This window comes from Struthio camelus, chromosome Z (genome assembly GCF_040807025.1).
Source record: "Struthio camelus isolate bStrCam1 chromosome Z, bStrCam1.hap1, whole genome shotgun sequence".
Taxonomy (NCBI): domain Eukaryota; kingdom Metazoa; phylum Chordata; class Aves; order Struthioniformes; family Struthionidae; genus Struthio; species Struthio camelus.
The window spans coordinates 25,315,317-25,459,495 of NC_090982.1; the positions used below are offsets into that span (position 1 = coordinate 25,315,317).

Consider the following 144,179-nt stretch of genomic DNA (forward strand, 5'->3'; position numbering starts at 1 on the left):
AGTTCAAGCTTGTTTTTTTTTTTTTTTTTTTTAATCAAGTCTGAACCAATCCTAAGCTGACACTGAAGTAATTCACCATTTTTCCCCCCCCAACAGTCTGGAGGGTGGGAGAAAAGAAAGAAAGGAAATGAAAATGAGGTAGAAATACTTCTAGATATCATGTGAACAGAAGCCAAGATAAAACACTTCTGTGGAACACTTCAAGTTTCTCCATGCTTCTGTCTGTTTGTTACCATACACCTTAAGCACACACATACTTTTTGTAGAAATACATGCTAACAAGATGTTTCTACTGCTGGAGAAAGGCTGAGAAGAAATGAAATGAAGGATGGTCCTGAAGAGTTCAAAACCTTGCAGCTAGCGGCTTTAGGCTGCTTCACATAAAGGTAAACAGACATCTGCCACTACATTCAGTACAGCCCATGGTAACCAAGTACCTTGGTAGCCTACACTCCGTATTGAGTATGGGATGTGAGAAGCCCTGTTTGACCTGCAGCTCCCATTAGGAACTGTGCAACCAGAGACAGGGTTTCCACAAAAGACCAAGCAGGACAAGACATTTAGAGTTCAGTTCACCATCAACAGAGACCAAGGTATTAGAAATACCCTATTTCCTACCATTGAACTATGTACTTACTGCTGTAATTAATATGGTCACTCATCTCAGGAAGTGGCTTCCTACATGTGTTCGCTGAACAGAGATATCACTATGGGGGGGGGGGAGGGAGTAATCTAGCACATACAAGTTTGATTTCTCAAGCATGAAAATTTTCAAGATGAGCAATTTTCACTATGTGAGGTGCTGACTGTTAGCAGAACATAGGCAGGTTGAGAACTGCAAGTATGAGGTAGAAAACTGGTAGAGTTTGCCTAAGACTGAGAGGATTCATAAAGTGTGTTTATCTCTGCTTCCCTGCTGTGCTTGCCTGGGTACGTGCAATTATGAAGTGCTATGATCCTGATGGCAGGGAAGAACTAATATGAGGCTACTGTCATAAAACAAGGGCAGGGAATATGTGCCTTTGGAGTTTGAAGTGAGTGAAGCTCCTTCTCTTCCCTCTGACCTTCACCCTTTCACCACTGCCACTGTTACAAGCACTACAATCAGTCCTAGCTTAGGATGCTGCTTATTTCTCTGCTAACTTTGCGCAACTGGGAAAACATGTCATGTCAGTATGCCCAGTAGATGTTTGATTGGTTAGTTTTCCTTACAGGGCTGGACGCTTTGGATTGGCTTCTAAAATCAAGCTCATTCCTGCAGATCTTCTCTGCTCATGGCTACTAAGCAATTGAGCTTCAGATTAGGCACTGGGACCCATCTTGGTGCACATCACGAGGCAAGGAGGTACTCCTCAGCTCAGAAGATCTTGCACTTGAACTCTGCAAGTCTTAGGATTTGTTTATATCCACTCACACCTTAGGCACAGAGCCAGATCAGACCAGAGAAGGAATTAGGAGTCAAATCAAAGTACCAATAACACCATGAGGTGGAGAATTTAGGCCAGAGACAACGCTGATCAGGCTTAATGACAGAGCTGCTTCCACACACCTCACACGCACTGTAAACTGAAAGCAACTCCTACAATCACAGACACATACTCCTACAGAGACTTACTGGTTTATCTTCAGGCAAAAATGAAAGAATGATTTTAAATGATTGGCTGTGGTATGAAAACAAACAAAACATATTTGAGAACCTTCTTACCAAGTAGATAAAAGTTCTTACAAAAGCTGCTTCCTATAAAGCCCTAATTCACCTTTTAACAGGTTAATGAAATGCAGGTTTTAAGGTCAAGTTAAAAGATTATCCTGGATCAAATACCTTCCACCTTTGCTAGAGGAACCGTACTGTAGAAAAGCAAATAAAGGGGTGGTCTTCCTGTGTCCTGTAAGATACAGTCATTTATTACAGGTGTGATCCTTAGTTCTGTATATTACTAAGCCTAGAGACAAAAGATTGTGACAGAACTTCATTTTTCTCCCTTTTTGAGCTGTAAGTAGAAACCTCTGTTTTTTAACTAATTTTGTTCCTTTGAGCAATGCTTTATACAATACTGATGCCAAGATATTCTACAGATTTCCACTGTTCATTTCTTTTCTGTGGCTGCCTAAAAGTATACAAAATATCATGATTTCTGAATGTACTTGATTTGCATATATTTTTGTGGTTATTTTCAGTAAAACGTTCATGCAATTCTGTTTGCTGGCAGCAATACAAACTGTTTCACCAAATGTCAAGTAAGTACTGCTAAATGCTTTGTACAGGAAATCTGATTCTATGAGGAACATTACATTTGGAAGTACTGAGAGACCTATGCGTCCATCGAGAAGATACTGGAACTACACTAGTGCAATCAACTGAGTCACAAAAGTTACTTGCAGCAGCTATTTTCTCATTTAATGTCAATTGAAAATACTTTCCAGAAAATCTTAGTCTGTGTAGTCATGGATAAAATAGATGACGTTCATCAAAAAGGCAGTGTCTTCAAATTTAAAAGATTCTAGGTTTTCTAGTATTATTACTGAGACTGTAAGGCATTTATCTTGCACTGCCCTTCTACTTACAGAGTCATTCATCCCTGCCTAAAGTTTCTGAAAACAGCTTATATATTCGATGATAGTCAGAAGAGCAGTAATGTTAGTCCTTGTATTTTGTCTTCATGGGAATGAGACTACAAAAACTAAAGGTAATAGAAATTATGGACTTAGGTGTGCAATTTCTTACTTATATGCCTTATTTTCACCTTCTTCCAGTGAAAGCATTAACTTAATGTTGTTCTATTTCATACAATCTATTACAGATTGAATTCCAGAATGGTCAGCCCTATGTTAGGAATTAGCAGTTGAACAATGGCCTTATTGTTCGCTTACAAGGATTGGCAGAAAACAGATAATCCAAAGTTTGATTTTTTACGATTTTTTAGTTTTAGAATCCCTTAACATTTTCCCATAGAAATGGGGTCATTTCCACAATTAATTCAAGACTACTGAAAACTGATTTGCTTTCTTTAGAGTGCAGTTCTAGGGGCAGCTGGCAGACTTAATTTTTCACAGCTGCTGAGCAGGGAAAGGTTCTTGCTTCCTGCAGTTTTGGTAGTGCAGCCCCACTGTGCTAATTCCCTTTCATGACCTGCTTTGACTTGCTAACGTGGTGGAAGGCCGTCTGTCCCACCTCTGGAATGGCTGCTAGGTACTGTGTGGTCCTGCAGAAGGACTTAGGCTGTAACAGTGAATTAATATAATCCTCAGCAACCTCGGCGGGAATAGCAGAGTACTGCCTGCTTTCTCCAAAAGGTGGTCTTTGCAGGATTGGGGACATTAATGGATTAATGTAATGAAACTACTGTAAGAACTATAGTTCTGTAAGACCTATAGTTCTTACAGTAGTTTCATTACATTACATTCTGTAAGAACTATAGTTCTGTAATTGTTCTGCACTTTCCTCATCTTAATGTAGAAGCATTAGTGAACCCAGGCTTGCTTAAAGTTCAGCTAAGAACTGCCTTGCTTCCTCTGCAGTCCAGAATAGCCCTTGATCTCTTAAGGCAGATTTCACATGATTGAGTCAGCCTTCTGAATTCACGCAGCTGGGCTGCAGCCATGACATGCAGATGTTCAAATGGAAAATGTATTTCCCAGTATGCCTAATCTCATATGGTTTTACAATACAAGTTATTGAGAGTCAGTGCAGACTAAAGATGCTGAAGAACTTCTTAATTATCTTAAATAAACAATTGTGTATTTTCATAAATTAATTATTAAATGTTAATTTCAGTTCTCTTGCACCCTCCTGCTTCAGTCAGTACTGCAATGACAGCGGGTTGAGGAAGCAATTGTTAAAACAGTTAAGCCAGAGTTTCTGTCTTAGAGGGCTGATCCTGCCAAGTGCTTGAGGCACCTCCTGAATGAACTTTTCCTCTTACTGACAGGCACTCAGCTGGTTTCAATAAACAGAATATGCTCTTGCACCAGTTAGAATTCTGAGAACCCCAACTGCTTTCAGATCTGTTTTGAATACTAATATGAATACTAAAGATAGTTCTACTGATATCACGTGCCACCTCTGCTCATGCTGAGACATGCTTCAGTGTTGTTAGCGTGAATGTCAGAAAGCGGTAGGTGTTAGTTAAGTGAAAATGAGGTATGAGTCGGCAAACTTGTATTAGCAGGGCAGATCAGTTTTAAGCAGCACAGGAAAATGATTTAGAGGAGACAGAAAAGGTAGAAAAGGGCAGATCTAATGGCCTGCCTCATGGTTTGGCTTGTGCTGCATTTGCACTTGCAATATTGGCATCAATGCATCACACTGTAAGCACACACTGGAGAGATGCTCAGTGCAAACTAAACGCGCAGACAGCTCCTCCAAAGAAAACCCAAGGATAGCACCTAAACAATCGATGAGAAACAGGGTAAGACACAACAGCATCTCCATATTTAGAGCAAACATTCAAGATACAACCAAGTGTGGGGTGTCAGCTTGGAACCTAGACAACGAATATCCAAGACTGAATGTTATTGAGTCCAGATCTAGCAGTTAAAGCGGAAGGATATCCGTTCCCTGTGATGCATGTGCCAAGACTAAGCAGAAGTCTAAAAGAGTGCCATTGGAAGAACAATCCAATAGGAGCTCCTCTGAGTGGATGTGCTTCTTCCTCTCATATTTTTTATTTGCATGTTGAATTACACTGCAGTGACACTTCTGCCTCTGGTCTATGTAGATCTGGACAGTCCATTTGGCTGCAATCCATAGTATTCCCTTTGGTGCCCAATGGAGAGTTTTACAAGGAATCACCTGGATCCCATTTTTATATTTCTCAGTCCTTAGCTAATACTGCCATATCTTTTGCTTTATGCAACTGTGCTCCATACACAGTCCTTCACTTCCTTTCAGTCTCCATGCCATATATACGGCAAAGAGAATAAGATTTTCATTACTAACTTTTAATACACACACTGCTTCCCAGCTGCATTCCTCTTTTCCCCCAGCTCCATTCTGCATAGAAGCACGATGAAGCCGAACTGTTCCGTAGCAGCTCCTGCTTGCTCTATGAGTGATCTCCTTTACCTCAATGCCTTGAAAGTATTCAGGCTATACGGATCAACAAGTTAGTTTAGGACAATTCCCCTGGAGAACGAGAAACAGGATTGAAAAACACAAAGTTAAGCTCCATCAGCTAACATTTCACTAGGCTTTTCACAATTCTAAACCATCTCCCATGAGACATGCAATTCACTCACACCGACACTGCTTCGACTGCTTCAGTTCTCAAAATTTTTTGGTAGCAGTGTTGAAGTATTTACTGTTTAGATGAGGCTTTAAAATGTAATGCTTAGGGAAATACACAAATAGAAATTGATCAGGTCCCGAAAGGTTCTGCTGAAAGCTTTTTATTTTTCAAAACATAAAGTATCTGGCATAAAAGATGTGAGTGTGAAACCATAGCCGTTAAGTGCACATTGGTTTATTTTTAAGATAAGGAAGGCATACAATTTCTGTAAGGGGAGTAATGACAGCAATCAACCTTAGTATGCATTAATTTTGGAGTTCATGTTTGAAAACTAGGCAACAGCAAAAATTTAGCACTCTGTGTCCCGGTAGGCCGTTTATCAGGCCAACATGCCTCCAGTCAGGATTTGATAATGCTCTTGATTTTGGTGATATGATATAAATACTATCCACCAGAAGAAGGTATTCAAAATCTGTCACAGTAGACGGACTGAATAACGGTTGTGGAAGACAGAAACAGCATGGTGAGACAGTCAAAATGGAAGAGAGGTCATTTCCATGCACAGTCATCTGCGTGTCACTATCTCATTCTTGTCAAACCAGAGACGTTCTGAGTCTACCAACTGCCACAGTTCTTCTCTGGCTGCTTACCTGATTTTAGTAGTATATTAAATTTGTATCCTTCTATTCCCTATCATATAGGCCGTATTTCCCACAATAAATATAATGCCTTTCTTAGGACTGCTTAGAAAGATGATTAAAATCAATGATCTGGCCTATTGTTATGTAATTAAACACAATCAATCTATGTTTCTCTTGTCAGCTACCATCTTCATCCTATAGTCTCCTGGACAAATAAGTCCCCATACATTTCAAGGAGTATAAAATGTATGCTAAACTTTGTAGAAATATACCACATGCTAGCACTCTGTTACTGACGTCTGCATCTTAACTCCACAAGACCCCTATTAGATGAGACACCTCGGTACATCGGATATCAAGCCTATGTCTTCAGAGCAAATAGGTATCACCTACCCCTGCAGTACAGGAAAGTAAGGAGTTTAAACAGGAAGGTAACCGTAACTACAGACTTGCTCTGTGCTGTATTGTCCTGTGCTACTGGAAGTACTCTACATACCAAAAATAAATAAATAAAGAAGGTAATTGACAAATCAGTGTGTTATGTCACTACGGAATGTAAAAAAGTCAACAGAGACTGAAAATGCAAGTCCAGGAACAGCTTCTTCTGAGAACACTTGACTATGAACTTTGTATCTGCAATCCTATTTCCATAAAATGGTGTAGGAGACAAAAATAACCCACCAACCAAGAGCACTTTTAAGGCCAGCCCTCTGGTTTGACTAGATATTAAAGACAGCAGAAGGCATGTTAAACCTTCAACCTCCGCCTCTCAAGCTTCAAGATTTGGCTCCTACAATCCAAATTTGTTTTAAAAAGACCAGGAAATATGGAAGACTGGCTAAACTATTTTCCCCAGTATCTCCAAGGCAGCCTCAGTGTTCTCCTAGGGGTCCAAGCCCAGAGCCTTTCACAGTGAAAGACTGGGTCACTGACAGGGAAGGCTAGCAAGACAAAAGGTTGATCTACCTGCTTTTTTCTTCTATAGTTCATTCCTTTTTTTACATTTCTTTGAGAATTTGTACCTTTCACGTTTCTGATCTTTTCCTTGCCAGGCTTGGCTTGCGTTTCGATCCCTTTTTGTTTCAGCAGTCCCTGTTGTTTCAGTGAACTATGAATGATGACCTTAAGTTTTAAGCAGTACCATATTTTGAAGCCTTCAGCCTTTCTAAAATGATGTTCATGAACTATCACACCAACCTGTTCCAAGAATGGTAAAAGTACTTGCCAGACACACACAATTCACTCACTGAATAATGACCAGGAGTAAATAAAAAATCCATTCCCACACAATTCGGAGAAGCAAAGGTTTCGTTTGTTTTATTTTTAAGACAAGAAGCAGCAGGTTATTTTATTGAAGACAAATGATATTAACAAATGAAATGCATACAATCAAAGTGATTATGTACATTCATCACTAAAAATAGAAACTAAAACCAGAATGGTTCAGATCAATTTAACAAAAGAAGGCCAGCCCACTGTTCAGGACTGGCACTATCTTTAGTTACATATATAGGCCTTCAGGCACAAATTTGACTTAATTACCAGCTAAAAATTTTTAATGAGAATATTCATCCATTATGCAACTGCTGTGAAAGAATGGCTGCAATTGTTAAACAAAATTTTGTCTGCACAAAACCAAAAAACACTACTAAAATGAAAAAATAATTGAAATAAAAAATACAGATAATGTATAAAACTTCAAAAATTCAAAAATACAATTTTATTTCTAAATTATCTATTCCTTTTTACAGTATGTTCTGAAGTAAATGGTAGCCACCTTCCTTCTGGAAGGAAAAGAGAAGCAGAAATAGCAAAGCAGCTAAATATCTGTGAATTTCCTTTCTTCTTACTTTACAAAACTGTAACAGAGCATTACCTAGCCTTTCTTTTCATCCATCAGTTAAATGATACCCTTGATATCAGATGATAGCTTTATGAACCATCCAGCAACAAGATTATAACTTGTTGTAGATCACTGTCTGATTCAGTTATTCAGCACTGGAGTACACTCCAAGTTCAAAGGATAGCTCAAGTTATATTTTGAATACATCTTACTCATTATCAAGCATGACAGACTGTCTTACAAAAAAATTTTACACTATTATCAATCACAGTTTATCATAATTATTATCATTATCAGGTACATAAAGCATTCTTCCATGCTTATAACATTTTTTGAAGATATTATAACCTCTAGAAGTTCAAAAATGGTCGCTCTTCTTTCTTAGTACCCAAACTTCAGAGTCCATCCAGGCTGTTAGTGCTTTGGCAGCATGACTGAACATTGCACAGTTGTCTGAAATACAGAGTCAAAGTAGATAAATGCTCCCACAGAATCTGTTTGATGTTAGGGCAGACTAGGTCGCCTCCATACAGACTAAAAACTGGTGTAACTCACTACACAGGAATAGTATCTCCAACTCCTCCCAGCATCATAAAAGTCAAAAGAACAACAGGAAGCACCTATGCTACAATAGTACAATGACTTATTATATATTTTTTTTTATCTGTGTACCAGCTTACTGAGAACCAACAATCACATTATAGACACACTAGACTGAAATTAAGATTTTTAGACTTACAGGCTACAAATGAGAAACTGTGCAGCTGGCTTTTCACTTTTAAGGCTAACATATTGTCTTACATGCATTGGATCTGTAGAAAGCCATAAAATAAAACACAATCAGAAATCTTCGAAAATGAAGTTGCTTAAAAAGGTGATTTTTGCATGTTCCTTCCCTCATTTTAAAGTACAGCTGTCAAGGAACAGAAACCTTTAAAGTGCATTGGTTGAGAGTGAATGAAACGGTCAGGGCATGCAGCGATATGCAACATTAAAGTCAGCCACGTTAAAGGGTGAGACCTGAGAAATTTTCAATCTCAGCTTTCTTGAGAGGCCCTTAGCCTGCAAGGCCCATGGTATATAGTCCAGTCCAATTACAGGACTGAAGTGAATCAGTGAATTCAGCTGAAGTGAATCTGTTGAATTTCCTCCCTCTGCCTTATTCACCTGATCCAACTGACTCTAGTCACAAGCAGGTTCACTGATTTCATTGAGATTATCTCAGGGAAGAAACTTACTCAAGAATATAAGATCAGAGCTCTACATGCATAAATTATGAATGTTATGAATGTAGTTATCGCCTGAAGTTAGATTGGAAAATGCTAACCTGACACTAGAAAGTTAGTTAGACTGGAAAAAGTGAACTTTCAATTTGTTAGCTACCAAACATATTAAATTTCAAGTATGCACAGGACGAACAGTGCTAAAACATATCTAAGCATATCTTACCCAGTCTAAAACAATCCACAGTATTCACCTCATACAGCTCTCTCCTCAGAGTACACTATTCCTTGTACTAGGGCTCTGACAAGTAGCGCTTCCCATAGGCTAGTACGTAAGTTTACAAAAGACTGGCAGTGTCAGCAGGACAGTTCAAAGGCAAGAAGTCTATCTGAGCAGCATTCATGGCAGCTGTGACACCTTACCACAGGCTGATTTTCTTACACCAACACTGTAAGGAAAACTAGTACGAACATGAAATTCCTTTACCATCCCAATACAGGCTCTCTTCTGAACCTCACTGCAATAAATGTACAGAGCCCAGTTCACAGCTGTTGCTAGTTCATGAGTTAAAATCTTTTTCAAAAAAACAGCTTTTCTCTCTCAGCAATGCTTTTCCTAAAAATGGACAAAAAGAGAGCCTACAGTTCCCTCTTGAAAGTCCCTGCTGTCATTAATTCATCAACCCCATTCAGCAATGGGCCCACATTTTCCTTGATCGGGCTTCGATAACTATGTAGCGGCTGAAGTTGTTCCTGTTGCCCGTGGTGCTCTTTGCAAGTGTCAAGTATAGGTGAACTTTGGTTTTCCTGACACCATTCCTGCAGGTCTAGGCTTGCTTCTGAATTCCTCCTTTGTAGCTTGTCCTTGCTTCCACCTCCTGTATGTTGAATCTTTGCACTGGAGCTCTATTACCTGTATAGCAAAGCCAATCCCCTGATATATCTACTCGCTTTCCCGAGATGGCTCATTCTTGTGCTTGGAGGATGCTCCCTTCAAAAACTTGTCAGAATTCCTTAGCTCTTTTGCCCTTCAGAGCTGCCTCCCAAGAAACGCTATCTACTAGTTCCCTGGTTAAACCCAAGTCTGCTCACCTGAAGTCCAGGATCTGTACTCTGCTATTTGACTTCCTCACTCCCTGTAGGATCCTGAATGCCACTATTTCATGACCACTACAGTCAACATTGACAGTGATTACAAACTCCCTAAACAATTCCTCCCTGTCAGGGAACAGTAGGTCCAGCCATGCATCACCCATGGTTGGCCCATCCTATCAAGAACTTTCCCTGATACCACCCATGAATTACTTGGATTGCCTGTGATCTGTAGATCACCATCTGTGTTTCCTGATCAGTGACACAAGTACAACTTTCTCATACCCTGTTCTGAAACACACTGCAGTCTGGCCACACATCAAAAAGACAGGCTGTGGGAAGATGCTCTACCTTCACAGAGGATTGTTATAAATCTTTATGTTAAAGTTCATGCAACCTGAGTCTGGAGGTTATGCAATGCCAGGCGACATTGACCTAAAGACACCCTGGCAGTTAAAAAAAGTAACATTCAGACTAGACTTACAAACTAACTGGCACATCACAGATGAAAGGACACATGAGAAAAACTGGATAGCAGACAGCCTAAATAGAAAAATATCCCTGGCCACTTTTGCTTCAACACCCTGGAGCTTTCTAGGACTGTTGTGAATTTCAGAGATGACACCATGTGCACGTCAACAGAGTGCACAACTTTGAGGAAGAAGACAGGCAAACACCGCTGTGAAAAAGGCCTGGCAGCACCTTCTTACTCCTGCCTGGTCAAGTTCCTCCAGTCATAGTAGCCAGATTAAGGAGGTCGAAGATGAAAGGTTCTGACCTTGCAGAGCTTTAGAGTTTCACATGCTTCCCCAAACACTGAAAATAGACACTGACAGATGCCATTTGAGCTGCCGAGCTGTAGCTTGTGCATAGTTAGGCATGATTTTACTTTGTCACTGCTCCCAGTGTACCAGCTGCAATCTTGCCCCTCCTTGTCTGTGTTCCTGCCCACACTACCGCACAGCTCTCCCAGAGGAGAACACTAGGAAAAGGTGCCTTTGAAAAAGGCTGGTTGAAAAAACCCAATCAGCTGTCCTTTAAAAAGGCCAGAGCCAAACATACAGAAGCACTCTTTACATCTACAGAGAGAAGAAAATTTCTGATTCTCTACAGTTCAACTACAAACGTGTAAAGAAGCACGTACATATCTTCGTTTTTGCCGTATTGCATAATTATCTCCTCCTTTATTCACAAACACAAAGGCCCAGCTCAATCCACCATCTGTTTTATCATTATTTAACGCCTCATCAAAAAATAATTCTAGCTTTTCCAGCCCTTCCTAAAGAAAATCAGAGGAAGGATTTGGGAAGGAACCCCATGAACACGACCTGTTCAAGCCTAAGGATGCCCAAAAAGGATCTGTGGTGAACTTTCTGTCATATTTCCTGGATTTAGCTGTACCAGGCTATTGACCAAACTGGAGGAGACAGGAGTCACTGACAAGAGAAGCAGATTGGAAAAAAAATTGAAAACCTGATCTCAATACAATGACATAGATAATTTTTACCACATAAGCAGCTCTTTGAATTTGAAATCCAAGATCACACTTTCAGATATCTGATATGACTTATGTCTGTTTTTTTTAATCTTTCTTATGCACTCAAGCTTCAGGAAGACAGTGTTTTTCAGCTTCTTTTCCTTTATAAAAGACAAAGAAGGAACCTGAGAGTGCACAGAGTCAGAGATACTTCTTTGTCTCCTCAAACGGCTTCCCCTTCTCAGATCGCTGCTTTTACTAACATAGCTCTTTGTGGACCATTTCTGCCTGTTTTCTGTCCCTCACATTCCAGTTCTCTTTTCCTGTTTGCCAAACTGACCCAGTGTCATCCTTAGTCCTCTCACCCTGCCTGTTCTTGTCCTTTTGGAAGTGGCTATTCGTAGCTTAGAAAGAAGTTGGACAGAGATTCAACCTATTTTAACACTGCTTTTTTCCTCTACATTATTGCTAACATGGAATCTCAAGCACTCTCGTGAAATTGAGGTGATGTAAAACACATAAGCAAATTTTGTCTTTGAAAAATCCTATCTAAAATACTCCCTCATCAAGATACTTTGAAATAGTTTTTTTTTTCTATTCCTTTTTTTTTATGTACTTCAGGTCTGAAAGTGAGTGTGAGAACACAAATCTTATAAATCCAAACTGGATAACACCTGTATCTTGCAAACAGCTCTTCACCTGCCACATATTCAAGAGAGCACAGTTTTTGTGCTCCAGTCTACTCCATTTGGCTCTCCACTGTTTCAAGATCTAGGCTAGGGCTGAACAGAGGAACAGGTTATTCACTTGCAGCCTCATGTAGATTTAATAATAATAATATTAAATAATACAGATAATACAGATGTCTTTAATCTTTCTAGCTTAAAATTTTTTGGGGGGGGGAAGATCGAGGCTTGATCTGTGCAATGAAGCTTGTAAGACTATTAATGAGTTTATTTTTCCATCTTGAATACAGTGGGTTTGTTAAAACATATACTGTAAAAAGTTACATCTTGGAACATATGCCTATATTATGTGCATATACACGCCTTCCCCAATATTAATCACACTCATATATGTACTTACTTTTAGGATATGCAAGGTGTCTGTCCACTCCATGGAAGCTATCTGAGGTATAGCAGTAAGGAGTATGCTGGTAGCCTTATTTGCATTCTCTTTCAGTGTCTTTAAAACCTTATCCACTGAAACCTAAAAACACAAGAAAACTGTGCTGTTTGGTGGCATACACTTTAAATCCCAAACAAAACTCATCTAACTCATCTCATAAGCACGGATAAAAAAAATCTGTAGGTAGCTTAAAGAGTCACCATCTTTTTTGCTAGTAAAAACTTTTTTCCTTTGTGGATGTATATTTGGTTATACTTCATTGCTTGGGTCCGATTTTGTAAACTTCATACTCAAAAAAATCTCAGTGGAACTTTTCACCTGAACACATTAGAAGTCACTGGTGAAGACCTATAACGCCTTTTAGCCATATTTACTCATAATAATAACAACAAACAAAAAACCCAAATGGATACTCTGAAAATGAAAAAAAGAAAAAGTAAGAGCTGACTAAACGGAAAAAAGAATTAGTCTTGGATAGCCTGATCAAATTCGTGTGGAATTTTAATTGCAAAGAAATTCCTAGTGCTATTCTTAATGAGACATAGATAGCTTTACATAAAATGCCACCTGGGGGCCTTTAGTGCAATGACAGCACAGATGTGTGTGTATCAGTTTTAACCAGACACTTCTCGATCACATTGTTCTCTTTTATACTAATAAATATTTAGAGGATAACCTTTTTTATATTGGATATTCAAAAATTCAGCTGAAGAATAATAAAAATATCAGAGCCAAGCTGTATCTGATAAAATACATTTCCACAATATCAAAATAATGTATGGATTGAACAGCTCCTAGAGGAATCCATGTCACCTCTACTATTTACCTGTGTTTTTACTGCAAATCAGTGCTCAAAAAGGCAGATCATTATTGTAGAAAATTAAAGGTAAGGCTGAGACCGTACCTAAGTAATTAAAAGTAAATTAAGTAATATCGTACAGGGATGTTGCAGGTGGAAAACATTTGATATATATACATAAAAACTGAGAGATAGGAGTTTTTACAAAGTTACTTAGGCAAATTAACAACTGTTTTATAAAGCTGTCTTCATTGTCTCAAGTGCCAAAACTGGGTTGTTGTTTCCTATCATGACCAAAATTTAATTGGCAGTTGACCTAAGTGTTCTGCTGGAAATGTATTCCATGAGAAAAAAGAACTAGAAAAAGATATATCCTTTCACATAGAGCTGCAAAAGATTAAACACCAGACCAATTACAGGACGAGAAGGTCCATCAGCTTTATACATACAGACCCTCTCATTTCTACGAGAGCTAAAAGGTTTGTTTATTCTGAGGGAAGTTTATAAAGATCAATGAGGCAGCAACGTCTAACTTTGTTCTTGCTTTCAGAATTGTTAATCCCAAATAATTCAGTGATACTGGCGCACGTAAGAACAGATTTAATTTAATATGCGATTTCCATGAAAAGCTACAGGTTCGCATCCAAATCCTTCCAAACAAGACCCAGAGAAAAATCAGTTGCACTCACTGCTTCTTCATGCTCTTTCCAGCAGTCATAATCTGTTGCCATAGCAATACTTGCATAACTCAATCCAGCTTCTTTCGCAAGAATCACCTCAGGAACTGTGGTCATGTTGATGACATCAGCTCCCCAGCTGCGAAACATCAAGCTTTCTGCACGAGAACTGAAACGTGGGCCTTCAATTGTGATCACTGTCCCCTTGGAATGACACTGGAGCTCAAGCTTCTTGGCAATCTCAGTAAGAACCTACAAAACACATAAACATCAACAAAAGTAAATAATTTTCCCTTGCTGGTACAGAGTTCGGAAGCAAGTAATTCTCCCTGGCTGGTGCATTGCTTTTGCACCCTACCAAAAAACAAACATACAAGAAAATTAACCTTACACTAATGAGTTAAGCTGAATATGGCTACTGCTGTCCAAAAATGAAAATCAGTTTCGGTTTCCTGATCCAACAGGAGAAATGAATAGTCTTTTTAATAAGGTAACGTTGAATTCATCTGATTTTTCTTGCATCAGTTGGATTACTATTTTCAGCACAGACCAAAGAGACTGAAAAATAGGTAATTTGTGCATTTTGGCTTTACTTACATAAAAAACAGGATGGTGAAAGCACTAAAGGTTAATGCCACCAAGCACTACATTGCCACAAAGGTGGAATTGAGCTGGAGAGACCAACAGTGTGAAATTTACCTTATGAAAGTCTACTAGTGACAAAACTTTACAAGCTATACTTAAGAGAGTATTTCGGGATCTCTGAGAAAAATTATTACCCCATTTACCCATGACAGCAACTAAGCTGTATACTTTGCGCATATCGGGTACTTGGTATTAGTCTGTACAACCCGAACCAGGACTTTGTCTATGGGGGAATCATTGCGACTTCTCTTGGTAGATGGTCTGGGTAACAACAGGTGATACAATAAGACTGTGACTTGTAAGGGTGTGTGCGAATAGGACACCGACACCATTCTGAGAAGTTGTTAGCCCCGAAACTGACATTGCTGAAAAAGGAAGTAACAAAGATGAAATTTGCTTAAGATGACCATCAGCCGGCTTGGCACTAATCAGGGGCTTGCTAAGAGATGCTTGAGAAAAGGATTCAGCTTGAAAAGAAGTATAAAAGAAAGCATGAAAATGTGTGACAGCAGAGACCTTGGTAGCACGGCAGCAGCCAAAACCTAGTCTGACACTGCCGTAAGTTGCCTTGCCAGCATCATGACCTACATCCAGGCCTGCTGGAGCAGCCTCCCTGTCAAATGCTGTGAGTTGCAGTGAGCCCTACTTTCTTAGAGCAGTAACAGCCAAGGTAGCCTATGTTACTCAAAACAGTTTGTTACTACAGAAAAGATGAACTCCTTCAGATTCTTTATTTGATTTCTACTGCATAAACCAAACAGCATTTGTGAAAACGTGAAAATATTCTATTAAATATGCAATCGTCAAATATTTGTCATGCAAATTCCTCAATTATTCTACTACATTAATAGTTTTGGCTTTATTATGATTGCCTTTATCTATGATACTTCCTTGAATCACGACAATCCGGGCTAAAATGATCCCAGCAATCTTCAGGATCAGTTCAGGGAAAATATTTTATATCAGTTTTATCTGATATTTTCAAATGAAGTGAAAAGCAGTTTCAGCCCCTCCAAGAGCTCAAAAACACATGTTCTTTGAAACATCTGTTGGGCTGATTAGAATGTACAGGCTAATGACATAATGATCACATGTGAGGCTGGGAAGTACCTAAATGTTTGTTCTCTATTTTAAAATGAACATTTCTCTGTTGCTCTTTTAAAAAATTAAATTCCCAAGGAGCTTTGTCTCTAGCTACTTAACAATCAATGAAAGCCAGCTTTTGTATGTTCCCTTCAATCTCAGGAAATGGCTTATACTTGACTGCTTACTTAAGGAAAAAAAAAGGTAAGAGAGAGATGCCCAGTGTGAAGAATAGCCAATCACTTCAGTAACAACATTCTTTAGTTCATTACAGAAAGTGTGCAATAAGTACCCAGTAAACTCTTTGTATTTATGACATGGCATCATGCTCACTGTCAGCAAGCTATTATATGCCAACTATTCTTTGGTAATAGTGTGGGGGTAGGCTCTTGCTTCTTTGAAAATGCAAGGAATTTTGCACAGTTTGCTGCCCAATGACAGAAGGGCAAGAGCATGCAGATATATAATATGTAATGGTCTGTTTCCTTTTCAGCTTCATAATGTCTCCATTTCATTACAAAACAGCCTACATTCCTAGTGCATTAAAGTGTCACTTTTGTAACAGCGCTGTGATCCTACTGGTGGTCATCTCAGAACATACCACGTTGTGTCTAGCTCATTAATAGCCTATAATGACAGTGAACTGAATTGGTGATAAGAGCCAAAGGACTCAGCAGTACTAAAATTTGAATATACCCTGGGTACAGAGCAAGTTATGTGCTTCATAATTCAGTGTCTTCACCTGCTCAGTGTTGCAACAGTTTGCACAGAGAGTAAGTCTCTTGGATGGGCATGACTCTCATTTTTTAAAAAAGATTCCTGTGTCCCTTGAGGACATACTGCCCCGCACCTTCTGACCAGAGCATTCCACAAGACCACAAAATGCTGAATTCTATTTTCACCTTCCCTTTCGCTCAGATGTAAGGATACACTGATTCACTGAGATGGCATATTTAATTACAGATACACTCCTCCCAAAAGGTTATAAAGGTGTTGAAAAGCAGAGCAGTATTTCACTCTGTTTAGTCTTAATGTTTTCAAAGCCTGAAAATCTTGAAGCAACAAAACTAACAACAACAGTATTTAAGAAAAGATCAATGTGATTTGGCTTGTTTCCCTGTTTAACATCCCTTAAGCAAAGCTTTCACTGTCCAAGCTCAACTGCTATAGTACGGAAAAGCACAAATGCAATACTGACGTTTCTGTGAATGCTGCAGTATTACTTCTAACTCTTTGTATTTTAAGTGTAATCAATCAAGCAGTGTAGAATGCCTCTGTAGGAGGTGCTATTCCATTCAGAACAAAAATGAGCTATCCCCTAACTCCATCTGCCTATTTTGTCCATGCTCCTGTTCCCATGGTTTGTTATCTGATAAAGATAGATCTTCTGCCCTTTTATTAAGTCCCTAGGAAATCTAGGTTGCTAACTGCCTTCTTAGACCCTTCTGTGTACTTACCTTAAAAACACAGCTCCTACAGTCACACGATCTTTTATTTCCCAGGCCTTCTAAATGTTACATTTTGTTTAATACCATGAGATTTCTGAGAAACAGGAATGAAGGGATAGAGATTGCCTCTGTATTCGGAGACTGCATAATTATACCATAATCCACAGATGCCATTAAAAACCATTAAACTTTTACAAAATTCACTTACCTCTCTGGTTTTAGTGCAGAATGGCTCTGCCATTGGAATATGACATACTCCTGAAAGAGTGGAACACTGCCCATCGTATAAAGTATAATGTCTTTTAGTAGTCCTGGAAAAGCAGAACACGTGCTCAGAGAGCAAAGAGAAGAGCAGGGAGAAAAAAGAAAAGAAAGTAAAAAAATCAGAGGCCCAGTAACCAGGTGTTCCGCAAAGGGAATGAAAATACAGCATGATATTAATGACCACGTTATCTTGTTTTGCCTCTGTACAGACCTTTCAAAGTTCAGTTCAAGAGTACAAAACTGTTATTTTAGCAGAGTATTACCAATTCATTAGAGAACATCTACTGTAAGAAAGATACTGAAATGCTGATTTGTTCTTAAGTGCCAGAAACGGCCATATTATGCTGCAATGTTATATGAAAGAAAACAACCAAATATAATTGTAGTACAAGTAATCTCTTAAAAAAAAAAGAGCACAATGAGCTTTCAGTAAGGGAAGGAATCAAGTTTGAACTGTCCACAAAAGTAGTCAAAACAGAGCGAGTTCATCACATTACATTCTTTCACTGTAAAGAATCTGAATTTGTAGGAAGAACTTGAACAAAAGATGGATGAATTCAATCAAAACAACCCTGAACAGGATGTCTTCATATTCTCAACACATTACACAGACATATTGGCAACTTGCACCTGAAAGAATCCTGGACTTGAAAATGATTTTTCTCCATTCTCTCAATTATGAAACAACTGTCTTGCATGAAAATGGTCTAACATGGTACAAAAATGACCGCCTCATACACAATTTTTCCATTTTGCCATCTATTGGAATTGTTGCTCAGTTATAACTTTACCCTCAAATGCACTGCCTCAGTTAATTCAATGAAATGAATGGCGAAAACCCTCTGAAACAAAATTCTTTGAGACATATTCTCCCCAGCATGTTACACACTGTACTTTGTAGGAGAAAAATAAGGCAAGAGTCCAATCAGTTGGCTTTATTAAAGTCTGAAGTTGCTTGAATTTAAATGCTAACTTCATCTTACAAGACTTTTGTCTGAAATTATTTCTAGCTTAAAAAAAAGAATGCCAAAGCAAAAAATTTACCTATGATTTTCACACCTGCACTAGATAACCTGCTGAACACTAAAGAACGTGTATGTAAAAGTCAGAAAAGTCAGTCCCACCACAACGGGAATTTACAAATGTACATTTGAACAAATACAATGACTTAGGCTTCCAATTTATTGACATCTCATTAATTTTTTTATTGCAATTTTCAGTGTTATCACAGATAACCCTCATTATACGCTGTCAAGCACCACATCTTCCTCCCAAACTAAAACATGGTCAACTGTTAAGTCTTAATGACTACTTACTGGTGTAGAAGATATTTCAGCAATATAGGCTAAAGCTAAAGAAAGAGCTTTCTCCATTGTTTTGGCAGGCTTCTGGTGGCTAGAATGCAGGAAGTCCCAAATCATTAAACTAAGACTAAGGTCAACAGATACTGAGTAGACTGAGAACAATTTGTTCATTAGCCCTGATATCATTATGCGTCTACTCAATGACTACACTAGCAAACTTTGGTTTATGTTAGTAAGGGAAATTAGACTAAAACGATCATGCTTAGTTATCTCAATTGAATCTGCACTTATGAAGTGGAATTTCTGCTTTTATTATTGCTCACAAAAGTTCCCCATCCAAATCATCAGCTGAAGATTTACAAGATTTTAAATACAAGTTGCACATTAGAGTAGATTTGGGGTGGGGGGGACGGGGCAAGTAATACAGTTCCCTTAAGGATGAGATTATAAAGTGGCAAAATAGATTGGCAAATTAAAGACATATGCACAATGGGATACTGATGATAAAATATACCAAAACGGTAATATTAATTTTTCCTTTATCGGATACTCAAAAGCTGCAAATAGAATCCACCTGATATTACATCCTTTTTTACGTTAAGTGTCTGCTAATGACCTATTTAGAATTGGAGGAAACGGGAAAAGTCATAATCCATTTCCTGCCTTACAGTATTTCAGATCTCGTTGGTCAGGCACTTTCACTTGGAAAAACCCTGAAGAAAGATCACTTATGTACAACCCTAATCTCTGCCTCTCAGCTGTCCATATTTTTTTGGAGAGAACGACTGCAGCACTAAGAAATCCTGCCATGCTTAGTACCAAAGACACAAATTGCATGGGAACAGGAAAATGAAGATGAGACCCACGACTGCTCTGAGTAAGGGATCACTTATGTTTGCACTCATGTGCAACCATTTCTGCTTTTTCATGGAAGGCTTCAATTTTGCAAAGGCCATAGCTATTTGATATGGGGACAACTGATGTGTCAGAACGCTGCTAGACTTAGGGTGAGAATAAAGGCAGACCTGAACCAGTCTCTGCCTCTTGCTATCTGTGAAGTATTGGCTGGCACATAGGAATGTCTTTTGGGCTCTTCTTCTTTCTGTAGCCTTGTTACTGAAGTCAGGAGCTGGCCATCCTGATCTGTTCTATTAGCCTGTCTGCAAGATAGAGGGCAGCAGCACAAATCTTTTCACAGCTGCTACACTGTTATTTTGTATTACCTGCAAAGAGAATGAAGGTTACAGAATCCACGGCTCCTTTTTATTATCTTTCGCTCACAGAGATCACAAGGAATCACAGAATCACAGAATCGTTTAGGTTGGAAGGGACCTCTGGAGATCATCTAGTCCAACCTCCCTGCTCAAGCAGGGTCCTCTACAGCATATTGCCCAGGATCACGTCCAGACAGGTTTTGAATATCTCCAGCGAAGGAGACTCCACTACCTCTCTGGGCAACCTGGTCCAGTGCTCTGTCACCCTCACAGTGAAGAAGTGTTTTCTCAGGTTCAGATGGAACTTCCTGTGGTTCAGTTTCTGCCCGCTGCCTCTTGTCCTGTTGCTGGGCACCACGGAGAAGAGGCTGGCCTCATCCTCTTGACACTCCCCCTTCAGATACTTGTACACGTTTATGAGATCACCTCTCAATCTTCTCTTCTCCAGGCTGAACAGGCCCAGCTCTTGCAGTCTTTCTCCATAGGAGAGGTGCTCTAATCATCTGTGTACTTCCTTCTTCTGTTGCAGTTTTGCTAGCAGTTCCTTGCTCATCCATGCAGGTCTCCTGCCCGCTTTGCTCGACTTCTTACTCAGAGGGATGCACCGATCTTGAGCCTGCAGGAGGTGCTGCTTGAATATTAACCAGCTCTCTTGGACCCCTCTTCCTTCTAGGGCCCTACCCCATGACAGTCCCCTAAGTAGGTCCCTGAACAGGCCGAAGTTAACTCTCCTGAAGTCCAGCGTTGCAATCTTACTCATTGCCCTGCTTCCTCTTTGTAGGATCCTGAACTCCACCATCTCATGGTCACTGCAGCCAAGGCTGCCCCCAACCTTCACCTCTCCAACTAGACCTTCTTTGTTCATTAGTACAAGGTCTAGCATTGCACCTCTCCTCGTTGGCGTCTCCACCACCTGAGTCAAGAAATTATCATCAATCCTCTGCAGGAACCTCTTTGACTGTTTGTGCCTAGCTGTGCTGTCTTGCCAACAGATGTCAGGGGGGTTGAAGTCCCCCATGAGAACCAGGGCCTGTGATCGTGAGGCTACTTCCAGCTGTCAGTAGAAGGCCTCATCGACGACTTCCTCCTGGTCAGGTAGCCCGTAGCAAACCCCCACAACAGTGTCACCCAGTTAGCTCGCCCTCTAATCCTTACCCATAGGCTCTCCACTTGCTCTTCATCCACCCCGAGGCAGAGCTCCATACATTCCAGTTGCTCCCTCTCATAAAGAGCAACTCCACCACCTCGCCTTCCTGGCCTCTCTTTCCTAAAAAGCACATAGCCGTCCATGACAGCATCTAGAGTATACACTAATAGTTTCTATAACTTTTTTTTCCCCCCCTTAAAAGGAGCATGTTCTTAAAACCCAAACTTAACCCAGTTGACTATTTCCTTTCCAGCTCAGAGGTTACGATGCAGACCCGCAAGTGCTGGGAAATGTAAAGCTGTGGGAGATGATTAACTATCTTCAGAATAAATTGTTAATTCTGATAATGATATTTTGGACGAAGGATGGTCTGAGATTTCACATCTGAGTTCTTTTCCTGTCTCTGTCAATGCCTTTCTGCCTGACCTTGGCAAGAGTTCATTTCTCTGTACTTCCACCCCTCATCCATAGCAGATAACAACTCTGCTTTCATCCCAAATGTTTATTGCTTAAAAGCGCAGGCTGTCTGGGGCCGAGGCTACTTCTTATCGTGCTTAGAATTCCTGGTTTAGCACAGCTAGGCTCCAATTCTATCACCTAGAAGGCTGCTACATGGTAATACTGTCAAAATACACAGTTATCCAAATTGTGTACCAAAGTATGTTTAATACCTTTTTTCCTCACAAATCACAATTGATATTAAAATTACTAATTTCCAAGTACTACTGACAGAATAAAGATGAGTATGATCCCGCCTGTATAAACAAAGTCATCAGCCAGAACAGTTTTAGACTCAAAAGAAGGACCATTGGCAGGAATATATCTACTCTCTACCCATAAATCAATTCCAGTATAACCCACAAATACAGGAAGCAGTTTATATGGGGCTTGTTCCTGCAGGGTACTTACTCATTTATATACCTTCTATTTAAAGTGTACTCTCTTACAAGAGAAAGCATGTGGTTTACAGACAAAAAACCTTCAGTAACTCAAAACCTGAATAGTACAAGCGCTGCAGAAAAGAAACCTAGGTAAAGAAGCCTTCAGGCTCAACTGGCAATCAAATATTATCAGTAGCCATGCTAAAAGCACAAAGAAGCCTCGTAAACCATTTCAAATACTTAAAAACGGATGAAATATCCAAATAAGACTTCTATATCTATATAGTATATGTATAAGTACTAATATTAAATTCACTTATAAAAATGTGCAACTACGTTGTTGAATCATTTGGTGTAACTGGGTGACTTTAAATGTTGTTGTGGGGGTTTCCCGTTTGCTTGGATTTTTCTAGGCATTAGATAATCAAGGAGAGGGGAAGAGCCTGCAGTAAACAGACTTCTTCGGAAAAGCTGTACTTCCTTGTTATTTTTAGAAAAATCAAAAAATGTAGCATCTCTCCTTGTTTTAAATCAACTCTCTCTTCTCTCACTTTGTTATATTAGATCCCTCTTCCGCAGAGCCTCACTATTACTGCATATATTTTCCTATCTAACTCCTACTATACAGACTTGTTTCCTGCATCTTTCCAACACGTTTCAGATTTTCTTAAAACTGTATGTGCCCTGTGCTTTTTATCCATGTTCCTCCCTAGTAGTATCTGAGGACGACAGATCTTGTCTCCAAAAGACTGCTCCCAAGGAACTGTACTTTACATCATTTCAGGCTTTTCTTCAAAGCCTGCTATCTTCTTTGTATCTGTTATAATCTCATTCACAGAATCAGAGAACAGCCAAGGTTGGAAGGAATCTCTGGAAATCATCTGGTCCAACCTCCCTGCTCAAGCAGGGTCCTCTACAGCATATTGCCCAGGATCGCATCCAGACGGGTTTTGAATATCTCCAGCGAAGGAGACTTCACTACCTCCCCGGGCAACCCGTTCCAATGCTCTGTCACCCTCACAGCAAAGAAGTTTTTTCTCAGGTTCAGATGAAAGTTCCTGTGGTTCAGTTTCTGCCCGCTGCCTCTTGTCCTGTCGCTGGGCACCATGGAGAAGACACTGGCCCCATCCTCTCGACACCTTCCCTTCAGATACTTGTACACGTTGATGAGATCGCCCCTCAGTCTTCTCCTCTCCAGGCTGAACAGGCCCAGCTCTCTCAGCCTTTCTTCAGAGCAGAGATGCTCCAGTCCCCTAATCACCTTCGCAGCCCTCCGCTGGACTCTCTCCAGTCGTGCCATGTCTCTCTTGTACTGGGCAGCCCAGAATTGGACACAGCACTCCAGGTGAGGCCTCCCCAGGGCTGAGGAGAGGGGCAGGATCACCTCCCCTGACCTCCTGGCAACACTCTGCCTAATGCATCCCAGGATCCCATTGGCCTTCTTGGCCACAAGGGCACCCTGCTGCCTCATGCTTAACTTGCTGTCCACCAGCACTCCCAGGTCCTTCTCGGCAGAGCTACTCTCCAGCAGGTCAGCCCCCAGCCTGTCCTGGGGCATGGGGTTATTCCTCCCTAGGTGCAGGACCCTGCCCTTGCCTTTGTTGAACTTCAGGAGGTTCCTCTCCTCCCAGCTCTCCAGCCTGTCCACGTCCCTCGGAATGGCAGCACAGCCCCCTGGTGTGTCAGACACTCCCCCCAGTTTAGCGTCATCAGCAAACTTGCTGAGGGTGCGCTCTGTGCCTTCCTCCAGGTCACTGATGAATACATCGAACAAGACTGGACCCAGCACTGACCCCTGGGGGACACCGCGAGCTACTGGCCTCCAACTAGACTCTGCGCCATTCACCACAACCCTCTGAGCTCGGCCATCCAGCCAGTTCTCAAGCCACCTCACCCTCCACTCATCCAACCCACACTTCCTGACTTTCTCTATGAGGATGTGATGGGAGACACTGTCAGAAGCCTTGCTGAAGTCCAGGGAGACAACATCCACTGCTCTGCCCTCATCTACCCTCATCAGCCAGTCATTCCATCAGAGAAGGCTATCAGATTGGTCAAGCATGATTTCCCTTTGGTGAATCCATGCTGACTACTCCTGATCACCCTCTTGTCCTCCAGACGCTTAGTGAGGACCTCCAGGATGAGCTGTTCCACCACCTTTCCAGGGAAGGAGGTGAGGCTGACAGGCCTGGCGTTTCCTGGCTCCTCCTTCTTGTCCTTTTGGAAGACTGGGGTGACACTGGCTTTCTTCCAGTCCTCAGGCACCTCTCCTGTTTTCCATGACCTTTCCAAGATGATGGAGAGTGGCCTGACAGTAACATCCGCCAGCTCCCTCAGCACTCGTATGTGCATCCCATTGAGGCCCAAAGATTTGTGGATGTCATGCTTCCTATCACATCTCCTCATAGAAAGATCTTTTTTTTTTTTGCCATAAGAGTAGAGGTTATCACCTCATTCCACAAAACTGAGATTGACATTAATTGCTACCGCTTGGTTTAATCCCCCTCTTCCCTTCTTTTCTCCCCAAAGGAAAAAGGAGAGGAAGAGAACATGTGTTGCTCACCTACCTGTCAATGAATTGGTCAATCATGACAAGATCTCCAGGTTGTATTTCTTCTCGTAATGAACCACAGGCAGTAGTTACTAAAACATGTGAACAATTTTCTTGTTTTAGCGCCCAGATATTTGCACGATAATTGACATTTGATGGCATAATTGTATGATGCCTTCCATGTCTGCAAAGACAAAGGTGGAAAGAGGGTAAAATAAATCAGACTGAAATTGCCTTTCCTCTCCCAAATAAACACAATTCCAGGAAATGTAATCTCTCTCACAAGATTGATAATGGAACTTCAGCAACTAGCAGTTAGCCTGTTTTCCTGACTATAGAATAGGTGTCTCAATATTTGGTTTATATTTATAGGCATGAATTTTTTCAGAAGAATTTTTGTAATCCGCTTTCTAAGAAGAAAACTCTGCAGTTCAAGGATGTAATGAAAAAAAAACTTGAAAATACAATGCAAACATACTTTAGCAACTTAAGAGTATAAAATGCATTTTTCCCCTACATTTTTGAGCCAGTTTCATAGATTCCAAAAACCCAGGCTTGGTGAATATTAAATCCACAGAATACAACAGATTTATAAAATATATATGCACCTCCCTAGATTTTCTGCTTAGAAGTGCTGTTTGCATCCTTCCACCCAGGAAAGACTGGTACAACATGGGAAAGAAAAAACAGGGAAAGCCCACTGTTTTAATCTATCCCCAATCCAAAGAAAATAGTAGGACTGCCAGCTTTGTCTTTGCTCCTACAGTGACCTGACATAACTTTCATAATTTAGAATTACTCTGTATCATTGCAGCATTCTTTTAACTAGTACAGAACATATTCAATCTTAAAAGCACATTCATCTCTATCATCACTACTGCATCAGATGGTAAGCTGAAACTCAAGTAGTGTTCTTTCCGCTTTTTCCATCTCTAGTGTTGGAAAGATGAAGTAAAAGAATCTCCAGATTTCAAAAACAAAACAGGAATCAATTAAAAAAAAATTACTCTCTCCTTTCCAGTGCCTACAGCACTATTACTAGAAACAAAAGTATTCAACCTTCTCCTCCTCACCTTATCACCTTCCTCGAACCAGAAACGTTGGAATACTCTACAACCTGTCTTATCCTTGCTGTGGTCTCAGACCAAGAGAGCAAACGTTATGTCCCCTTTGTTGGAAGTTAACAGGATACCATATTTGACAGTATCCAAATACACTGGATAAGAAAGATACAGAACAGCATTATCCATATCAGCTATAGCAATGGAAGGACACAAAAGAGTTAAGATTTTCTACCTACTGTCAGACACAACTAGGAAGAACTGGTGGTATTCTCAACTAGCTATCTTCTTCTCACACCCTTAGGGCAATTTTTTCTGTACTCACAAAGATAATAGAAGGAAGCATGATCAGACACACCCATGTTTCACTCTTATATACATGAAGCATAGGGTTGTCTTCAGACCATCTCTGATTTAAAAATGCTGACAGAGGCCCTCTGCAAGACCTTCTGTATGAGACGCCAAAGTAAAACACTGTCTCTTTCGCTCCCAGAGGAGAAAATTCACAGAGGAATTTTCTTATTGGGAGTCTTGGAAGAGAGAGAATGCAGAACAGATGTCAGAGGTGATGACTGTGGAGGAAGACGATTACAGGAGCTGAGGTGCCAGATAAGTTCAAGTTTTCCCAGACTACTATGACAAATGATTTGAAAGCATCCCCATCTATCTTTTTGTCACTTAGAAAGCTAAGTCCCTCTAACACAGTTCCCCACAACAGTAACGGGATTTTGATGACCATATCATTGAATAAAAAGTAGAAGGTGAACATAACTTACTTTAAGCAAATACTGAAACACACCAGAAAGAGCCTTACTTATATAGAAAAGCTCACCTCCAGCGCTCTAAAAGAGCCCAAACAGTGACAACTGCACTTCTTCCCTGCGTCTCTTTTAACATTATCAGTTGTCTTTCTTTATTCTCTCTGTGCGAAGGATCTCTTTCTTTACTTTCTACAGGAGAAGTTTTCCTAAAGGTGTATTTAACAACCCAGATGTTCAAAATATTTGAAGAGAGCAAAAGGACGAAAGAAAACAGAAGAAGTCTTTCCCATCATCCTAAAAGGACAAACAGCTGTACTAAATGTATGCCAGCCACCACATCACCTAACTGCAACACAGCCTGGAAAGAAGACAAAACAAGAACAAAACTCTATGACCCAGCAGAAGAGCCACATTTGCACTTGAGGACTACACTCTTTGTACACACTTAGTACCAGAAGGGATACAGGGAAAGGCTATAAATTGAAAGACCTTTAGTAAGCAGACAAGCTGCTGGACTATAGATTGCGAGGAAATCTATCTATAAGCACAAGTAGATGCATCGACAGCATCAAAACCTATCAGCAATCACAAAGAAATCACCTTCTGAAGGTATCAAGGAGGATGAGCAAGAAGGTTGGCACTGATGCCTCTACGAGCGACAAGGTAGCATACAACAACTTAGTTTTGTTTGCTAAGTGGAATAACGTTCACTAAGGGTGGTATACAAACTATTCCACTGTAGCAAGCAAGCAAGCAGTGTTTAAAAGGCTCAACACCTTCACAAGCACACCACCTGTTAAGGCAACAGAGCTGCCACCATTATCAATGACTGCCATAAGCAAACTACTTTTGGAGGAACCATACTGCAAGTTATAGCAGCATACACTCCAGATAACCAAGTCAGTATAACCTCCCAGGCTCTTATAGTGAAGTTAATAGACGTGATGGACAAATGAAACTTTCAAAAGGGCTGCAATAACTTCACAGTGATCAAAGAGCATGTGTACTACTGAAAATGTTGAGAGGAAGGGCAATTCACAAACAACCCATAATAAGTAAACACGTTTGAAAATTATTCCCTACGTTGTGAGAGGTAAGGAGGAACCGCATATCCTAATCAGTTCTTTTACAGAGAACAAAGGGTTTAAAGAACTTGACTGATGTGACTAAGAACTGTCAGTCAGGATTCCCACGCTGTCATCAGTGTTTCTGATAAGCTAGCAGGAGTGCAGATTTATTTTTTCATGCTACAGTTGGTGTTCTAGAATATATATGCTTTATTTTTTATTTTTAAATCTGACATTCATGTGCAACACTGACTGCTGTTTTCCCAAAAGACAAAGTAAAGTTGCAGGAATCTTAGTCCCAAAACCCAGCTCACGGGGGTCATCTGTGAACAGTCATAAATCCCAATGAAGATGTAATCCACAGCCCAATGGTTCAGCTGTCTGCAGTCCAAAGCCTAGTTTGATACAACATGGCTATGTGACTTTGGCTCAGCATTTCATTTGAGAAAACAACAAAAAAAAAAGTGTCCAGGTGTAAAAAAAATACATGAGCAAAGTCCACGCAAAATAAGAAAACTACAGGCAGAAGTGTAGTTGCTGAGGTGGTAACAGTCGACAGTTTAAGGGAAAAGTACTGGCATAAAAAGTAACAGAGTCTTTAGTGCACCAACAGGTCTTAATTGCCCTCATCAGCCTTACCTTGGGCCTGCAGGCATGCACCCAAGTGCCTGTGAGCCCAAGTGCTCCCTTTAAGCTCAGGACAGGGCCTTCAGTCCCTCCCCGAGCTACACTGCAGGTACACTTGTCTCCAGCCCTGTTTTCTGGATGGCTCTCAGGCTTATGCCTGGGGCCTCAACTCCAGTGCTGACTCCAGCCCTGTCTCCTGGAAGGACTGCAGACTCACGCTGCAGCCTTGTCTCTGGCCTTGACTCCTACTATTCCTGCCTGGACTCCCTGGATGGACTGCAGACCTAAATCGTCATCACCTTGCCTTGTCCAGAACTGTCAATGTTCCTGTAACCATCACCTGTCTGGATAGCCCATACTACCCAGATGCTGTGAGCTGCACCCTGACTGGTGAGGGCACTGCTTGAGCTATGGTCACCTTCAGCTCCTAGCTCATCCTCCCTACTTAAGCAGCCCTGCTCTTGCTGTTCCCACACAAAAAGTTAAAAAAGCCTATGAAAAAAGCAGATAATCATGAGGTGGCGACTATTAAATATCAGTGATCAGCCTGTTAAGGCTGCTGCAGAGGCTGATCTTTCCCCACCTGGCTGATGACTGTATAGTCACTGACGAAATGTCTTTTCAGATGCAGTGAGCATTCTTGAGTTTAGTAGCACATTAGTCCTAGATATCTACTGTTACATTAACCAGTATGAAATTTCTGTGCAGTCTTCTGTAGATCCTGCTTGCAGAGTCTCTTTTGCATACAGTAAGAGATATCCGAACACAGATAACCCAGTGACGGAGAATTACATGGGATGCAGCCTTCTAGGCAATAAAGGTAGCAGCTACAGATTTGAATAATCACACAGAATGATTTGAAACCGGCTACACTGGTGCTGTATGTACAGTGAATCTGAAAACAGGCAATTTTCCAATTTCACAAAGGAAATGTGCCAACAAAGGGTGCAGCCAGATTACTGAGGTTATCAGGTACCACCTATCTACCACGAGAACAGGCAATATTGTGGGTTGCCATTTTTATTATGGCAGGATCCTTCACTGCATTTTTCCTTCCCAAACCTAGATGGTATCGTTAATGCTCTCCACCCCTGGGGTACCAAATTTGTTTGTGGGGGGAACAGTCCAGACTCCCACTGGGCTCTGCCAGCAACCACACAGAGCAAGATGCAGTCAGAGTGAAAAATTAATTCACTCAATGTAAAAAGAAAAAACTTCTGAGAAAACTACTTTTTTTCAAGATACAAATAATATAAAACCCCTTAAAATATTCATTTACCTTGCCAACAACACGCAGTCCACATTTTTTATCTTTCCCAGTATCAGAGCATCTGATGGCTGCAAACCAAGCAAATAAGAATGAGTTACAGCTTGCCAGTCACATTGGAAACCTTAACAGCTACTTAAAAATACACAGGAACAGCACAGTAAGCAGAGGCTTTACATTTTTTAACAAAAAGTTTTCAAGATGAGAAGCTAGAAGCATCGTATATTTCAGGTCCCCGCTGCATATAGCTCAGGTGCAGAATACAGCCTACAAAATAGTATATTCGGTGTCATGGCACTTGACGACTTGGTGATTGCCACACACAGGCCTTCATGTATCTACCCTCTAAGGCAGGGCTGGTCATATAGCAGGACTGCCTTCCATCACTACAGAGATTTCTATAGCATGCATTCAGGGCTTCTTCCAGATGATTACCTGAAGACACTTCTTGCACGTGATTGCGCAAGAAACATGATGGAAAAAAGGAAGATTTGGAACAAAGAATGCACTCATAAATGATGAGCTGTTAGATTTAAAAGAAAAGGATTTGCAGATAGTGCATCACAGGTCAATAAAAGGGAGGAGATAAGGATAAATGAGTGTGTGTAAAGTTACAAGGAAGTGAAATTTATAAACATTTCAAACTATTTGTTAATTACTTAATAGTGCTAGCGTACGTCTCCGTTCCACTCTCTTCTTCCCACCACAGTTCCTTCCAGCAACAGTGCTCTAACTACAGTGTTATCTCACTGTAGTTAGAGCTTTGAAACGCCTATAAAATAATAAAATCTTCAAAGTGAACAATCTAAATTTAAAGCTCTAATACAGTATTTTTAATGGGATCTAAGAAAAGGCCTAATAAAAAGTTCTGAAACATCAGTTAACTCAAATATGTATTTTAAAATCATATTTCACAACTTCCCCCTTCCAAAAAATCCAAGTCAGATACATATTATTTAATGTTGCATAAGAGAAGAGGAAGCTAAGAACCCTGTGCAATTAATGCTAAAACTAGACAATAACAAACAACAAATCCTCTTTGATTGCAACACAAACATGCATGACATTAAACACTGTTTATGTGGAGGGTCAGAAAAAAGTGCCTTGTTTGATACATGTAACTATGACCAAAACAGACATTAAACGGGTCTTACTAGAATTTTCTAGAAGATGAATATTTTACTGATTTGGGCAAAGGAGCGTCAGAACCAAGTTCTGTCCACCAGCAAGTTAAACAATCTAATTAAAAATATATTCTGAACAAAGTAAGTTGTATTAGTAGCTTCAATATTCCATGAGGAAGATGAACGCAGTTGTAAGAGCAACTTCTCTCTCCTGCAAGAGAAACGGTAATTTCTATTTCTGGAGACTGAATGCCAAGAGGATTTGGTTGTTTTCCACAAAATACTGACTTTGCATCCCAATTTTTGACACAACGGAAATGGCAGAAGGAGAAAAGGGAGAAAAGAAGGCTGTAACATTAACAGCTGTAATCATCTTTTAAAACAAAAGTAATTTACTACAGTTCCACTAATATTACTGATGTAATTTGCAAGATCATGGGACGGCCCATACTGATAGAGAGAACTACATAAGTTCTCATATTATTTTTCCTTAACCTTTTCCAGATTTCTTCTGGGGAAAAAAAATCCTAACGATGCAAGGTTAGTTATTAAACAGTCCTTACGACTCACAAAGGCTAAAGCAGAACAACCTAACAATCTAGATTCTACTCAAGGGATCTATTTTAACAAAACACATACCGTTATTCTGCTCCTGACATAATTCTAAAAGTAAAGAACCAGCAATAAAGACATGCCTATTTTGTTATTGTCAAATGTCAAAGGCATCAACAAATATCAACATCAGAAAGGTTTTCAGAGAAGTCTTTTGGCAATGTTTGCGCCAAGAATCTTTAGAATTAAAGACCAAAATAAAAGGAGAGTGGGGTTCACTGTAAACTTCTGTAGGATGTAAAGAACTGGACATGCATTTGTTTTAACTGGGCCATCCATCTTCTTTTTGGTATCTAGAAAACACTACTTCTAATCTTTCCTAGTTTTGCTTAAACTAAAAGGCTTAATGTTGAATCTTAAAATTCTCTTAGTGGTTAAAAAAATCCTCTTTAAGTTCAGAACTGCTTAATTAGATTAAGCCCTTTCCTTCTTAAAAGTTCAGACAGATACTTTCTAGTGCTGTGAGGATTCTATGAAAAGGCATCCTTACAGCAGATAAGCCCAAATTTGATCTTATTTTAGTAGCAATCGGGAAAAAGAATAGGATACACCTTTAGGCAAAAATAGTAAGAAACCCCACTAACTTCTAAACTTTTCCAAACATTCTTACAGGTTTTTTCTCATTTTCGCTTTTGCATTGTGCAATGACAGCTGCTTTTCTTATCTCTATTGCTCCAAAATGAGAGAGGCAGGCTATGTAACGCCTCCTTCCTGAACACTAAAAAGTTACAGCAGCAAAATAAGCAAACACTGATTCACCTAACGATATCAATTCAATTTGCTTCTGCTTCCATTGAACTGATTAACTTGACAAACTCTTTGCACTTTATGCCACTGCAATTTATAACCTAGGTACTGTACATCTAATGCTAAGGCTCATCCGACTAGTTGTTTAATGAAGATGAAGACCGCTTCAAACACTGAAATTAACGTGGCTCTATGTAGCGGTCCATCTGCATGAAACAACTTTCAAAATGAAGGCCTGACTTTGTAACAGAGTTCAGATCTACAAGCAGAGAGGAGAGACAGGACAGCAGGAATAAGGATAAAAGCCCTTTTTTTGGCTGTGCTCCCTTTCACAGGCATGGGAACCCTATGAAGCTGCAGAGTTTTCCATTTACATTAGGGCTTAACAGTACCAGTCCAGCTTACCACAACATCTAGAACTCACATTTGCGTTTCTATTGTGACATGTCCTCAGTTATAAAATTTATAACACACACGCACACAGAGACAGAATATTCATTATTTTTTAAGTTGAGCCTAGGCTAAATGCATGATACACATGATTAGACGTAGCAAGTCCATTTCTTCAGGTGTCTCACAAACTACAATAGGCAATCAAGAGATTTGTTTTCCCCGATCCATGTTGCATTTTGCAAAGAACCCCCCCAAAACAGTAGCTAAACTGTTTCCTAAACGAAATTTAAAAAGCCATTTGGTAGTGACGAAAGATGCAGGACCGAGGAAGCTTCTTCCGTTCTCCCACATGGGGTCCATCCTGCAGGTATCTCAGTGTATGGGCCACCTACTGCACTGCAGAATGGGGCCATCAAATTCTGCTGCATCCAAGTGCTGTAACAGAACAGAATTCTAATGTTGCCCTGAACTCTAATTTGAATAGACCTTTGTGAAGAAGAGTGTTGCATCCTCCCGTATACAATTCTTCAGTTTGTATCTGCTGTAAGCGCAGTAGTATTTTTGCTTTGCAAGCAGTCTCCAGAAATAGCTATCTTATGACCACCCACAAGTCTCAAAAAACAGGTAACACAGTGGCAACCAGTTTGGTTTAGCTAATGTATTCTACTTCAGATCAATACTGATTACCATTTGGGGTCAGCATATAGAAAATACAGGAGGAAAGTTCCCTTCATTCTCTCTTGCAGTATGCTAGCAGTTGTTGCAGGACAGTGGAAATACACTTTCCGAAAGTATACTATATTGCTTTGGATAGCAATATACCCTTTGAATATATTCAAATATACTTTCCTGATTACATTTTCTCTTCTCTTAGTCTCCTTCCTCTTCTTGAACAGCATACACAAAAACCCCACTTGCTCTTTACATTCCTATTTGTCCCCTAAACCATTTTCAATGCAGGCACCAGTTCAGATCTTGAAACATACACCACAGACCTGAGCTTTCTGGCAAGCTTCGCCTCATAAAATGACTTTTGCTGCCACATGCCAGATGTTCCATTGTTTGTACACTAGCTTATAGTGTACAACACTATAGCACTAAATCTACTTATAGTAGATTTCCTAAGACATAATTTCATGGCAATTCTAAAGCACTCAGCCTCTTCTGGTTTTATGAGATTATAGAACATCTAAGATCCAGTTCTGCTATAAAAATCCTGTGCTAACTAGAACTTCTCTCTGCCTTGATTTCCCACTTCCAGAACTGTCTTTCATCCTTTGTCTTGCCTGTTCCATTGCATACTCTCTGGGGTAGAAGTTGTTTTTCACTACATACTAGGCAGAGTGTACAGAGCACAGATATGTAGTCTCTACTCCCTTTTGCTGTGGAAAAAGGCTGAAGTAATGTGAAGGACAGCTGATCAAGAGTGCCCGTGGCACATCAATAGCCATAGGGCTTCATTTTCAAATCAGCTTCAAATGATGCACTTACAGGCATGCCTGTAAGGAAAACACTGGTATGTAAAGTGGTAATTCAGAGACTGCAGGGAAAATACAGTCCATATATGCGAAAGGATAGTTTTCTGCCACTCAGAAAGGCTCCTGGAGCTGTTTGACACATGCCACACGCCAAAGAATAGCCTAAATTTGAAAGAGAGACTTTATCCCGTCTTAGATTGCAAAATCAGTATTGAGTTTGCCAGTTCATCCAACGTACAAAGCAGGATAGCTATATTCTCTTTGGCACTTTATCACCTTTGTAAGACCTTGTTTCCACAAATTAAGAACCAAAAAATGCACAGCAATGAAACAGAAATACAGTCTTCTGACTGCACCCCCTTATGTGTCCATTTAACTCAGAAACCTAGTCTGAAAACTCTTGAAGCATACAGATGTCCTTTGAAACATAAAAAAGTTTTAGTAATATAATAATAGGCTATACAGACCTTGCCATAAGGAGTATCGACATATTTTTCTGTTCTTCCTTCTAAAATATCCGGATCATCCAGGCCAGTTCCACCAATAATTCCAATCTTACACAAAAAAAGTACACATTAGATTTATTGAGATTACAATCCACTTAACAGTATAACTGGAAAACTAACTAGGTGGTAACAGAATACATTTTCTGCTTGAGATGCATCTACACTATGAATCGACCTAACATTCATTATATCTCCAGCATAACCTCCCAGAAAGGAAAGTTACAATTAGTGATTTTAAGCAATCATATTTAATTTAACTTTCCAATTTTGCACTGTCACCATGATTCTTCTTTAAGTTACACACACCACATTTAAAAAGATAGGGAAAAGGCCCAAAAATGTGCTAATTCATCATTTATCCTCAAAACAAAAATAATGGGTACTATTTGCAAATAGTACCCATGAAATATGGGTGAGAAATACCTGCACAAGTTTCTGAAAAAGAGGACAGTTCAGTAGAATATTTGCAAGCGCGAATAAAAGGAATCTGCTGACAACTGCAAGTGCTGTAAGCACTGCTGCATTTCTTTGCAGTTTTGCAATTAGGCCCTCTGGTATGTAAGAAGGTACAAGTGCTTTGCCTGCAGTAGGTCACTAATTTTCTCCTGTGCAGATCTGCTGATGTCTGATTTTGTTCAATACACAAGCTAAGTAGGAATATTAAAGGATTCTTGCTTCTACTTTTTAGGAAGCCTTTTCAGGTAACTACTTCTCTTTCAAATTTTTATCAAACTGACCAATGGCTTCAAAGCACAATAAGAAGGAAAAGAAGGAGGCCAAGCAAAGAGCCTTATTCCTTAGGAAATCAGGCTGAAAGCCCTATGCTGTGCTTTGATACAATTTGCAATGACTAAACATCAAGTGAACCACAAATACCACGTATTTGTTACGCTTTAGTAATTGCTGATTTCTTGTTCTTGCTCATTGCTGACCTGTTTTAGTTCTTTTGCAAAAACAGAAAAAAAGGAGAGAGGAGAAAAAAAGATCATCTGAATCATATATTCTCACTGAATCTAAATTCACCTGTGACTTCACAGTCCAGTAAGAGAGAAACACATCTGAGTTTTCTTGCTTCTAGTTCACCATTGGAAAGTATCTTCCTTTTGTCTTTCTAAGGATAGTACCATTCTCAATCAAGTCAATACAAAGCTTCAGTATGCTTCTAGATCTTTGGCCTTTCACAACCCTAAGCTTCATAATGGGGTTTAAAAATAATGTCACCATTCATCATACAGAGGGAAAATGCTACTGCATTTTTCAGTTCAATCAGCTGTTGAAAAATTGGTCTCAGTTCTAAGTGAAAGAATTTATATCATGGTTGCGCTACGCTTTATCAAGGAAAAAGCACTATTTTGGAACCATTTTGGCATAAAGTACTATCGCATGGTTAAAGATTGTTTTCACTTAAAACGGTACAAAGTATCTCAAGAAAAAAACATCATCTTAAATGTAAAAACCCCTTCCCACAACATACATCCAACTGTCTCTGATCCTGATTGTTTCCTAGGTTCCATAAAGATCTCATCGGTTCCATCATTATATTACAGTCAGCTCATCAAGCATCTAGTCTCAACAAGTAGAGACTGTGTAGTCTTTTCTACATGCCAAATACTTCTCTACGAGAAAGCTTTCCACAGCAGATGGTGTAAACGCTGATACACTGAAGTAGTTGTAACAGATATCCTCTTTCCTTTTGCTACCCCCTTGTGGAGCTTGAAGATTACTGCAAAGAAAAACACCAGTAAAATTCCATAAACCCTACCCTGAATGCATTCAAGCATTAGGGAAGACCTAATGAGATCATTTTTGCAGTAGTACTGATGGGTCTGCCCTGCTGTTCCTCGTGTTGCTTATTTATAACAAGTATTCATACACTGTTCATGAAAATCAGGAAGATTATGTAAATTTTAGGATAAACAATGATTTGTCCTAAAAATTGCACTAGAAGCGTGCAACGGATATCTGCTGCTATTTTTTCTTGTTTCAAAGTTTCAGCCATCCCGATACAGAAAAGAAAAACTATCAGCTAAGCCAGAGGAACTAATTATCAAAAACAACAAAAAATATGATAAATATCAAAAGCAACAAAACTCCGTCCTGAATATCACTCCCATATATGCTTAGTAAACACTGAGGACTATGACATTAACAGAACTTAGGATCAAAATTGTGAAAAGTTTCTTTTTTTAATTCTGAAAAAGAAAAAAATGGTTCCTTCAGTAACTTAACTGACTTTACTTTGGTATGATACTTGCTTGCTTTATTAGTGCTCTCTGATTTAAGACTGGGAATATTCAAAACGGAATGCTTGTCTGCCTAATTCTCATGTCTGATAAAGAGCGGACACACAAGCTGCGTCTACATGACCTAAAGGTTAATTTGAAAATGAAATGCTATATGGTCTTTAAGAATACACGAATCCAGCACTCTAATATCATATTGAACAACTCTGTGTTATTTAAAGATTTACCCAACAACACACTTCATATTAAAGACTGCCATTATTAATGGTTCATGCTGACAATTTGTAACACATCTTCCAACAGAATCTCATCCTTGCTGCAAAGAGTCCCCTCATAAGTTGCCAAGACTGCAACATTTGTTTATAAATATAAAACCTGATCATGACAAGACTTACATGACTACTTGCAAAGTTCACCATGTATTTTCACAAGCTTGTAAGTTGTGCCCCTGCCAGGCAGGGGCTTTTACCTTCTTCAAAATTATCATAACGCATGCACTGAAAGTGTGCAAATATTCACATTCTCATCCAATAATAATTTTTAAAACAAGAAGTCACGGTTTAATGAATTAAAGTTATCTATTCTATAAGGTTTTTATTCAACTAGAAAACATCTATTTATTCCCCAAATAAACATTCAGCTACAATTGTTTGCTTCAAACTCTTAAGCAGGTCTGGGGTTCAAGTTAAGTGGGCACCCTAACTTGCAGTGACTCCTGTTACTCAGTTACTGAGTGCTCAAAGACTTGCACATACAAGCCAATTAGCAGAGATCTCTGTTGTTAGCTTGCTTACAACTGCACGATGAATGCATAAAACCGCCAACGTGCTCTCTTAAGACACTGCAAGCAGCTTTGTCAGATTAGAATTGTCCTCTAACGTATCTGTTATTTTAATTAGCTCCTGTACAGTCCCTGTAGCAGTATGCATCCAGCCATTGCAGCACAGAGCTCAGTGTGGCCTGCTGAGGTGGGGTTACCTATACTTTTGCTGCTCTTCTGTCATTAGCACCCATGCTGCATAATGCAGTTCCAGAGCAGGAACACCCTTGCTGTCTGAAATGCCAGCAACACGCTTGCAAAGTATTCAGAACTCCCACGATGGAGAACCCACAAGACAGGAAGAAGAGCTAGACTCCAGATCACAGAAGAGCAACTGTTTTTCATTCTTCCTGCAAAACACCTCACCAGCAGCCTAGTCAGCCTTCAGCCCACCTTAGACAACACTATCAGTACAGAGGAAGTGTTACTGATGGCTAGAGAAATGACAGGCTTACTATAATTAACCAGGAAAGAAAGACTGGCAAGCATTGATTCACTTATTAAAGCAGCTGCTCCTCCAAACCTGGAAGCCAACTTGGAGATGGCAGCTCCCGCCCTGGAATTTATTCTTTTTCTCTGCAACAGACTGCTCGTTTTTCCTCCTGTTTACTTGATTCCCAGGAACATCAGCTGAGTCTGGGGGCAGGAGACCTGAAAAATCTGATTCTATAGTAAACTCTGCTTTACAGATCTTCTAGTAAATTATCAAAAGGAAAACAGTTGCTCTAGGGTCAGCATGGAGAAACCGTGCCAAGGGAGCTGAGGTATACTCCCACAGAGCAGCCCCGGCTTTGAAGGCAATAAATGGCAAAGAGAAGTTGACTCCGGGAGAGAAGTCTCACCTTTCCTCAAAAGGCAAAGACAATCATGTCTGGGAGTGCTCTCAAGAACAGTAAGATGCCAGACTGTACGTTCCACTCCAAAACACCCTACCAAGTGACACGAAAGATATCACCTGAGCTACAACCTCGATTTTTACAGGCAATCAGGAATTTAGATAAGTGAAGACAGCATGCAGTGGAAGTAAACACGCAGTCATTATTACAGTATATTCTATCTCAAACGCTGGGATGAAGAGCAACAAATCTAAACCTATCAGATAGTTATCACAGCACTAAGCAGAAAAACCAAAACACTTTTTTCTACGGCAGTCTAAGTACTAATCACATTTCAAGTTTATGCCTGTCTTTGCCTACTACTTGCTCAAGTACCACAAGAGCTTCAAGACACAATTCTCTGTCCACACTTGTCCATTTAAGACTGGATTTCTAGACACAAATAAAGGTTAAGCATTGTTACTATCAGCTATGAGCCTTTGTGAGAGCTATAAAACAATGAATCTATCTATATTTTTCCTTTCTATTTGCGGGATAAGAAGAAGGAGATGGTATTAAAAAGACTTTTACTTAGAAGGGCACAAACAGGAAGCTGCAAGCAACTTACAGTTAAAAGTTAACAAATCTGGAGTTTCAGCCTATTTGTTCTGCTCAGCTGCAATGCAGGCATACTTAAAAGTAAACTTCGTAAACACAGAGGATAGACAAACTTTGGTTAAGTTAAAAAAACTGAGTGCTACTGCGGAAAACTCTTTTGTGTGGTCCAGCTCTGTAACTATCACTGTTCTCTTCCAGCATAAATTACTCTCCTCTGTGCACACTCCAGAACAGAAGAACTGTGCAGGGAGCTGCTCAAGCAAGAAAAGACAGTCCAGTCCACGCCCTTGGGGGAAGCCACAAACACGGAGGGCGCCGTCGGGCCAACCCCGGGCTGATGATCTGCAGGAGCACCGACAGTGTGTTCACCGCCTCAGATGTGCTGAAAACGGCTGAAGATTCGTAACAGAAACTATCAAGGCTGCAAACGATCCTGCCGTGAAGAGAAATCCTGATGGCTTTTTTTTTTTTGGGGGGGGGCGGGGGAAAGTGTGAAACAGGCTGGTTTGAGCGGCGCTCAGTTCCGCTGAGCGCGGCCCAAGCGGCGGCGGCGGCCACGCGGGCCTCCCGCCTGCCACACGCCGACATGGCGACCGCGGCCGCCGCCACCCGCACCCGCCGGCGGGCCAGACGGCGGGCGGCAAGGGGCGGGGGAAGGGCCCTTCTCGCGCGGGCGACGGTCCAGAAGGGAACGGGCCTGCCAGGGAGCGAGCAAGGGACGCGGTGGAGCGAAGGCCCACCTCCGCATGGCCTCCGCCCATGCGCTGTGCGCGGAGCTGCGAGCCGCGTGGCCGGCAGCCTCCCGCCCCTCCGCCTCGCACGCCCGCGGCCAGCCCGAAGGGAGGCGGCAGGCGGGGTGGGGTCGGAGGCGGTGGTGGGCGTCGGCTGCCGCCCCCGCTCCTCAGCCCCCTCCCTAGCCGCCTGGGCGCTGAGCCGCTCTTACCTTAACGGCAGCGGCCATCTTAGCGGAAAAAGGGGCGTCGCTGAAAGACGCCTCGCCCGCCTCCATCCCCCCACCCCGCGGCCCCAACCGCTGGCCCTGGCAGAGGAGCGCGGCAGTCCGTGAGTGAGCGGAGGGGCCCGCGGGCAGGGGAGCCCCCGCAGGGCAGGGCAGGGCAGGGCAGGGCAGGGCGGGCCGAGCCGCCGCCGCCGCCGCCGCCGCCGCCGCCCGGGGCAGAGGTGTTGGGGGAGGGGAGGGGGGCGGCGCGCGGGCGGCCGTTGGGCGCGCAGACGGCCGTTGGGCGCGCGGGCGGGGAGCCGGCGCTCGCTGCCAGGTGGCGGCGTGTGTGAGCGCTCAGGGCGGGCTGAGGGGACGCCGAGGGCGAAGGGAGGGGGGCGGGGGGAGCCCAGCACGTAGGGGCAGCGCCGGGGGCGAGCGTCGCTCGTTCCCGTGTCTCGAAGGCACCGGGGTGCCGTTTCTAAGTCAGCCGAGGGGCGGCCGCGGCCGCGCCCCCTCAGCGGTGCGCGGCGCCGGCGGAGAGCGGCTTCCGCAGGCCGTGTGGTAGCTGAGGCCTCGTCAGGGGCAGGGCAGGAGGCGGGAGGACGGCGGAGGCCGGGGAGACGTGGTGGAGAGGAAACACAGCTCTGGGCAGAGCTGTAGCAGTCTCTACGTCTCTATCTAGTATCAGTCTTTCGTCCCTTACAAATACTGAATTGTGTCGACTGGATAAGCATATGGGTGCTGAAAACAAACGTACAGTAAACTTTGCAATTCTTTAGCGGATAATTAGGAAAATAAGATGCAGAATGATCTCTTGGGGTGGTCTCTGTTTTGTTACGAGTTTGGATCAGAGCACGCTAACAAGACTGCTTTTTTCAGGATATCGCCTCTCCAGAAGTCGGTATTGCTACCCTGTTGGTTCTTGAGTTTTTGTTGTAACTCACAGCGTTATTATCGGAGTCCTAGTGTACACTTTCTGAACCGCAGCATTTGAACCTCTGCAGAATATTTGGAAACATAGCTGTCATCTATTCCATAAACCGAGCAATGTTATTATCTGCTTGAACTGTATTCTCAGTACAAGATTTTAACGTATTTTTGAAAGTTTTCATCTCGGAAGCACTTTTATTGAAGTCAATGAGAATACTGCTATGTATAAATATTTCTTGGAATCAGGCCCAGGATACCTATCCTGCTTTCTTTTTGATATTTCTTACGTGAAACTCTGAGAATCTTCTGAAACTCTTGAGCATCTTCTGTCACTGGGTGTGGTACATAAATACTCTTCTAAGCTCTTCCATGGTTCTACCGGAGAGTTTTCAACCAATGGCACAATATAATAAAAACAAATTATTCGTCTTCTCACATTGCTAAATATATGCTAAAGATGCTAATCATTGATTGACTTTGGCTGTTTAAGACCTAAGTTTTAGCTTGTGCATATTTCAGCCAGACCACCTACCGTATTCTCGGAGACACTCCTGCTTTCTCCCCCAAACTCTTCACTTTGACAACAGAGCGTGTTACTAAATAACGCTGCAAGGTCTGTGGATGATGCAATAGAACAACAACATAAAGCAGGAAGTTCTGATTAGTTCTGGCTTGTCTGAAATGTCAAGAAAAAGGGCAAAACATCTAGCTCTGGCCTGGAAAAATTGTTAAATTTACGTTGTTTGGAACTAAGTTGAAGAGTTTTATCTTTATTTGAAAATCAATTCATTTAAAAGTTCAATATGATTTAAATTAAGGGTAGTATTTCAGTATCTGTAAATGATTCTGAGAACAAACTTGAGCATATTTTTTTAAAAAAATGAACTAGGTGTTGTATTTTCTTCCTGAAATGTACACATATACAAAGTACGTATGTTTAGCTCTTCAGTGTTAATATAGCTTGCAGTGAGCTAAAAAGGTAAAAGCGCTATCATAATTTATGAATAATTACAATTTTCCCATTTTTGGTATATTTCTTGTTTCAACAAATCTGTGTGTTTAAGCAGAGCATTTCAGCATGACATATAAACCTGTATCTTGAGAACTATGTGTAGTCTTGATTCATATATGCATTTTATTAATACATATAGATAGAGGTATATATGCAAAATTTAAAACTTTGAAAAAATGGCTCTATCTTGTTAATTATAAGAACCTATTTTTAATAGTACTTACCTATCAGAAATACCTCAGCTGTCCAGAGGAGGCATTACTAAGCCAACAGAGAGAGAAGGAGATGGATCAAGTTACATGGTAACTTCTTCGATGCTGCACAATATAGTAATAACATCATACTAGGATTGAAATCTATCATTTTTTTCCTCTTTCTAGCTTAGCCTTTCTATTCAACCTGTATGTTCACCTTTACTCTTTGCTACATATAATATTTTTGTGAATAATTTGGGCAAGTCCCTCTGCTTAATTCTACTATAATTTTCTTGTGTTGGATTGCTTACGAAAAACATTTGCTGTGTTGCAGTATTCATCTTTTACCACAACTATGTACAACTATGTAGTCCGTTTGGTTTTTTGGTTTGTTTTTTTGTTTTTCTCTTTGAATACGACAGCTCACCTTGTTTAAGCAGCCTGAAAATATTCACTACCCTGACTCCCAGGGATGATAAAGTAAGAATCTCTTCTTACTCTCACTTGCAGCTTATGCTGTCTGTTTCTGCATAGGATGCTCCTCTAGGAGTTTTGTTCTACAGCAGTCCAAAGAGGTATCAGCTTTCCAGCTTTATGCTTACAAACTCTCTGTAGTACTACATATTTTTTATGGGTATATTACTCTATATAGAGCTTTGTATATTTCCTGCGTAAATCTGAACGCAGAACAGTGATTAGAAGACACTAATTAGTCTTCAGTGAGAAATTTTGAGCTGGAAATTCGAAGGAAGCTTTACTACATGCAGTTTTAGAACATCTGAACAACTGTTTTGGCACATTCCAGATAGCAGGTGGAAAGCTCATATTCAGAACCAGAAAAAGGGAGTTGAGACACTGAATCTTGCAGACAAGCTAAGTATCTTTTCAAATTTAATACCATGCTTGTTTACTGTGAAAAAGAAACGGAACCTGTAATAAAAACCTGTATCAATATGAAATGTTACATTCCTTTTTGAAGTCAAGTGACTGTCAACCAGCAGCCAGTGAAGTCTCCTCATCCATACCAGCTGATAACCTAGCTGAAGCCGTATGTGCATTTAAGCCTTTGAAAGGATCTCATTCTGAAAGGATCTATTCTGTCACAGGTAAGAAATACTGCTTTGTGAAATAAGCATTTTAAAATGCTTGATTTTCTGGTGGCCATATGCTTTTGGTAAGTCAGTTCTGAATAGTTTAACATCTTGTCATAGAACTAAAAGGTGGAATCTGGTTCAGTGAGAGTTCCTCAGTAAACTGTAATGAAGAAGTTCTTAACTAAGCATTTATCATTGTGGGCTGCTTCAGCTATCACATATCTGTGTTTTGAAAACTAGTCCGTTTTCTCCAACAACCCTGTAAAACTGGAAGCAGGCAGTCAAAAAAAGAAAGTTTTGATTTCAGGGTGAACGTACATTTTTAAAATGACAGCACTTACAGGATTAGTAGATACGTTGTAATTTCAGTTTGTAATTTCATTTGTGACATCACTGAACCACTTGAAATAAAATTGCAGCTTAGTACTTCCCAGAGGGTGTACTTTGTACTTCATGTCGTAAAGGATGGAATGTAAATCAATTTATCTGAATAAAAATAAGTCATCCAGTGCAGTTTCATTTCAGTTTTACAAAAAAGAGAGACATGTGCAAGGACTTTGAGTCTCTGTGCTTCATTTTCTCAGTATTTCAGGTGATTGTGGGTCACGGGGAGTGCTTCCATGGCTTAATTACAAATGAGACAACGTTCTTGCACATTCTTATACTTTATACCACTCACAAAAGTACAGAGGAACCCTGAGATGAAAAGAAATATTTATATTTTCAGATTAAGGCTCTTCAGAGTCTTAAATGCAAAGTGTCATTTTTATGCCTCAAGAGCGTCATGGTGGGAGTCGATATGTAGCAAATAACTGAAAACTCTGGCCTTCCTAGAAGTGCCGACTGTAAGGTCTGACAGTTTGAGGTCCCTGTAACTACTGAACAGATTTGGCTGTATGCGTGGTAGAGTTGTGTAACCCAGCCAAATGAATATGTAACATTCCTGTTGGTGTACTAAGTACTACCTAAAATTCATGTAAGTGTATTGTTTAGTTAAGTACTTACGGAAAACAAAATCAGTCTGTGTGTCAGAAGACAGTTCTTCACAGTGCAAACCTGCCTAGGGAGAAGAGGGTATCATGTTGTGATCAGAAAATAAGGACATAGGGACTCCTGAGTTTTAATTTCCCTTGTGACATAAAATTCTTTTGTGGATTTAAGTAATTTAAACTCTATCCTTTCTGTATAGTGATAATCATAATGATAGTCAACCATAGCTACTTTAAAGGGGTGTTCAGATTAGCTGGAGAGTGTTTATGAAAATGCTTTGAAGATGAAAAGCACCATATCAAGGCAAAAGGTCTTATTATTTTTCATTATAACAAAAACTGCTATGAAGAAATAATAGGGCTGTGTACACATAGCTGACCTTTGAATTGCTCTTGCTAAAGCTACTTCAAAGAGAAAACATTCATATTAAAGAGAGGGGAAAATAAAAACTCGGTCAAGTCAAATTTACCCTCCACATTCATTGAAACAGATCTCAATGTCAGGAGTTCCCATTATGCTTTACTGTTTGTAGACTTTTTTGTGTCTGTCCCACAAACACACAATTTATTTCAATAGCCATGGAGGATTGCACACATGTCAAAGGGAGAACATTCTTGATGTGCTTCTATAGCAGCCAGGAGTTGACACAAAGAGGAAGACCATATTCGCCATATGCTATATTACAAAACAAGCTTGTTCTTGCACATTGCATGTAAGTTATCTGTTTTCTCCTGTATACTGGAACCACTTTGCTGGACCCAGTCCTCAAGATGATCATTTAAAGTTTCAGCTGACCTCAAAGAAAAATGAGGGTGAGGTATTTGGTGTCAGGACTAACGCTTTTTAAGCATAAATAGCTTCAAGGCTGCTATATGGAAGCATCTAAACATCCTGGCCAGGAATATTTGAAAAGCTTAGTTTCCAGCCCTTTACTGTTATCCGCTGAATTCATTGCTGCACAGCTCCCCTATGAAGCGGAAGTGTCTGTGAGCTCTCCCAAAGCATGCCAGTAAAAGGCTAACCAGGAAAGTTCAAGCAGCCTTCCTCAGTAGTAGTAGTGAGGATGGCTGTCTTTATATTGGCCGTGCTGTGGGACTCTTAACAGTTTTCACTGGTCCATGTATTTGTAAATTGAGCAGTTGGCTTTTCCCTCATTGGCAAGTAGTGCCAAGTGTCTTCAAGTGACTGTTTTAGGAATACAGAAGTGACAGGAAATCCCTTCGCTAGCATGATTTTTTCTCTAGAAGAAATCATGAAGAAACTAACCGCATCTGCTTTAAAGTTGTTCTGTGCTCATTGAATACTAACTAGCCTAATGAGCTCAAGACTCCACAGCCCAGACCAGACAGAGCAACTCTGTTTTGGAAGTGAAAGGAGGAAAGTTTTCCAGCTTACAACTAATTTACTGATCTGGTATTTTTTAAATCTTCCATGCACACTGTATCAGGAATATAAAATCTACTACAAGATAATCAGGTCCATAATCTTGACATCTGAAGTTACTATCACAAGTTACTACAGGAAAATAAAATCCATACTGTAATTAACTAGTTGTACATTTCTTTCTCATTGTACTGTATGACCTCAAAGTACACGGCTGAGTTTTGCTCCTTTTTGCTGCCACAGAGGAAAAGGGGAAGGTGAGATGATGCAGGAAATGATTATGGAAGATCACCACTATTAGAGTTAATAAGTGCACTGGTCTGCTAGAATTAGAGAGGTTTGTGCTTCTCCCCCCATGCCCAGTTGTCATACATGCAGTACATGAATGCATCTTATCACCTGTTCATAAAAGTGCTTATAAAAGTAATCTAATTAGGTATAGCATAAGCTGCCTTCCCATGTGACTCTGCTAGAACTTGCTCAGTCCTGATTTATAACCTGCTTTTACTCCTGATATTTTAACTGATGTATCAGCTTTAGCTTTACATGCACCATGTGAAAAAAAAAAGGGGGGAAGAACGAAAATGATTGACATAAATTTTCCATTGATTAGCATTGAGGTGGAATTATTTGGACTGCAGTGAACTGAGTTTACATGTAACAGTAGTTTGACTTCATCTTCCTGTGTTTTCCTTGGCTCTACTCAGAGAGAAGTTCTGTATGACTTCGATGACTAAAAGATAGGTAGGCGCTACCCCCCAGCAAAAGATGATTGTAAACTGCCCCACCAGGGGATGAGGCCTAGGAGGCCTCATGTATCTGATTCAGATTGCCTCCCTTCATTGCTGCAGGGGTACAGATGCTTAGTGTTGGCCCAATGTGTCAATCAATTTCTACATGCTCATCCCACACAGTCTTGCTGCAAGCTGTGGCCAATGAGTAGTGGCAGTGGGGCGAAACGTTCACCTAATTCCTGTCTCTACCTGCTCCCCTTATGTAGGCCCACAGTCCTTTTTATTCCTGTATAGTTAAGACTGTTGGTCCAGTGGATCCTCTGTAGAGGTGAAAAAGGGGAATATTTATGGCTTCATTTAGAAGTTTGCTGGTACTTCTAGCCAACATCTGGCCGTGCTGTTCCAGATAAAACCCACATCACATTTTCCTGTGAGTTCTTTGCAGGTACAGCTTATGTCCTTCAGCAATGTGATTTAATTCTAATGGGAAAATAACTCATTTTCCTTGTATGAGGTGGTACTTTGCTAATGTAGCCTGTGTGGCTATACCAGTTAAGCCTTGCTGTATATATCATCTCCCAACTCATTATCCAGCTCTAAATAGCAACTAAAAATAAGGCCCGTGCATCTTACCTGAAAAGGGGGGTTTTATATGTCTCTTTTAAATTGCAGTCTTCCAATATAATGAAACAGATGCTTGAGCTAGGAAGGTGACAAGTTAAAAAGAGTTTTAATTCAGTAACTACTGTAAAATATTGAGAGTGAAGATAAGAGGTATTTAAAAGATTACGTTTAATATTTCAGTTGGTCTCATTATAGAATGACTGATACCCTGCTGTTAGAGGAGCAAAATAAAACACCCAAACCAAAGGACATTCCAGATTAGTAAAGTGATAGTGCTCCTAACAAAGGGTTCATGTCTGCTGATACACATTATGTGTATGGCACTTATCTTACTATAACTGAGAAATACGCAATATTTCGAAAGTATTACTCATAATAAAACCCAGGAAAGATAGGAAAAATATTTACAGATGATAGACTAAGGGCTTGAGAAAGAAAGAGGCCTACTGAAATACCTTAGACCTCAGCTGGAACTCTGTATCTGACTTCCTGATTGGGTACATGGGGAGACACACGCACCTCAGAATGAGACACCAAGAGAGGTGTCCTTAGGAGCTAGCTGGGTAAATTCTGTGTTGTCTCTGCTACCAAGGGAGTCTTTTGGTAAAGATAAAGAGTGAATGCAGCGTAATCCCGTGGAACACTTCTGTCATGTTGAAGTACCAAAAACAGCACTGAGATGCATCTTTGCACCAAGGACAGTGTGTGTGTGTTTGTTTGTTTGTTTTAAATTTTGACCAGAGATGCTTCTGGTTTAACACTTCCTAACTGACAATTTCCACAGGTTCTAATCAACTCCATGATTAAACAGGGGAAAGTATTTTCAGTGAAAAATCTGAACCTGTCCATCTTCTTGCTCAAATACTTTTCAAATACCAGCTTACAAATTAATATTTGGGTACTGCTAATATTTTCATTAAAATCTTACATGCACTATTTTCCTTTCTCATCAAAACTCACAATGAATAGTTGTCTTTTAAGGTTTTGCTTCTATTTCTATGATCTGCTCAGAAACACATCTCTTTGCAGACAAAATTGCCCTGTCTGCAAAGAGAAGGGAGAGAATTTGCCAGAAAGCCTTTTCCAGGAGAATTCTCTGCATTCCACCGCTGAAGGGAGTACACTGGTGCATCCTCAGAAATCTCCACCCAATCATCCCTAAGATGGAGTCACAAGGAAAAAAACAATTGATCATAACAGGGAATCTCCATCAGATGCTTATGTGATAGAAGGAGTTTTCAGAGGCTGAAATTTTGTCAGTGAAGAAAGGTATAGCTAATTTCCAGTGCAGAGGTGAACTTCACTATTTGCTTCTGAGTGCAAAGATTTAAGACAGAGCTCTAAGGTAAAAATCACAGTTCTCTTCGGAAATAATTCGGATCAACATTCTGCACTGTTGTTTTTCACAGCTGTAATAAATAGAACATGATTAATAGTAGTATTGTGCAGAGTGTCTCTCTTCTATTACTGTCTGGCAGTAGCCATCAGACTACTTGTATAAGGAAAAATCTATAGTGTCAACAAGCAAAAGTGCTATTAACTGTGATGACAGTGCTGCACAGCTGCTCTGCATGTAATGAGACAGTCTCTGCTTCAAAGAATTTTTACTGTTTACACAAATTTAAACAGGCAAAGAGAAAATGAGGCAGAAAGAGAAGTGACCTAAACTACTCAAGCAGTGAAAATAACTGAAGTAGAATCCAGGTCGCCTGACTCCCAACCACATACTTCTTTCACTGAACCACAATAAGTTATACTTACCAAGCTCCCTCAAGAAACAGTACGTTTTACTGGTCCAAATGTTAGTTTTGGGCTTACCTGCATTAAGAAATCATCCTGATTCTGCTATTCAGTCATTGTCCCGCCCACCCTCCTAACAGCTCGACCCTCTGTGCCCCTCTCAGTTTAAAAAACAGGACTTTGTCAAAGCTTCCCCAACTTTCCTCAGGACAATGCTTAAGAATACATTTGAATTTTAATGACTTCACAGAATTCTCAAACACTTGTGGAAAGCAGAGAGCACAGGAGAAAACCATGATCATCTCTAGAATTAATCAGTCAGTTATATAAAATAGTAATAATTTTATTACTGTAATAAAATAATTGTTGAAAAACAAACACACAGATAGAAGAAAGTGTTTAACAGGCTTGTGATCACTGCAGTCACCATTGCTCTTTTAAAAACTGCCATCTTTCCTGTTTTCTGATTTAATAAGAGTAGATTTATTAAAAACTTGATTTTTTAAGTTTAAAAGTTACAATATCATCCTTTTTTTTCTAAGCAATTAATATACATCTTTTGATGAATAGATTGGAAGAGTTATGCTGGGATAACTGGTTTGTCTCGTTACTAGCATGCATTATCAAAATTATTTGAGTTAAACAAACTTTCAGAAACTGTCAAAAGCTATTAGCAGTGTAAAGCCCTGCAGCCGTAAAGGAGCTTGGTATCTTGATGGTTTTGCCATGAAAAAAAAAACAGCCAGAGGATACGATGTATTGCATAGACATACTGCAGGCACCTGTAGGGACGTTCACAGTTGGCCCGTGGTTTGGATTTGTGGAAAATTAAGAGATGTACAGTCTGAGAGGTCATGTGGTTGAAGAGCTTTTCTTGTCATGACTGAAATGGGATATACCACAGTTTATGGATTTAGTAGGAACTAAAAGACAAAATTATTGCTGGAGGATACAAAATGGAGCTAGATTACTTTGCTAAATGAAGAGGCATTTAAAGAAATTATTCTCAATGCGCTATTTAGAAAGTACTTAAGTCATTGCCTTTGGTGGGGCTTCTGAGGAATCCATTTTCGACCAGTATGTAGGAGAACTGCTCACACTGCAACTGATTGCATGATTCATTTAGAATATAGAAAGGAGGGTTGAGTGAGAGAATAAAGAAAGGTTGGCAGAGTCACAAAATAAATAGAACTTGATGTGTGGGCAGGCAGGACACAGTGCTATCCCATGCTGTGTGGGTGTACATATTGATGGCCTGAATACGCTGCCTTCTATTGTTAAGAAAAAGGTTCTTGTTAAAAAAAATAGGCAGGACGGAAGTCGGGGATTTCAAAAGTTCTTGGCAAAGACCTTCTGAATTAGTGAGAACATGATAAGTTTAATCCCATTTGAAGGCTGGTGGTAAGTGCTCCTTTATCTTCAGTATTATTAAGAGCTGTATCACAGACATACCTTCTTTTTCAGTGAAGTTAGCCTCAAGATAATGGCTTTTTATACGAAATGCAGAAGATACTGACCAAGATTAAAAAACCAAACTAGCTTACATAAGCACCACATCTAGCTGTTTTTGCCTGATCATCTGATCTGTTTTTCAGCCGATATTAAAGGGAAATAGCTATTTATTTGTCTCTCAAAGTCAGTAAGAAACTGAAAAGAAAGCAAAGTATTGTTGCCATAGGGCTCTGCTTTTCTGCAGTCTGTGTGCTCTATTGGTCTGGGACAAAATAAGAAAATGGTGAGGCGGTATGGAAAGAGAGCACATGCTGGGTCCCTGCACCATGAACAAAAAGAGAAAAGAAAAAAGCTTGTGCTCTTTATAGACATGTAATGGTCATCTAATAATTTTAGGTCTTAATAGTCCCCTACAAAGAAAAACAAGGAGGAAAATGGGGAGAGATGAATTATTTCTTAAGCTTCACATAATTATTTTAGCCTACTTTCCTAACAGAATGATTGTTCTATCTTTGTGTCTATCTCTACCCTCACTTCTCATCCGCTCCCATTACCTTTTGACATTAATGACCAGTATCAATCCAATCCAAGAGTGATGGAGGTCTCAGCAATATCAGTTCCTGTAAGATCTGTGAAAACATGTGGCTGGATAGAGGAGGCAGAACCCGTTAATACTCCTATCACTTCTTCCAAAAGAAAAGACTAAAAAAATGTGCGTTTATTATTAAACAGAAAACCCATATGAAACATACTGGAAACGAGGCTACAGTATTTCTACTATTTAGATGGCTACTTTTTTTTTTTTTAATTGGTGCAGAGTGTGTGTGTCTGTGTGTCTGTGTCTGTGTGTGTGTCTGTATTGTAGTTACTTGGGCTCTGGTCAAAGAACCACCTGGGCACCTCAACATCTTTTTAAAGCTCGCCTCTAAGTGTGCCGCTGAGTTAAAACATACTATGTTGAAGACAGAAGCACTATGTATGTGTCTGTCATTAAGAAAAGCGGTAACTGCTGTGAGAGGTTGGACCCTTGCACCAGGTCCAGTTTCAGAGAGACACTTCATCCAAATGCTCTTCACCCTTTCTCAAAGGTGGCGATGTTTTCCATCTCTATAGGATCAAATGACTGGACAGTGTGAAAGGAAATGGAAAATCTATTAATTTGCATAAAATTCTCATAAAATTAATTCTCATTTCTCATTGTTTTGATCCAGAAGCTTATAGGTACTTGCAGAAAAAAATGTATCCTTGGGCACAAAGAGGGCAGCCTTATCACATTTCCTGTCCTCTCTTTAAAGAAAACATGTTTTATTGCTTTCTTACACCTTTTTTCCTTATCTTTCATTGTAGAGCTTAGCACATTTACTCATATGTATGGTGGCAAATACGTCTGTGCAGCAAACCTTCTCCAAGAACTGCATACTGGAATAAGTTTTAGTTTGAATTGTTCAGTGGAACAAATTCCTGTATCTTTGTCCTTCTGTATTAATACAGGGGCATATTTTGTCTAAATAAATGGACACAGTTCTCTGTCTGATAATCGTTCATTAAACCAACTTATGTGGCATCATTTGACTGGCCTTTCCAGGCCTGAGGAATGGCTCTTGTTAGATATGTTCTTTTCAGACTAGCCTGAACGAGTAGAGTTGACATGCCATTGAAATATGCTGTCTATCCACTCAGCTATTAGCTATATCATAATATCACAATATCATCCTAAACAGAATATGTAGCTAGTACTTGGTTGACTAATCAGTCTTTGCTGATACAAGTAAAATGAAAGAAATTAATAATATTCATAAATATGCCTCAAAACACATGCTTTGTCCATGTTTCTAATTAGGAAGAGCACAGAAGGAGAAAAACTCTTCGTCCTAAGAAAATCTAATTTCCTTAAAAGGAAATTGAATTTTAAATTGTATTTTGTTATTTCAGTTTTTTTCTCTCAGCCATGTCCAAGAAAAACACTCCGTTGACTTTAAAAAATAATAATAGCAAAAAATCCAAGGGATAAGGTCTTTGCTTCATAGTTAAAAATGAAGTTGTCTCTGGTCAAGATATTCTTGGTTATAGGGGTGGTGCAAAAAGTGTTAAAAACCTCTCTTTATTATATTACCAATAAATGCTATCATTTTATTTTGCTATATTGGAACAACTGCTCTAGAGAAGGGCTCGTGTTAGACATTATAGATGACAGAATTTCAGGCAAGTCTGAAGATAATTATCAGGCAAAATAGAACAAATTTACCCTAAACAGTTCATTGGCTCACAACTTACCAGTTGGCTAAGTCTTAAGATCTTTAAAGGAAAGGGGATGCCTAGCAGTCATATGATGAAATAGCTGGTGGATAGTTGTAGGAAGTTACATAAGTTTTGGATTTTACAAAATAAAAAATGCAACTGCCTAGTATTAGCAGCCCATAGATGAATGCTATGGTTAACCAACATACTACTTAATAATGCTAAAGTGACTGTATTGCTTATGCTAAAATGACAGTTTATCACACAGACACAAAAAACAAATTAAATTCAATGCACACAAATAATTTCTCATTTATTCAAACAAACATAGGTCATAACTACCATTCATTTCCAAAGCAAATTTGCAAAAAAAAGAGACAGAATTGCCTTAAATTTTCTTCCACAAACTCCCCTCCACCCCTGCAAAAAAAACCAACAAATACTTAATGTCCCCAAACATTTGGTTCTGGCATCAATCCACAACATTTTCTAAGTATTCATTAATGGTATTAAGTTTGTAAGGCAGCATTATGGAAAGCAATCAGCACTGTGTGTGAGTTCCTTTGAACTGATATCTCAAGCAGTAGATGATAATGTTATTATTTTAAATTAGGAGCTGAACCATTTCTTCATCTGCATATATATGTCTTATGTAACTTTTATTCCAGGCTACTTGCTGTAAAAATCATTTTTCTTTCTATGTTATTCTGAAACCATGGACATCTACAAGATTCAAGTGTGATGTTATCAGTTTTTTTCTTAGGTATTTGGCAGTTGTCAAGGGTTTTGAAACAAGATTGATACATTTTTTTGCTTCCTTGTCAAACAGTTCAAACAATTGTTTTATATGACGGAGTCATTAAACACTTCACATCACTGTAAAGCATGGAAGTAGTCATTTTGGCTTCAGCACTTGAAGTTACATGCTGAATCAACCAGTCCCCCACTGAAGCAATATATATTCATGCAAAATTGGAGGAAAAAGTCATATCCCTCTCTCCACAAAACAGTATAAAATGCCTGAACTTAATATAAAGCCTAGTGTTTTTTATGAAGACCATTCACAGTTATTTGAAAACCAAGTATTAAATATGTGGTTGTCAAGTAGAATAAGGATTCCGTGTCTGCCCTGGTACGATAACAAACAAAATGAATGGAGGAAGGGCCATGAATGGTTCACTCACGGCTACATACATAAGGCACAACTATGTCTGCCTTAGGGAAAGGCAGGGTTCCTACTTCTGTAAGTTGAGCTGCATAAAATTAGTTTTTGTTTATATTGCCCTGACCCCCATAACAATAGAAGTGAGTCAGCAGTGAAGGCATTTGAAAAATCCTGACACATTTTACAAAACTAGTGGTATTCCTTACAGAAATACATTACCTGAGAGGTTGGCAGAAAGACCCTTTCGTCTCTTCATGTTGATGGTTTGATTCTTGCTATGTAAGTAGAACAGTGTAGTGGTTATATTAAATTGATTAGCAAATCACAGCCCAGTGTCGAGAAGATGGCAATCTCATTACAAAAGTCCTTTGCAACTGGTAGTTTAAGCAGTGAGGCCAAGACTTTCTCATCCCTATATGAGCTCTCCCAAAGCAGGATCATGATACATTGTCAAGCTGTTGGCTGCTGACTCTGTTAGGCCTGCCATGTGGATTAATAGAAGCCTATTGATACATTACCATTCATGGTGAAAAAAAGTCTCTAAAATAGAACTTATTATTACCTCTGTGCTTTGAAATGTTTAAGTTCATTTGCTAAGCAACTTGAAAACACTGTCCTGGACAGGGAGTGATATAGCTTGGTAGTAGTCACTTATTCCGTGATATGCTGTTGGTTTGAGTATTTGCTTGGATTGCCAAAGCACACACTGAAAGACACCAGCTGCTCAGGTCTATCAGCATGTGCTTGTTTTCTCTGCTTTCAGGTACAGTAGGTAGAATTACTATCTATTGCATAATTTCACAGGTACTTTGGATTTCACTGGGAAATTTGATGAGAAAGTTTAACAAGTAGAAACTGAGAAAGTTTTACAAGTACCATACATGTAGTTAGAGTCTTTATATACTGACATGAAATCAGTAACTAGGAGCATGTTTTACAGTTGCAAAATATGCCTTTAAAGAACTAACACCGTGCCAGCCATATGGTATGGCCTCATTTGCTGCCTAATCCTGATATTTCCTCAAAGTAGTCTCACCCATGCTTTTTTGATTTTGTTTACAGAATATATTTACCAACTTTCAACAGTTCTAAAAAACAGGTATTATATAACAGGAACCTGCAGAGATCACCTGTTGAAATCCTTTTTCTAAACATGAAGAACATAATTGTTTTATGTACATAAATAGCATGTCACACAATTTTTAAATGAATTGTTATATGTGGATAAACTACCCAGGACAAGAAAGAACTATTACTTAACCGTTCACATCAGTTAATGTATGATCTTAAAAATGCAATCTGAAAAACATTATTTAAAATATTTACATAATAGTTACCAGTTGGTACTCTGATCACTTTTGTGTTCACATCTGGCTTTTCCAGGCAGCAGCTATTCCATTGCATTGCTGGAGCTTGAGATCTGTGAATGAAAAACAGTAGTATCATAATAACTGAAATGTAAAACTAATACAAGCAAAATAAGCAATTAATATGAATATAAACTACATCTGTACTAATGCATAAAGTTCAAGAAAGAATGCAGAGCAATTGGAAATCTTCATACATGAGACAGTTGCATGGCTTCTACTACTGAGATTTGCTACAGGAGTTACATGATTGAAATGTTGAAATCATTGGTGGAGACCTGTTTAGAAAGGACACGTTGGTAAAATGGGGACAGTGGTTGATTTTACACCGTTATTGACAGCTCAAAGGTCAGATGTTTTCTCTGGTAAATGACTGGATAAAGCACTGGTGGAAAACTTTTTTAAGACAGTCAGTTCAGATTTAAAAGCCAATGCATTAAGATGCTCATCTCTTCTCTAAAACACCAAAAGAAAAACTGTTACCCAGAAGTGCAGTTACAAAGATATGTGCTAGAGGACTTGAGTCAACCACTGCAATGGCTTTGGATTTTCTACAGTTCCCAGCTATCACTTCCTTTGCTACCAAAGTAGTGTAAGAAATGAGCAATTCTTTATGACGTCTCATTCTGGTAATGCTCGTGTAAATATAATTGCTAAATTAGCAGTAAGTACATTTAAGTTATCAATGATCTGTTAATGTCTTCTGTGCAAATTGAACACATACCTCTCTGGTAATAGATGTACTTAACAGTGTGAAATCACCAGTTTCCCCAAGAAGAAATTATTATTGCAGGGAGACAATTATGAGAAAATGGAAATAAAACATAGCTATGTTACAATACCGAAAAATCGAAACCAAACTGAAAAAATAAAAGCTCAAATTCCTTACTTTTGAAAAAATGGCTACTTCCAACAAACACACTTTACTACAACAATAAAGGTCTGAAGCATGCTCAATATCTAAACAATAAAATATTTAAGGGTAGGGTTAACATTTTAGTCTTCTGTGTGGTTTATGTTTTTTCTACTGATTTTATTTTTCATTTGATTTTTTTAATCAAATATTTTTAAAGGATATACTCTCCAGAATAGGGGTTTTTTTTGTGATAATGGGAGGAGAGCCAGAAAGTCGTACTGAAAAAATAGCTAGACAATCATTTTGAATGGAAAAATCAAAAATATTTAATGAAAACTCCAAACCAAAAGTATTCTAGATGAAGGAATAGAATGTCTGGAAGTTATTGTTTGAGCTGTTAAATGTACCTGTTCCTCCTTTTAGCTTACATTTCCAAAATAGATTAAATATCCTCAGAAGTCTACAGTTATTCCACAAGAGGGAGGTAGTCATGCAAGTTGTAGTGCCAGCTGGGATTATGTCTCAGAGGGAATGAAAGCTATGAAGAGGCTAAACTAAAGCTCCTGCAAAGGACCAGGACCAGATGGGCAATTTCAGTTTCCAGACAAATGGGGGTAAAAAAAGCAGATAGTTTTGGGGAAACCTTACAGTTCTTTATCTTATAGTTTCTTTAAAGAGACTGGTGGGGAGGGGGGAGAACCAGAACATCTTTAATTACAAACATATTGGGAAAGATGTATTATATATAGTATATGTATGTATAATATATGCCATATATTTTAGTAGGTACCAAAAAACCAGCTAGACTCCTAAAAACTGTATTTGGCTTCATACAAGGATCTTTATCAACTGCAACTTGGAAACACATTCATTCCAGAGCTTGGGCAAGAACATGAAAAAATAATATATGCGTATTAGAAGATTATGTACAGGAAGCTAGTTGCTCAAGTATTGTCTCCAAGTAACACTCTCTGGGGGGCATTTTCCATTAAGTTTATTTTTTGTTGTCATTAGAGAATACTAAGTACATAAAGAACATCACTTGAAGCTAGCTGAAATCAAGTCTGAAGGCCTGTGGGCCTCACTGGGTTTGGGCAGGGTGAGGGGAAGGAAGAAGCACGCCACTGATTTCAGTCAGGCTGAGGGGTCCTGCAGGGGTGACAGAGGTTCTGCACCCTGAGCCCACCTTCCTGCAGCCTTCTCTTGCTTCCCGGTCGTAACAAAACTGAGGTGATGAATTGTGACTCTCTTGTAGATGTTCTGCCCTGCTTAGCCACAACTCAGCAAATCACAACCAATGACAATTTATAGCAAATATGCTATTTGCCTGCATAACAACAACAGGAACAAATGAGTGGCTTGGACACATGCCCAACTCCATATAAAACACACATTAGGGCAGAGGCAGCCTACTTACTCATCTAATTGTGCTTCCAACCTTGACTGATAAATTTGCACATGTAAATATTATCGCTGATTTGAAAATATTCCAAAGCTTTGTTTTGAGTTATAAATCAGATCACTGGGATAACATTACGTGTATTCGAACTGTATTTTCCTCAAGAGTTACAAGAGACGCCCTCTTCTTCCCTCACACCTCAGAAATCTACATCTCAACCTTTGATTGGAGATGAAATGCGACAAAAATCACAAAGTCACAGAATGGCCAAGGTTGGAAGGGACCTCTGGAGATCATCTGGTCCAACCCCCCTGCTCAAGCAGAGTCCTCTAGAGTACATTGCCCAGGATTGCATCCAGATGACTTTTGAATATCTCCAGCGAAGGAGACTCCACTACCTCTCTGGGCAACCTGTTCCGGTGCTCTGTCACCCTCACAGGAAAGAAGTTTTTCCTCATGTTCAGATGGAACTGCCTGTGGTTCAGTTTCTGCCCGCTGCCTCTTGTCCTGTCACTGGGCACCATGGAGAAGAGACTGGCCCCATCCTCTCGACACCCTCCCTTCAGATACTTGTACACATTAATAAGATTCCCTTCTCAGTCTTCTCCAGGCTGAACAGGCCCAGCTCTCTCAGCCTTTCTTCAGAGCAGAGATGCTCCAGTCACCTAGGGTGCAGACTAGTCCCCCCAGAATGCAGTCTCCTTCCAGTCCCCCAGGGCCATCTTCGTAGCCCTCCGCTGGACTCTCTCCAGGAGTGCCATGTCTCTCTTGTACTGGGCAGCCCAGAATTGGACACAGCACTCCAGGTGAGGCCTCCCCAGGGCTGAGGAGAGGGGCAGGATCACCTCCCCTGACCTCCTGGCAACACTCTGCCTAATGCATCCCAGGATCCCATTGGCCTTCTTGGCCACAAGGGCACCCTGCTGCCTCATGCTTAACTTGCTGTCCACCAGCACTCCCAGGTCCTTCTCGGCAGAGCTACTCTCCAGCAGGTCAGCCCCCAGCCTGTCCTGGGGCATGGGGTTATTCCTCCCTAGGTGCAGGACCCTGCCCTTGCCTTTGTTGAACTTCAGGAGGTTCCTCTCCTCCCACCTCTCCAGCCTGTCCAGGTCCCTCGGAATGGCAGCACAGCCCCCTGGTGTGGCAGACACTCCCCCCAGTTTAGCATCATCAGCAAACTTGCTGAGGGTGCACTCTGTGCCTTCCTCCAGGTCACTGATGAATACATCGAACAAGACTGGACCCAGCACTGACCCCTGGGGGACACCGCGAGCTACTGGCCTCCAACTAGACTCTGCGCCATTCACCACAACCCTCTGAGCTCGGCCATCCAGCCAGTTCTCAAGCCACCTCACCGTCCACTCATCCAACCCACACTTCCTGAGCTTACCTAGGAGGATGTGATGGGAGACAGTGTCAAAAGCCTTGCTGAAGTCCAGGGAGACAACATCCACTGCTCTGCCCTCATCTACCCAGCCAGTCATTCCATCAGAGAAGGCTATCAGATTGGTCAAGCATGATTTCCCTTTGGTGAATCCATGCTGACTACTCCTGATCACCCTCTTGTCCTCCAGACGCTTAGTGAGGACCTCCAGCAGGAGCTGTTCCACCACCTTTCCAGGGAAGGAGGTGAGGCTGACAGGCCTGGAGTTTCCTGGCTCCTCCTTCTTGTCCTTTTGGAAGACTGGGGTGACACTGGCTTTCTTCCAGTCCTCAGGCACCTCTCCTGTTTTCCATGACCTTTCCAAGATGATGGAGAGTGGCCTGACAGTAACATCCGCCAGCTCCCTCAGCACTCGTATGTGCATCCCATTGAGGCCCAAGGATCTGTGGGTGTCAGGCTTGCCTAAATGATCTCTAACGCAAACCTCCTCAAACAAGCGAAAGTCTTCCTTTCTCCAGACTTCCTCCCTGGTCCCCAGGGTCAGGAATTCCTGAGGGCTGACCTTAGCAGTAAAGACTGAAGCAAAGAAGGCATTCAGTACCTCTGCCTTCTCTGTATCCTTTGTCACCAGGGCACCCACACCACTCAGCAGCGGGCCCACATTTTCCCTAGGCTTCCTTTTGCTATTGATGCATTTAAAGAAGCCCTTCTTGTTGTCCTTGACATCCCTTGCCAGACTTAATTCCAAATGGGCCTTAGCCTTCCTTGTCGCATCCCTGCATACTCTGACAACGCCCCTATATTCCTCTCAAGTGCCCCCCCGACCCCGCTCATTTCCGCTTTTCCACATTCTGCATTCTTCCTTCTTCTGAGTTTGCCTACATTGCTCATCCGTGTAGGTCTCCTGCCCACTTTGCTGGACTTCTTACTCTGAGGGATGTACCAATCTCAAGCTTGGATGAAGTGATGCCTTCTTTGTTTGTTATTACAAGGTCGAGCAGCACACCTCTCCTTGTTGGCTTCTCCACTACCTGTGTCAAAAGTTATCATCAGTGCTGTGCAGGAACCTCCTCGACTGTGCCTAGCTGCGTTGTCTTCCCAGCAGATGTCAGGGGGGTTGAAGTCCCCCATGAGAACCAGGGCCTGTGATCGTGAGGCTACTTCCAGCTGTCGGTAGAAGGCCCTATCGACAACTTCTTCCTGATCAGGTGGCCTGTAGCAAACCCCCACAACAGTGTCACCCAGTTAGCTCGCCCTCTAGTCCTTACCCATAGGCTCTCCACTTGCTCTTCATCCACCCCGAGGCAGAGCTCCATACATTCCAGTTGCTCCCTCTCATAAAGAGCAACTCCACCACCTTGCCTTCCTGGCCTCTCTTTCCTAAAAAGCACGTAGCCATCCATGGCAGCATTCCAGTCATGCGAGCTATCCCACCGTGGCTCTGTAACTGCAACAAGATCATGGCCCTGCAACTGCACACAGATCTCTAATTCTTCCTGCTTACTCCCCATGCTGCGGGCACTGGTGTACAGGCATTTCGGAGAGCCAGTCAAGCTTGCAGGTTTCTCAGGAGGGGTGCGAGAGGATCCTCCATAGCCATGTCCCATGCGCACTTCCCTGGCTACATGCACCTGCTGGAGGCATCCCGACTTGAGCGGTGTTTTAGTGACTCTCCTGCCACTATACCATTCCCCTTCCCCCATCTTTCCTAGTTTAAAGCCCTCCTTACCAGGCTGGCCAACCTGTTGGCAAAGACATGTGTGCCCTGCTTAGGGAGGTGGATTCCATTTCTCCTCATCAGCTGTCGACCTTCAAACAGGGTCCCATGGTCAGAAACCAAAACCCTGCTGCCAGCATCAGTGGTACAGCCAGTTGTTGACTTGGAAAATCCATCTACTCCTCCTCCCATCCTTCCTGCTTACTGGCAGGATTGAGGAGAAAACCACCTGGGCTCCCAGGCCCTTGGCCACCATCCCCAGAGCTCTGAAATCCTGCTTGGTGGTATCCAATTTGCCCTTGGTGTCATTAGCGCCCACATGGAAGAGCAGCAGAGGGTAGTAGTCTGACGGATGGACAAGCCTTGGCAGTCTTTCTGTGACATCTCTTACTCGAGCCCCAGGCAGGCAGCAAACCCCTCTAGACAAGAGGTCAGGTCGGCGGATAGGTGCCTCTGTCCCCTGCAGCAGGGAGTCACCCACAACAATCACTCGCGGCTTCTTCCAGGTGTTCCCGCATGGCACTGGGTCTGTCGGGCCAGTTGCTTCCCTTGAAGCCATGCCCAGCTCCTCCTCAGCCTGGAGGGCACTAAACCTCTTCCTCAAAGGCAAGTCTTGAGGAGGAGCAAGGCAAGAAGCCTTTCTCCTTCTACGAGAAGTGGCCAGTTTCTAGCATTCTTCAACAGTGTTATGACGTGCTGTTTCACACAGCACAGAGCCCTCCAGCAGCTCCACTGCTGTGGGGTGTTGGGACTCCCGGAGCTGCACGGTCTCTGAGAATCCCCTGTCAATCTCTTGCTCATCTTCTCGGATGCTACTCTGCCTGCTAACTGCCTCCCATAACTCCTTTACCTGACCACACACCTCATCAGCCACAGCACACCTTCTGCAGGAGAGCTGAGTGTCAGCCCAGGCCTCACGGAGAGGCCCCAGGCACTTCCTGCAGCCTGACACCTGTAGAGCTGCTTCTGCTGTCAGAGGGTCTGTCTGGGTCAAAGCTACAGATACAGCTGGTGCAGCAGCTATCAAATGCATTGTGATGAAGAAGCTAGTATGGGCACCACAGAATTATGTAGTCACAGCTTAGAGAGTAGCAGATCTGTGTCTGATTAATTATCAGTACTCAGGAAAGAAGAAAATCATCTCACTTTAAATGGTTCATACTATGTGATATAGTATGTAAGGCTCTTAAAAGTAAAATTGTGTATATTGCAAATATGTCATTGTTTTATCTCACTAGAAACATGATTTGACATTAACCTTTATGTGATATACAAATAGAGTGTCATATGGTCAAATTAATCATTGCTGCATACTAACTCTCCACACACACAAGTTGTAGGTCAGTTTTGAGATGCCCAGATATCTCTGGATTGCAAGAAATTTTCAGGAAAAAAACTTCAGCTACTCAGGCAATTTCTCAAGTTATCACAATTTATATTCAAATGCAGGGCTTTAAATTAAAGCAAATGAAGATGCTGATGTTTCTTTAGTTCTGCAACATATTCTAAAAGCTACTAGAAGTTTTGGTTTCTCTGGCTAAAAGAACAATCATATGTGAACTTGTAAGAGGAAATTCAAAGGTAGAAGGGCTCTCAGGCTCGAAGCAGGGGAAAGGTGATCACTGAGCCAAGATAAGGCCTTGATATAACTTTGCTAGCCCTGAACAAATACGTGTAACATTGTCTGTGGTGAGAGAAAGACTAGCTGTATTGTTGGCCCAGGATAATTATAAAGCCTTAGTGTATTTGTAAGGCCACAACAAAATTGCTGACGTGCACTGTCATGAACAGACTTAGCAAACTGCTGATTTAGCATAATTAGTAGAACATAGGATAGATAATGCAATAGCAACATGGTTAATGCAGCTACAGGACAAATCGTGAAGGCAGCGGTCATCTCCAAATCAGTTTCAGGGGAGGGACCCCCTTGGGGGAGGCTGCAGGGTGAGGACATAGTGATGGGAGGATACTGTGACGGGTTATCTTTGGGTTAGCTCCAGATGTGGCTCAGAGGAATGATGAATCTGTCTGGAAAATTAAGGAAGTGAAGCACAAAGGGCCAGAGGTTACAGTGTTTTGAGGGGATAAAAGGACAGCTCGAAGATGACGAAGCGGGATGGGCAAAAGAAGACCAGCGTTGAAGACCCTGCAGTGTGAGAATTGGCTGCTGTGGACACAATCCTCCTTCCCAGGTCACCTCGACACATCTAGCGGGATGTCCCAGGACCCCTGTGCTGTGAGTGCGGACCTTCAGGGCTCAGAGGGGTCTGGCAGACCTTGGCACACTGGAAGAAGCCAAGGATTGGGGATTAACTGTCATAACCGTAATGTTGTACTGCTAATGCTTCCATGACTGCTGGCTGCTAAGCCAGTTACAGCTATCCACTGCCATTGCCATGGTTATTTCATAGTTATCTTACAGTGTACTTCGAAACTGTAACTGTAGCTGCTATTGCCATGCTTGAATTATTGTATGTTACAGTTGTATAAATTGTCAATCTACATAAGCTATTAAAAATCATATATATATGACCTGACATAGTCACAGTCTTTTTCCTTGCTGGATACTCTGCTTGCTTCTGCGTCCCTGCTATCATAGTTGCTATCCATACGCCATAGTTAATTTCCAAGACAAGTTGTGTAAAAATATCTGATGGTGCCTCCTCCACCCATCCCTGGAGGCATCTATAAATTATATCCCCTTTACTGTGTCAGCATATGGAGTGACATTTCAACATGCCAGAGTGGGCAGACAGTTTGTAAACAAGTTCTGCCTTTCCAAAATGCCCCAGGTGGTCTAAAAAGGGAGATGTAAAACCGTCAACCTGAAGGAAATTATGAAATGAAAAGACCAATAGAAGGTGTGCCTTGAATACCAAGGATGGACCTATTATTTTATCTCATTGCATGTTAAATTTAACAACTAATTCTAAGTAGCTAGAGGAACTTGTTTTGATGGAGGAGTTGCAAATAACGGTGTGAACACTAGACACAAATGCTTCTGTGGACAAATGTGTTATTTGCTCTAATCTATGAAAACAGTCTCTTGATGCATAAAGACAATTAAAAAATTTACAGTAGTGTGGAAAATTTTCTAAGTACCAGATAGATTTAACAGTTCTCAGTGGCTTGACTGAACGACTCTTAACCCAACCACTTTCTGGGATGGTTATTTGGAGGCTATTACATTGCTCTTGTAGCATAGCTCGATGAGTAGTAGCTTGAGGCTTTCCAAGGTACAGTCCTGATTCCAGCAACAAATTTATCTTTGTTGAGTTGCCCAAAGGACATCTAACTGAAACCCTCTTTTCCAATACTGATATAGATAACAAGGGATACAGATAACAAGGGAAGAGGTGAGTCAAGCTAACCACAGACTGCCTCAGAGAGTAATGCCAATGCCTGAATTGTTCCACAACCAACACTCCGAGTTTTGGCTACAAAACTGGCTTTCTCTTCAACATGATAATGGAGTGGTTGGTGGCTAAAAATGTGTGTCATCATCATCGTCAGTGGATATTATGTCCATTTCTGCCAGACAGATTGAAAAAAAAAAGCAAATACATTTTAGGTATAATTACAGTTGCATCATGCAGAGATCGTTGTGAGCTTGGTACTCTTTCATGAACCCCACCATCCATAAGAAAAGGCCCAGCTTCCCAGCTGTATCGAACTAGCATCTGCTACAAGTATAGAGAATGGAGGCTTGTGTCTTCATGACAAGTGGCTGCAAAACAGAGGGTTGCATGACCTCTCTTCTTCCCTCTTTCCAAGGGAGGTTGTGGTAGCCAAGCATTGCCAGGGCACAGCAATACAATGGCCCTATCCATCTCCTCCCAATGAACCATTAACTTCTCTCAGCTTTGCACTTGAGAGATTAGCGAAAATGGCTAGGGCGTACCTTCAAGAGAAGCTGAATGGATGTATATAAAAAAGGCAGCAAGATCCTTCGGATTTGTAGAAAGATTATGTTTAAATTGCAATAGCTGAGGGTTTATAAATTGGTGATACTAAGTTTCTCTCCTGAATATTGACAATGTTAAAGAGTCTCCTCTCGCTTTAACTAAAGTCCAGTACATAGCTGCACATTTGCTAAGTGTCTTGCTTCACGTGTTTCTACACTTCTGTGATATTATTTATGCTGCAATTTATCACCACTGTATTTCATACATTAAAAGCATCAGAAATTGTATTTATCAGGTCGATTAGATTTAATAACTGGAACCTGCTTGAATTCTCTATACTGCTTATACTGGAGACATATATATATCCAATAGCCAGAAGAACCATTAGGACCACTGTGGAGTGAATGATACAGATAGCATGGTGACTATAGATAAGCAGAACGGATGACAGGAGCAGAGACCAAAATACATATCCTCGCTTGTTTAGGAAGGTTGCTGCATGTTCCTTCTAACAGTAACTTATGGCCACGTGTATGCATATTAGCATATACGTATGTCTGTGTCGCTGGATAGAGATGAGAATAATAGTCTTTAAGCTGAGGACTAACCTTGTGCACTCTTTCAAAATCGAGCTCTGATCAATTGGCTTGTATTATCGTACATAGCACATTTGCAGCTATTTTTCTTCCTTTAAACCACCCCTTCGTTGATAACAGTGCTTCTCAGGCATTGCCCTAGCCCGGGGCTTGAGCCTAGAAATGAGGTTTATTTCCTTTCTTTTATCTTTCTCCAGTACTGGACCTTTTTGACATTTGTCTAACAGAGACAAGAGTCCAGAAGTCGCGTTGGGAGTTGTATGTGCAAAGCTTGTGCTATGATCTGCCATCTAATGAAAGCCCTCTGGCTCCTTCAGCCCATGACAAATTTTTTCCACCACTTCAATGCCTGCCAGGATTTATTTGCTTTCCTGGGGAAGCCACCCCCAAAGAAAAGGAAGATGAGTATTAGGTTATCTGTTGCGAAGAACAACCTTAGCATTTCACCATTACAATTAGCTCAGTTACATGCTCAGGTTGTTCCTGTGTCTGATCACTTACCTTGCTCTCTCATCACCAGACATATATGCATAACTCTTGTGCATGTCCATTGGAAAACAGATGCAAAATTCACTTCAGTGAGTGTACAAAGGGGTACAGCTTGGAGGTGAGAGACTTGAGGCAGTCATGACATTTCAAATCTGTGTGAATTTGATCCATACTGACACTAAAAAAAAAAAAGTCATTGTTTTTCCATGGCTTTATGTCTGGGGAAGGGGAACAGTACCAAATTCTCCAAGTGGAGGGTGGAGAGGAGAGCAGGAGCCAGAGGCTGATATTGCCATCTGAACCAGGCGAGCAGCAGGCAAAGTGGAGTCTGGCCAAAGAGTGCTCAACCCTCTGAGGCGGTTACCCTTTAGTTCCTGATGTCAGTAATATATCTACATTGGGTCTTCCAAAGCCACAAGTGCCAGTGATGTCAGCACAGCTGCTGCATGCAGCAAAAATGCAAGGCACTAATGGGCTGAAAAATTCCTCTTTTCAAGTCTGTATTTATAAGTCATCTGGATGCGAGTCTGGCTGTAAAATGTATTTTGAACAGAACTTTGTTTATACTTTTCACTAGGTACCTCAGAGAGTGTGATTTCAATAGCATGATGATTGCAGATAAGTAAAGCTGATGACAGGAATTGAACCTGGGATAGAGATGTGGATCTGTTTAAAGAGGGAATACTTGGCAGTACATGAAGGGGTGGAGAGGGAGAGAGCAAAAGCTGGGAAGACTTACTACTATAAGAAAACTGTTTCTCTTTATCCGGAAGCTCTTGGCCACAGACTATATGAGCTATTTATCTCGCTCTGTGCCTATACAAAGATCCCACACAGTGCTGCTACTGCACTACAAATATCAGTTCTTTAGTAGAGCCCAAGCCCCTTTGAGATATTTCACGCTGCTGTTTCACCCTGATATTTCAACTGCTGCCTCAAACAAGTTACCCTGTGAACAGCACAAGCAATCAAGCCCAGTTTCCTATAGCTTAGTGTGCTATGTCCTATTTTCTGCCTCTCCACAGTCCCCAGTCCTCTCCCAGGACTCCCCTAGTCCTGATGGGACCCTCACTGTGGCCAGGCAGAGGGCGGGCACAGAGCCATGAAGGCCCTGGCTGGCCATGACAGCAATCGTTGATGTCTGCAATCCTGTCTTTCTGCAGTGTCACTATCAGTCTTTCTTCTCTGTCTATAAGAAGCACATCTGTGAAATCTTCCAGAATTGCTGAGTTTAGTCAACAGGTCATTAAGGAACAGATGAAAAGAAGAATTAGTGCAGTTATTATTAAGCAAAGTGACTTCAGCTTTGTTTTCTTGGGAAAGCTAGGCTAAACATACAGAAGCCCTGCCTGCACAAAAAAAACCCAAGTGAGGCCAGGGAGGGAAAGAGGGTTAGAAAGCTGCAGTCTGCCCATGAGCCTCCCAGTGCTGTGCACTGCTTTCTGTGCATTGCTTTCTGTGACAGAAAAGGGGGTGAATTTCTGTGTTACCACTGTGACTAGTGTTAAGCACTCCAGTTTTGCTTCCAGTAGGATTCAGCTTAATCCTTTCTTGGTTAAAATGTTATCAAACACCCTTCCCGATAACGCAACCAGTCAAGACCCTTGTCACAACTGGGTTCCTTCTGACATTTACTTCATATATATGTGTTCACATGAGTAAAAAGATGCTATTTCTGATCAGGACATGTATCAACCATTTGAGTTGATAATGGTCTGTAGACAATTTGTTTTGGTATTATTAGAAGAGATTTTCCCATTTAACCACTAATGGTTTCCAAAGACAAGGCTACATGGGATAGATAAGGCAACCGCAGGCTATTCCAGGTCAGATTTATACTCCAAAATGAAATCTTCTCCTATCTTTCTGACATCTCTTTCTGTATGACTGTCAATGCAAATTCAACAAGGTTTTGAGCCATCTTTCTGTCCTGACAGGCTTTTCTCACTTTCCTTTCTTTATACTTACCTGCCACTCAGGCTTTCAGTCGGTAATACGGAATTGTAAGTCTAAGTCTCTACTCATCTAAAACTTGTGCAATTGTGCTGTGTAATATTTTCTCTTTTTCAAAGATATGCCCATTCCAACTAGCATATTTCATTTCTTCCAGACTCTTAAAATGTCACAGTTTCATCACGATATTATCTTCTGTGACCTCAGCAAACAAAGGCTTAAATGAATCTTTTCTTCCAGAACACTGCTACTGCAAAAAATCAACTTCCTAAATTGTTGCTTACACTAGGACTAGCAGATCAGCAGACCAGACTTCAACTTCTTCACTCTTTGTAACATTACTCCAGTCATCTTTTTTTTTGCTCTCACCAAATATAGGCAACTTCTTTCCCTTGTCATGGTTTTTCATGTTCCAGTCCCTACCTTTCCTCTCTCGTTTAATATCAGTAGGGTGACTGACCCTGCAGATTAGCTCACATGCCAGAGTTTGCTCCAAACCCATTTCATTTTCAAATGAACAGTTTCAGGCTTTCTCTCTCATTGCCCTTTACACTTGGGGAGAGACTCGGAGGGAATCATCCAACCACATCTATGAGACGTACCGTTACCTATCTCACACTAGTAGCATGATAGCTGTTTCTTCATATTAGCCTGCCTGAAGTCATGCTGCTGTTTTTCAGCCCTAAAAAAGGCTATTGTTATATTCCATGTTTGCACAGGGTGTAGCACCAGTAAGCTTTCTTAGGGTCCCTAACAATACAAACAACACCACCCAGGAACAGAAGGAACTCAGATCTCTTCAGGTTTTTATCTACTGGGGTTCAGAAGAGTTGTGCTTACTGCTGGAAGAGCAGAACTGAGCAATTGCACTTCTGATCTTACGAACTCAGGTTTGCACCAAGATGGCAATCACTCACATTCTTAACTTTAAGACCTAGGCCACTTTCACAAGCTTACTTGTGAAAAAGTGCCATTTAGTTATCATGAAATTTTTTACATCGGACAAAATCACGTTCCCTAAAATTAATTCCAACAAGAGACAGATGATTTCTTTTAAAACATCACTACAAAGCCATTATTTCAAGGTGACTTTAAGATCAGTGAAACTTGAACCAAGAGAATATGTAAAGAGGAAGCAAGTTGCTTTTTCCAAGAAGAAAAAAAGTTTTATCCTTCCGGCTGAGCTTTTGAGTAGCTTTGTTTGAATAAAAGCACAGGTTGTGTTTTCATCATGAAAAAATATTAAGGCCCCACATGGTATAAGCCAGGAGTCAGTTGGGAATAAAAAGACTGGGCCTGCCATATATGAATTCAGGCAAGTTATTTAGCTTCTCTGGTCCTTAGGCTCCCTCTCCAGAAAATGTAAATATTTGCAAGGCACTGTGGTCTAGGGAGGATAAAGTGCTCCATGAGCACCAGTTAGTAGTTATTATATTCCTGACAAGTCAAAACCTCTAAAAAGGCAGAGGATTATGGCGAAAGTACCGTTACATCCAAAACAGCGCTAAGACTTCATCACACAGTTGAGTGCAAGGAAAGAGGGACTACGAGATAACTGGCAAAGGGATAGAGAAACTAAGTAAAAATAAGGCATGTGAACTTTTGCAGGTGCCGCTGTTGAAACACTCAGGAACAAACTCCAACCAACCTTTCAAATGTTTTGAAAACATTATGTCAATCTTTCCATCTTCCCCCACGCAGTGCCTCACGCTTCTATGTGGTTTCTGTCCTCTTCCATAATGCATCACTAATAGCTAATCGCCATTGTTATCACCTGTTATCAGCTATAACATTAGATCAGTTCAATCAAATGCAGACAGTGAAGTCAGCATAAAGCGTTCAAATGATGACAGAAACAGTTTGCTATGCAGAAAGGGGTTGGTTATTATATCACATGTTTAAATTTATAGGTTCAGTTCATCTTTAGCTAAATATCTAGTTATTTAACAGCTGTTATGAGTCAGCCAGAGAGAGGATTAGTTAAAAAAATGTGGTGGTAAAAATGCTTTAATCTTGAGCTACAATAGAAGAACAAGTCTGGTCAGGTCATGTCTAATAAAGCTGGCTCTCTAGTACTACTTAGGGCGTTATCATTGTTCATACAAAACAAGAGATGGTTTGATATAGTTAATCCTGCCATCTTCACATTAACCCTATGAATTTCAGAAACAGCTGGATGAGACTTTTCAGGGCATGGTACCACACTAAAATATTTTCAGATAAGATATTTTTGCAAATGGGTACTACAGAAAAGTCATTTGTCAGATATCAAGCCTTTGTAAACTCATCATACTGTCACGACTCAAGGTTTCAGAGTTTTCCATCATGGCAATATCTGAATGACTTCTTGCTAGTATGTCTTTATGTCACATCTGTAGTAATGGAGACACTGAGACATGAAGTCAGTGTGCCAGTTGTTGTCAATGTCCTTTACTTTTAGCTGAAAAGCATAAAGAGAATGAAAAGCAGTCAGAATGGCTCTTAGGACATCCCAGTTTCATGGGTTTCCAGTCTAATGTTCCTGCTCTGTGCTTAACTCGACAACCGCTGGTACAGACATTCTGTGAAGACAGCAAGGCTGATGGAGGGGCACGTACAGGCACTGCTAACCCGTTACTTTTGAATTTCAGGTGGTCACCAATGCCATCAAGATATGTTAGATGCAACTCAAACACACTGGCATGAACACATTGACTTCAGCTTCTCTCCAGTCTAGAGAAATGGGGTTAATAACTGTGGCCCAACACAGTTGTGACAGGTAAGTATCTAACATCTCTGAGGTGTGAGGCAACATTTCAAAATCATCACAGCACACAAATAGCCTCAAGGCTGAGGATCTATCAACTCTGAACCCCTACAGCCCATAACAGTACTGTCTTTGAAAAACTTTTGTAACAGCAGGAAAACATGCCAAAACTCCCTCACAAAGAGCTAAACTCCACTCACTTCAGCGAGGTTAACTCACTACAGTCCCCATGGAAGAGGTCTTAACATTTTCAAGCGCTTATTCCAGGCCCAGTTTTTATTACTATTATTTTAACTCAGATGCCAAAACGTCTATCAAGAAAAGAAGGCAACTTTTCTTCACAAATATTTAAAAAAAAAAAAAAAAAAAGATTGCTTAGCCAATGTTCAGAGACTTTCCAAGGAGCATGCTACCATTTGGAAGCTAAATACATACAGCTTGAGTTGCTACTCGCATTTCTAGAGATGTGTTAAACTCAAGCTCTGGCTACCTAGGCAATTTCTGAAATCCCTGAGTATACAAGAAGTCAATGACAAACCAGACAAGAGACTATGAAAATGAAACACTAAGGCAGGGAGAAAGTTTCTGGGAAAGCACAGAAACTGTATGTCTGTAGGCCACTTGATTTTAGCTTTTCCATTTACTAACTGGGAAACAGGGTGGCAGGAGGGAAACTGCCTGCAGTCAGCAGACTGGTTTACATTCAGACAAATCAAAAATTCCTGTAATAAAAATTCAGTTTTAGTTTGAATGTGAGCCATGGTGATTTTTTTTCTTCTCATTAATATTCTAGTCCTGTCCTAAACGATTTGTCCCATAAGATGTGTCAGAATTATTTTGCATAAGAACAGTAACGCTAGAAACCTGTAAGCCATACAAACTTGCACACAGTTAAAGCAGATAAATGGTGAATTAAAACCAGGACATCTATGTTGTTTAAGCAAGAAATCCAGCTCTGCTCAAAAGTAAACAGGGAGGCTTGAGGGAAAACCCTTAAAAACTGTTCTAAAAATGGGATTACGGTGTTTTTAGAAAACTGTAAAGCACACATTTCTATAACATGATATTTCCTTATTATTAAGAATTTTGGGCTGCACTCAGAAAGCCTGATTTGCAGCCTTGACTACTTCAGTAGGAGTTTTGCTATTGGTTCCTGTCCTACAGACATTGCCCACATGAAAGTTAATATATTAGATGGAAAATCTACAGGATAATGCTGGAAGCTGATGTAATAGTCTAACATTTTTCTATGTTTCTAACACTTCTAAGTTTACAACTGAAAGGAAGTTTAACACATTAAGTATTTTTAAACCTCTCAAGTTATCATCTAAACTTTTGAAGGTGGAGCTTCTCAAAGATAAATAATAGACACCATCCATTTAAATTAGATTTTATTCTTCTCATGATTGTACAAATTATTTACAACAGCACGTAACAAGCAGAGAATATAGGATGTTTGCTATGGTTTTTAAGGTTTTAATTTTGCATCTAGAAACAAGTAGAGAAGGAGAGAGAACTAAAGAAAATAGTAGTTTTTCAGAACACAGAAACATGTCCTTAAAGCAGAGTATTTGCTTCTGTCCTCTGTTGAACAGGGACAGACATAAGGGTGCACTTACATGCCTTACTACACTTCACCTAATGATCAGCTTGCTCTTAAGAGACGCTGCCTAAAGCACATTTTCAAGCATACTCAGTTTCAGTATATTCCAAATTCAAAACTTTTCCTGGTTTTAGTTCAGTTCTTTCTAAGACTATAAAGAAAATGATTTTATCAATGTCTTAACTGAAAAGATTTTAAAAATATTAATAAAAAGAAAGCACATACTCAATTCTCATGGAAATTTCCATGGTTTCTTAGAGAAAAGCACGAAGCTGAGCAATTAAGTGCCTGAAACGTTGATTCAGATCTCGTGATTTAATTGGAAAATTACATCTTTTTAGGACTTTTCACAGAATCATAGAGGAAAAGAAAGTAGGTCTTTAATTAGTCATTCTAAATTATCTCCGTATCGGAATTGTTATTTAATGAACCCCTCTGATTAAGTTTGTTTCATTAAATGATGAGAGCTGAATCACACTATGAGACCTGTTTAGACTTATGAATCTTAAGGAGGAAGGAAGTTAGTCCAGTATGTGTCAGCTTGACCTCTAAATTATTCATCTTTGCTAACATGGTTGTGGGTTGTTGATTTTTATTTTAATAACAGTCATATCATTGTATGGCTGAACTCCTGCTGTCTTCATCTTTAGCCTGGCTTTTTAAGATATCGGTTAATACACAGCACCCTAATTTGCAATCCCTTAGATGTACTGACAACTCTTAAGGTAAGTGATTTTCACACAAAAAACGTACTTATTTTAGTTTGGTCCACATGGAGTTTTTTCCTCATCATGTCTGTTTTTGCTGGAGGTGCAACTTATGAAAAATAAGGATTAAACCAAAATAGTTACGTGGCAAGAGCCTTTAGTGGGATTACAATTATAATGGGATAAAGATGGGGTTTTGCCTTCAATTATCAGAGAAGCTATAGTAATCTAAGCACTTTTGTCCTAGTATAATGCTGATCACAGTAGTATTGCTTTGTCTTTCCCATTAAGTAGTTAGACACAAAAGTTCATTCAAGATCATCCTAGGCAATTTATGTTTCAGGAATTAAATGAGAAAAGTTGCAGCACAGTTGTTGCATAGCACTGTAAAACTGAAGATTATTTTGAGTCAGAAAGCTGAGGCAGTCACAATAAATATGTGTCCCAGAAAGCCTCACAAAACAGACACTCGATTCATTATCATCCTGATACTTTTATCTTTATTCATGCTGAGTAATAATTTATAAGACTATTTTCAATTCAGGTACTTACATAGTAACGTAGTGTGGAAAAAAAGTAAGGGTGAAGGAAGGAGCTCTTACTGACAAAGTTACTCAGAGAAATACATAGGTTTTGCTTTTTTTTAAGAAAGATTCTAAATGTAGCTTCTACATTGTTCTTCTACTGCAATAGACTTCTCGTAGAATTACTAGAATTTACACCATGGTGTAATTGGAATTAATAGAATTAATAGAATTTACTAGAATTTATTGCATTGTGATTAGCATATGCCCCAAAGAGAAGATAACAAACCACCTCATTTGAAAAATAAAATGCCTACGATACTCCAGAAGTTCATATCAAGACTTGCATGCTTGCAAAAAAAAAGAACATTGGAACAACTTCATGTACGCTGCTTCTTTAACTTGAAAAGAATTTTCCTACCCAGAGAAGAATACATCCATAAACAGGAGCTATTCAAATAATTCTACAGTCATAATACCACACTGAATGGATTCGTTCATAAGGTGAGTTTACTGTCAGTGTCGTCACTGTCAGCTATTGCCAGAACAATACCCCAAATTTCTATCATGTTTGGTCCTGCGTGGGTAATTGGAGTTGTGTTCTTCTAAATGCCTTTGAGCCACTCTCATGCAATATTTAATAGGGGCAGCTTTAAGGGTAGGCAAAGTAAGTTAGGGTGACAAAAACGCAAATTCTTAAAAATGAACCGACTTATTATTCACCAGAGAAAACTGTTTCCCGTCAAAATGATTAATTTAATTCATGTAATATTTTATGGAGAAAGTTTAATGGGCACGAAGGTGAAAAGTGCCTCATTCCTCTGCTTATAAATTGGCTTCAGAAGGTTGCAAAGTATATTCCCAAAATTTTCCTAACCTATTGCATATTATATAAGCATTTGGATTTGCTGTTCATTCACACAGTCCATTGTGAGTTCATTGGAAGTAATAGTTCACTGTTTTTGCATCTTCATAAAGATTTAGCTTTTTTTTTTTTAAAGGAATTTAGTTCTAAATAGACCTTATAATAAAAACTGTAGGAAATTATTTAATTTTCATTCTATAAAGACTAATCCATAACTAGATCATGCTATTCTGACATGAGAACTGATACCGACTATACCTTTAGATTTATGTTGCTCCATACGAATGGTTCACTGTATTCATCTGAGACACAAACTAGTCTATAGTTTGCAGCGCTGATCAGCCATATCAAGCACTCGGCGTTGTCATTATCCCTCCATTAAGTAGTACTATAACACAATTTAGCTGCAGCGCTGCAGCACTTCTTTGACAGCTCAGCAGCACTCCAGCCCTGTGCTTCCAGGTGCTGCCCAAGTGCCCTGGGAAGGGCAGTGCGCCAGCCCTGGCACCCTCCAGCCTCTGCTGATCAGCCTTATACACCACACTGCAAGCTGCAGTGGGAAAGAAGCAGTTTCATTATCCTGCTTTATGCAGAAGAAACCAAAGATTCAGAAGAATAAAGAAGATTATAAAATGAGTCTGTAGCAGAGAGAGGAACTGAACTGCAATCACCCAAATTCAGCTAGTGTTGAGGAGCAACTGTCCATTCCTCCATTTCATAACTAAACAAAGGCAACTACCTTTTCTTGGCAGTGCACAGCTGTCACCTGTACTGAACTGTAACATGGCATCAGGTCCAAACACAAACTGCCAAAATCCAGCATGCAGGCTGAAATTTTCTTTCCATTACTTGGAGATTCAAAATTTTTGGACAACGTCTCCCAAACCATTCAGCACAGGATTATAATGGAAACATTTTCTACAGTTTTCACTGTAGAGCCATTACTGTAGCTCCACAACATCTAAATGTCCCAAAAGCGTGTTAATGCTGCCCTAGGACACATTAAAGTCATACAACAGCATTTTCCTTGGGTGGGTGTATTTAGCTCATTTAATAAAGATTGTGAGTAACTGCACCCCTTTTTTGGCTACCGCACTACTCAGGGATAGAGAAGTTTAATAGCATATTAGTCATCTGCCCAGAGGTGAAGTATTTCATAATGAACTGAAAAGCCAGCAAACTGTGTATATGTGTGTGTTTTAATATTACTCTGCTCATACTAATGAAATCTATGCAAAACACCACATAAACTGATGAGTATACATCCGTAATGTGACTGAAAGAAGTTACAGGTTGCGTTAGGGTGAGGTGTTAGATTATTTATTACATGTCAAGTTTGTTTTTTCCTTTTAATTGCTTTCCTGGTATTTTGAAGTTATTCCTGCCAGTCAGTATGAAACTACTAGCATAAAGGTCAAGAAAAACAGTGCACATTTTTTTCTGTTATGCAGTGTCCCTTGTCTGATGTTATAGAAGGAATAACCCAAAACATCTTTAGGCAGTAAACTTTGATTTTTTTCATCTTTTAAAAAACACAATGCAAACTAGGTGTGCATACCAGGGAGGGGGAAGTAGGGAAGGACAAAGTGACTCACAGGACTGGCAGTGAAATAAAGAATACATGGAAAATGAGTCTGGCTTGCAGCTTTAGGGCTAAGTGATGGCACGGCTGAAGTGCTTTCTCACCTTTCAAGCCCTGCCTGATACAAGGACAACCCCGTGGCCCTAAAGTGGCTCATGGGTGCAGGTGACCCATGACCACTGCCACTGCTGCCCTTTTCCATGGACAACAAAGAGCTCCTGTCCCCAAGGCAACAGCAGTGGCGAGCACCAGAAACCTGGTTTCCCCATTGCCTTGGACTTAGCATAGCTGTCCCCACTAGTGTGTAGATCTGACTCCAAGGAGAACGGGGAACAACTCTTTTACACCAGTGGGTGCTTGAAATCAGCTCCGAGGCCAACAAGCCAGCAAGTGGGACCATCAAATCTGCCTCCTCCGTTCCTTCGCATTAGAGGAATTCCTTCCAACCCCAGCCTCCTACCTGAGTATTTTATGGTATGACTCCCCCTCAAAAACCTTGAGAAGAATCAGTCTCCATAGCCCTGTGGACTCCTGAGCTACTACTTCTTCCTATGGAAACAATCATTTGTTTTGAGTTTTGCTTGGGGGCTCCAGGCCAGGAGACGGCTCCCTTCAGCTGGAATGCGTCCCCCATCGAGGTATTACTCACAGTGCCCCTTTGCCAGCCAGGAGCTGGATGGCGGTGTGCTGCCTTGCAGGTCTAGTGCTCCTCTTACAAGTACAGATCTGTGAAAGCTGGCAGCTTCTCGGCCTCTGTGAACGGCAATCCCCAGGCTCGACCAGCAAGCAGGCTGCAACCTGGAAGCGTCCACCAGTTTGCCTGGCCTTCAGTTGGAGGACAAGCTTCCAGGGTGGCTCCTATGGCCTTGAGTTCTCTGCAACGAGGGAGGAAAAAAAAAAGGAAGAAGAAGGAAAAAAAGAAGAGTCTTCCATCTTTGGCTTAAAGTCTTTTAAAACTCATTGGGAGTGCCTTGGGCACTAGACACTAAATTGACGTCTTTAGATTTTATTTGTCTGGATTTCTATTGAATAGCTTTTTAATAGGATTTTTACCGGCAGGTTTATTGTTGCCCAGGAACTTAGTGACTAATAAGCAATATAAAACTGGTAGTGATTAGTAAGTTTCCTCCAACCATCTTTATGTTGAACCTTGGTTATGTAAACCTTTCCTGATGTTAAACCTTGTTAAACTTGATTTCAAACACCCACTGGTGTAAAAGAGTTGTTCCCTGACAAAATGACAAAACCTTGTCTTGTAGGTAGTGTGCAAATAAGAAGATGATAAAACTTAGCCTGGAATAGCCTCTTTTTGATATTAACGCACAATGCTTTGCAATGAGTAGCTGCAACTTCTTTTGAGAAAAGAATAGCAAATGCTCCAGATCTAAAAGAACACTCTAGTATGGACTCCATGCAGCTCTACATATGCTGAGAGTAAGGATGAGCTTAAATGCATTACTGAACTGAGATATGCTGGTACAAATTATTTACCTAATACTGATGCTATCTGAGCATCTTCAATCAGCTTAAGTCATGTTTGATTTCTTGAGCACAATACTATTGTACTTTATTAAAATAGGTCACACATAAACAAAAAATAGCCTCATTGTCAATCTATCTACTGCACAGTATACTTATCTTTCAGCTGTCTAGAACACAAATTTTGGTAGAACCAGGCTTGGTAAATCCAGAACACTTTTTTTTTTAGTTGATTTTGAATTTTTCAAAATCAGGTCTGCCCATCTTTGTGTGCTTCTGAGTCACACTCAACTTCTACAGCCATGAAAGTTTGAAAGAAAATTTGTCTTTTTTTTTTTTTGAGATTTGCATAGAACCTGTTTGCAAAGATAATAGCTTTGATCTTGGAAATGTCTCATGGATGACATTTCACAGAACTTTTGCTGTCCGTACAGGGTAAAGCAAATTGACTCAACAAGAAAAAGGTAAGATTTGTGAATCCTCTTGTGAATCATCTTGCTGAAGGCACAACTAGGCAGAGATAAGCTCTAAATTGTTCTTTCCAGAAACCAGTGGCAAATACGTAACACTATATGAGGAAATTATTATCTTTTCATGTTAACATGGTATTTATGAAATTCTAACTCACCTGTTGCTGTTTTAGGACAAGTATATACAGCATATTTGACCTAACAGAGGGAATTTGGTTATTCTGATTTTTAATTACTGCTACGTAGCAAGAGTCTCAAAGAAAAATCTGTGCAGCATCAAATCACCATGCTACAAAGGATGGGCCTTGTCCTGTTATGTATCAACTAATATCAGAGATAAAGCTTACTGACTTCAAACAGGATTGATAATAACCTCTGCTTCTCTAACTACCATTTACTAGCAGAGCATTGTTTATAAACTATGCACTTCTACAAACATAAAACACTTTCACTTCTTTGTCATTGATTCTTTAGCAAATGTCTCACCTGATGCCAATAGGGAACCTGTCTGACATGATGCTAGTAGAAAGCTCAAGAATAAAGTACAAGCCTCTAAATGTTTTTCTTCAGTAAGTAAAGAGTTAATTTCTTTACATTCCGTTAAAAAAAGCGTGGTTCCTGGGGCTGATACTTTGCATGTTAAAACTCAGCATTCTGTAATATTCCAGCTGATTTATAGTTTTAGGACAGCTTCAAAAAAAACAGCTTTTTTTCTAAAAAACATAATAGTTTGTACTCACATTTTTTTAATCTTGTATTTTTTAAACTTGTATTGCATTCTTTTTGCTCTATCTCCAAATAAGTCATAATCACAAGACAGTCCAAACGTTATCTCTCCTATTTTAAAAAATTATTTCAATGCTTAAAGAAAAATCTAATCATAGAGAGATAAGACCTAATCCATTGGCATAGCAGTCTTGTAATCCCACACTAGACAACAGCCACACATAATAATTATTTTTTAAAGAAAGCATATTTCAATGTCAAGCTTCTAGAGTATTCCACTAAAAAAAAGGAAATAAGATGGCTGTTGTCACAGTGCACTAGACAAAGCACCACTATGTTTGCTGGTCATTTTATATTTATACTTGCACAGTAATGAGAAAATGTGAACAAGCTCCCCAGGAAAGGTCAAAGATTTTACGGGAAATTTTGCATCATATCCCATTAACAATTTCTAAGCAGGAGAGCATAAAACATACCTAAACAAGTTGTGTACTTCAGACCTAAGACAGTCCCAGTTATAATATACCATGACTTCTTTTATCAGCAATACAATGATACTTTGGAATCCTACTTAAAATTTAGGTTACATTTAACAGCAGTGTTTTGCAGCATAAGTAAGCTAACATAAGAGACTTCCCTTATTGTGAATCATTCTTACTCACCGCAGCAGCTTATTTTCAGTTCTGCTTGTGCAAATCTAAGAAACTCAAAAAGTAATAGAAATGCTACAGTTTTACACTCGTGCAACTCTGAGCAGAAGCTGGCCTACTGACTTCAGTAGGATTAGTCATATAAGCTTTAATGGTGGCTTAAGGGGTGGTAGACTTAGGCACAGTAATTTTATCCTTTTGATTTTTTTTTAAGTGGTTAGCTTGTTTGCCATACACCCTCTTGTTAGGTGGGAAGGAATAAGCTTTAAAATATCATATATGAGAGGGCAATATGGAATTCAATTATAGTGTTGAATAGCCTCATGGAGAATCATGGGAGATTTGTCAAACCAAACAATATTCAATGATCAATCAACAGATCCCCTTTACTCCCACACAGGAGTACTCTCTTCTATTATAATAGAGGCTTGAAATAATAAATGCTGTATTTTCTATGACATGCAAAGACTGAGAGATAAGGAAGACCTACTGTGCACGTGAAAAAATATGTCAAACATGCCAGAAAAGGAGAGGACACAATTATTTTTGAAAAGCCTTTTACCTTCCCAGTAAGTGCCTTCATACTTCGTCGTTACTGCGTGTAAGTCTGAATAATCTATACGCACAAAGAAAGCAGTAAAGAAAAGAAACAAAGAAAATAGTATATATACAGGTTTCTTCACAGATTTAGTGTCCTGAATGATCAGTTTGGGACAAGAAGGGAAAAGGATGGAATCATCTGCTTCAAACATGACATATGTATGGACACTGGCAAACATGGAGAAAGCAAAACAGGATCAGCTGCGGCGTTCAAGAGAAAACATAGCCAACAAATTCATACCACAGCCTATTATAGGGCAAATAACATAAGCTCAGTCTTACTGTTTTTTTGCACGTGATTCGCATGCCGATGCCGGTGAAGAGTCTGGGAGCAGAACTTGACTTCCAAGGGCAGCTGGGAACCATTTAACCTCGGAGAACCCCCCTTCCAGTCTGATACCCTATGGTGGCTCCAGCATATGCAGAGCCACAAGGTCGTGCTCCGCTGCGGGCTACATGAGCATGTGGAGAATTGTCTTTTCTGCCTCCCCAGCACCAGTGAGGAAAGTCTGGCTGAAACACAGCTTAATCCTGGAGAGCAGCCTCTACCACTTGGCTCATGCTACAGACATATATACTTTTAAAATGCTTAAAAGTGCTTACTTATACACACGTGTATGTGCGTGTGTGTGTGTGTGTGTGTGACTGTGTCTCTGTTTGGAACATACACACAAGCACATGTGCCTATGGATACCTACTCTTTCCTTTCTCTATTTAGAGAACTGCTGATACAACAGGTTATAAAGAAACTCTTTATCATAATAATCATTAGAAATATAATTTACTTTTAGTGCTTCTATGAAAATTGGCATCTGGAAATAAAGCGTACAGCCAGGACCACAGGCGGGTCCCAAGAAATCTCTTCTTGAACCTCTGGCCTAAAATTAATTCATTTCCCTCTAAAAATGGCCAAACAGAGACAACCAGAAACTGCAGTGGCAAGCTATATGCTGAAAACAAGAAAATGCCTGTGAAAGCCATATCAGTCTGTAATAGGCCCTCAGCATTGCTGCAGCATCAAATTAGCATGCTAGCACCTTGCTTTTTAAATGCTCATTGGGAAAGATACCACTAGTCTTATGGAAATTAATGAGACACTTCCTGTTAAGGAAATCTTCAAGCCAGATTTTGCTACATTTATACTGAAGGGGTTGTTTCCGTCAAGTAAAAGCATATGTTATTTTAAGTAGAAAACCCTAGAATTCAAACTATTGGTGCACAAATGGTTCTGCCAAGTTTTATGGTCTCTCTCTGCTGTGTCTGAATTTTGCATAACATTAATACATACATACACACACACGCACACACACACATATATGCACACACACACATATATACATATATGCACACATATATATACATATATATGCATGTGTGCACACACTCATATGAAAGGAAGGGAGGCAACGTTTGCATCTGTGTGATTCCCTGCTCAAGGAAATTCAACCTCAGAGCAGCAGTTAGCACACCCTTCTCTATTCAGTACATTAATAAATCAATACACTTTTCTAGTGACTCAAATGAATCTTAGATGATCACATATTTTTGCTGCACTTCTGTGCACCATAACCAACAATCACATTATACACACAAAATGAAAATTCTGTGAATTGTTTTGACGCTACACAAGTGCAAGCAAGTTTTCAGTGCTGAATACGTTTGTCAATTTGCATCCTCCCAATTTGCTTGTGAGTACACACAAGATATGCAATGATGCATAGGTTCAACATGGACATTTAAGAGCAATGCACATTCTTTTAAAAGCATCAGGAGTTCTGCCTTTGACCATGCAAGATGTTTCAAATTTACCTTTCACATTAAAAAGATACATGAAACATGCAGTTATTTTCCCACCATACTGAGTAATTAATATAACAAACAGATTGTTTCATGTTATACCAAAAATCTTCCTATTCTTTAGCTAGCTATTCTTTAGTCTGGGTCGTTAACTGATTCCTTGCCTGCCAGTATTTAGGGAAAAGCTTTAACCTTCTACTATACAGCTCATCAGAAACCAAACAAACATTCTCTTACCATAATTTCAAAACTAAGTCATGAACAGAACAACTTTGCACCTTCTGTCTGCTATGACATGTTTTATAAGCACTGCAAAGGCAAATATTGTTTTTACAATTGTATACAGCATCTGCACATGCTAATGTTTACAGTGGGCTTCTACAAACACAAATCAGAGATTGTCATATTTATCTCATATTTTCTCTGAATTATGGGTAGAGCATCAGTTTAAGAATAGCAGAGGAGGAGGAGGAATATAATCAAGAGGAAATGGCAGTTAATTTACCCCAATCCTCAACAATTAAACCGCTACATTATTGCACTAAGTGACTTACCTACAATCCCTGTTCTAACTTGTAAGACTTGAATAAGCTTTACTCTTCTGGAACTAGCAAGTTCTGCAGGCTGAAATTCTCCATCCAAACAACACATCCCTCATAGGTAACAGAATAAAAATCTCTGCACTACCTTGCCAAGGGTCAAGTAAGGATTGGAGTTCAAGGAGATCATTGTAAGAGTATAGCTGATCTCTCTTCCTACTCATTTTGTTCCACTCCTCAGGGTGACAAAAGTCTCGGTAGGCTGACCTAGTCTTTTCATGCTGCAGAATGTTTTTATATAGTAAAAATATACTTCTGGAGTGAGGAAGGAATGGTATATGTTAAAAATGCTGGTACCAAAATTGTACAAAAACTGTCTACTAAATTCAGGCCGCTAAAGGGAACTCCTCCAGCTGCTAAATACAGCAGATCTGGAGTATAAGCAGACAGCTTTTGGCAACATGTTTTCTTTCTGTCCTGCAGTGTACAATAACTAACACTTCCTCATAAGTGCATCTAAATGCCGCAATTTGGTAACATCGTGCAATTCTCCTGAACTAGTTTTTTGAGAAAGAATATGGTCTACAAAGCGCAAAGCATTACATTTAGGAAGAGAACATAAAATACGAGGCAGTCCAGCAGTGCTACTGAAGAAAATTATATGGGGGTTATAGTGGATAACAAGCTAAAAATAAGCCAGCAAGGCAAACCTTCTACCAAAAACAACACACACAAACAAGAGAAACCCTATGCAAAACAAATCAAAACAGATAATATCCCCTCCAAATTACTTGTCAATGGTGAAGCTAATGAAATACATGAAATTGCATTTCTTCTCTCCCAAACCAATACCAGCAGCTGCTCCCTCCTCAGCTCCCCCCTCAAACACTTGCAATTCACTGCTATGTTTTCCAAGTCCTCCCCTCCCATCCCCCTTTATGATCCCTTTTCTGCTTCCTGTGTCAAGGCAAGAGGAAACCAACCTGAATTTTAATGATAAACTGGACACTACATACCTACCAACTGACCAAACAGATTGCTTTAGAAGAGGAGCTGAGCTACTCATGGTTATCTGCCTATCTGCTGATTTTCACAAAACTTGTAAGAACTGTGGATGTCCATGCATTCCTCTTTCAAATTTGGTTCAAACAGGCCGATAAAAAGCCAGGGGAAACTGGCTGACGCACAAGGAGACCGAACACAGTAAAAACTCCTTAAAAAAGAATTTGGAAGAGGACTTTATCTGGGGATGTTATTCTGAGGAGTGCTATGTATCAGACATGGGAGGTATTATTCTAGGTTATTCACTGCAGATGAAGTACTATATCCTTCCTTGGGTGCCACTTCTTAGGAGAGATTAATTGCAAAGCACTCAGAAAACAAGAACAGTAACAGTCTGAGGAAACATAGTCTCTTGAGTGAAAAGTGAAATGACTGGATATATTTAATTTGGAAATAAAAAGACAGAGATGGGACACCCCGTTAAAGGTTTTATAAAGCTATCAATTGCTTTTCATGCCCGGGAAAGAAGAGAGTGGCTTAATTACCAGCAAAACAGTCTGTATAAAAAATTAGTAAAAAATTATGCTGGGTGTAATGAAACAGTAGAACAGGCTGCCCCAGGCAGCCAGCAATCGCCTGCATTGGCCGTTTTAGCAGTAAATTAGGCAAGCGTGATTTCTTGTAGGAACTTCCACCTTTACATTTCTGGCTCCGAAACACACCTTCCACTGCACCTTAAACCTTTTCTGTTGAGATTTTTTTTCAAATTCATTAAGGATGACTACAGTTAGAGTAGAAGAGATTGGGTATCATATGTATAATTTGCTTCATTTCTAGAATTCAAATCCATGATGCAGCGATAAGTCAGAGAAATGTTCAGTCAAGACAATGGAAATCCTGCCAACGACTTCAGTTAATTTAGGCTCAGAATCTGAATGCATGAAAATTGTATGACTGTATATTTTAGCATGTAACAAACATTCATGCTCTTTGTTTTACTAAATCAGTGAAACAAACCAATTCATTCTAAGGAAACAGGAAACATTTCTAGCATTTTCCCTTCTAAGGATTTTAACCTAAAGATTAAAGCAATGAAAAATAAGCTGTGTGTCCAAACAAAGTCACATAATCCATTCCCAGAAAAGATATATAGGTAATAACTTATTATACATAATAATTTTCTTTTGTATTTATTTCCGCTTTCATTCTCTCCCAGAACACATTTTTTTAACCTGGTTAAGGACTGTAGAATCAGCCCTTCATTTAGGCAAAATCATTTTATCCAGTCCTTTCATATACAGCAAACGAGACTTAAACATTTTTTGTTTTGTTTTGTTTTGTTTTGTTTTTAACTGGGACATAGTACAGTTCCAGCCCTACAAGCCTGATACATCTGTGAACAATCCTCACTAAGGATTACTAATTTTAGTAGGACTTTCACACGAGTAAAAGCCAAAAGGAACCACTTTCAAAAACCAGGACTTCAAACTACATTCTGAATATAAGAATTGAAAGGCAGAGAAACTATTTCTTGCTTGACATACCACACATAGGGTTTTATTACAAAGATTTTAATAATATTTTGAAATGAAGAAGCTGGACTGTCCTGTACTATATTTATTGCAAAACCTATTTTTAAAATAAAGTTGTTTAAAATTAGTTTGGAAGAGTATACTTCACTCATACTCATTCATTCATTCATTCATATTAATATGTTGATATATTAACATTCATTCATATTAATATATATACATTGCCATTAATAAATAAATATATTAATATATAAACAACATTATATATTAACATTTGTTTAGGTTTAGGTTTTGGTAAAAAGAAAATGCCAGAGCAACAACTCCTCTTAGTTATATATTTCATATCTACATAACGTGTCATTTTCTCTTCCTTACTATGTTAGGTCTAACACAAACTAATTTAGGGCTACAATCCTGCCATCCAACCTACTAAATAAGCAATCATTCCAAACTATGACCCAGGAGGAAAAATTGCTGAATGTTTGGGAAGAAGACATATACACTTGCTGAAACCGCAAAGGAATACACATTTTTGCTTATGTTTGCACTCAGCAAAAGTTTTACTTAACATGACGATCGAAAGGTGGAAGAAAGGATTGGCCAGAACGAGCAACTTCGCAATTGCCTAGGAAGTCTGCCTACATTAGTCTGTTAATATTCCATTTAGTTTTCAGGGAAGAAACCAATGGTTCAAAAATTTCAATTAATGGTACACAGGTCATGTTACTTGGCAGCTTTCAAATTCTTTTGACTGGTAATGTAATGCAGCTACTTCAGTAGTAGGATTTCAGATCTCAGGGATTTAAAGCATTCAGCAAATGCATGTATTTAAGCATGTGAGTAAACCAGTGACAGCAAACAGAATAGCCCTCATGCAGAAATGTGTGGCTGGACTGGAGGCCAGGAATTACATGCATAAGAAAGGAAAGAGAGCAAATTCCACAATAATGACTGGAATATGGTCAGAAGGGTAGAGGTGCCAAAGCAGCAGCCACTTTCTGAACCACAGCCCTGAGCTACACCATTAAAACTTATCACATTCTCTCTCAGTTCCGTTACACATAAGATTAAGGGCTCAAGAAGACCACCTCTGAGAAGACAGTACCCAATTTGCAGCCTCAGGAGAAGCCATGTCTATCTTTGTACCTTGAAAAATAATGCAATGCTTGGATGTTCAAAAGATATCAAAATCAGCAAATGTCTTTCTTTGCTAAAAATTCCAGTGCCAGAGCCACATGCTTGACTCAAAGGAAAAAGCATTTCAAGTGAATCATACATCCAGACAAGCCCAGACAGGACACTGATATGTATCAATTGGCCATCATAATGGTTATCTCTCTTTAGGAACTTCAGTGTCAATAAAACCCCTGGCAAACACAGACTAGTCTCACATGCTGGGCCCAGACCTGTACTCTTTCCCATGGTAAAATTCCCACAGGTAAAGAGTGGAAATTTTACCTTAACAAGATCTGCGGAGCTCAGTCTTTGTAAATATCAGAGGTATTGTGGCCCGTAAATGCTCAGAATATATTTTCTGCCATTCCTGCATGCTGAGTGGCTAATTTACCAAAATGCATTCAGAAAAAAAACCCCTTGGTTCTTGGTCCTCACCGTACCTCCGTTAGAACCCAGAAATGGTTTTCCTGCCAGCAGAGCTGGGACAAGGTGTCTAGTGTACGATAAGCCCAAACTGGCAGACAGCTTGGGCCGATGCTCAGTCAATAACTCTATCCGCTTCTCCAAAGAGTCAGGATCGTCCACTAAATTCAACCAGAGGCTCCTTTAAAATGGAAGTCAGCTAATGGTGGGGTGTTTCAGATTTGTGTCAGGAGTACTGGTAGAAAAACTTAACTGGTAAATGTGGTGTGCAAGATGCCCAAGGTTACCTGAAGTAGGACTGAGGAGGAGGAATGATGTCTGTTTAAATGTTTTTCTGTAGTTCCCACCATCAAATTTCTAATATCAGATTAAATCCAGAAAGCTGGGTAGAAACTACCTGAAGGATTGCTATACTATTTCAACCAGAACTGACACGTTTTTCTTCCCGCTGTGTTTTACTGCCTACTGTGAGGCAGTTGTACTCACTGAAAGCAGGTATATTTGGTAGGGCAATGCAGTGCATATTTGCTATAAACTTTTAGTATCAGCTTTAAGATTTATGCCACAAAAACGTCAGAAATTGTCAAGTGGAATATAAGAGCAAAATATTGCTTACAAGCAATCATTAAAGGTCTTGCAGCTTTCTTCCAAAAGGAGGCATCTGTCTGTTATTTCATTGCCCCATCTATCCTTCATTTATTGTCAATTGAATACATTGTTTTGTAGTCCTCCTAAAAATTACCACACAATTGTTCTGATGTTGAAAACCTGCCATTTTCTCTCCCACAGAGTGTTGCAGCAGATACATGTAGCAATAGTAAAACGATATCTTGCTTCTATGAAATGGAACTGTTTTCCATGAAGCTCTTTAGAATATTCATTGTGGAAGTTGCTGTCCAAAATAAACAGAAGGAACTCTGACTGTCAACAAAAGCAGGTCTAAAATAATCAGTGCATAACCTCTATTTTAACATTTATTACCATTTAAAATCAGTCATAAAATAAAAAAAAAGTTAGTGGCATTTTTTTTTATTTAAAAAATAACCAATAACTAAAATAGAAGATCTCCCATGGCATGGAAGTAGAGTTTTAGGACCATGTAGCCATTGTAAAACAAATGTAAGCAGAACTACGTGCAGTCACAGTGGATCTTCAAGCTAGAAGAAGGATCCTTTTGCTATGATCAAATAATTATATTGTTTCATCTTCAATTAACCAATATGCTAGCTTTTGTAGAATTGCTTCAGTTAGGAAGAGAAGCTGATGATTTGAGTCATTTTCAGCTTGCTGGATATTTAGTTAATAACATTATAAATATACACTAAGAAGTTATTCTCATAATCCAGAAGAAATTAACAGCAGCGGTAAATTTCAGTCAGTGTAGCGCTCAGGATGCTCTGCGTTCACAAGGTCCATGCTCACAACTTCTTTCTTTGCTGCCTTAGGTGAACGTGATCTGTTTGACAAACAATTCCCTCATCCCTGCTTCCTTTTGTAGCTGGTACCAGTCAAATCCCTGAAACCACGTAGCTTAGCCCTGCTCCAGCTTTCCAGCTATTGCTACTTAAGGTTGCATTTAATTGCTCCTTCCACTGAGCGTGACAGAAAGGATGCTGAACATAGCCATTTCCCTAAACTCCAGCTGCCTATAGCTCACCCTTCTGATGGCTGGCAGGCACTCATACTCTCCAGAGTAACAATACCATCCCTACAACTGGCTTTTCTTCACCAAACCTGGCAAAACATCACTAGGTCTAACCCTAGAAGTGTAGACATTCAAAACAGGTTCAGGCAGCTACATTTTATAGACTGAGATGAAAAGAAAAACAATTGGTGGTATGATATAATTACAGAGTAATAAAACTATAAACATCATTAATACATTAATTTTATATCTGGCTTTCTCATGCTGGGTATACCAATCCACAGATGTCCAATAGCTTCCATTTTAGGTTGAAAAAAAGTAATTTTTTTGGCTGATGCCTGCCAGTTCATCCATGGCATAGAGCAAAAAATATCCAGAATGTTATCACAGGAAGTTCATCTCCCACAGAATAAGTGAAAGCTACAAGAGAAAAGCTCCCATAATGTTATAAAGATTTAATTTTCTGAAGGTATGAAAAAAACTCTACTGCAGGAAAAATGTTTGTGTAAGAGTAAGGAGGGAAAACTATTATTGCTAGCATAAAAAAATGCCCCCAATGTCTAACTTTCTAGTTGCTTTCTGAACACCTGACTGAAATTCTGAAACCCTTGGAAAACATATTTTCCTGACAGAGTATTGTTTCAGGGTAGGCCCAAGAAGGTAAATTACCATAAAAAAACAGTTGTCTTACGATTGTCCTGGCTAAAATCTTTTCACCCTAGCCAAGAGAGGGAAAATAAATTCTATCCATCATTTCCAGAAGGGCAAGAAAGCCAGGTAATCACAGAGCGGCTATTGAGCAGTGATTTGCTTTTGGCCCTCTGGAAGAGCAGATCCTTGCAGGAACAGGTACTGTGCCGTAGAGATCTGTAACTTAGAGGGAAAAGAGGTGAAGGGAGGAAAGTGGATGAGATACAAGATTTGCTCCAGGGAAGGGCTGGATATGAGGAGGACAAGGGGGAGACTGTGGGAGGCAGATAGGGTTATGTAATTTGGAGAGCCATCCGACGGTCATTCTCCAAACAGTGTTGGAGCAGACTTTGCTGCTGATAGAAAACTTTCAGATGTTTGCTTATTGCTGATTTGAATGAGCTGAGCAGATATAATCCTCCCAGAACACCGGACATTTTTATATCCAGAATGAGCTGTGAAGCACATTTTGATGTGCTCAGTTTAGACTACATCTCCAAAGAAAAGAGATCTATGACTCTTTGGGAAGTGAACACTCTGTTGTTCTTCACTTACTTTTCAGTGTTAAGAGAAAGTATAAGAAAAAATGCTTTGGGTGAAGAAAGAAACACCGATGTTACTAAAAATGCTGATCTTGGGTGTCAAACAGAAAGTTTGTGTGTCATTTTCTTGTTACAACACATGCAAAACTGCCACAAAGCACTCCACTCCTTGTTTAAAGCAAGAGTTTCTGAATATGAAAATCACCAAAACAAAAGCTATTTATGCCGCCTACAGAGGACGGAGATGTTCCAAGTACACTGCATATCACTTATCAACAACAATATGCCTGCAATTAACTCATGGTTCTGCTGAAGTCTGAAAAGTCTGTTGCAGTTTTTCAGAAAAAAAAAAAAAGTTCTTGCAAAATCATATTAAAAATGCCTGCATAGATTCACAGGAATGTAGGGTACTCTGCATCTGCCAATTAAAAATAATTTTGAATCACTGATATGTAGGGCAGAAGCCTCTGAAAGGCAGCAAGTTAGATAAAACCCCAGTTAAAACGTCTAACTGTGAAGGCACACAGTGTTGAGGGGGTAAGCTGTCAGGCACTGCACTTCGTTCTGCCCAGGTAGGACGGAAAGGACGTGCCTGCCGTGGGCTTAACTCTGTACTCCAGGGTCTTCACTGTACTTTGCTACACAACCATGGGTGTTGTGCAAGCCAAGAACAAAGCACTGTATTTTTAATCCAAGCAAATACTCCTTTGCAGATATCAGTTGGAAAACTCGTTATTTAAGAAAGGGTCTGATTAGAGGACTCATTCTGAATCACTTCAGTTCAGGCAATGATCTTCTCACAATCCATTTTACCCCAGGTATGCTTTGAAGAGGAGGCAGTATGTGCTTACGTTTCTAACAACAGTATAATGTCAGCTTTGGGCAATATGTGAAAAGAATATGAAAAACAGGAAGAAATGAAACAGTTGAAAACTGGGTAACAGCTATAAAATTCTATGTTTTTAGCTAAGTATATTCAAGTTTTATGGTGAACAGGATCACAGTACTCTTGGTTAAAATGAATTCTCTCAAAACAAAACTGTCACAGTTAGTTGCAAGGATCACAATTCTTTTGTATCATCTCATATTAAAATAAAAATTACACTAAATTCAAAAAATTCTACAAATTGCTACTCAGGTCTACAACCTATTTTTATAGAAACTTCTCTCTCTCTGTATAGGTATAGATATACACATTTATATATATATATAAAAAATAAACCTCAGCCTTACCTACATTGAAATCTTGCAGTCATATAAGAATGGAATGAGATGAAGCCCTTACTCACAATGAGAATCAGATCATAAGAGGAAAGAAGGTGAAATCTGGAAGCTAGTTCCTACTTGAAAAACCATGACTGTGAAGAAAGCTGTAAGTGTCTCTATGAATCAGCCAAACATCTGATCTCTGAGGATAATTAACTGTCTGAAAATAAATGCATCTGGAAACTTGCTGTGGAATAGGAAGTAGGAGAGAAAACTGAAGGAGCATAAATGGCAGATCTCAGGAGCTTTTGGTAGACAGCCACTGTTAAAGTTTTCAGAGTTCTTTGGTAAAAAGCAGTGACTACAGAACACGAAGCAAAGAGCATAAAACTTTTCACAGCAGTCAGTACTGTTTTGATCCACGCAAGTAAAGGAAAAAGAAACCACAAAATTACTGCAACTGCAGAATTACTAAAATAGTAGTATCACATTCCTGAAAACAACAGTGGTTCAAATTAAAATGTGTATAGGCTTTTTCTTCACAGGCACAAGAGCCAGTTGGAGTGCAGGCCTTATGGAACACACAGATAGCATGGATGTTTCTTCACAAACTGATAAACAACGGGAAATACCATTTAAAGCTGAGACACCATTTCTAGCTTGCACAAATATAGGAAAAAAAAAAAAAAAGTTCAGTCAAATCCCCCCAGGAAAGTTTGGTGTCCTTGCTCTCCATGTGCTCTGTAACTACACTCTAAATGATGATGACAGTGACACTTACATGTAAAAACATGAGGAAGTATGGTGTGAAGGAGATCTTCGGTTGTCACTACTAGGTATAGTGTAATACTTGTTTCTCTGTTTTAGCTTTATCTTCTGTAGAGTATATAAAATTTGCTTTAATAAACTCAATATATGAGAAATACTCAGACATGCTGAGATATTTTGAGACCTCTCTGATCTATGTTGTAGGCAGAGGTTAAAAATACTCACAGAAGAAATAGCCCTTTTATTGCATGTTATTTAATAGCTTCAAATTATAAATGTACAGGCCACAGCTGCACCATCCCAATGATGCACTTTCCTCTACAACCAAAAGTTTGTAGAATTGGCCTCTTTTTTTTGTCTGTTCCAGTCTACAGTGTGGATATTCAAATGCTACTCTCAAATTGAATGATATTTGCCTCCTTTAGGAAAAACAAATTCCTGACTGTGAAGTGGCTGTCCTTCTATTTCAGTATGTTCAGCGCCTTCTTAAGATACCAAAACCAACTGAGAGTTACAGTTGCCATATTATTATTTTTCCTTTAATTAGCAAAACTCTTAAAAGTGTTGACGAAACACAAAAATGGTTGCAAGGCACTGAATTGTAAACAGTGCTTTATACAATTCTATAAAAAGAAAATTAGAATCAGTTTTGAGCTGCTGAGAATGTGAACACTATGTTCTGGGTTTCCTCCTGCTGCTAATAGATTTTCAAAGCAAAAGCAGTGCCAAACATGGAGCAGCTACATGTCCTTATCATGGAAACATGCTGTAGCAAATAGCTACACAGAAGTAGTGCAAACTGAGTTGTCATAGTTTCCAACTAACAACATTACAACAGATAAATCTGGGAAGAAAGAATGCAAAAAGCAAGTACAATGCAGAGGATAAAATTACATATGCAGAAAATCAGACTTTTTGGAGAGTCATCGTTAACTTTGTTCAAGTGGTAAGAACATGAAATTAGTTTCTCATCGCCACCTTTTCACCCTCTCATTTCCCTCAAAACCAGCACTGGTTTCAGCCCTGATGAGTGCATGGACTTTAGGCCGTAGTCATATGCACACAGTATTATACAAGAACTTTCCTTGGGGTGAAACTGCTTTAAAGCTTTTTCTGTCCCCAGCCACTGGAAGTTTGTAGAAGCAACCTTACAGGAGCACGTTTTGGTACTGCACTAAATGTGCTGAAGAGAGGAAGTCTCTCTGAAGTACACTTGATGTACAGTAGTTATGGGATATGATAGCCAGTTGTGACAAGGCAGGAGGTGCCTGTGCTACTGCTCTGACAGAGGTTCAAGGCTGACATATCCTGCAGGAAGGAGGGTTAGGTTTCACAGGTCTTCCCCTTACCCCTACATGACAGAGGAGAGGGTGGCCTGGAGCTTTGTAATGGGAAGAGAGACTTCAGCAGGAGTAGGATGAAAACTAGTGCCAAGGTTTTAGTGCCCCTCAAAGCACTGAAACTTAACCATTTTGAGCTGGTGGCCAGGCTGAAATGAATTTCCTGAGCACTCTTCTCTTGAGTAGCACAGCTGGAGGCTAGTCCCCACTCAACAGCTTCAGACGTTGGGAGCTGGTGCTGAGCAGCAACATGGGGTGGGACAGACAGTATGGATTTATGCTTCTCTGCAGACAGGGGTAGCCGTGGCTCCTCTCCTGGACTCCCTACGTGGCATTGTTACCTCCTAGATGTGGAACAATCTAGGTCAGTTTTCGTTCATCAGAGGATGACTTTATTTATTTATCAAGAAGATACTTGTTCTGCTCTCCTACCAGAGTACCTCAGCCTACAGCTAAGGTCCATTGATGTTTCTGACACAGTGATTACTAACCTATTAGCAAGATAATAGGCTTCCAGCCCAGTACAGTTGAATGTTAAGATGTGAGCTATAATCTTTCCAGTCAACATCTCCAACTGCAGAACTTCAGTCTGATCATGCAGAGGCCCAGACTCATCAAGATGCAAATGAACTCTGACTATAATACAATCACCTTCACACAAAGGCTCTGCAGGGAGAGCCGTCTCTTAGGAAGGGGTGAATCCTTAAGGGAAGGGCCTGAGGAATAAGGCTCCCCCACTACAAATGGTTAAAATTAAAGCAGTCCATCAGAGCAGGGCTGCTAACAATACCACTTTCCATTGAAATGAACAGAGCAAAAGTGCTGGCTATTAGTTAATCTCTCTTCTGTGTTTCGGTCCCTCAGGAATACAATGTTAGGGCTGGCATTGTGTGCCCGTGCTGGTCAGTATTAGTTATAAGCACCAAACATCATTTTAACCACTCCCTGACCTCTCCTCATTTAGAAAGATGTCTATCTTTCTAGAAAGATAGATAGAAAGTTTATTTCTGGAAACTAATAGGATTTTTAAAAAAGATTTACTAGAACAGAACTTGGACTAGAACTTTGGACAGAATCTTTCCCTTTACTTTTACTGCAGAAAAGGCTCCCTTCATCCTTAGAGCATGTTCTGAACAGCGTGCCCACTCCCCGGGCACTGTCCACTTCTGATAGCACGTCACCGCCAGCTCAGTGCTTGGCTGCCTGTTGGAGGTGCCACATGTGTGAGGAGGTTTGGTCTAACCACAGCATATTTCAGTTACAGCTAGATTATACTTTTATTCCTCAGCAATAATCTCATTGAGGTGACCGAACACAGGTGAATTCTGAAAGGCCCCAAGTTCCTCTTTGCTGTGAATAACCTCTGCTGCAGTACAATGGTGTTCAAAGGTGCACCTGGAATTGACTATGAAACTAAAGCCACTGCACAGCAGTGAAGGCCCTCAACAGACACTCCTGCCACAAAAGCTGAATTTCATCCTGTTCTTCATCAGTAACCTCTTGCATGTCTTCCTTCTCACTGTTTGACTCTCCCTCTCTTTTAGGGGCTGGGATTCCTTCCTACAGTTTTGGTACAGCTCTTGAGTGAACCAGCTGGGGCTTCCACGTGTTTTTGCAAAAGATTACCATTTTTTGTCAACGTACACTGGCATATTTCTCTTTCTGAATTTACATAAGCAGATATTTTTAAAGTTAACTTCCCACCTTTGTACTTGCTGTCCTCCAATTTACATACTGTTTTATCTATTTGCTTATACAGATACAAATATCACTGGCTGCTAGGGGACTGGATATGGAGCACCACTTCATCTAATGTAGGTATATTTCTCTTTCATAGTCCTTTCAGTGAGTACTACGCTGCTTTTCCTTCCTCCCCTTAAATTTTTCTTCGGTGAGGAGACAAAAATACTGCTATCATTCCAATGACTGGGAAAAGCAGACATCTGTTCCACTGGGCCTCCTCTTTTAGTTTCCCTTAAAATTGCACAGCTTCTGCTTTTGAAACTCCCTCCTATTTCCTCTGCTTTTTTTGCCATAAAGGCCAGTCATTAATAAGTGATGGCAAGGAGCCAAGTGTGGGTATGCTTTGTATTAATTTTTTTTTTCTTCTCATCTGATTAGCAGCCCTTCGAGGAAGAAAACAAAGAGGAAATTATGCACATGCTGGAGTTTCAGAAACGTATTTACTGTATGTAATGACTTCTGGAGATTTCTCACTCACTGAAGACATTACCTCCTCACATTCAGAGGCACTGCAAATATTGCTCTTTGGGTCATCTACTGCTTAAAAAAAAAAAAAGTTAAAAAAAAACTTCAAGCACACAGAGGACAGATTCCACTCCACAAAGATCATGTTTCAACGCACAGAACATGACAGCATTCATCCTTTGTTCTGTAAGTGCTTCCATGTACCTGAAGTCACATCCCACATGGAAAGACATAAGGCAGCGGGGCATTTTGCAGAGGTCGCATTAGTTGTTTCACAGATCACAGTCCCTATGATTCACAGCATTACCAAGACTCCCCAGATTATCCTTTTTCAGCTGTAACCACTACAGTCAGCCATATGTAACTCCCCAGCTGTGAATGCTGATTTGGACCTACTGGATATATATGGGCTGTCCCTTCAGAGGTGCTCCAAGTCCACATTCAGGACTAGATTTGCTCTCTCTCCAAATAGCAAACCCACAAGCGCACCTCCAAATCCAGCCAAAGACTGCCTTTCGGACTCTGCTTGGCCTGTGACTTGAGTGGATGGCCTTGTGCCTTTTGTACGTCATTAGGCTCACTTAGACGAACTGGCCACAAGTTGCCTTCAAAACCCCTGTGTGGAGAGAATGACCAGAAAGAACGCTTGTTTCCAGGTCTCTCTCAAATCACCTGAGAATAGCATGATCTCAAAACCTCTTCCGCTGATGCTGAATCTTCCAAGTTTTGAAGAGTATTTTCAGTTTGGTCCTGACGAGCATTCAGGTGGAATCCCCACTGATTAAACTATGCTCCAAGTCAGTTTGAAAAGTCTTTCCTGTGAATGGCAAAAACTTGTGGGGCCAGTGATAGAAAGAATAGCAGAGCTGAACCTTAGCTTTGAAAGTACCTTCTTAAGGGCCCTTCCCTGTGCCCAGAAGACCTCCACATCCTCTAGGTCTTCTGCATAAAGGTTTTCTCCCTTGTACTGAATATTCTGGCTATGCCTTTTCTTGGTCAAGACAGTCAGACAACTCCGCTTTGGAAAAGCATGGCAGTGCAGGAACAGGGAAAGAATGAGAGCCCTTAAACATTACCTCTATCAATAGCCATAAAAAATAACATTTAGCAGAGGTGAATATTGGGGCTTTTTGTAAGATTACGTCTATAATTCTAAGGTTTGTCTTTAACACTTTCAGGCTGCAATGCAGTTTCTTCACTGTAAAATGAGACTCTTCTGCCTTTCTGACTGCACCCCAGCACTACACAACTGATAAGTAAACACTAGATAGAGACAGAACTGTTTTTTGAGAAGATTCACTTTTTAATGGCAGTGAGTAAACAAAACCATTGCCTTGCCACCACTGACGTGCAGCTGATGCAGCAGTTATTGACTGCGGACATGCAACACACCAGCAGTTCCAGTGAAATTGTGTGTGTCATCTGACAGTCAGATAAATTATATAAACGGATACAGAAACAGATAAATTATATAAAAAGAAGAAACAACCCTTCCAAACTGTAATTACCAGAGATAGATAAGCGAGTTTGTCAAAGTAGAATCAGTGTGACTGCCAGTTCAAAATCTAAATCTGAGGATCGGGATATGCATCAAGCCTTCTTCTTCTGTCCCAGGCCATGTACTCACTGCTGACAAGGCCACAGGTCCAGTAGCTGCAAGATTTCCTGGTGACTCGTATTCATGAAAAGTCCTGGCATGCAACATCTATTGAGTAAATCTGCAAATGAGCTGGGTCATGGCATAGTCAAGGGGGATCTGAGATTCCTGCAGAAAGGTGTGTAAAAGACAAGGCCACAGGTAGCAGCATATGGACACGGGAAGGAAGAGGAAATGAGATTTTACTAGATTTCTTCCACAGTCGAAGGGCACTCATAGCTCACCTTGATTTGGTTAGCTAGGCCAGCTGCATGAAAAATAAAGCAGTCTACTGGGAAACCAGAATCCTGTTGGAGGGTGGGTAGGAAAATCAGCGCCTATGAAGAGAAGGAAGTCTACAAAAATGATGCAGATATTATAAGCAGCAGACTGCAAAGTGTTAGGGGATGGGACAATATCAGAGGCATCCTAGGGAGAAGTGTCATGATATGGAGCACATGATGCCATAGCTCAATGTCTGTTGACTGCAGGAACTCCAGAAGATTAAAGGATGGCTTGCAAAAATGTGGGCAGTCGATTTGTAAGGCAGGCTGATCAGGAAGAGACCAAGCTGGGAATTTTTCAACATGCTGCATTTACATCAGAAAAAGCTGTTTATCGAAAATAAATATTTGCCAGATTAAGGGTAAGTTTTGAGGACTGTCTACTCACATAAAATTTCCAAAACTTTTGTTTTAAAAGTTTGTAACTAAAGAAGTTTTTATCTAACTTGGAGCAAAATAAATCTGTATTATTTAGAAGTCATACTACTCTGAATTCCCTTAAACATTAAATTCTTTAAATATTTTCCAGTTAAAAATTATTTCACATGTAAGTGGTCAAAAAGCAATAGGAAGTGTTCTGATGCTATTAAACCATCCCAACTGATACAAAACATCATTGTTTTTCAAGCTGTGTTACTAAAATAAATCAGTATATTCAACTTTTTGAAGGAATTTAATGCTTTCTATCTCATTTCCCAGACATATTCCTGATGCTTTCCTTAGCAAACATTATGGTGGGAGGTAGATCTTCTTGTTAAAGGCCAAAGACACAGACAAAACTTTTCTATCATTGCAAGTGACACTATCAGGTTGAAGATCTCCTAAAAGAAAGGCTAAGCCCCAAGCCATGTAATTCCATCAATACACATCCAACCCACCTCACAGCCAACATCCCTTTTTACATTTGCCCAGCAAAAAAATAAGTAAAAATCAAATAACAAACTAAATAAGATTAAGGAGAAGAGCTTGAAATGGCCCAGTACTGGCAGTTAGGGCTTGGTAAATAAATAAAAACACAGAGCACAATTTTTTTCAAGGGTATTTAGCAGGGGAGAAAAAGCATAACTTTAAGAAGTATTATCTTAATCATTAGGCAGTTAAAGTCTGTGGGCTGAGCTTGGGTTTGTTCCATCTGCTTTGCCTTAGTTGCAGTGCTATTTTACAGCTCAAAACCTGACCATCAAATGATGCCTTCCGTGCAAGGAAATCCCCAGAAGTCAATCCTTACACATTGTTTCCCAGCCCTTTGTGTAAAGGGCAGAGTCAGTGAAAGGGAATGTGCCGGGGACATCCCAGGGGTCCAAGTCAGCTTGGGTTTTTGGGGTGGTCATCTGGGGCCATTGGCAGTGGGTGATAAACTCAGTAGCCTATGGCTACTGTAATTTATTCTGGTGACTATTATCAGGCAGCACCAAAATATGGCACCCAAATATGCCGAGCCAAAGACCAATCAGAGGAAGAAAGAAAACTTCACTTTGTGCCTGCAGGTAAAATAAGTTCACTGTTCATGGCTCCAAAACTAATAGACTGATTCTTTTAAAACAAGTCTCTTCCTTAGACTGCAAGGAGATATATAAAAGGAACTGAGTTTCAACTGAATCCTCTTGTGCCGAGTTATGCAAGCGCTACACTTTAGGAAGGGATACAAAAGACTGGAGGAGACAGAGAACAGAAAGAACGAGGTTGATTCAACAGAATGTTTCTTAAAAATAAAATGATACTGCACAAAAGCAGAGGTGAGAATCTCATTTCCGCAAAAAGTTCAGAACAGCAGGGAGCAGCTATAAAACAGATCATCTCCCAGTAAAGGAAACAAAGGGCAATTCTGTCCAGCCACCTTGAGGACTTTCTTGAAAAGCCCGGATTAGCAGCACTATCACACACAGTATTGCCAAGGTACCATAAAACACTGAAGTCCATAGGGCAGCTTAGAAAGATTACCAGTAAGTCAGAACAGTCCCTTGAACACAAATTATGTTGGGAGTAGGACCTTCCTTTGCTCTGCCCCTGCAACAGGCACAGCAGAAAATCCAGAGTGGAAAAATTCCCGAAGTCCCGTGCTCCACAGACAGCAGGTCCCAAATTGTGCCTTTCAGAAGGGAAACAAAGGAGCTTGCTCCTAGTATGAAATGTTTTATCCAAAAAATAATTGAGAAAGACTATCTCAAGAAAAGAGAAATTCTACAATGAAAGCTGTATTCTAATTTGTAAAGAAATAGTTCTTGCTAGCAGTATAGTACATGAGAGCCTAGCAGAACAGTACATGAGAGCCTGCAACTTAAAGATCACAATTTCATTCAGTGAATTTTGTCCATTTCTCAACAGATATCTTAGGTAACTAATGATTCCTTATTCTGTAATGCTAGTCACCATATAAAATGTTTGACATATATCAGTAATTACTCTGAAACTGCACTTTTTTGTCTACTGTTCAGTTTACCTTGTCACTGTCTTGAATATCTACACCTGTTAGCTAAGACAAGGAAATCCTAAAAATCTGAATATACTGGATGGATAAATATGTAAGTCTATATGTAATGTTTTTATGTATATATTCATACATGCACAGGCACATACCACAAAATACTTCACTGAAGTGCGCTGAGTTTTGAAGAGAACTTGGCACAACTGAAAGATTCATATAAATGAACCTGAAAACTGGTTGTCAAATAATACAAACCAAGGCAAATAACTCCGTATACTATACTAAATACTTTCAGCTTATTGAGTTGCTTGCTTGGACTTGCAGGAGAAACTTGAAAACTGAGTTACACAGTCAGTATGAAACAGCACTTACGAGTATGTGCTTTGCCTCCTACTCCCCCATATTTTATCATTTATACTAATTATGACTTTTAATGATGGGTAATCTTCAAAGAGGTATTAGGAAGAGCTTTGAGAGGTTGAACACAAAGAATACACTGGATACAGTCACAGATCAAAAGGTGGAGTGGGGAAACAACCTGGAATCTGTAGGACAAATGTGCAACAGTATGAGGGGGCTAAACATGGCAGTGAGTCAGAGAAAATGCAGATTTTCTCCTAGGGAGAAGGGAGGGGAAAATCCAGGACTCCAGTGCAGAGATGCAATCAGGAAAGAAGAGATGGAGAGGGAGGAAGATTTAGAATATCTGTGGGTGGCAAAGTAGAGGCATGAAGTCATTAGTGAAGGGACTAAAAATTTAAATTTCGTAACCTGGAAATCTAGGTCATTTTCTGAAGGTTTGTGCCTCTCACTATGGATTGTATATAGCGTCTTAGACAACATGGCTCCTAATTCAAAGCTTCAGTAAGGATCCCAAGGTAATCCAAGGCTTCCAGAAAATCTACATATAAAATATATTCAGGAAAAATGGAAAAACCCTCCCGAACTCCATTGGTACAAGGTATCCTAGGTCTGCCTACTGCTGTATGAATAACATATATATATATATATATATATATATATATATATATATATATATAATAATGCCATCACAACTCCTTCTGGAGAGACACAGCCCCAGTGTTTTATACATTCACACGATCAATCAGCAGTGTAAGCACTTTCCTCTCCTAGTTTCCAAAAGATCAGGATGAACTGGAGAATTAATGAGTTATGGTCTTGTAATCAAAAGGAAAAGTTGGCTGTTTACATCCCACTGCTGCTTGGTTAAAGAACAGAGCACTGGCCCTTATTTAAGGACAGACAGCAACTGGCCTTATGGAGAAGCACAGCACTGAACAAGAGGTTGCAAACCAACCCCCTTGTCTGAACATGTGTCTGTTTTCAAAAATTACCACCGGCGCAATGACTAGTAGCCCTATAGCATAGCCCTACTGCATTACCCAGCAAAGCTGCACTACAGTCCAAAGAGTACAGAGAAAGAAAGAGCAGAACACATCTCCTTTGTTCTCAGAATTGTTGCCTGCATTTAGCCTGAGCCTGTGGGTGTTCTTGTTTGGTATTACCTCCTGCTCCTCCTGTTAAATACACAAATACTGTTAAAGACATAAGAACCAGAACCACTACAGAAATCCCCTTCTCAAATTTAGGAATGAAAATCTGACTCTGCCTTAATTTAAGGAATGCAGCTCAGAACCAGATGTTACAGAAAGTTTGTGTTTGAATATTCTTAGTCAGTTAAAATGATCTATATCAGTGTTTTTAATTAATATATTCAAGCACTATTAGATTAACCATTTGGTGAATAACAGCGTCAGGTAGGTTACTGATGTTCAGTCCTTCCTGACTTTTAATATTCTTGTCATTTTACAGCACTATCAGAAAAACTACCATGTGGAAATGCAATCTTTAATTTATACTTAGGAAATTCAGTTTTCAGAGTGAGAGACAGTAGAAAGTATCAGTAGCTCTGATTAGTCTCATTTAGTATAGGTTCCCAAGCAAAAGCTTCCTGGGGATTTTCTATAGGATGGACAACACACCCATGATGTTTTCCACTGAAGAACACAGGACAACTGTTGTGTCCCTGCTTTGAACTTGCACTGTCCCTCAGTTACTCCTGAATTTTCTGAAACTAATTACTGATGAGTTGGAGGACCGAGGGTAATGGCCAAAATCAAACCCTCTTAATTGATACAGCCCAAAGTGTGGAAAATAGCACAGTTGAGTAATGACGTGAATCATCATACTGATACAATGTATTTAGATGTAACCACTTTCTAGTACATATATCCTTGTAAAAAGAAACAACCCCGACTTCTTGAAGAATAGGTAAGTGAGGAAAGAAATAGTACATTAACAGCCCTTGAAGCTTCTTCATACTCTCATTTAGCTCACGGAAATTCATTAATCCTGTTAGTTGAAGTCAAATACAAAGATCTAGAGTTTTTCTTGAGCAGATTAGATAGCATTTCGGAACATGGATCTTGACCGCACCACGCAACTCTGCTAACACACATTTACTTGACAGGAATATACAGCAAAACAGTTCTGAAAAACTTTTTGTAAGTTTGCAAAAATCGATGTTTTTCAAAAGAAAATATAATTCTGCTGAGGGAAGTTGAGATAGGGCTGAGTCAGAGCAAACAGTTTTACTCATTTGAATGTTAGAAGTCTTTTAACTATCCATTCACTTCTGAGCTGTTGTGTTTTCTTGGCACAATTATTCAAGAAAAGCAAATATTAAGCGCCAGTACTGGAATATTAACTGTGAGTAAAATACAAGCCTGAGCAGGGTCCAGCATTTCATTTTTGCAATATGTATACCTCCACGTAAGCCTCCAACAAGAGGGGTAACATATTAAGTAGGCCCACTCTCCACAAGGGCAAACTTCAAAGAAAATGCTGAATTCTTTAGTCCATATGCTCCTTTTTACCTCAGGATCCTGCACTCTCCTTCCTTTTGCAATTTGTGCAATAGCAGTTTATCATGTAAGTCTTCAAGTCAGTAAGGAGAAATAACATCATAGCAAGACGAAGCCCATTCTGGATCTCCAGTGCTGAATACCTACAGGGAACTGCTTGCAAGCTACTTCTATGGAAAAATGACTTTTGCCTATATTTTAGTACACTATTGTGTTCAGTGAGAGAATAGAAATGTTCAACAAATTGAATCAAGACATCATCAGGAAAAGGTAATAATCTGTCCGGTATAAAGAGCTTGGTTTAGATGTCAGTAATTAATTGCACTGACTAGCTCTGTTTTTTTTAGTCTTAACATAGCCTGAGATGAATAGAAACTACTCTCCAAAAACAGACACCTAACTTTGCATTGCACTGTCCGATGCCTACTTTTATGAGAACAGAACAAGTCACAAGATGGCTTTATTGTCACGAAGCTATTATCATTGTTAGGCTTGAGTATGTGGCATTAAACAACAAAACCAGAGGCAAACAAAAAATCTTATTTTATATATATTTTTTGAAAGCATATTGCACAAATGCAGATTCAAGTCTTACATGCACACCTAAGTTTAAACACGGAGATACTATGAAGGTTATTTTACAATATTACTTTCAGTGAGATCCCTCATATGCTTAAAGTCAAGGGGATACAGCAATCTGTGGGTTCTCTGAAGATTATTCCTTTCAGAGAGTAATTCTTACACAATGTTTTCCTATTTTGGGACTTTGGTGAGATCATAGTTTCATACATGTGGTTAAAGTTCAGAGCACAGATCTGAAAGCCTTAGAAGTATATTTTTACCTCATAGGAATTACATTCAGGAGCTCCACCAATCTCTTCTTTTTATATCTCTTTCATCTTCATTTCAGATACTGGAATTTTCTGTTTCTAATCTTTAAAAATTATTTTTGTCTTACATTATTAGTGGGTTTTTTTAGCCCAGGGAAACAAGAAAAAATGAGTACGTTCAGCTCCTGTGATTCTTAAAGTAGGACAATCAGTTAAGACAGCACATTACTGACCACTTCTATAACAAAATTTTTAAAGAGCTTAAGACTAGTAAAAATTTGTCTGTGATTTAAAACAGAATCCGATTGAAAAGCAAAAATTCTGTCAGAGCATTTACAATGCAAATATTGTCACAAATGCAAAAGCATAAATAATCTAGAAACTTTAGATGAGAACCTAGACCTAGTCCCTAAGTAGTTAATTCTCCAAGCTACGAGAAGCAGAAAGTAAAGACTTAACTAAAAGCAGTTCTATTAGTTTTAATGATCAGAAAGGAGTGTTTCTGACAAAAGGGGGAAAAAAACCCAAAACCCAAACCCAATAACAGAAATGTTCAACTTAAACTACCTCATAAAAAGAGAGCGAGAGACAACAGTCATTTCGATTGGTTCATGGCTGCTTGAGTACTCAGAGATCAGGAAAAGATTTCTGTATTCATGTGAAGCAATAACATTTTACTGTTACTTTAAGTGGAAAAGAGAACACTTGTAAGAAATAGACAGAAACATAGACTACCATCTAGAAAAAAAAGAGTACTGACAGGTCCAGAAAGTTTACACCTGCAATGTGGCTCATGTGACATAATCAAAATTGAGTTATTTTTCATACACAGTCTTATCAACAGTATTAGGTAAAGAACTGGGAATGATTTCAAAATTAGGCCCCAATCCAGGAAATACTTAAATATGTGCACAGCTTTAAGGATAATGGGAGTGCAATTCACCACAACAGGAATATGCATAGTCAGAGGTGTGCTTAAGGGCTTTGATGGACACATTTCAGTCATACACTATAAAACTTGTACCCACAAAAGAAAAGGTTACTACAGCTTTTATTTCTTTACGCTATCCTAGTATGCAGAAACCCTTTGTTAAAAGAAGTAACAATTACAAATAGAAAACAAATCAACTTAAATTTCAAAGGTCAGTAGAGACCCTTTTTAAAAAACAAAGCACTGAGATTCAGTAGGGAACAGGATGCTATATTTTTATTTTCTCTAAACCAAGTATTAAGTTTACGCCCTGTTCTGAAAATTCTGCTTGTTTTTGATATGATTATTCTTCAGTGAGGTCCTGCATCTGCGCTGTCACAGCTGCTGGCAGCAGCACCAGTGCCCTGCTTCAAAGGAATACCTGCCACGAAATGCCAAAGTCTGAGTGGACAAAACTGTTTCTACGATGTTTCACCTGGCCACGAGGACCTGAAAAAAAATTCACCCAATTCCATTCAAAGTGCGGTTAGCTAGCAGGTACTTCTACAGCACCTGCAGGCTTCGGTCAGATATAAACCAGTGGTTCGGTCCTGCCACTTTCTAGCCCCATAAATGCTCCTAAGCCTTTCTAAGCCTGCCAAGTGTTCAGACAGGTCACAGATACAAATCAAGAAGTATGCTGAAGATATTTTACTTCTTAAAACATCAGTCACTAGAACATGTTATTTCTCTTGATTAAAACAAAGAATTGTAATGAAAACATAAAGGCACAGCCTGTGGAAAGAAAATGTGTGTTAAAGCACATACACACATACTGCTATTGGCACATGTATAGCATATAAAATTAAGACAAGAGTTTATAATTTAAATATGAAATTGCTTTCTTTTGGATTTCATCTAAGACAATGCAAATATACTAGTCAGTTCTCATCAGTTTAATTCTAACGTTTTTAGTTTTCACTTGCCACTAATGAACAGGAATTCTAAACTATTTTCACGTCACAGGTACAAAAATATATGAATATTATAGTTATATATGAAAACCTGTATGATATTTCATATTTCTCTGTCTCTCTCTCTCCTTCTCTGTCTCTGACCCTGTCTCTCTCTCTCCAAATGAGGCACCCCAGTTCTTCTAAAGTGAGTCAGATGACATTTTTGGTCAAAAAATAGTTCCAAAGCTATCCATTAATAAAAATTTTATACCGTCAAGCACAATTGCAAGTCAAATAAAGAGCAAGTAAGGAAAAACAACAGCTCTACAAAATTTTGGCTTTGTAGCTGTGTAACTTTCAAAGGTTAGAGCTTCGGTATATGATTTATATTGTATATAATATTAAAATAAATTATAAAGAAACAGAACCAAATATAACAAAATCTAAACTTGGTGTTTTATTGTCTGGTGGTGCAAATTTTAATTTACTAATGCACGTCTGCAAGTCTTTTTTTGACTTAAATAGTCCTTACATATACAGATATTTTACAGAAGTCAGTGAAGTTGCTCCTAGAAGGGCTACTCAAGATAACTTTAAGAGGAAGCAGAGAACTAAACAAGTTAAAAAGAAGGAGGAAGCATTTCTTTTTAACAGGTATCTTGATCTCTTTTATCATAAGGGCCCAGTGCCAGCACCCAACACATCACAGACCAGGACAAAGAGAAGTTAATTACTGTGTGTAAATGTAGTTCTTCACATGACTCATTTGTTCTCAGTGAGGTCTCCCCTATGCCAACTGGTAAAACAGTACAGTCATCGCATTTTTGACAATTATTGTAAATTCTGGAGCTCTGTTGCTGTCAAAAATGACAACACCCATCCAGTGCTAAAACTTGAATATTTTATCCTGTTGTCAGAAGATAGTTATATTCATTTGGTCCTTGATCCTGCAGTCCCTATTCATGCAAGTATTTTATCTGATTAATGATTTAGACCCAGATGCCCTTGAGCCAAAACTGTTGCAATGTAATCACTTTCTTCAGGGTGACTTAGATCAGGGATTCCCAAACATGGGCTGCACAACTTTTGCACGCATCTGGGAAAGGCAATTTTTAAATCTTAGCCATCCCAAGTTGCATTGCAGAAAATATTTTGTTGTCTGCTCACCGCTGTATTGTCCTATCCACTATGTGGCCCTCCCCGAATAAAGTTTTGAAACCTCTGCTTTAAGCTTGTCTCTGTGGAAAACCTTCTGAACATTGTAAAGGCTTCACACAAAAGCTACACGGCGAAACTAGGGACTGTAACAACACGTGAAGACAGACGGGAACCATTATACTCTCACTATGATAAGTGACAACCCCCCCCGCCCTTAAAATCCAAACCCAATGACAACATCTGCATAAACATCATATCCCTAAGACTGTTGGACTGTTTCTAAAGAGCCAGAAATTCCAATTCCAAGGAAAGTTCCTGAATTCACTGTGCTGAGCCACTATCTGCTATAGGTCTTCCGGAGGAGATATCATACAGGTCATTCATGCTTTATAGAGACGTTATACACTCATTGGCACTTCTGACATAGAAGTGGTATCCATTGCCAAATTTCTGAAGCCTCTGTGACCCAGATATCTCCCTAGACTTCATATGGTAGTCCTCCAAAATATGTATTCTGTATATGGTTGCACCTGTACATATACATAGTTAATGAAGCTTGCAGGCATCTCCTGTTTCTATTTGTTTGTTTTCTCTACACCATACTAAAGTTTTGCTTACCTGTTTTCGCATCATTCATGCTTAAAACATTTAAGAGAAAAGAGTCTGAAGAAATGTATGTCCTCGGGGGAATCATGAAAGTAGCTGGAAATTGTTTGCTTCTCACTTCTACTTAAGTAGTCTGAGATGAGCACCATGCACTCTTACATATACTCTTGCACACTCTTACTCCTACATACTCTTAGTCTTACATCACTTTACTGCAGTCCTTTAGTTATTATTACACATTTCTAAGTGTATAATCAACACTATTGCCATGTCGCATTTTGTCTAGCGCTGATGACAGATCATGAGGAAGGGGGCAAAGAAAATGACAGCAGCCTGTAAAGCATTTCCTGATGTAACTTCCACATTTTACATATTAAGAATTTATATAGAGAGATTAATCAATCCTCAGAATAATATACAAATAATCAAGGTATTCCAACAGAGAAAGGCTTGAAACAAATGGTCTTATGCCTGGTCTTAATTCTCCGGAAAAATTAAAGGGATTAAAATGTTCTTACATAAAACAACTTGAATCAGGGCCTGGGGAAAATAAACAAAAATATGGCAATGGAAGCAGCTTATGACTTAAAGAAAACTCATTACCACTACAAGATTCCTCTGTGATGCAGAGCACATCACTTTCACCAAATGCACATTAAAGACAATGAGTTATCAAGACTGCTATTCCATGTTTTAGCTGGCTATTTTCAAGCCAGTTATTTTCACTAACCTAACACAACACACACCCACGACAAACTACTGAAGGGTGGTAATCTGATGAAAAGGTTTAAACCAGGTTTATCCCCAAGAAATCATACTGTTGAATCTGATCACAATGTATAGTGCTAGTAAAGCCTTTTAAGAAATGTTGCTAGATAAAATTTTACAAGTATTCTCTCTACTTTTCATTTACAAAGACATCAAACTCACCTCTTGAGTATGTTTCCTGATCTTTCACACTTCATGAGGAAGTAAAACCACTCTTCTCATTTTCCATACAGGAAAAATGGATGCAAAGAGAGATGAAAAGAATTGCACCAGTTTTTGACACAGTCTGTGCGTGGTAAAACTAGAGCACTAAGAAACCCATGACCATGGTGAATATTGGAACAGGGCCCAAAGTCTGAATAGGTCTGACTTCCCTGACAAACTACATTTGAATCAGTTGGCCAAATGAAACCAAATGTGACAGAAGAATAGAGGTCTCAGAGATACTAAGTTCTGAGAGTTTTTATAACAATAGGCAGGCAAGGATAGGAAAAAAAGCCCTATTTCTACCCCCTCAAAAGTCTCAAAAAAACTCAGAAAAACAGGCTTCCTGATTTCTGTTGTTCACACAATTGTCTGTTTTTTGTATGGTCACTGTGCATTTCAGTAGGGAACTCCCAAAGTTTTTATGCCTCAAAAGGACACAATCTACTGCTACGTTTGTCAGACCGACATCACACGAAAGGTATTTCCACTTCAGGTACAGCAATCCACTTCAGGTATAGCAGGTCACATAAAGCTTTGAGGATAAGCCTGTATTTAGTCATGAGCATCCATCTTGCTGAGGGTATCGAACAATCCTGTTGATCCTGACTACTAAGTCCTACCGCCCTACTGAAGATACCCTTTTAGGACCACCATTTTCCCAAGATGGGAATGGTGACACAGAAACAACTGTATCCCAAATGGTCTTTTTATTATTAACTTGATGAAGTCAAAGGGAATATGACCCAAACGTAAAACTAATAGAGATAACTAAATATGGACTCTTTGAAAATGAGAAGGAAAATCAATTATTTGTAGAATGAGGCAAAGCAAGTATCCTTCAATACAGCATTAAGGCAGTTTGAGAAACATTAACACTTCTTCATTAATTAGAAATGCAACTTGACCCATTAATCCACAGTGAATAGGCACAGATAGTCCTCTCTAGAGGTTAATTCAGATCCCTTAAGTGAAGTTTATTCTCTGTATCACCCTCCAGACTCCCTCACAATTCTTCACGCAGCAGTCCATGAACACAACGTCATCCGCAAGTTAGAGACAAATAATGCATTGCCTGAGAGTAGAAGGGAAGAGGTTCACAAGGACATCAAGCCTAAAAGGTAATGTTTCACAGGGGCAAAGCAGTCCCTAATGACACGTCAGCCCTTGTGTAGATAACTATTTCCTTCCTAGTCACTGGAGACATCAGCCCTTGCTGGGATAACTAAGTTCATATTTTAAAGCCCCACATTAACCCAAAGAACCTTTAATCCAGCCAAACTCAGTTTCCAGCCTTCTCTCTAACTATTTGTCTCAGAGTTAGCCCTGGCCCAACTGTGAGACACTTGCGAGGCATGACCTACTTCGCTGATGGCAGTAACTCCTGACCACAGCTCAACTGCAGCTATAGCAGGATATCTGACTAAGCTGTGACTATACCCTTAAAAAATGTTAGGCTTCCATTCGGTCTATTTGGCAGAGGCTTAAGGCAAACACCTAAAGGTAGTGACAATATTAGAGGAACCACCTATATTAATGCCTATTAACTAGTACAAAATGTTTTGCCCAAGTAACAAGGGGGTAAATAAGGTGTAGAGTGGTGGGAAATTAATTTCAATTCATTACCTCAAGGGGAGAAGATAAATGTTCAGTATGCAAAGTAAAATCCATGGCTTTTCTGGCTTTGCACCATTTCCCCTGGCACCATTCTTGTTCCTTTCCTACACCTAGATATGAAATAACTCTGGTTCACACCAATTCCAACTCAATTCCTATGAAATTCGGTGCGTCTCCAGTTTTTGCATGTCTTAGTCTGTTGACAGACCGCTCTTTCCAGATCCGGTTTGGTTCTCATAATAATCACATCAGAAAAGCGTCAAGGTCTTCAGAAGCAGAGTCATGTGAATTACCCTATGGTAGAAAGGGTAAACAAATTGGATGGTTCTTTCATGCTATGTTTGTCCTTTCAGCTGGCTCTGAGGACACTGGTATACCACAAACATAAAGACTACAACTGAGGAAGCAAAGTCTCATTTCCGTGTTATTTCCCTTTCATTACGTATAACCTTTAAGCCTCAGTTTTTGAGGAAAATTATCTGACTCCTCAGGTTTCACCTGATCACTTTTTCATCTGCTCTGAAGCAAGTGAAAGGTCATTATTTTTCAACAAATTGCAATACTTTGACATTTTTTCTTCTCAGGTGACTACACGTTTTCCATCTGCCAACATTAAGAACTAATTCATCTCATTTTTTCCTTGCTTGCAAGGTTAGACGTATAGCTCTCTTTGGAAAAGTGCAAGTAATAAAGGTATACGTAATAAGGCAGCAGAAACACAATCAGAAGTCTGGTCAGGTTGCTTATTTGAGATGACAGTTTTATACTTAAATACATATCAAATATATGAAATATTGTATTCATAATAATTTATAAAATCAGTTTGGTGGGATCAACAACTCAGCCTTCTCTGAGACAGGAAAATCTGTAGGGCGGTTCTCTGGACAGCCTAAAACAAGGTGCGTGAGAAAAAAGAGAGTTACAAGCACTTCAAAATTGGATGGCTCAAAATGACATCTTGTTCAGTCTTGGTATCATATTTCCATGTCTCCCCTCTCCTGCATCCTCGACTGATGACGGTAAATCAACCCCAAGTGAGAGCACAATTTGTTGACCAAGAATCACATGTCTCAACAACCTTATCCCAGCCATATCATCTAACTCCTTTCCTTCATTTACTCTTCTTCCAGCTACTGTGCCCACACGTGAACTATAGCGGATTTGGGAACTCTAGGCTCAAAGCCATTCAGTGATCTTTATTATTTAGTGATTCTTAAATAGAATTTTCAATCAATCTTTCATTAAAGGGGTTATTGGTGGCAAGAATAAGCTGAATATCATACTGCTGCAACACTGGGGGGAAATGTGGGGTTTTCTCCCCAAGTGCAGGCCAAAATGTTATCAAATGTTACTTTAAGAAAAATTGTTTTTGCTGTACTGGGTTTGGGAAGACAGACTGGCTCTTGAGAATGCCTTCCTCATATTACTCTATATTTGGACTATGAATAAAAGCATACAATCACATGAAGCGCAACAGCTTAAAAGGCTTTGAGCATAGGGAACTCAGAGCTGAACCCTCAGAACTCAGAACCCTGAAACAGCTGAATAGCAGAAAAGGTTTTTATTAAGCAGAAAGGCTTTTCAGCTTTAAGGACAGTAGACCTACTTCTCTGAGATACTGCAACCCATAGAAAGTTATTTCCTAATAGAAACGAAATATTAAAAACTTGCTTCTTCCCCTTGCCAGGTTAGGATATTACCTTTACAAACTACAGCTTTTGCTAATTTACTTCCAAAAAACATCCCATTTATAGCATGCAAAATGAGAACCTTTATAAAGGAGTTATAAAAATAGGAAATGCCATACACCATTTGCAGGATGTAGAGAGCTTTTGCAACCATTGTAATAAGTTTGTAAACCATTCAAAGGCTGTGGAGGTGGACTCTGTTTAAGAACTGGTATAAACTGTATGTCTTGTAAGCTGAAGCTTCTCTCTTTGGAAAACATATGTAACAGTTTCATTTAAGACTGTGGTTCTGTAAAGCAATAAATTTGCCCTTAGGGTTTCTCCTACCACATGAAAAACACTGCAGCCACGTGTGTCCAGACAAAACTTTGCTGGTTCAGATTAATTCAGAAAATTTTGACGCTTTAATTTTGTACGAAAGGCTGTTGCCAAGATCAGGTAACATCAATCTGCACAATTCTAATTTTATATTGGATCAAATATCATCAATCTTCCCTCAACTGGCATAGAAACATAAAGCAATTTATGTGCTGCGTTGGCTACCAATCTCACAGAAACACAGCTGTGTGCCCATGAAGATTTGGATCAGCTCTACAATGAACATAGCACTATGTCCAAAGAGTGCTGGACATTTCCAGAAAAGCTCATCAGTATTTCCAAATGCATGGAGTTCCTTTTGTTTGATTGTGTTTCAGCTGGACCTAATTACACATTGCCATGAAACATCTCTGCTTCCTTAGACGTCAGGTTCAGAATTTGTCATTCTTAAGAAGATTGCATTTAGATGTAGGTGTAAAAAAATACATCAGTGAGGTGTGCCTGGCAAACCCAGGATATGAGTCATTTTAGCCGATATTTGCATTATTTTCTTCCTACGTAGTAGTTACATGAAAGAGAAAAGAAAAAAGAATGGGTAACAGAAAAGGGTGGAAGTAGATCCCCTTAAGGTTGGGTTTTCCCTTTCTTCATAAACATTAAGATTAATCTCTCTCATCAATTAATTCGGGGATTCTTACAAAAGGGATTAGTGTGAAGATGACAGTAAATCAATCACAAGTGAGAGGACAATTTGTTGACTAAGAATCACGTGTTTCGAAGGACGATGGCTAAAAAGTTCTCCCTAGGGATGGCAGGGCTCAGTCTGCTCAGTTTCAAACCTACCTGAACAGATCTATCTGTGATTCATGTCTGTCTGGTCAGCCAAACATGAGCATGGAAGAGAAACAAAAGCAGAGGAATGTGCACAATGCACATTCATTTAAGAACTACCAACACTTACAACGCTGTCCGCTTAGAAGATACTCACATGCCAGGCATTAAAAGGTAAGGGGTTGACTTTAGTGATTTTTTTCAAATGCAGCACTTACGGTTCTGTGCAACTTTAAAATCTCGATACCGATATATGTCTTTGCATTTGTATGTTACTCTTGTCTTTTTTCAAGTATATCTAGAGATTCTGGGCAGTGTTAGTGATCATTTACATATGACACTTAAGTGGCTATAGGCCAATCCACTTTCACTTTCTTATTGTGTAATGCTCCAGGTCACTAGCCAATAGATTCTTACAAACATCAAATAAGCAGAGGTTCTAGAAAAACAAGTTAAAGTGAAGACTGATATGCCTTTAGCAGATAGCAAATATTCTTGGTCCTGAATATTTTTGTAAAGGATGATAGCAACTTCCCCACCCCCCTGCCAAGTACAGGGTGATGATGGACGTTAGATCTATCACCTGTATTTTTTAAATCAGGCTTATGAACACCCACAGGCCAGGATGCCATCCAGACAGTGTCAGATTTGTGAACGCATTTAGAACGTCTAAATGATATTGTTTCTCCCATCATTTACCCTATCCCTTCAGTTTAAAATCCATCCTAGAAATATCTCTTTTCTAGATAGGATCTTAACTTCTGTGAAATAGTCTAATTACACAGTTCAGCTTGCAATCTGCTAGAATCTCTGCATTTAGATATTTTTCTCTTTAGGAATATTCTATGCTTTGGATATATTGTGATTATGGTTGGAAATTAAGACTGATACTTTTAAGGCAGTGCTTATTGCCATTCACCACTGAGAGAAATCCAACTGAATTTAACTGCATAATACAAATGACTCACTCGTGCAAATAAACGCCCGTGTGTGCTGTGACGTGTACTTCATTGCTGGTTTTGTTCCAGTAATAGTTTTATTCCAGTTCTGTTTGCCTTCATATCACTGACTTTGTATATGCACAGGCAGGGACCTTTACAACTTTTCTGCTGGCTTTGGAAGTTACTCTGGTATTTATTTTTCAAATAACACCCATTTTTGCTTTTCCATTCACTTTGAATCCTTTGAGTATCTTCTCTAGAAAGACTTAAGCGCTTTATATTCAGCACGAAAATTGTTCCATTAGAGGAGGAAGATTCACATGTCTGAAGTTAACATTTGCAGAAGTCCTTCCATGATCAAAGCATGGATTTTTGATTGCTTAGTAAAAGCAAAAAAGTCTTGTTTGTAAATAAGACTTAAAAATAAACCAAGATTAAGAGTTCAGGAAAAAATCTGCAACATTTGAGGAAGAAAAAGTCATTGGATTTTCTGCATTGAGCAACACATGCAGTACAAAAGTTAATCTGCCAAGTAATTTCTCCTCTGAAGGAAAAAAAAAGAATATGAAAGGAAAAATCTGTACAAGTATTCATGTGTTGCTTTTTTAAACTGTTGTATTTAAACTTTTAACCTCCTTATCACACATAGATGAAACAGTGTTGCTAATGCCATATTCCACATGTTCCAAAAACAATAATTTCACACCAGTCACTAGAAGCTCCTAACATTCTAAAAATATGAAAGATTACAACTTTTTTCTTCACAATAATAAGAAATTAGTAATTTCAAATAACAAAAAGGGATTTGTTTTAAAACTTTAGTAAATAAAATAGTAACATTTCTTTTTCTGTCAGTGCTGTGATTGGACTTCAGCTAAGTGACACTCTGATTTACCAGTTTAGCAAATGGTATTTACCAGCATGCTCCAGGCAACTGTTGAATAATAGCCTCATTCACCATTTTAACTGTAAGTAACCTAATTACAGTAAGTGATGCTACTATAAACCTATGCTTTACCTCTAAATTTCAGGACACTATCGAATTTCTCTCTTAGGCCAGACCTCATACAATTGCTCACACAGTGCCTGTACAATAGATCTGGGAGTATAATACAAGCTTTTATTTACTTTTTGTAATGGATGCACAAAAGACAGTCACTTGATCTTTTCTGTCAGGCTTTACCAGTGAAACTGTAGATTGGCTGGGTCACTGTCATTATGCTCTAGATTGCACTAATCAGGAAACTCGTAGAGATGTATTAAAAGATATATCTTCGTGACCCTATATGTCTTTTAGTTATCTGTTATTTTAAGGATATTTTTTATGTCGGTTACGTGCCTAATCCTCAATGCAAGTCAATGCAATACATTTTAAGTCAACGCTACCAAAACATTTCCATACAAAACTGCCATACCTTTAAAAACACCCTGCAGTTGTCTTGCTTGGACCTTAAAAAATTTAGTCTTATAGAATGGGCAGGTATTGGAAGTTGGTGACAGCAATAATACAATCACTTTCACAAAAGATGTAGCAATTACTGCAGATATTTGCAACATAAAGCTACAGTGAGTAGCTATTTAAAGCAGACTTAAAACTGGAATTGAGCGGCATATGGTGACTACAGCATTTCGTTTTAAAAAATAAAAAAAATAGGCCAATCTAGTCTGCATCAATCAGCAAAATATGTTTTAGGACATATTTTTTAGCAGTCCAGGTGCTCAACCCTAGGGTAACTCACTGTAATAATTGCTGTTTCAGCTTGTTTGTCAATCATCCAGCAGCTGAAGCTGGGAGAAAAAAACCTCCTCTACCTCAACCCCACCAAGAACGTGGTACTTTCCAAATTTCCTACAAAGGCAGAATCTTAAAACACTAAGAGTAAGAAAAATCTACCTTGAGGACACCACTGCCTCTAAAAAGTGCTTTCCTGCTGCTGCAGGATGAAAGGGCAAGCATCCGTACCATAAAGTTATGCCTATCTAGCATGGAGAAACTTATCAAAGGGAAATCAATAAAATGGAAATGGAAAAAAAGCAGGAGCAGACATCTGCCTTGCAACAATAGAGTTAAAGCCAGATGGGACTTCCATCAGAAATAACTTGAAAAAGTGCACCGGTGAATGAAGAGGGAGCAGACTACACCAGGAACCTTGCTTCTTAGCTGCTAAAGCAGGAAACTGTTAATTAGATTACTTGCAGCAATAGAGACTGTAATGCAGAGCTTGATGTCAAGAATAAAAGGAAAACAAGTGGAATGTCAAATAATAGTCCAAACAGCTAAAAAACTAAAAAATACACAAGTGCCGTATTTATTAGGGGCAATAGGTTCTAGAAGCTGGAGTTTATTCATTAATTAGAACTCTGCCCAGTCAAGCAAACTCAGCTGTAGTCTGTGATCGGGCTGGACACGTTAGAAGGACCCAGTTCAGAAGAGCACTGCAGCATGCATTACAGTGAAGTGTCTTCCTGACTACCAGTGCCATTATCGATGTGTTTAAAGTTAAGTATATCACTCAACGAACAGTCTCAGCAGCTCTGCAGCTTGTTAAATGCTATTTAGCAGACTGTTGACTTGACTTGGAGCACTGTTTTAAAAATACTTGAACATTCAAGCAACTTTCTGGAATACATATATACAGTAAAACATTAATTTTGTTCCCATAGCCATTCAGAACAAAACAACACTGTGTTTTAGGGGATAAAAAATGACAGATTATATAGTATACTAGACCACATGGCATGTGTCTTAAACATGCTTTCAATCAGAGTTTCAAACCTTTAAAACGCTCTCTTCTGTACAGAAAAGTGCACTTTTGATGGCACTGAGATACCTTCAAACTCAGCCAAGATTACCATGCTTCTGTTTAGAGTGGACAAGATGCATTTAGGAGACTGATTTTGAGAAACCAACCGGATTTTTTTATCCAATAAAAAATAAGCAGCTTTCAAAGGAAGCCTCCCTTTAGAAGTTTAGACCAAATTGCTGGTCTAGGCTTTCCAAAGAAAACTCGCGAATTTTTGGCCAGCTATGTCTCCACGCTCAAAAATGGTCAAAAATTCTAAGAGTAGCGATTAATCATCAGTTAGTGTCTTGGAGCAAATATCTCTCCTCAGAAGAACTGTAAGAGCATTGACAGCCCTTTTTTTCCTATGTTGTTTCTTCTGAAGCTCTAAGTCCTCCAGCCCAATGACAAAGTTTTCTCAGAGATTAACATTCACTCTTTCATACTTTCCTTAGCTTTTCTAAGCAAAAAACTTCTACGTTCGTAACCTCTCCAAGTTTCCAGCAATGCTGGGTACAAATCTCACAAGTCAAGGCTGTTTGTCTAAATTATAGGCCCTTTCTTAAAATATCAAGATCTGACCAACCATTTAATAGACAGCTAAAGCACAAAACATGCCCAAAAGACTTGGAAGAAGATCTCTGTACACAAGAACTCTCAGGTATAGTCAAGAAGATTTCTATAAATCCAATTCTGGTTTATACTGCTAATATGACTTGTGCTTAACAAGTAAAGGGAGTTTTCACAACATTCATTTGCTCTTACTTAAAGGTGCTTTTGTGTGCTCAGAGAGGTGCAAAGGAATTTTGGTGTAAACAGAACCAAACCACATCTAACTCAAACTAAGGACTAAATAAAAACAACGTGATGCCAAAAAATACATGAAATTAAATATGATTTTCAGAGCAATCTTGGTGATTTAGACACATCATCCTTAATTAAAATCACACTCAGGTACTTCATTATTTCTAGTGGAAAAATGCATTTTTGCTGCTTTGACAATTTCAGTGTTTAGCGCAACCTGAAAATCAATACAGAACCATTTTATTAGGCACAGCATAAAGGAATTTACTGCTTAGATCAGTAGTAGAGGCTAAAAACTAAACTGAACAGCAAAGGCAGCCTTACTACGGATCCATTAAATTCTGTGTGCAATACAGAGCTTGTATACTTCCACAAGACACACAAAAGGTACAGCTATGTACAACTCTTAATCAAAAAGAAAAGCCATCTATCAACAAGCAGGTAAATTCTGTATCACTTGCGTGTTATTCAGGGTAAATCCTAGCCACAACTTACAGAGACAAACACTGCAGGAATCACCAGTCTCAACTCAATTGGGCATAAATTTGACTTTTTTGTCATCCTTGGGTTTGCTACATAAAGAAGGATCAAAGTGTGTCAAAAAGATATTGCATTTATATGCATTTTCATGTAAGGTATGTCTTTTATTTTAATTTCATTAGGTTTGACCTTCTAAAATATTAAATATCTGGCCCAAAGAGTTCTTGTGTCTTACTGACAATTTTAAGGATCAAAACTGTTCAACATCTGACCAAAAGTAGCCTCATCTTTCAGGACTGGACACCATTTCGCAGATTGTGTGATTAAATCATTTCCCAGACATATATGACGTGCTATTAATAACTGAGGGAAGGTCATGAGGACCGTATCTCCACCAAGTATACTTTCATTCAAGACGGTGGTTAAACTGTGTCCACTTCCAAACAGACCCATGAGTGCCAAGCTTATAACAAAAATATATGGAAATAATAGACTAAATTTTAGTACATTGCGGGGCTGAACCTACTTCTGAAATCTTTAGGATTCCATGAAACTTGACAGCAAAGTAACTGCAAATAAAGCCGGCTGTATTAAAGTGCCTGAGACAAAATCTGGGGGGGGAATGACATGCCCACACAGCTCAATCAAGTGTTAGCAAGCTGTCCAAGTCGAGCCAGGTCTTTCAGAAAGAAACAAATCTAGGGATTAAAGTAACATAAAGACTAAGGGGGTTTTTTTGCTTTATTTATATTAGTAAGAAAGTGCTTACTGTTACCTGGGTGGGAACAAAGCCACCCATTTTCTTTATGTGACTTAAATCTTTTAAAATGGGTATCTACAATACAATTAAAATACATACAGCCTAATCCTACAATCTTTATGAGAAAATCATGCTCTAGAGAGCCCATGAATAAGTAGTTACAGGGGAAAGGTATGCAGGATTTAATCTACTTCACCAATTCACAAATCTTTCAGATGCTACCGATAGCATCCTTAAGAATATCGCCTATAAAATATGATATTAACAACAAACATAAATCTTAAATAAACCCACCTTTAGAGAAAGCAGTATCGAAATAGGAAAAGAAAACCCCACACTGAAAGAGCCTCTGACAACTAACTGCCGTATACATGATGTTTATGTTTATGAAGGTCAAATATACTAACAACTGTTCAGATAAATTGTTTCTAAAATAATCTAAGTGTAAATCTCATATGTTAAAATAAACAGGCATAAGCAAGCCTTTTCTCACGGCTACCTTAAATGAAAGAAGTCTCACAATGTAATGATGATTATGTCCATCAGCTTCAATAGTATTTAACCAGCCTGGAATAACGCTCTTTATTCTAAAAAGCAATCAGATCTGGGGTATGAAAGAAAAAATAGCCATAAAGTTAGGGTAAGGCAAGAAATGCACTGTGCATTCTGTAATAATAAAGTCTGTAACACTTATATAACACAAAACTAAAGTGAGGACTTCAATAAGATAAAAGAGAGAATCCAGTTCTCCTGCTAATTGCCAAGTATTGCAGAAGAAGAGAATCAAATAGAGAGTGAGAATGACTGATACTTGAACATGCTGTAAATATGTATTAAAACATATCCCTCTGGAAAACTTATCCTTCAGGAAACAGAGACGACTTTGTGTATTACTTTTAGTCTAATACTTCAGTCTCAGGAGAAGTAAAGGACACAGATAAGGCTAACTCGAAACAATGAAAAATTCTGAATGAGAAAACTCCATTCCTCCACAGAGAGAAATGTTAGGGTACAGCCACACTTTCAAGAATACAAATCATGTATGCTGCCACCAGCAAAAGTCACCCTAGAGCGTTTGGCTGTGCATGTTGTTTGTAAGTGCAAGTGAAAGCTTGCCTACCTGGGGAATGTATTGCAAAATAAAGTAGGGTGCCCTATGCGGGCACTGAATTGTTTCCATATCAGTTTATCACCCAGGCCCTCTTTATTCCAGAAAAGGTCTCTATATGAGGCTTAGCTCAGCCCACTCTTAAAGTGGGCTTACAATACTACAGTGATAGGTGTCTGCCCCGTTAGGCAGCTGATAGAGAATAACTATTCCACAGAAGAAAGTCAGAGCTAGATCCCAGACTCCATAACGTCTAATTTGCAGCCTTCAAGGAAAGAATAGAAAGAACCCAGCTATCTGCCCTCCCATACGCTATGTCTGCTATATGGAAGAGTTCAACTCAAGACTGCTCTGTTTCACTTCTTTGTCTTGCTTATTGGCTTCGTGTTCAAAACTTGATCCAACTTCTTCATACACGTTTATGATTACATAATGAGGAAAGTTTTAAGGTTTTTTTTTTCCTCTTTGTTTTGAGGGAGATAGATTCTCATCTTTGTTCGTCTGTTTACAGAGGTTTCCAAGCAAACAGCAGGCATAGTGCAGAAAAGCCACAATGAGAGGACCCACAGGATCTCAAAGCATACTGTGGTCTGTAAGAACAACTCCTATTGAGAATTATTGCACACTATTGATCCATTTCATGACTTATTCCCTGTCATAGACTGTCCTCAGACTGTAGGAACGCCTAGGAAACCCAGGGAAAGGATCCAGGACACCACTGCTCAGGTTTAAAGCTCTCCAAAACTGGGAAAATCTTCTTTCCTTGTTACATTCTGCTTTTTATAGAAAGCCACAAGCCTAGACACATAGAAGGAAAACTTTTAAGATAGTCAAAATTCAAGTGTCGACAGCAATTTATTCCTGTCTCGATCTCACTCACAAACATATCCAGCATTTATCACACCAAGTTGTTGTAACAATACGTTATGGTAAATGATGAATTAATTCATTCTTTAATTTATTGACTCACTTCTGCAATTCATTGAACCTTTAACCTATGCTATTGATAATACAAAACTAGTTTTACTTTTCATCTTATCTCTAATAATGTGGCACTGTAGGACAGTCTGAATATAAAACTGAACAAATCAATGTGCTGTTAGGCATTTCCAGTAGGGCTTCAAAATAAGTAGTAGTCAGCTGGAAGGAGGCATACCTCGGTAATTCATTCCAACCACATCTGAGGTCAAAGGGATTGTGCATCGAGAGGAAAAAATTATGAAAGATTAGCTTCAGAGCTAGAGGTTGCTAAGAAAGGCAAGAAGATGAGACAGAGGAATCGGGTTATTTGGAGACTTAAACAGAGAACACGTCACAGGAAGCATGAGGAGTAAGTTAGTAGGATAGTGTTAAGTCCACCTTGGTATGTTAATATTAGCTTCCACGTTTTCTTAATATCAGCTTTCAGACAATATTTCTAGCTTCTTCTCCTGAAAATCTTTTATCTCAGATTGTACAGGCTTTGTTACTAAAAAAAATTCATCTGCTGTTTCACACAGACTCTCTTCTGCTTATATGTGTAAAAGAAACTTGGAGCTTGATTTGTCGTCAGAATTGTATTACAATTAAACAATGCTCATGATGGATCAGTGTACCTCCATTGCCCTTGAACACTTCCTAAAGCTAGAATAACAAATAAAGCTACAATACTCCTCTGAGGAAAAACCTTGCTACTTTAATTCTGCTTATCTAAGAGAAATCTGAGAGTTGGAATGGACTTGTTTCATCTGTATTTAAAGTAACTCAGCAGTAACAAATACATAGGATATAGTCAGACTCCAGTGTTTTCTAGAAGGCCCATCTCTCAAAGTGACTGTGCAAATGAGTCCAGCTATTTGCTTCTCACAGCTACTATGAAAAGAAGGTAAAACTAATAATCTTCCAGCTTACAAAATGGGTCTGTTTAAATGCCTACAAAGTAATCCTAATTGAGATATATCTTGAATCGGCTGTTCAACCAGTTTATTTCTTATATTGTTGAATATTGCACACTGCTGTGCCGCACCTAGCCCACTACTCAAAATAGGTCCCAGAAGCAGGACGTTTTGTGACCTTTATGCACCAGACCTTCCACCAGCATGTAAAGTTGTAAAAGAACTCCACAGTAAAGATGAAGTTTTTTATTTCTTCTGCACTACAGCTGAGCATCCAAAGCTGCATAATAACAATACAGAATAGAGAAAAAAGGCTGTCCAGAAAGAGTATTTCACAATGAAGTAATACCTGAACCAGTTGAAACAGATTTGAGTCTTCATAAAGACTACTGATTGAGAAACTGAATACACTTTACCCAAGTAGCAATGGTGCAGAGGTACTCCAACTGTGGCAAGCTGTTCTGCTCTACCTACACATCCACATTGCTTGAAAAACAAAACCAAAATCAATCAAAGAACAAGAGGTGCATATATGGCACACTAATAATTGTCTCTACCACTAAACTTGGGAGTGGTTACGATCCTAAAGATGTAATTGCTCTATTTAGCGATATAAATTCTATGAATGTCTATTTTGGCACTTTCCTGTGGAAGTTGCATTGACAGTGAAAAATCGAATGACCTGCTCACACAGCGGGTGTGCACGTCATGAGATCAGTAGATGCCTGTTAAAAGAGATTGCAAAATGCTATTATCTGTCTGTTAGAGTCATGTTGAAAATTATGAGAAACTGGTAGGAATTTTGATTAATCTCCCTGCAAAATTTAAATGTAGTAGGTTTCATTACAATTGAAATTCTGCTTAAGTTTTTCCCTGTCTATAAGGACAGACATTACCACTACCGAAAAGGAGCCATTTTCAAAAAGCTGCAAAGGCAACACTCGCAGGAGCGCACAGGTAGTTTGCAGCTAGTCTACGTAAAGCAATACAGTACCCTGTCAGGGAAAGCAAGCTAACCAGTTAGATCTAGAGTATAATCAGTCTTTGAGAATCCATGTTAACTCAGGTCTCAGGGGCCATATTATTCCCTTTACCATTGTTATGCCCAGCTAATGGAGTCCATCTCTCTGAGATGATAGATTAAGTACCTAAAGCATTGTGCCCCACAGGGGCAACTATATGGCTTCTGGGTCCAGGAGCTTGCTCATTCGGTGCCACATGCAGGGTCTTTGCAACACACTTCAAGGTGCTGTTTAAACCTGTCCTCAGTTTCCAAAAGACAACAAAAACAGACACTTTAAACAGCATTTGTGCATCCACATCCCTTAAAATATTCCCATACCAACAGCAGTAGCAGTACAGAACTCAGCAGGCTGCAATTCCTGCTCCCAAACAGGTGGGTAAGTATTCCTGCAGCGGCCGGCATTGAGCTCTGTGCTGCAACCATGACTTTGCTGGCAGCGCTGAGGTTAGGAAACTTAACTCAGGTGTGTCTGAATGAGCTGCAGTGACTGCAGCACGAACCCAGTCACCAGCTGTTCTGAAAACTCCACTTTCACTGACCAAACTAATTGACAAGTTTAAGTTGAAACAAACTGAACCGCACACTGCAGTGTACAGACAACAGCTTTTATTACAAGCTGAGCAGCTCTCTTAAGGATGCTGGCTGTACCTGCCCTCTACATGCGTACAACGTTCAGGCCTTGCCTTTATCTTCCAAAGTTTTGGAACAGAGTCACAGTTTATTAAGGCAATATTCTCAAAACTGCTATTGACATTTTTCCAAACATCTGCTTCTTTTAACACTTTACAGAATAGATAGCACAAAAGTAACCAGCAACATGTATTGCCTTATAAATGGAGCCCTCCTTTCCCAGTAAGATTATATAATTGAAATCAAAAAGCTCTCCTTCATGTTCAACTGGGAAAACTCCCCACTAGAATAAAAAGCCTTATTCTGGTTATTCTTATTATCTTATTCTAAGGTTTTCATAAAGACCCTAATACAGCAAATACATGCACATATTGGTTACCTTCATCTATGCATATAGCCGAGCTACATGAAATGTCTGCTTACAAAATACATTTTTAGAAGATAAGCTCCACATGAAGAATCTTAGAATAGTGTGAATAGACGCAGAAACTCTCGTTGTAGTCGTCTTGACCATCTAGATATAGGGTACTATTAAGAAACCAGACTGTAAAAATTAATCTATATGGACTAGCTCATTTCCGGTCTACTTCTATCATTAGCAATATATTATGGTCATACTGTCCAATCTTACGTGATCCTGTAACTGAAAAACCTTTCTGTACAAGACAGCTCTATCCCCTAGAGTGCAAAGCTATGGAGAGAACCTGGGCTGATTTCTGTGCTTTTGTGCATTAAGGTCTCTCTCCTTTAATGCCCAATATTAGGATTTAAGAGTGGAATTGAACTACCATAGAAGTAACAAACGCCACAGTCTTTGGCAGGAATCCTCGTTCTCTGTAGAGGCATAGTACATGCATAGCAATAAATGTACTAGCACTAGGAAATGTCTGCTGCCTCAGATATCAAACAAAGAACTCAGGATGAGAACTTCAAGTATATAGAGAGGCAAAAGGAAGAGTAGGGAGATAAACAGCTTTCTTGAAAAACAAGCAAAGTTCTCTGTCTAGGAAATCTTTTTTAGCCATGTACTATTTTGAGACTGTACTTCTATTGAAGTATCTTACTAAAAATTAGACAGTGAAATCTAGACTAAATGACCTTCCTACCTCAATGCCCTTCTAGAGCCTACACAAAGTATCTCCTCATTATGATGCCAGTTCACAGAATTTCTGAGCAGCAACAGGATTTTTTTAATGTTTGTTACACTGTACACACCAAATTCTAATAAACACGCTGCGAGAAAATCCATGAACAAATATGAGCGGCTAATGAATTTGGTCCAAAGCCACTAATGCTGAAGTCAGTGCAGTTACTACAGGATTAAATATGGTTGTGGAGCTCATGTTGGTAGCTCAGACTGCCAGGTCTCCATAAAAAAATTGTGATGTGAGCTTTCTCAGCCTCTCGAAGAAGTTTCAAGTTTGCTTGCACAGACATTAAGTTTTTTCCAGCCATGGCCCTCTCCTCCTTCTGTACAAACACAGAATTACAGAACAATTTATATTGGAAGGCATGCCTGGAGACATCTGATCCAACACCCCACTCAAAACAAGGCCACCTGAGATCAGGTTGATCATGGCCAGGAAGCATGAACAAGTCCAAAGAACTCTGCAGTGCTAACACTCCAGATTTGAACTCCCCAACATCAATAGTCCAGATTAAAACCCAATGTTTGTGACTTGAAATCTCACGTCAGTCAAAGCATTCCCAAGCTGTTTATTCAAATCTTGAACTTAATTCAGTGTCATTATCAATAATATATAAGATAAAGTAGGAAACAATCAGTTATAAACAGATAGCTATAAAAATAATATATAAAGAGGGAAAAGAAAAGGAAATTAAATTCTAGCCCAAACATGTGATCCTAACTGTATTGTCTTTTCTTTTTAATACCAGTTGGCTACAATAATAATACAACAGGCCAAAAGTACTCTAAATAAGACGAGATGATCTGAGCTCTCAAACAACACTAACGCCCTGGAGAGAAAGTAAAAGGATAATTCTAAAGCAGTGCAAATGAGGTAAAGTGATTTTAGTCAAAACTATCTGCCTGAAGAAAAGGTTTCTGTGGTATTTTAAAGCACGGATGTTTTATTTTCCATAGCAAGAGCTTTGTCTCCACGATCCTTTGCATTTTGTTAAATTAATCAAAAAAATTAGACTTTTAAATTTTAAATATATTATATTTATTTATAAATATATATATTTATAAAAATTATATATATATGGAAACATTGATGAGGATAACCTAGTTCATGAACATGAAATTTTGGGGCTTTACTGTAGATAACACGAAGTATATGCTTTATATGTCAAAGTGCATGGCTCTCAGCCTCTTTCTCTTTTAGCCGTTCTTACAGCCAGACCCGTCAACAATTTGAAGAAAACACCATTTTATCAAACAAAGAAATTCTTTATCCTTTCCATATTTGTTTATTCCATGCTCAGAAAACACAAGATAATAAGCTTTTCCAAAATAAAAAATATTATATTAATTTTAAAAAATTAGCCAGGGAAATTTAGTGTAAGTATATAGAAGAAATTATCCCTTTCAGCTCTGTCTGAGAGATTCTGGCTAAGAACTGAAGTCTAGGGATCGAACAGCTCATTGTTGATGATATGCCAGGGACCTCACCAAGGTATGTGTTTTCTTCATCTGGGGTCAAAACAAGATGCTTCAGCTATTTGGAAATGAATCATTCCTATCAACAATAAAAAATCTTTGAGGAAAAGGGAGCTTATCATTAAAGAAAGTATGACTTAACTAGTAAACAGTTATGAACTGCTTCCAGAAAACCTCGTCTATATTCAATTAAATTCAAAGGGTGGCTTTCTGCTGGGTTCACATGACAGCATAGAGCAAGAATACCCCTCTCTTACTCCTCTCCCCAGCGCCTAGAGGAATTGTGTATTTCAGATTCTTCCTAACTATTTCTAAGTAATTTGCCTCTCCCTGGGTACTGTTCTCCAAAAAATGTATTTTAGTTAGTTAGTTCTAACTGGAAATTCTACATACATCTGTTTTATGCAGGGTCTGCATTAAACAGACAGACACACACTACATTAAATTTTCAAAACCAGCCATCTAAACCAGATGTGCAAATGCTGAATAAACCTATAAGACTGACTGCAAATTTTCCACATTGCAACTGCATTCAAAATAAGAATTTTGTGTATTATGGTAGGTAGCCTTCAGATACACCTCTCTATGTGAATTTGATTCATAGAAAATAATCAGCAATTTCTAAATGCATTTTCATTGAATGTTTGCAACTTATTATGAACTTTCTATGCCACTGTAAAACACCTCCACTTTATTCCAGGAAAGGCTAATACCTGACTAGAAAGAGAAAATTCTCATCAACAGAAGAGAGCTAACTCTATGTCTAGAGTAAGAGTAACAGTCCAAAGGAAACAGATCTAAGCATAAAATCATTAAGTTAGAAATACACAGGATATTCAAGCTAAAGGTTCAGACATGCGAAAGTTACCACTCTCTATCACTAGAAATAGCTGGAGAGGGGAAATTAATTTATGCTTAGTTAGCTTTCATTCTCTTCATTTAAGCCAAATATATTTTTTTCATTGCAGACTGAAAAAGGAGAGCTTTAGAAGCACCCAACAATTATTAAAAGCTGGCAGAAAGTCAACCAAAAATGCCTGTTGCTTGTATATGCCTTCAGCAAATAACGCTGGGAAACATCTCCCCTGTTTCTGTGCAACCCACAGAACACCAAGTAAATGCAATCTCCTCTCACTGCTTCTGCGAGGACGACAGAGTTGAGAGGGAAGGGATTAAAACTCCCACATATAGAAAGCCTGGGGATCCAAAGAAGAAGGCAGCCCTGCATCAATGGCCATCCCATTGCCAGTTTCTACTGCCACACTATCGCTCTGCTCCCTTCTTTCTACAGCATATGCATCCCATGTGAGACAAGCTGCCGTCGCACAGCTCCATCCCATCAGTTCAGTAGCAGCTGTGGTGGTATGGCCTGGCTATATCCATTCTCTTCTGACCTTGCTGCTTCCTGTACGACTACCTGCATAAAGCTCCAGAAGAGAGGCAGTCATGAGATGCAAAGAAAGACAAATGACTTTTAGCCTGTCAGAAATTCACTGAATAATTTGGGAGGAAAAGAGAGACCAATCAAAGACATATACTATGCTCAGACCTTTCAGAGAAGGCAAAGCCTAACATAAGCAGAGATGGTGATTTTGCTCTGTAAGCAATTTGGTTGAAGAAACAGAATGAGATGCCCAGGAAGTAACACTGTGACATGCTGGACATTGTTTCCCTAGTGTTGAGATTTAAGAGACTAGTACGTACGCTAAGTTTCATCTGCCTTTGACAGTGGATCTTGGTACAGAAAAGCTGCCCAATACAGTAGAGCATGTATGATAACTATCCCCGTGCTGTATGATATGCTTTTAGCAAGTCTTTTCAGGTGCAGTAAGAAAAATCTTCCAAAATCAGTGGTGCTGACAGGCTGACAAAACCCATGTAGTTAAACAGAATGATCCATGCAGTTAAACGGAATGATTTGGTCAAAATCTAGCTTTGCATTTTTTGTTCACATTAGTGAAATTACAAAGACATCTTCCATACTACTATAGTATGCTTGGCACCAGTAGGGCCTTTCTAAAATTATCTCCATGAGTGTAACCCACATAATAATAACATCATTGAAGCAAGAGATGTCTTTTCTAAACCTCATTTTTCCTTCTGTATAATATGAAAAAGCAGTGACCTCTCAGTGTCATACCCTGCTTATCTTACTCAGTTGTCCTTGAGTGCAGACACAAATTCACAGCAGCTTTGGAAATCAGATTATTCACATCAGTGTCTAACATGACACACTCCACCCCAAAACTTCTGTCCCTTGGGAGAGAAGCAAGACTGTGATCTCTGATCTAATGTAGAAAATAGAAAAGATGTTTTTATGACACTGAATGACTTCATCTGAGTTAACTGTGTTCTCTGACCCTAAGTTTCCTGGTCTGTAAAATGAGGCCATAATATCTACTTTCTTAATAACACTTACCAAGCACTTTTTGAGCGCAAAGTACTAAGGCCAGTTAGTGAAACAGACAGAAGAGAAATCCTGTCGGTATCGATTCCTAGCTTCACACTCGGGGCACTGCACCTACAGCAACTTTATTTTCCAAAATTGTAGGAAACTGCTATGAGAATTTTTAAAAGACCCGCATAAAGAAAAAAAATACATAGATGCAGCTGCTTGAATTTCAGTAATTTTTTTCACTTCAGTAATGAAGCCTAAAGGAAGTCAGGCCTGTATGAACAGACATATTCATATCCATATATGTGCATGATCTTTCTTTCACTAGATGCTGCATTGTAACTTAGATCTGTTCCATATGCAGAATTTACCAAACTGTGGTCTAAAAAAATGAGTAAGTGCAGAGCTGGGGTTCTTCTAATTAAGTAAGCCTGTGGAAATGGATAGCCCACAAGTTCCTCACTGAAGTGTGTGAGGAAGTTAATATATATGCCGCTCTTGCTGTATGGGAGTATTTCCTTTTTTAGTGGTCAGCCTCCCACACAGTTTTATCACATTTCACACATCTGCAGTATCTCACAATGCTTCTACAGTGGCACAACCAAAGCACGTATTTAAGAGGGTTTTTAACTCTTAATGAAGAAGTAGCTAGTAGTTATGAAGGAAAAACAAGCACCTACCGTTATTAGTAACAGCAGGGCTAGTTTCGACCTCACTAACATTCTTCATCTTTTAACATAAAGCAGATGAAACCAATGAATGCTAAACACTGCAACCCTTAGAAGAGGCAAAATGCCCTACTAAGGCATTAATCACCATGCATGCTACCTTTGTAGCAGCTATAGGACTCCACGCTGACTTAATTACACAGGAGCTCCAACTCTCATCTGAGCGCTGAACAAAGGTGACAAGTGCAGACATCAAGAAGACAGCCAGTCTGCATCCTGGCCTTGCTTCCTGTCCACCCAAACAACAAATGCTGTCATTCCTCCCATAAACTCCAACTGAAAAACTGTCATTTTTAACCTAACAGAGGCCCAAAATAACCCACTGAGCAAACTCGACATTTCTCTCCTCCCTTGGATCAGTCAGCAGTGGCTGTCAGCTACACTAGAGAGAGAGAATAGCTGCTGACTAAATAAGTACACGTCCTCCTTAGACGATCTCTGAAGAGATGTAGCTGCAGCCATCCTGCAGGGTAGGGGCCTGTTAAACTCCATCAGCTGGGAGCCGTGCACAGGAGCTGATCGCAATCGCCGGCACGCTGCTTTGTTCCTCTGAGGGACGAGCCTTACAGAGCCCTAATACAACCTACTAGTGCAGTGGCAGTGAAGTACACTATGATTCCCTGTGCAGCTTGGGATATATTCATTGTAATACAAAATGGAGCCACCTAAGAGTATTCAGATATGTGTCAGCTTGATTGACTGTGCTCATTTCACAAGAGAGGGATTGGCAGAGCACAGGGCACTACTGCTGCCTCTACTTGCTCCCCGTAATATGTGGATTTCAAAGACAGATAAACACAGGTGAGATTGGCTCTATTCCAGCCAGGGGTTTGCTCACATTGGAGAATGCACAGACACCTACTCAGGGCAGCTTGGTGACCTGCTTGAGACACCAGACAAGTCCAGAAGAGCCATAACCTGGCCTGGAATATGTTCTCTGTTTTGAGTGAGAATTCATTTGGAGCTAGCACAATACTCATCAGTGCTTCTGCAAGGGCATTAAATTCCAAAATTCACACCTTGCTAATTAAATTTGTAGTGCTTTTTTTTGAGGAATATAGGTCCTACGTGAACTAAATGTTTTCATTTTAACAGCTTTTGTTTTTTTTATCAGCTCAGTTTTCTAGGTCTTGCGATCTTTTAGTTCCCTGGAAATTTATCCCACTCCAGGTATTCACTAAAAAAGAAAGAAAAAGTTTCTTTGCATCTCCTCTGCCATTAAAACTTTAGTAGTGAGAAAAAGACTGTTAACAGGGCTTAGAACTGTTGACAGAGAGCTGCTTTAGACACATTCAGAAAGAAGAGGGAAAAATGCAGCACTAACCTGCTCTGTGTTTAGTGAGTTCAACGCTGAGCTGTTCAGCTGAGTTTTATATTTAAAAGAACGAGCAGAATTTACTTTGAACTTGGAGGGAAGAGTGGAAGGTTCTATCCTAAACTTGTGTGAAATTGCGTGTACAACATAACAAATTGCCTGCACACTACAGAGAGACTCTGCAAAAGTGGACCCTTGTTCAGTTACCTGTTTCTTAGGAAAGAGGCCCTTCAGCTTGATTCTAAAGTAACCTTTTATAAATCAGCCGCCACTCTGTAAGCCGGCAGCAGTTTCATGTCAAGCTTTCATTTTTTTAGTATTCTTACTGTGATAGTTAACCGACCAGAACATTAGTCATGGAAATGTAGCGGTATGTGCTATCTGTGTCTTTGCCTTACAGGTAAATAGGTTAATTTTAAAGAATGTGTCTTTTACCCAGTAAGGAAAGACACAAGAAAGCATCACTCAGCCACAGCCAAACAAATACTTCACCAGCACAGACCACATGCAGAGGAGTAGCTTCTTCATGCTCTCCAGGTCTCCGTGCTCTGCTAGATTTCTGAAGAAAGCATGGACTTTGGAAGTTACTTCCTCTTGAATTCTCTTGCTATTTTTGTTGTTCCTGAGGTCTTTTGTAGTTCCTGAAGGTAGTGAAGAAGGATTGGAAATAGGTTGGCCAAAAGCAATAGAGCAGGTAAGCTGGCAGACAGGATACTTCACGCTGTTTCTTCTCACTCAAAAACACCTATTACGGTCTCAGGTTGAACTGGAATTTCCACAGAACTTGGGGTTTCTGGTACAGATTCAAAACTCTCTGGAGCTTTTTAATGTCCTGTCTATACTATACCTTTTATCAATTAATATGCTTCCCAATAACAAAACAGCAAGATCTAAGAAAAATTTAATTTTCAGAAGGCAAGAATTCTACATACATACTGTTCCACACCTTTTCACTAATCCAAGGCTTTCAAAAATCATAAGTCAAATTACCTTTCGCCTTTCAAGCTATGGAGTTAGGCCGAAAGAACTCATATATGACTAAAGAAATCTCCTCTTTTCAATCCAAAGAAAAGTTCTCAGCAATTGTTAGCTCCCAGTCATTGGATCTTAAAAATCTTTTAATATAGGAGCAGAGTTGGTGGGCAAAAATGGGTGAATTTTCAGCCTAAAAGAAGGGAAAAAGTGTTCTTGAAAAATTAAATTGAATTACAACTCTAAACTGGTATAAATTTTTGGCTCGTCAGTAAAACCAACCAAATGTTCCAGACAAACAAATAATTTTAATGAAAAATATCATTTAATCACATTCTGAATTTTCTGTCAAAATAAATTTTAAGAGCAAGTTTGCCCTGACCAGGTAGATTAAAAAGAGATTAAAAAGGGAGAGATGGCAGTGTCATGGAGCTGCTAAACTTTTCATAACCTTTCTGTAGCATTCTGTGTTGTTTTCTTTCTCTCAAAGGACTGCATAAAGTAAAGGCAGAGTGAAAGTTGGCTTTTTGAAACATCTCGGTAAAAAGCTATTCACAAACTGCCAGGAAAGTGACTGGAGAAGGAAATTTTGCCATCTCCTCTAAGGTTGCCTAGCATACAGCCCATATAAACCAGGATTTTAGAATCCTGAGTGAGATCTTTGCCTCTGCTCTCACATTTTAATGTCAACAAGAAAGGCCGGAATTGCAAAAAACTCCTAGCTTTGTCTGAAGAGACAACATATGGCGGATCACCTCAGTGACTGCCTGCTTCCCCCAGAACATCTCAGCTTTGGATGCAGAGGAGATGGTGTGCTGCAGAGAACCCAGGCAACCAGGAGAGACAGCTGTAGTGTAAGAAGCCTTCCCCTCCTGTGTCCTCACCTCCCAGAAGTCTCCAGATTTCACCAGCAGCCTTTCCCACTTTTGGAGGAGGCCAGCATCCAGGGAACTAAGCTATTCTAGCTGACTTGTCCTCCTGCTCCTCAGCTGTGAACACTTTCCTCCATCTCTGAGAAGTGCAGAAAGGAATCTCACCTGTGGAGTTCACTGTCCGGCTGCATCACTGACTTGTTGTATGACTTTGGTCAATTCACTGAACCCTCAGTTTCCCAACTGAAAACACAGATAACCAGTGACATTTCAAAGAGGTGTTTGCTTCAATGGCTATGTCTTGTGTAAAAAAAAAAAAAAAAAAAGGTACAGAAATGCAAACAAGTTGTATTAACACACACTCACTAAAGCTGGAGATTATAACTTGTTTAACTTTAGAGCTCTAACATTCAATAGAAACAGGCAGAAGAAATTTAAGTGGAGTATTTCACCTAAGCCTTGCCATGAATATCAAGACAAAAGTTTCTGCCAGTGGATCTGCAGGTGCTTCCAGGAATATAGCACTTTGGAAAAGTACAGAGCTGAACATTGACTGGACATACATGGCATTCAGCTTACTGACAGAGATAATATAATTATTGAAATCAAATACAGCTTTTTAGCATAAAAATACAATTTTCCTTCTAGTATGTTGCTTTCGTTCTTTACCACTTCATCTGCAACGTTGAGTAGTCTGAAAACTACTTTTTTTTTTTTTTTTTTTTTTGCCCGATGAGGAGAAAGACATACAAGAGAACTGAATGTAGCTTTATGTTGGGCTTTCAATTAAGGCACCTCTTAAAAACATCCTGAAAGATGAGAGACCTGTCCTGCTGAGAGCTTCTGAAACAAAGCCAGAACAAAAAAGCACTACTGCTCAATAGAAAAATAAGAATATCTATTTTTAAAAAAGTGTAACTTATGTCTAGAAAGCACTTTAATCCCTAACACATCTTCATCATATCCTGTGAAACAACAAGCAAGTATAGCTCCCATTTTACTACAATGTAAGAAATAGCTTTGAATGTACTAGATACTAATACCACAGTATATAACGGCCAATCTAAAGTGCTTTAATAAATAGCAAAATAAATGCACATGCTGCTTTGAAAAACCAAGGAATCTGCACTCACTAGTCTCAACTCCTGACATATCCCAAATCACTAACCAAAAATGTGGTAGATGGTAAGATCAAGTTGATACACCCCAGTTTCTAGCCCTGTGCTCTAAATTTCTGCTCTAAATAATCCTATGGGCATCTAAAAGGAATGGCTACAGTTTAATCACTAAAATAATTACAATGTTACACTTCCTTGGTGCCTGACTCTGCAATAGGCTGAGTGCACTCAACAGCCTATGCAGCACCTGCCCGTAAGGTTAGAAGACTGCCTGGCATCGGCAAACACCTCAAAATAACGCTTGGTAGTCTCCAGAAAGCTGGCAAAGACACATGGCTTGGCAGTCCCTTTCTCCAGCTGTGTTCCCCAGTAGTTCCCCCTCTAAATTATTTTTAAAAAAGGAAAAAAAAATTTGCTTAAGGACACCACAGTTGTAGCCTTACAGTCATAATTATATATTTACATGATACTCCTCTCATGTCAGTTTTTTAAGCAAGCAATTGCTGTGTTTCTCATGAAGTTACGCTATATTAATTGTGACTGGAAGCAGGGGAAGCTTGCTCAACATATGTTAGTGTTGCCCACCCTACTGAAAACACCTGATCAACAACTCCCACAGCCAGAAATGTCAGTAGCAAACTCAAACCAGACTGCACCTTCTAGTGCAATGCTGCAGGTAGAAAGGAATTCTTACCCTTATACCCTAAGCCCACTTGCTGGGTGGCCTATCCAAGCCCTGGCTGGGCATGAAGTGAATTGGTTAAGGGCTACTTGTGTAGCATATGTTGCCTCCCTTGCCAAGCAGACAGTGGTTAAAGCTAGCAAAACTTTACACCTGGTAAAAAAAAATCTTCAACCAGCTATTCTGCTAGGGGAAAGGCAGTAAAGGTTTGACTATCCTCAGTTAGGAGGACCTTTCCTTCTAGAAATTTGAGCCATCTCTTACCAAGAGCATTAAGGAAAAGCTCAAAACCATCCACTTGTGTGAAAATCCTTCTACCAAGGCAGCTAAAGATTTTATCTCACATTGTTTTCTATTCTGTATATACTATGTATATGTATATACTGTAGCCTGAGAAAATGATAAAAGGTATTGCAAAAAAAAAGTAAACAAATTGGTTTTGAGTGCTACAATATGCTATTGCTTTCAGAAACTACGAGCTAAAGAATCTCAAAAACCAGGAATATATGAGGTACAGTTCCCAGCTAGGTTTTCTCAACCCGAAACTGTATGCTTTTCTCCATGGTAGCAATTATGTTAGAGTATTTAAATATTTAGAGAAAGGAAGTAGCTAAAACACTTCTAAATGAGGTATTTTATAGCATTGTGTAAATTTAAAATCTAATCAGGGTTCAAAATGGAGCTTAAAATTTTTTTTATTGGCTCCATCTGTCAGTTTTGTGGAATTACAATTATTTTCTTTTAATTTCAAAAGAATATTTTAAATTGCTGTGAGAGCACTACACAAATGAGCATGGAACTAAGCAATTAACTAAGCATAGAAGAAAATAGTAAAAATGACTATATACAAAGCTTTGTAAGTGTACAAAGCAGTACTGGAGTAAAGAACAATATATTTGCCAAATCACTGATTTATAACAGTGTGTATTACAACTAATAAGTGTAGTTAAATTTAGAAATTAGCATGACCTTTAATTAGCAGCATGCTTCTGTATGGTGTATGCCTATGTGCTTCTTGGAACAAAAACTCAAGAGTTCTCTGTCTCATATGAAAGTGCAGTTTTAAAAGCCAAGCTTTTTTCTTTTTTAAGCTTCTCTATATTGCAATTTCTAACCCAAACTTTACAACTCAGACTGTGATTAAAACACCAAGAGACAAAGATCATGAAGGCTCCCTTTTCATGAGTAATTGGATACAAAACCCCATCTCTCTCCCTTCTCTGTTCCACAGGTGTTCACTATGCTTTTTCTCAAGCAGCCCAAGTGATTATTTAAATTGTTGTCTCTAACCCGTACGGAGCTCGCATTTTGCTGCTTCTTGTCAGCCATGACAAGGAACCAGGTCCAAAAATTTCTCTACTGTTCCTAACTGTAATGGCAGGTGTAACGGATGATACAGTCTCTCCACAGATAAAAACTAAGATATTTGCATAAAAAATGTTAAGATATGCTTGCCTTAGCTATCATGAAAATTGTAGAAGGGAACAGAGGTTGATATTCTAGCTGGTCTCCAATACTTTGATGGACTACGCTAAAAAAAATAGAGACTCTCAAAAGCTGATGAGCACTAGATGATAGAAGGATTGCATTTGAGATGCATGTAGGCATTTGAAACTACAGTTTGAAATAATATATATTCTTGTGTCTGTGTGCGCATATATCTCCTACACGAACAGTCCCTCAGCCTGCATCACTAGATCTGTCCTCCCCGCCGTCAGCCGCTGTCACAACTGACACAAGACAGTAAGTAATGCCAACGCAATTACCAAAACGTCAGGTGGGCGCCTCTGTGGCATTTGCACCCCCAGCCTCTTCACCGCGGTGGCACTGGCACGCCCACCTCGCCCGGCAGCAGCCTTGCCCGGGGGGCTGGGAGCGAGCAGGGGCTGAAGGCAGGGCCCTGCCAGGGCCCGTGCTCCCCGTCGGGGAACGGGGCGCTGCGGGGAAACCGGCTCTGCTGAAAGACGCTTTCCGAGTGATTTCCCACCGCCGCATCCTGCGAGCTACCCCGCCGTTTCAGCCCTGCGGGAGCTTCCGTAACCGCAGAGCCCCACCCGGGCGTGAAAAGCAGAGTTTGAACTACAATGGGGAGTAAAGGAAGAAGGGGGCGGGGGGGGGGAGCCGAAAAAGGCGGGGAGAAGGAGAAAGAAGGGGAGCGGAAGGGGAAAGCGGCGTTCGCGGCCCCTTCGCCGTCGGGGCGGCAGCGCGCCCCGCGGTCACGGGTCCCTCGCTGCGGGACCCGGGCCGGGCTGGGGCTGAGGGCGCCGACCGAGCCCCGCTCCTGCTCCCGCTCCCGCTCCCGGTCCCGGTCCCGCCGCGGGCGGGCGGGCGGGCGGGGGCTGCCCGGCGCCGCGCCGCCCGTAGGGCCGCCGCCCCGCCTGACGGCAGCGTGTATCGCGCCCGCCCGCGCGAAGCGAAGCGAGGCACGGCACGGCGTGGCGCGGCGCGTCCCCCCCGCGGGAGCGGGCAGGCAGCGGAGCCGCCGGCCGCCGCTTCCGTGGGGCGGCGGGGCCGAGCGCCGTCCCTCCCTCCCCCGCCCGCGGCCGCGGCAGGTGTGCGCCTCCGCCCGCCCGCCCGCCCGTGCCGCGGAGGCGCGCCTCGGCCACGGCTGCCCCGGCGCCTGGTCGCCCGGCTGCGCCGCCCGCCGCCGCCGCAGGTGAGGCGCGCGGTGGGGCCGGCAGGGCCGCGCGGCGGCGGCGGCGGCGGTGTCGGCCGGGCCGGCCGTTGGGGCGGCCGTTGGGGCCGGTGCGGGGGGAGCGCGGCGCCGTGGCGGGCCGGGCCGGCTGTGCGCGCTCTCCGCGGCGGCCCGCGGAAGACCTCGCCGGAGCGCGGAGCCCCGAGGACGGGGAGGTGGCGGAGCGCGGCCGGCGCCTCCTGGGCCGCCGCCGGAACCGTGTTGGCTCGGAGGGCCCTTCGCCGCCGGAGCGCGGCCAGCGCCGCCGCCGGCCTGCCGGCACCCCGCCGGCCTCGGGGTCCACGGTGAGCAGGTTTCCTGATCCGTTGGAATACGTCAGGGAAGTAAGCAGGGCAGTTGGTTGCCGTGAGTGAAGTGGTGGGAGGCAGCGTGGGTCCTGTGTGGGGGCTGCTGGCGCTCATGGCGTTGGGTGTCGGCAGGGCTGCGAGATGCTCTTGCTGGAGTTCCCGACCGCGCGAGCTGGTTGGTCTAACTGGGTTGCAAATGCGAATGCTGAAACTCTGATCAAGAGTAATTTTTCAGTCTCGAGACAAACTCCGGTTGAGCTGAGATATACGTGAGCAGAGAAAATTAAAGAAGGAATTGCTCTTACCCAGATGATGGGGAAATGGGTTAAAGGATAGCCTGACCTTGCTGTCGTTCTCATGTGAAGATTAATGCAAATTCTTTAGTCGGCCAACTACCACATCTTACCTCTGTCTACTCGTAAGATACACTACTTTATCTGGCAGTTTCTTGTTTTTAATCCTATGTAGATCTCTCAAGTATCTTTTCCTACTGATAATGCCAACTACTTTTTACTCCCACAAGGAGTTCTCCATCAGAGTTACCGGGACCTTTCATTCTTACAACTGAAGAATGGTCGGTGCCATGGGATAATAAGTTTCTGAAGGCTATGCTTTTTGTAATCAAAAATCCTGTAACTTCTAAACACTACAGAATTTTCCCCTTCCTCTGTCTTTCTCTATATATGCACTTTTCTGGTCTGTGAGCTATTTTAGTAGTGCGTTTTCTCATCATGTTTTTTTGCAAGCTGAGAATTTTTCTGTACTACTGTGTTTGAGACGTTTCTGATAAAGACCGTCACTGACATCTTCACTGGACAAGATCCCTAATTCAGTGTAAGTGGTGACTGCCTGCAGTCCATGGTTTGCTAAAAATCTTTTTTGTTTTTTATATTAAGAGGGAACTTCTGACTTTTGAAGGCTACTACGATGAAACCATATCGGCTAATTTTCCTTTGGCTGTGCATCTGCGCAAGTCCACTTAGTTTAGTTTTTTATAAAATTTCTTAAAATGAAAGAGTAACAGTAAGGCTATAATAAGTGTTTGCCCTGCACATCTGTCCAATGAGACATAGTTTTAAGGGATATAATTTACAGATTACTTCAAGATAGAACTTGTACTAATAATAAATGAGTAAAATGCCTTCTTAATACATACCTTCTTAATACATACAAGTTTTGCACCTATAAAGTCAAGAGTGGCTTTTAGCCATCAGGTGACACAAGATACGTGTTTTCTTCAAAACGCTAGTCCACCAGAAGATAGCGTAGCAGTATGTAGGAATCGGGAAATTTTTAAGTGTCTGTGTAGCCGTAAAGGTTGGGTACAAGCTTGAAGTTAAAAGGAAGTACATTAGTGCAATGATTGACCTCACATTTTGGACTTTGCGCAAGTAATTTCAGTAAGGGTTTTGTGCTTTTTTTTTTTTTTAACTTTGAAAAGCAAACAGGTTACTTTACGTATTTGCAGCACACTCTGCAGTTGCAGAGTCATCTTGCTCTGTGAGCAGAATGAAGATTTTTGCTTTAAGGTGGTGTGTGTCCATGTATTCGGATGCTGGATCACACAGAGCAAAGAAAGAGCCAGTGTTATCCTGACCTGCAGGAAGCAGCCCTGTCACTGTTTAATTTTGAGTGATAGTCTGTCCCTTGCTTAGAAGTTTCTCTCACTTTGCATTAGTCTAAAATTATTCTAAGAAATAAAGCAAGATGGCTCTTTTTGAAAGTTTCTTATGACTCTGAAGTTTTGTGAAGGGGGATGATGTCCGTTCCTTTAAGTGCAATTTTTTTTTTTTATTTCTAAATGAACATGAATATCGGAGGAAGCAGCTGTGAAAGGAAGGAGTAGACACAGGATTGGAAAAAACAAAAGGAATTACAGTTATGAATAAAAGGAATGCAAGAAATCCTTGTGCCAATTCTAATTGTTGTCTCAATTAGAGGTTCCTATTCGTATATTATTTCCTTTAATCTCAGCAGTCACTGTATCTCCTCAGGAAACAACTAGATAAGCAATACTACTTTCTTCTTAAAAATCAATAGGGAGGACAAGTTCTGGCCAGAACAAGGCGCAGCATCCCGTCCCATTGTGTAAATAGTAACATGGCTGGAGGGTGGAAGAGTTACAGGGCAGAGTTGAGGTGGAAGAGTTATAATGGGCAGAATTGAGGACTAAAATCAGTGTTTTATTCTTGGCAACTCAAAGCCCATAATAAAAAAAGACTTTAGTGAAAATAATACTATGTATTTGTTTGGTTTTTCTTTTAGGAGATTGAAGGAAAAATAGAAGGGAATTTGCCCTTTACATTATAGGTGAATTTAATGTCGCACTCAGCTCAGAATAGCTTTGGTTGCCTCTTCTCCTGAGTCTTGCTCCTCGCTCGCTTGTTAGTGACACTACACAGTTGGCAGATGAACGGATGCTGTGAGAACTTTCCACTATAAGAAAGGTTAGGGGTAGGAGGAATGCCTTTATGGGCAGGAGCTGTGAAAAGTTTGGGAATGGGACAGATGAATGAGTTAAGTATTTAAGTTTGCCATTTGTTTTTAAGGGAGACATGATGCTGAAAGATAGGGCAATGCTGTCCTACTGTACAGTCAATAAATCTTCCCTTTCTGGATTTTATCTTTTGCTGTTTGTTTACAATGTTAGTAGATGCAAGTTTTAAAATAATGTAAATCAGATGCCGTTCTTTTTTGGAAGAAATTACGTCTCTTTGTTGTGACCAAAAGAAAAAAAAGAAAAAAAAGAAATTTAACACTCGCAAAGGCAAGAACTCCTGTTAAGAGATACCAGCATTTGGTGGCCCAGACAGACTCATTTGCTTCCTGCCCATGGGCCCATGTATACATATTGTAAGCCTGTCAAGATTGTTTACAGTCTTGACATTGCCACAGATTGCTTTTTTTCTCTTATTAGAGTCCAGCCTTGATTTGGTGAAATAATTATTCACTACTCTTTTTATATTTCATGCCTGATATATTTGGCTCTGGCTTTATTTAATGTTAGTCATCCTACACTGAAGATAGAATTTTTGATTTCTTCCTGAATATGTTTAGTACAAGCATTGTGTGTAATTTCTGAGTGCCTTGCAAAACCTCATTAAGTTTCACCAGACTGCTGCTTCCACTGCACCTATGGCAGACTTGACTAGGCAAATACTAAGGCCAAATGGTCAGATGCCTGCTACTCCTGGGTGTCCTATTTGGGTCTGAAATCCTTACCACGTCTCCTTCTGCACTCAAGTACAGACCTCCTGCTCCTCTGTGTTATCTGGCTCTGGGGTGTTTCACCCAGGGCATGCAGAAAATGAAGTGCTAACAGTTAGTAGGCATTTGTGAAAACTTTGAGATAAGTCTTAGTCCCAACTTTGCATAGGAATTTTAGGCTTGAAAAGTGAGTCAGTTTGCTAGGAGGGCTTTCAAGGCCTGAAGAAGATCACTCGTTTCATTCCTCCCAGCCCTGTACTTAATTCACTGTATACCTTCCAACCTCTGCAACAGACAGAGCTGAAATGCTAGCTTTTCCTGTACAACCCTTACTGGTTTCCACAGATTTCACAGAACATAATCTTTTGAATGGATTGAGCAAGGCAGAAAACATTTGAAAAGATGCTATATGGCTATGCAGACAGGGACTTCTGTTAAAACAAGTTAATGAATTAAAAAAAAAAAAGTACATATTTGGCAGTAAATGAATGTCTGTTGAGGTCTGATCAGGTAAAGCACAATGAACTAGTCATTTCCACAGACTTCATTATCAAATTCAGGCCTCCTGACATTCAGAGAAATTCAGCCAATGATTTGTGTAGTAAATTACAAGAAACAGTTGGCCTTACAAAAAGTATTCACAAATTTTCAAGATAACAGGAAATGAAAATTAGGGAGGGTAAAATATGTAAGGCCACATTTAAAAAATAGAGCAGTTTAGCAGTGAACATTACGCTCTGGAGAGTGCATTTTAGAGCTCCTTTGCATAAGCTGACAGACATGTATTAAAACTTAGAATTAGTAAAAAGAAGAAAAAATCAAGTTCTTAAGGCCAGAGTCTGATTTCAGAACGTATACTACTAAAAATAGATGCAGGATTATTGGTGAAATGACTAACATTTTTCTTGAATGCATGATTATAACGCAGATGAGGTGTTTAAAAATCTATAATTGAAGAACTGTGGACCACCAACTCCTGGTTTAATTAACAATTATGATTTTAAAAAATAACAGGTATTCCTATGTGTGTGTGTGTGTGAGTGTGTATGAGCAGCTTCAATACGTGGTAAATTTCTGAGAAAACCTCAGTCTGTTTTTTTTTCTTTTTTAAATATAAAGCACTTGACTAAAATGACTCTTTCATAGGTTTCATCCTTGTATCTGACAGTTTAAAAATTCAAATAAAGGAAGCTCACTCACTTTCCAAAGAACTGATCAAAGACTAAGTTAATATTTGTGTAATATTTATTCAAGTAGACCTATAAAGAGAAAGGAACTCCTTCAAAGCAGCAGAACCACATGGGATGATTTTCAAAATACACTTAGAGATTAACGTTCCCTGGCAATACTTATTTAAGATTTCTCCACCAAGGTATTTGTTTTAGTTGAATCTTTTTGTTACTCGCAGCATACAAATTGATAAAGAAAGCAATTATTAATTATACAGATTTATGCTAAAGCATTAGGGTTTCGGAGGTGATTTTGGCACAGTCAGTCATGCTCAGATATCTGCAAAACAGTTATTGAGCATAAAAATCTTGTCCTGCTTCTGAACAGGCCAAGAAAAATATATTAGCTTACTTATGCTGCTGTGCTGGTCTTCACATCACTCACCCTTCAGACACCATCTACTAGCCGTACTCCAGCAGTGACTGCCCAAGGAATCCTCCAGCAGAGATCGTTCTCTCTGGAAATCTGTTTTCTGTAGTGATGCCCTGTTGCATCATAGACAGGATTAGGTGTGTGTCTACGAGCAATGCCGCTGATCTTCCCCAGAAACCAATTCTTGAGGGGTGTTGGGTTTAACCTGTTTTATAAAAGGATTGGTTCTTTAGCATATTCTGCATGAGGAAGGCACATTCCCATGTGCAATCAAAAAAAATTTCATTTGGTGAAGATGGTGAACCTTTCCTTTTCCCCACAATTCTGCTTCAGAAGTGCCAGGTTATTAAACTGTCTCTATTTCCTTTCAAGACTCTGGAGTAGAGAAACAGAAAGTACAAGAAAATGCCCAATTGCTGCACGTATGTCTGTGTTCCCAGCATATTGGCACTGATTCACCTAAGCTTCCAAGAGCCAGTCCTGTCTTTACCAGCTCAGTCTGAAATGTAGGCCTTAGGATGAGTGAGGAGAAAGGCAGTGCTGTGGTAGATGCTACCTACTGTTCTATACAGTGCAGTGAAAGGATTTGAGTCCGCAGCTGAAATAACAAAACTTCCATGGAATGGCCTGGAGCAAGATTAAACCTTGCTTAAAAATCAGAAATCCAGATCAACCTCATTTAATTTGTAAATTTCTTTTCAAGAGGGTACGGCACATTTGCTTTAATTTAATCAGCAGTGTTTCTTAGACCTACTTAGGAACATGCTGCCCACAGAAAGCTATTTTAAGGACATTTTAAATTGCAAGCACACATTTACAAGACACCTGCCCCTGTAAGAAGTTATCCTGAAGTAGTAATTAACACCTTTCTTTAAAGTGCAACAGAAAATTTCAGATAGGTAGGGTCAGGAGCAGTACAATAAAATACCGAAGAGCACAGAAAAATGTATAGCGTTAACTAGAATACTTTTTGAAAGTTGTGGTTGCAGAATCATTATCAATAATCATGAGTTTTCAGATCTCTGACTTCTGATAGAACTGATTGATGTTTGCACCATCTTTGTACTAATTTGTTACAGGGTGCATTTCTGGAAGTCCCAGTTTGTAAGCTGGAAAAGGTGACAGCAAGGATTTGTGTGATGGGTAACACAAACATTTTCCACAAACATTAGTATGAACTAATCATAATGCAAAGGCAACTTGATGCATATTGCATATAGGACTGCCAACTAACCTGCAGTAACTTTTCTGACAACTTTAGTGCTACTCTGTGTTGAGTAATCAGTTTCTGGTTTCTACATTCAATGGAGAAAATAGGCTGATTAATTTTTCAGCTGACAACCTGAAAAATGTGGAACAATTTATACTGCTAGTTTATGTGCCTGATAGATATTTTCAGATTTAGTAGTTCATTTGTTCAATTGAGGGAAGCAGGAGCTCAGTAACTAATGCCCTATCTGCATGAAAGTCTTATAAATTTTTTTTTACAAATACCTTACAGCATATTCCAAGTGAAACTACAAGGTAGAAATAAAACAGCTCAGATCAGATGTTCTAACCAAATCACTCTTCTCTGCTTCTGGGATTTGTAAGTTTTTGGTTAATTATTATAACCTATTGATGAGAGAGTCTTTCTGATGTGTATTTTGATGTATCATTTGGACCCAAAGTTATTTGAATAAGCAGGCAAGGTGAGTAATATTTATTTCTGTGTTGCTACAGCTCATTTTAGCTATTCCACTGTCCCTAGGCAACTGCTTCTTCTTAGTCTTTTAGGACAAATGAAGTAGCCAAGGCCATTTCTTTGCTAATAAAGAGTATGCAAGTAGTCAGCTTACATTTTCACAAAACAGCATTCACCCCTGTCAATCAATGCCAGTGGTACCTGTCATTCATAATCAAACTACTTTGCAAGCTGAAAGTAACAATAATCGTCTTGTCAAGCAATGGGTAGTTTTCCATTAGATCCACTTCACTATGGAAGTAGATGCTACGAGTATACGAGATACATCAGAAAAAAATACAATGCCCATTATTTTCACAATTAAAGTACTATTAAAATGAATCTACCAGATAGAAAGCTGAATTTAATATGAGCCTGTGGAATGTCTTGCTCCTATTTAAAGATTGGAGAATATCCCATCATCACTAACTTTATATTTTCTAATGATTTTAAAATACGTATTATTTGGCTCACGTAAGTTATTTAACCATCTTGATAAGTTCTCACTGGCAAAAGAGAAATATTCAGAGAATCTGAGCTACTTCATATTTCTATTTGTTTAGGCAACTTGTTATATTCCACGTAGCACTAATGCTTCATGGACTGCCCTGGAAAGATAGGATTCATACATAGGAGTGGAGTACTGTTAGCTGATTCTATTTTCATTCACACTGTGATTTCCAAACATAAGCAGTAAACTGTTCCTGCCTCCACCTAGTCAGAGGCAAAATTCCTTTTACCCCAGAGGCCTGCTAAATTATTTGGGTATTTGGAATTTGCATGTCCAGTAGTCAAGAGAGTGAAGTTCACATAAGACTATCGTAGAATTCAAATGGAATTCAGATGCAGAAAATCTCATTAAGGCCCCTGAATGCCAAAATTGTTCCTACTGTATCAATAGAGGTGAGAGGTTTAGCACAATTACGATTAGCATCTTTACCAGGTTTACTGTTGACAGTCAACAATGCGTTTGCCTCTGACAAATAACTGGCTTAATTTTTTGAAAAACATTTTTCTGTCTAGTTTGTTACCTAGTCTTGCGATTGACTTTACTGGTGATTTCTATAAGTTTGTAATTCAGTTTTGTCTAGCAGGTGTGATGGCTCTCTAGTTAAACCACGTTACATTTCTGAAAATGTAGAATCACTTTTGATTTTTAAAAGTCGATAGAATTAATGGACTTCATAGAGGAAGCTGAAAAGTTATTTAAGAACCTGCATCAAGTATGATCCAGTTCAAAAATCATGACTTTAATCCTGCAAGCATTTTTAATACAAGGTCTGTCATTAAAATTAGAGGGTTTTCTTTGATAAATAAGGACTAGAGGTGTATCCATGGATCTGTAGCATTGGATATTTTAGCTAGTTGTATGTGATGCCATGTAGCTCCAGTTTATGGCACTGAAATTGGTTTCATTGAAATTTCATAAGCAATGTGGTTCAGAGTTGTTCTTCATGTTGTGGACTGTACAATTTGTACATGCCTAGCATATTGCTTAATCAAAATGTAGATAAAATGTGAATGTCATTTATATCTTCATAAATATAAATGGAATTGAATGATATTAAATTGAACTTACCCTTTTTTCGAAAAAACTCAGAGGTCAGTATTTTTGAGTAAGGGTCAGCTTACTCATCATTAGCAGTTGAAGTCAGAGGTACCAGCCTGTCAAAAGTTCTGCTGTGCGTAGTTAAGTGCTTGGACAAAATCTTCAAACCTAAGTACCTCAGTTCGTGGGTTTTGGGGACACCGGTTCTCTCAGAGGCTTAAAATTCAGCAAAATCTGAAAACCAGGCTTCCACCAGATGCTTCAAACAGGTATCTTCCAAGTAATCTTCCAGTACTTCCAAATATTTATTTCCTTCAAAAAATCTCCTTATTCTGAATTTAATGGTGGAAAAATACTTTAGCCAGATTTTTGAAACTCTATGTTTTTCAGAATCCAAAGACAGATAAATATGACAATATTTCTCAGGATGTCTTATCGACTCTGTGGATCTGTTATTCCCACAACCATCTACAGAAGGGTAGAAATTTTTAAGGACATAGATTGCAGTTTAGGAAAAGACTCATTCAGCACTTGAAATAACATCCATTGCAAAGACCAAAGGAGTACGCTAAAGAATTATCAGAGAAATGGGTATATTGGTTTGTGAGGAAAAGATGAGAATCAGTCATTCCTCGTCTGACTTCAACATGGAGATGTAAATGTCCAGAAAAATTTGCAGAATCAAATTACAATTTTTTAATTTCAGAGCGGCGACATTAAGAGCTAACTAAGGAAACAAAACATATGGATATGCAGACATAACAGGCTCAGTTCAAAACCCACAGAAATTAACTGTAATCTTCTCAACGGGCTTTGGAATATGGTGCAGCTTTTGAATCCACTCAGGAAAATGATGGAAATGAGGCTGTGGACTAATCTCGCAGGTGTTGGTGACAGGGGAGAGGAAACTCTGTAAACAAAAAATTCTAAGTCTAGCCTGAAGAATATCCAAGAAAAACTTACTATGGAAGATTTCTGCAATTGCAGGATGAGGACAGTTCTATTCAGTCAAGTCCAATTACAGCTAATGCTATTTTATGCTTAAGTGAATAAATATTGCTGGACAAATGTATTTTTTAAATTTTCTGTGGCCAAGTAACTTGGTATGAGGGAAGAATATATATG

General features: G+C 39.8%; 1 protein-coding gene and 1 long non-coding RNA gene across 5 annotated transcripts; one reads left to right on the forward strand and one right to left on the reverse strand.

Moving 5' to 3' along the window:
• Positions 1-7,159: 7,159 nt before the first annotated feature.
• On the reverse strand, positions 7,160-39,861 carry MTAP (methylthioadenosine phosphorylase). 4 transcript variants are annotated; one of them, XM_068926974.1, is made up of 8 exons: positions 39,728-39,861; positions 34,250-34,336; positions 29,441-29,499; positions 24,662-24,829; positions 17,493-17,595; positions 14,208-14,360; positions 12,591-12,713; positions 7,160-8,165 (listed from the first exon to the last, which is right to left on the reverse strand). In XM_068926974.1, the coding sequence occupies exons 1-8, from the start codon at positions 39,791-39,793 to the stop codon at positions 8,127-8,129; spliced, it is 798 nt and encodes a 265-aa protein (XP_068783075.1). In that variant the 5' UTR covers positions 39,794-39,861; the 3' UTR covers positions 7,160-8,126. The 4 variants fall into 4 exon arrangements, with proteins under 4 accessions (XP_068783075.1, XP_068783077.1, XP_009675318.1 ...); XM_068926976.1 differs by having other exon boundaries at positions 14,121-14,360; XM_009677023.2 differs by lacking the exon at positions 39,728-39,861 and adding an exon at positions 35,763-36,006.
• LOC104145489 (uncharacterized) lies at positions 39,709-55,641 on the forward strand. Its single transcript, XR_011137677.1, has 3 exons — positions 39,709-39,846; positions 40,604-42,966; positions 47,715-55,641. It is a non-coding gene; the product is annotated as an uncharacterized lncRNA (long non-coding RNA).
• Positions 55,642-144,179: the final 88,538 nt, after the last annotated feature.

Excerpts from the sequence above, each read along its gene's own strand:
- MTAP (XM_068926976.1), bottom strand. The coding sequence starts at position 39,793 with ATGGAGGCGGGCGAGGCGTCTTTCAGCGACGCCCCTTTTTCCGCTAAG. Across the intron at positions 34,337-39,727 it reads AGATGGCCGCTGCCGTTAAG|ATTGGAATTATTGGTGGAAC; the intron begins GTAAGAGCGGCT and ends TTTTTGTGTAAG. Across the intron at positions 14,361-17,492 it reads TCTGCACTAAAACCAGAGAG|GTTCTTACTGAGATTGCCAA; the intron begins GTAAGTGAATTT and ends TGTGTTTTGTAG.